Genomic DNA, 141,444 nt, shown 5'->3' on the forward strand with positions numbered 1-141,444 from the left:
AATATAGAGGGTGTTTGTTTTCTTTTGTATGTATTTGTTTTTATTGAAGTCTAGTCAGTTTACAATGCTGTGTCAATTTCTGGTGCACAGCACAATGCTTCAGTCTTACATGAACGTATATATATTCATTTTCATATTCTTTTTCACTCTAAGTTACTAGATATTGAACATAGTTCCCTGTGCTATACAGTATCAACTTCTTGTTGCAAGATCCCATTTTAATGGGGAAAAAAAATTTTTGTGTAATTGTGCGCAGAGAGAAGTCTAAAGAGAGATATCCAAAATTAAAACTGGTTCTCTGTGGGCTGAGAGATTACTGATTACTGACGTCATTTTCTTTATGTTCATCAGTAAAGTAAATAACTCCTTTATTTTTTTTTAATAATAAACAGGGGTTTTTTTTTACATCATTATTTTTAGAAATCCGAGCCTGGGAAGTGCCATTTCCAACCTCCTGCAGCTGGGGTTCTGGGGCTCACTTTCTCTCTTGCATGATTTCTCTCTCTCCGAACTTGATCTTCATTATCCTGTTACTGTTATTTTGGTTTCAAAGCCAGGTCCTCTATCTCCCCCCACTATCCACCTGCAGACACACAGACCCTTTGAGAGGGGTGGAGGCATAGCCAGTTGGGTTCCAAGGAGCACAGAGGCAGAAATTCTGGACTAAGAGTGAGCTAAAACACCAGGCAGCCTGGGGAGAGGAGGGGACAGGGCTGATGGGGTGTTTGGCTGGGACACGGCTCTCTGGGGCCACTAGGGTGTGGAGTAAGGATGGGCTGGCCAAGATCAGGGACCAGGCAGGGATCAGACAGTTTGACCTCATGACATCATTGCTCTCTCACTCCTTTCCCAGTGAACCTATGCAGAACCTAAAGCTCAGATCAGAAATGTCTCTATAAGGCATGGGTCTGTGGTTACCTGCGTGGTGGGATTTCTGAGATGGTCCATCAAGAGACCTGGCTCTGGTTTCCCCACCTGCAGCAGGCTGTGAAATTCTAGCCTCACTGACGCTCTGCTTCTCAAACTCCTTACAACCCCGGGACTGTGTTAAGCACAGGACGGAAGACATTGCATTTCAAAAGGGGAAAAAAAAAAGTTTACTGGGAATGAACAAGCTCACATTTGTATAGTAATTAATATATTTTTTGAAGATTTGGAAAGACAAAATTTCTGAATCCTAAAATCACCACAAGCACCAATATAACATAGTGTAGAATGAGAAACCTAGATAAATTTAACATTTTAAGCTCCAGAGAACTTTTTTTCTTCCACTGGGATACATCTGCTTCAGGCTTTGCAACAGATTCAGCCCACATTCACTTCTCTTTAAGAAGCACTATCTAAACAGATCACCAAAGTGTCCAAAGTGTCTTATCTCTGTGTCCCCAGGTGAGGTCAATTACACTGAGATCAATTACATAGCATGGCGTATAAACTACTGTCTCCTCTGAGCAAGGTTTGATGGAGGCAAGGGGCTGAAGTAGTCACCCACAATTTCCTATAGTATTATTGTCTCCATTTTATCAAATGGAAGAGCAAACTTCAGTGAAGTTGAAAAGACTTGCCTAAGGTCACACAGCTAGTAAAGTAACAGAAGCTGGATGTCTAAACTACGAAGCCAGTGCAGACGATGGTTAAACCAAAGCACCTTTAAGAAACAAAGTAGTTCCCCAGCCAAGATGGTAGGATGCAGGCAACACAAAGGAACACTCTGTTAAACGCAATCGTTTCTCAGGAAATGGAACTTTTTCAAAGGAATTTTCACGTTTTACTTTACATATTTCTGTAAGATTTGGGTTGTTATAACCAATATGTATTTTCCTAATGGTTATGGTTGTTGCCCAACAACATCAAACGGTTATTCTTTATATACTAACCCCAAATAACTTCCCATGGATTTCCCCTATTCATCTATTGCTGTGTTACACAGATGTCTTTCCCTTGAGATGGACAAAAATCCACCTCAAGCTGGCTTAAAAATAAGCCAGCTTTATTTTCACAGGTTGCTATAACCCCCCCCCCAAAAAAAATCCAAAGAGTTCTGGCTTCAGGTATAGCTGGATCCAGGCATTCAGTGTCATTGGACCTTTTTCTGACTCTTTTCTCATCTTCCTTTTGTGCTACACATTGTGGTCTTGGCAGTACAAGGATTCCATCCTCTAGCCTGGAAACCCAGCAGGTAGAGAAACCTGTCAGTAGTTGCAACAGAAGTCCCAGAGTTGAATCGCATTGGTTTGGCTTAGATCACATAATCCATGTCTGAACCAGTTCTTACAGCCAGTGGGGTGGAATACACTGATGGGTCTGTCCTGAATCACATCGCCTCTCCCCTTCCATGGAGCTGGGAACCACACAGAATGACAGTGGCGAGCAGTAGTCAACTAAGAGGAAAACAGGTAGCTGTCAAAAGAGAAATGGATGCTGGGCATGGGGAGAAAACATGCCCAGTGCAAAATCTGAGGCCTCCTTCAGCTTGATCTGAGGAAAAAACAATGGAAAGAAATAATTGATTGTCAAGCTGAAGGCTAAAGAGAAGAGATGTGGTGGCGAGGGTGGAGGGTGGGGAACTAGATTCAGAGACAGAGGGCCCAGGGGGCAGGTGAAGCAAGAGAACAAAGCCTGTTCCTTGGAGTAGGGGAAGGGGCTGAATCAGAAGAGCTAGATTTTGGGGACCTCAGCAGGTAACAGGGGCAGCAAAGGATGGCATGGCCTCCTTCCAGATTCGGCGCGGCCTTGGCATAATTTCGAGGAAGTGGATTGTGCCACCCCGCCCTCTTACATTCAGGACAAGGTGAGAGAGTCCCATTTTCTTTTCTTTTCTCTTTTTATTTGTTATTGAGGTGTAGTTGATTTACAATGTTAGTTTCAGGTGTATAACAAAGCAATTCATTTATACATATACATACATTTTTTTCAGATTATTTTCCATTATATGTTGTTATAAGAAATTGGATACAGTTCCCCATGCTATACAGTAGGTCCTTGCTGTTTATCTATTTTATATACAGTAACATGTATCTATTGTCCCAAACTTCTAATATATCCCTCCCCGCCATTCCCCTTTGGTAACTATAGTTTGTTTTCTATGTCCATGAGTCTATTTTTGGTTTGTAAATAGAATTTGTATCATCTTTTTTAAGATCCCACATATAAGTGATATCATATGGTATTTGTCTTTCTGTCTGACTTACTTCACTTAGTATGATCATCTCTAGGTCCATCCATGTTGCTGCAAATGGCACTATTTCAATTTTTTCTATGGCCGAGTAGTATTCCATTGTGTGTGTGTGTATATACACACCACATCTTCTTTATCCAGTCATTGATGGGCATTTAGATTGGTTCCATGTGTTGGCTATTATAAATAGTGCTGCTATGAATATTGAGGTGCATCTGTCTTTTCAGATTGTAGTTTTCTCCAGATATACGCCCAGGAGTAGGGTTGATGGATCATAGGGTAAGTCTATTTTTAGTTTTTTAAGGAACCTCCAGATTGTTTTCCATAGTGGCTGCACCAATTTATATTCCCACCAACGGCGTAGAAGTTTCCTTTTTCTCCCACCCTCTCCAGTGTTTATTATTTGTAGACTTTTTAATGATGGCCGTTCTTACTGGTGGGGAATCACATTTTCTTAACCACCATGCTGCATCTGTCTGTCCGTCCCACATAAGTGCTGTTAGCTTGAGTCAGCTGCCCGAAGGCCAGTTCCCTCACGCCAACTGACGAGGTTGAGCTTCTGGACTCATGGGGCTGGGACCCGACTTTGGACGCTGGTAGATTCTACGGGTCCTGCCTCCACAGAAGGCCCCTTGGCAGGCAGCCAGCAGGCCTGCCCTGACCACACCCTGCCTTTGCTGCCAAGCCTCGGCCATGCCTTCCTTCCAGGGTTGGGCCAGGATGCAGGGAGACGCAGGTGAGGACTCAATCATGGGGCCCGGCTCCCAGCAGGCCCAGATACACGGGAGCTGTTTTTATTACTACTGGGTATGCGGTGTGCCCAGCACACAACATAGGGCACCTGTCATTAGATCTGTGCAGTGCACAGCAGGGTAGCAGTGAGAAGCTGGTGAATCAGGCGTGGTTAATCCAACTGTTGTGACTATAAAGGAACTGACGGCAGCAGCAGATGCTAAATACCCATGGACGCTTTGGGCTTCCCCATGTTTGCCTGGGCTTTCTTTCCCCCTGCTACTCAAAACACTTTTTCCATCACTTCTGTCTGCTTTTTTTCCATCACTTCTGTCTGCTTCACCAGGCCACCTGCTTGCAAATGTACTTAAAGCACAAATAAACTTTTTCCCCCACGGATCCTGACATCCAGAAGGTTTGGTCTGAGACCTGCCTGTGGCATGTTTCTCAAAGCACGGTCCCCTGGTCCACCTGTGTCAGAATCACGGTGATGTCTGTTACCTGTGCAGATTCCGAGACCCCACACAGACCTTGCTGAATCTCTGTGTCTGGGTTTGGGACCTAGAAATCTGCATTTTTAAAGGCTTCTGAGGTGGGGTGGGGGGATGGGTGTTTGCACTCCAAAGCTCAGAAGCCACCATCCTGTGGGCACCCGGCCCCAACAGGAAAATCCTGATTCGCGCACTGGCCCTGCCCCTTTGGCCCTCCTATCAGGCAATTCAAAGTCTCCAGACCCGCGAGTTACTGATTAACCTTAGGTTTCAAGGAAAGAAATAATAATAACTGAAAGGACAATGTTAGCCAAGAAGCAAGCTGAGCAGCCCTAGGAGAGTGGTGCCAGACGGCTGGTGGCAAGAAGGAAGAGGAGGCTGGAGACGCCCAGCTTGAGGTCAGGCCACATCCAGGTCCCAGCCACACAGGTCGAAAGTCCCCGTCAATGCCCAGGCCCTGATCTGCCACATCCCAGGGGCTCCCGTGCCCAGAATGGCCTGCCCTGAGTTCCCGCAGCAGCCCCAGCTCATCTCCAAAGGAGCCCCCACCTCCAGCACCGTGGGCTCTGCGGGGGGTCATCGCGACTCCGTGGACAGAGACCTGGAATGCCTGGTGTGCCGGGAGCCCTACGGCAGCACCCGGCTGCCCAAGCTGCTGGGCTGCCGGCACTCCTTCTGTGCCGTCTGCCTGAAGCTGCTGCTGTGCGTGCAGGACGGCACCTGGTCCGTCACCTGCCCGCTGTGCCGCAAGGCCACCGCCGTGCCCGGGGGCCTCATCTGCAGCCTGCGTGACCAGGAGGCCGTGCTGGGGCGGCTGGCCCGGCCAGGCCAGGAGGTACAGCTCTGTCCTCAGGGGCTGGCGGGTCCTGCCACCTCGACAGTGGGGCCGCCGAGCTTAGCAGAAGAGGAGGAGCAGGATGCGGTGAGTGCCAACCGTGTGGCAGCCCGGCGCCTGGTGGCACACCTGCTGCTACTGGTCTTGCTCATCATCCTCATCCTGCCCGTCATCTACCCAGGCGTCATCCGGTGGGTGCTCAGCCTCATCGTCACCCTGGCCCTGCTGTTGTCCGTCCTTTTCTGCTGTCACTCCCGCAGCCAGGGCAGCTGCTGGCCCTCCCCCAGGACTCTCTTCTGCAGAGAACAGAAGCACAATGAGATCTCTTCCATCGCCTGAGCTCCGATCAGGCAGTCAGGGTTGGGCTTCAACTTCTGCCTCTGCCGCCCATTCACTGTCACACTGAACAGGGTCAGGGGCTACACATAAGACTGGCTCCCTTCAGAGATTAAATGGCAGCTGGACGCAAGCCGAAGCCAGAATGGCTGTCTTGGGTCAGGAGCTGTGTGCTTGGACAATAGACTTGTGCCTGCCTGCCCAGGGTGCAGCACAGCTGAGCTGTTTGGGGATGGGGAGGAGGCGCAGACCACTTGAACGCTACATGGGGGGCTCCTGTTTCTCTTATTCCAATGCTCCTGGTTTTTCTTTCTATATCCTGATGAAAGTATTGCAGGTATTGATGTTATTGCTGAATAAATAGAACCAGAATTCCTTTTTTCACAATTTATGTGTCTGGTCTTTTCTCTTGCTTTGGTTTGGTTTGGTTTTGTGTGTTGGGGGCCGTTTTTTTATCCTTCCAGCTGTTCTGCATTTTTCCTCCTGGGAAGTCAGAGCGGAAAGAAAGTCCTCTCCTGCTCCCCGCTGGTGCTGCTCATCCCATGCGCATCCCACCTCACCAAAGGTCCTGGTGACTTGGGTCTCCCATTGAGCTGCCCGCAGGGACGGGGTGGGGAACTGGTGTGGAGTGGTACTTCTGGCGCTGGCGAGAGGCCCACCTTTGGCTGGCCGAGTTAGGGAGGGGTGGGGCTCACCCAGATGGGTCTGGGAATTGCTCTCAGCAGTTTCTCAGCTCCGTGTCATCAGACCCTAACTTAACAGAGAATCTCAGGGTTGCAAGGACTCCCCCACAACAGCGGGTCCAGCTGCCAGTTCCACACCCTAGAACCACATCTTTATGGGTGCTATTTTCTTTCTTATTGCATGTAGATGCCCATTTGAGTTTTTGTCATAAAGATAAGAGACCCATAAATGCAACGGTCCTCTCTAATAACCCAATCTTTCCCACCTCGCCCTGAGAGTCACAGTCATCTGAAAGGCTTTTTGTGTCTTCTCGCAACCACTAATGCTCCATAACAGAGAGGTGGGTTCTGCTGAAGGGAACGACCTTCTGTGGTTCCCGAGTCAGGCATCAGCCAAGGGGGGACCTGTGGGAGTGCAGAGGTGGGAAAGGTGGGAGATGCCATCTTATTTCCTTCCAAAGACCCCATAAATGGGAAGCAGACTTGAAACGTCAGAGGGGCTCACAGAGCACGATCCGTTGTCCCTCCCTGCCCCTTTCCTCCTGGTAGGGCAACAGCTGCAGGTTGAATACTTGTTCACGGTGACTGTACCTGTGTCTGGGAGGGAGGGACGAGACAACGCTGCTACCGTAGCACTGTGGGGTTGGCCCTGGCCCCGTGATTGGGTGCATGTCATGGAGTAAGACCTTTTGGCTGTCTGAGTTTCATTTCCCCAAAATAAGCTAGGAGGGCTGGATTATTCCTAAGACCCCTGAAGCCCTGCTGGGCCCTGGAACAATGGACTCATGCCACATCACCTGTGGAGTCACACAAAGACAAATCAAGACATCAGTATTACACAATTAGCTGTTCTTGCAATCTGCAAAAAAAAAAAAAAAAAAAAAACTTCCCTTTTTTTCTCATAAGGTCCTTCCAGGGCAACTCTGTGACTCCCATGCTATCAGCCCTTTTAACTCCTGGTGATGGAAGAGAGCGCGTACACTTACATTTGGGTGTACGTGTGTCTGTCCTTTTAAACCAAGGCCAAGTGGGCCTGGAGAACACCTTGTCTCCCCAGCATGCATAAATGACTAGTATCGTTTGGCATTCCTGGAGCTGGCCTCAGGCGTGTGCAGTCTGGGATGGCTGCCAGTAGGATGGGGAAAGAACGTTCTCTCCCCACTCACCTCCACAACTATTCCATCTAGTTCTTGGACCCTAGGTTTCAGTTGCTATTAACAACACCATTTCTACAAAGTAATGGTGGATTCCTGTTTACTGAGTGCTTACTATGTGCCAAGCACTGCATTAACTGCTTTCTGTATCTTATCTAGCTGAATCGCCATAGTAACTTTATGAAGTAGAAACCATCTTGCCGATAAGGAGACTGAGGATCAGAGAGGTAAATTCATCTACCTAAGGATGCACAGCCAGCCACTGCCAGAGCTCCCTGGGAAATTAATCCAGGGTTCTCTCTGCTCCAACATGCTTCCTCCTTCGTGTGCAGCTGCCAAACAACCAGGCAGCTGGTTGCTGCTTGTGGGCTTGTGAGGGAGAACTGGAGACCAACCTCAGGAGCCTCCAAATTCCAGGAGTTGAGTGCTCAGAGAGGCCAGGAGATCCTAGAATCTGCTGTCTATGCTAAAGAGGAAGAAAAGAGAATGATAAAATGGGATGGCTTTCCTGGCTTTTACCCCCCAGGCCCAGCCTTCTCTGCGGGGAGCTGTGTTGACACATGGCCCCCAGCCAGTGTGCCCTCTATCCCCATGGGCAAAGATGGGACACTTCTGTCCCACTCTCCTGAAGCCCAGCTGGCCCCTGACAGTGTTGGGACAGAGAGAACCAGAGGCCAATTTCTGCCCTAGAAGGGAGCAGAGGAAACAGGCAGCACTGTGAAAGGATGTGAGTGGAAGAAACCAAAGAGACAAGCCAGGGCTGAAAGCTAGGCTCTGACCCAGTGCGTGACCAGCAGAAGTCACAGAACGTCTCTGAGACTTAGTTTGCTCACCTGCAAACTAAGAGAAGACGCCACATACCTCCCAGGACCTCTATGAGGATTCAAAGTGCTCCTGGATGAGAATCCCATGTCCTAACAGACTGCTTTTAATTATCATCATTGACCCTTTCATGGGATTGGGTTCCGTGGGGTCTGTTCAGTGTGACAGAGAACAGGGGGGTCGACCTTGACGATGGGGCGAAAAAGCCGGTCCAGAGTGTAACTGTTGTCCAGGGCAGGCCAATCCGGTGCAGAACTTTGTGCTTAGTCCTAAGGATGGAGAGGAATTCCGGGGGGGGGGGGGTGCACACTTCAGCCCCATCAGCCCCATCTCCCTATTCTGTGGCCTTGGAATCAGACACTCGGCTTGAGTTCTAGCTTCACCACTTACAAGTCACCTTGCCTCTCTGAGCCTCAGACTCCTTACTCACGAAACAGAGGTTATAATACATCTTTCATAGGGTTGCTGGGGGAATTAATGAAGTAATTCATGGTCTAGCACTTAGGATTGTGAATCGGTAAAAAGGGAGGATAGACAAGGAGAGAAAGATGGGTTGAGTTCTAGAAAGCCCTAACAGGAATAATGAGAACAGACTCATCTTATTTTATTCAATCGTATTAATAAGGCAGTTTATTAAAACCTGGGCACTAGAATTCACCTCCTCCATTATCAGCCTCAGCTTCATCGTCTTCAACCGTGTAAGGACACGGTCATCGCTAACATGATTTGAATGCACCACGTGAATTGTGTTATATATGAGGCAGGTACTATTATTACCCCTAAATTGCCCACAGGGATGCTGAAGAACAGAGAGGTTACATAACTTGTTCAAGATCACACAGTCACACAGTGATGCAGTGATGGGGCCAAGAGAAGACGGCAGAAGTACAACTCCAGAGTTTAGACTTTGAGTCACTTTGCCATATCAGATGAAGCATTCCCAGCATGCTGTAAGCATTCGAGGTATGCGGGCCCCATGGTCTGAAGGGTGAAAAATTTAGAAGAGACTGCATTTAGCCTTTGGGTGGGGGACTGAGTGGGAGTCTGGGGCAGTAGGTTGTGGGAGCTCACCTGTTCCACAGCCATGTTCTTATCTCAACTTACAGCCCCTGTTCATCATTGGAACCTCTTTTCAAATGATTGGAGGAAGTTTTTCCATCTTTGCTGGAACAATTAATTCTTTGTGGCAATGGAAAACATTTCTGGGAATGAAGGTCCTTCCTGCAATCTCTCAGGCTATGGGAACAGCGCAGCACATTCAAAGAGAAATCAGATCGGAGCTTTTGAATCTGCCTGGAGCTATTCTTATGAAATTTATATTCTTGTCCATGAATCTTGAAGTCACTGTTTTTTTATTTTATTTTTTTATTGAAGTGTAGTTGATTTACAATGTTAGTTTCAGGGGTACAGCAAAGTGATTTAGTTATACATATACACACATATATACTTTAGATTCAGATTCTTTTCTATTATATGTTATTACAAGAAATTGAATATAGTCCCTTGTGCTATATAACAGGACCTTGTTATTTATCTATTTTACATGCAGTAATGGGTATCTGTTAATCCCAAACTCACTTTTTTTTAAAGGAGAATATTTCTTGGGTCAGTAGAAAACTCTGGAGAATTCAGGACACCATGGAATCTAAGATTCATCCATGCGTTTATTCAACAAATATTTATTGAGGGTCTGCTCTGTGCCAGGTACTGAGCAGGATATTTAATCTTATTTGATAAGGAACTTCGATGAAGAAGGAAAACTAATAAGTGCAAAGCAGCTGTGATGGGTTGAACTGGGTCCTCCTCCCACCAAAAGATGTTGAACCCCTCTGTGACCCCCACTACCTCAGAATGTGACCTTATTTGGAAATACAGTTTTTACACTGATAACCAAGTTAAAATAAGGTCACTAGGGTGGGTCCTAATCTAATATGACTGGTGTCCTTATGAAAAGGGGAAATTTGGACATGGAGACAGATACACATAAGAAAAACAATATGAAGACATGTAGGAAGAAGACAGCCATGTGCAGGTGAAAGCAAAGACCAGGGTTATGGTTCCACAAGCCAAGGAATGCCAAAGATGGCCAGAAAATGGCCAGAAGCTTGGAGAGAGCCCTGGAATAGATTCTCCCCAGAGCTCTCAGCAGGAACCAACCCTGCCAATGCTTTGATCTTAGACTTGCAGCCTCCAGAACTCTATGAGACAATAAGGCTATGTTGTTTAAGAAACAAAGAGTTCCACCAGCAACCATTACACCAACTGGGGAACTTGGTCTTTCCTCTACTCACCTCCCATTTCACCTGAGGCAGTCACATGGTACAGGTCATACGATCTTTTCCAGAACTGGAATCTGGAGCTAGTGCTGAAGGGGAGATGACCGCTTAAAGCGGAGCAACAGAGCAGGTGGTCCCCACGGCTCTGGTTCTTGAGACGCTGGCTGATTCAATGAACCCTCAAATTCCTTCCCTACAATTATTGTTTTTATCTTGAGATGGCCAGAATTTGTTTCTGTTGCTTGCAACCAATATTCCTGACCCAATACAGGAGATGTCCAGTCTCCTGGTTCCTGAAAAGTCCCACTCTGAACCTCAGCCACTCCAAAGCCCAGGAAAGGAAAGCTGCAATGCCACAGTGGGAGCCCTTTTGCACCCCCTGCCCCCAAGCCTCCTGAGAGCCAGCCTGATCTTGTAGTGAGGTTGCTCTGATGTCAAGCCCAGAAGGGTGGCACTCAGCTCAGCTCTGCTCAGACGTGGGGTCATTGGATCTCAAGCCAGCCACTGTCAGAGGAGGCTGGTCTCCATTCTATTGGCCTCAGAATCCCCAGAAAACACGAGCTCTAGTTCTGCAAAGACATCCAGCCAGTTGCCCTTCACTGGAGTCAATCTGCAAAAGAAAACAGCGTGCCAAATGGCTACAGATGCAGCAGTTTCAAAACAACTGTGCCAGTCATCCTGGCTAATGTTTGTCAAGTGCTTACTACATTCAGGCTACTGTTCTAAGAGCTCCCTGTACTAAACTTAATCCTCTGGCTCCTCACAACAGCCCTATTACTCATTATGCTAGACATCTGACAAGTCATCTCAGGGAGCTGACACAAAGCCTCTACTGAGGTAGGAAGCTGAGACATAGAGAAGGTAAGTAACTGGCTCGAGTGGCAGAGCTGGGGTTTGAAAGCAGCCAGTCCAATCCAGCTCTGTGCCCTTCTCAGTCGCTGCACTTACCATCCCCTTCTTACGCCCACCTCTCTTCCTTCCTTCTTCACCTTCCCTGCCCCCATCAAAACAAACCATGAAAAAAGTAGGGCCCTCAGTCAGACAGACCTGGGTTCAAAACCAAGTCCTACCATGTGTTCCCCGTGTGACCTTGGTCATGATATATGCCTTCCTTGAACCTTAGTTTCCTTGTTTGGAAATGCAGGATAATCAAGCCTACCTGATGGAGGTTTTGTGACAATTCAATGAGACGATGTGTCAAACACCTGGCACAGTTTCCAGCACATAGTAGGTGCTCGCCCATCCCAGTCAAGCTGTCAGCCAATGTGAATGACACCTGTTATTGGCCTGGCAAGTGAGGAAGGCAAACAAATACAGTGGAAGGGACAGTACTTACCACCATCACCCCCCCATCAGCCTCTCCCTAGCTGGGGAAATAAGTTGTACACATACGTGGTAAAAATCAGACCACAGAGTGAGACTTGGACAACGTAAGACAGCGATGTAGCTCTAGAGGACAGGCAACCCAGGGGGGGCCCTGAAATGCTGGTCATGTTCTATTTCTTAACTTAGGTGGTAGTTACACTGGTGATTATTTATTTTCTAACTATTCATCAACAGTGCCTACACCTTGTATGTGCTTTACTGTACATATTTCATAGTTAAAAATAAAACCTTAAGCCCAGCAATGCCACGGAGTCTAAGGAGCTTGAAGGCACAGGCTGGGTGTGAGACAGGTACCAAGCGCTGATTCCACAGAGATGCTGCCCCACCCACGCCCACCTCACCCGGTGTTTTGGAGCTTTGTGGGTTGCTCTGGAGACAGTCTGTCTGGTTTGAATCCTGACTCTGCTACTTACTGGCTTTATGAATGAGTTTCTCAAACTCTCTGAACCTCAGTTCCTCCATCTGTAAAATGGGGAAATTATCACTGAGTGCTAAGCATCAAAGGAGATCACCTGTAGAGATCATTTAGCACAGTGTATCAGCACATAGGACGTGCCTGAGAAGTCCTAGCTGCCCAGGTTAGGCACAAAGATGGATGTATTGGCTTCTTTAACCAAATGGTGACAGGGGCAGGTTCCTGCTGGGCCTTGGCAATGATGGAACTGGGGCGTGGACTTTCATTAAGACTGTTTCTCTCCATTTCCTTTTCCTTTTCTCTCTGCGTTTGGGTCTTATTCTCTCCCACCAGCTTTTCTCAAGAGACTGGGAAGTTGGCCAGCTCCTACTCCTGTCTTCCTAGCTTCACCTCCAGAAAGAAAGGAGCAGACTTTTTTCCTTTGGTTAAATAATGAAAACTCCCAAGGAAGGACTCTGACTGGTTGTCTTGGGTCACATGTCCTCCTCTGTGACCAGCAGACTGTGACTGGCAGCCCCAGTAGAATCTTGTGGCTGGGAAGGAGAAGGATCTCAAACAAAGGAGGATGTTATTTGCAGAAGAAGGAGGGGCATTGAGCAGACAGATAGCAGTTGATCACCCTCAGAGAACCTAAGCAGCCAGCAGGTGTGTGAGCCAGTCCCCACCCCCACCACAACTAGTTAGAAGTGACCATCAACCTGACTGGGGCTGTCTTTGAGGGGCCTGCCTCCTCCTCACCCAATCTCAGTCCACGTAGGTTCTGATAGAAATAATACCACATTCATATTTTGTGGGGAGCACGTGTGTCCCGAACCTGCCAATCAAAGCATCATGTCTCCTGGCCACGGGGTCTGGTTCAAGGCTAAGCCAGTGAACCAGCTCTATCCAGGAATATTATTGGAGCTATCCAGAAGAAGTGTTTTCTCTGCCAGAGTTGCTAAGCTGATGGGATGTTTGTCTGGACTTTCCCATAACCATCTTGCCACACCAAGAGAAGGATTTTTTCTGTGGGTGAAGTCAACCCAGAGAAAAGCTGAGCCCAGTGATAGAGAAAGATTCCCAATCATATTATTTGAGCACCTAGATCCAGCCATGCCTGAAAGCTGTTTCCTCTGTACTTTTCCATATTTACCTGAGTCAACAAAGTCCTTTTCTTGGCTTAAGCCAATTTGACTGTTTTGTTTCACTTGCAGGCAAAGGAGCCCTGAATCATTTGTGGGTGCTTGACTCATAAGGTCATGTAGAGTGAAAGCTAATGTCGCCAACATAGAACTAGATGTATGTCAAAGTAGGAAGCTGGATGCAAGTGATGAATGAAGCTGATACTCAGAGGCAGACAAGAGGGGAGGCCACACGGCCTCTGAGAGGCAAAGAGAGAAGACTTAGGTCCTGACTTCCCAAATCGCCGGTCTCAGTGAGGCCCAATTGTTTGCCAGTCCTGCCCTGCCTGTCCATGAGACCACCTGTCCTGCCCTTTAATATCCCCCCTTTAAATAAGCTAGCTACCCAGAGAATTCCAATACCGCCTCATCCCTTCCCCTAAGACCTGGCGCTCTGTTGAAGCCTACAATCTCTGTTGAATATCAAATGGAAGAGTCCCCCGGGGCAGAACACAGCATCTGTGAATTCCTAGGGGAGACGTGAGGAAGGCAGCTTGGGTGGCCAGGGCAAGCCTCAGGAAGGATATGGGAACTGGCTGGGCCTTGAAGCAAAGATTTGATTTGAATAGCCAGAAACATCGAGGTGAATGGGGGTGTCGCAGGTGGCAAGAAGGGCATGGAAGCCGGAAAACGCACAGCATATTCAGAGAGCAGAGAGGGGACCTGTCTGGGTTGAGGATTTATCAGGTGGAGCAGGGAAGGAGGCTGGGCCAGCAGTGGAAGGTCCTTCATGCCAGGCTCAGGGGCCCACTATTTCACAAGCAGGGCTTGGCATGGGAGTGCTCGGAGTTATGGAGCAGCCCTGAAACTCTGAAACAGCTAAAGCAGACCCTTTCTGGCAGACCCTGATGGGGAAGCGTGGCTGTGCGCATGGAAAGATGTGTCCACAGGAGACGAATGTGGTGGGAGTGGGAGGCCAGCAGGGATGGTGTCAGGGGTTCTGGGCTCTGCTCTGCCGTGGTCCCTGAACAAATTCCCTCGGGGTTTCCCTTCTAGACTCTGGCCTCCAAGGGTGTCCATCCTTGTGTAAGGGTGATGCAGGGCAGTTTCAAACAATACTAGTAGTGAGAATCATTTGTTCATTCATTCACTCACTCATTCATTCATTCAGTAAGTATTTAGTGAACATCTACCACAGGCTAGGCATTGGGTTAGGTCCTAGGGAGATGAAGGTCAATAAGACATAAGACCATTGACCTTACACTGGGACAGATGTTAAGGGTCCCTGCTCAACAGCCGTTCTACCTCTGCCTTAAGAGAAACCAGATTTTGTCTGTGCAGCAATGTGTCCCATCAATGCTGGCAAGTGGTCTCTGCTCTGGACCTCATCCTTTAGAGAGCCCCACTCTGCCCTCCCCAGCCACGCCCATCCCAGCAAAGAGAGAAGTCTCCAGGGCCAAGAGGATGTGCCCACCTAAGCCCACACTCTGGGTGCCTGGTGCCCCAATATTCCCTGTCCAAATCACTCCAAGCCCACTTCCGGCCTGGAGGAGTGAGCCTCTTCCCTGACCCATTCCCCAGGGGTACAGCCACTCCTCGTGGTCCTAGGTTTGAGAAGCGGCCAAGGGGCAGTTGTTTGGGGGAGGGGAAGGCAGAGCTTGGATGCGTGGGCCAGAGAGTCCACACACCTATGGGAAAGACCACACATGGTACAGGATGGAACTGGGGACGGGGAGAGAAGGAAAATGGGCAGTGAGCCAGAAGCCACATCCTCGTGTAGAACTCCGAGGAGTTAAAGGATTCTAAATTCACACCTGATCTTCCACGAGGTTTTGAAGGTGTGTCTGTCAAGTTGGAAAGTTAGGACATGTATTATTTATCATTTTGTGTTCTTGCCCCAAGCTCTGTTAGGACTGGACTGTTCCTGCCCACGGGGTTCTGAGCCAGTCCCCTTTGCCAGATTCCTGGCTTTCCCAGACTCCCTTGCAGCCAGAGGTGGCCATGTGGTCCAGACATGTGATCCCAGCAAAGGGGCTTCTGGAAAATCACTTCCACTTTGACCATGGAAGAGAAACCTAGGAGGAAAGATTCATGAGGAGAGCTCCATTTTTCTCTTTTCTGCTTTTGGACACAATTGCTTAAGGATACTCGCCACTGAGGGAGCCGTCTTTGGACCGCAGGATGACACAGTGAAGGACAAAAGCCAGCATGCAGAGGGTGATGAAAAATGGAAAGAGCTTACGTCCTTGAGCTTTGAGGCCAACTCTGGAACCACCTACCTCTGGATTTTATGCTCCATAAATCATCGGTGTCATTATGATTTTGGCCACATGTTGGTCAGTGTTTGAGACAGCAGTGGCCATCCTAATGGAAACATCATTCTAATGACTAGTGAGAGAAACCAGTCTGGCTGGTGACCAGCTTGCCAGCCATGGGGAGGGTTTTCCCACAGGTGAAGTCAATCCAGAGGAAAATTCAAAATGTTTCGCTGTGTCTGCTTACCACGTTCACTATTTTTTAAGTAATTTCATTTTGCTTAATGTTTTAAAAGGAACTGTATTGCTGTTGTAAATTTTTTAAAAGGATTATTTGCCATTATAGAAAGTAATAGAAAGATTTTTTAAACGAAATCAATACTGAAAACAAAAACTAGGTAACACTAAGTGCAGTGTGGTGTCCCAGACTGGATTCTGGGAACGTAAAAGGGCCTAAGTAGAAAAATCAATGGATAACATCTATACTTTAGTTAACGGTAATGGGCCAGTATTGGTTTCTCAGACTTGACTAACGTACCATGGTTATCTACGATGTTAACATTGAGGAAGACAGGGTGAAGGATTATATAGTTCTTAGGTAAAAATTCTGTACTCTCTTTGGAACTTTTCTGTCCAACTTAAATCTTTCCAAAATAAAAAGGTTATTAAATTAATAAACAACAATGATCTAAATCGTAACTCAGCATTTTGGGGAGACGAAGTCTCTGAGCTAAAAGCCTGTTCTCTCTTTGTTAAAAAGAAAGATGAGCAAATGTTATAAGGAGTACAATGGCGTATTATTCAGCCACAAAAAAGACGGAACCCCTTCCACTTGTGACAACATGGATGAACCTGGAGGACACTGTGCTCAGTGAAGTAAGCCAGTCACAGAAAGACACCTACAGGATGACCTCACCTACATGTGTAATTTAAAATAGTCAAGCAGACGGTAGAATAGTAGTTGCCAGGGGCTGGGGGGGAGGGAGGAGGGGGTTATGAGGACATGTTGGCAAAGGGTACAAAGTTTCAGTTAAGCAAGATGAATGACTGTGTGCTAGAGATCTAATGCACAGCATGGTGACCACAGGTAACAACACTGTACTGTACACTTGAAATTTGCTAAGAGGATAGATCTTAAAGGAAATCTCAACACGCAGACATACACACACAAATGGTAACTATATAGACATGATGAATGAAGTTATTTAGCTTGATTGGGGCAATCTTTTCACAAGGTATACATATCTCAAAACATCAAATTTTACATCCTAAACATATATAATTTTATATGTCAAAGATATCTCAATAAAGTTGTTTTAGAAGAGAGAAATACATACTTTTGTTTGTTGGTGAACCTATAAGTCACAAAGGAAACTAGTTTAAATATGAGTTAAATTAATGGACTTGCTTATTAGTTTATAAGACACAAAACTCTAACTCAAAAAAAAAAAGATTCAATAACTCAAACTGAGCTCACAATAGAATGAGGATTGAAGGGAGTAACTCTCTCGTGTATGATTCAAGGTGATTTAATGCAAGTTCGTGTACCAGCTAAAGATAACCTTGTGTACCACCTGTAACATGTCTCATACACTAGAAGATATCAGATCAGGGGCAAAGCATTCTTAGATGAGAAGCAGGTAGGGGTTATCACTCAAGCCTCTGTGTAAAAGACAAGGCAGAGGACTTCAAAATTATTACCTAACACACAAGAACAATGAGGGAAAATATTAACTCGAGTGGCTTTGACCCTAAATGACTACCACTTAGCCAATTCTTGTTGACAGTCTCATTAACAGAAGGATGTTTAGTTCTTTGGGTCAAAAACACCTTAGGAAAAAAATATAAAAAATGAATATATGTATGTATATGCATGACTGGGACACTGTGCTATACACCAGAAATTGACACAATGTTATTGACTGTACTTCAATTAAAAAAAAAAAAAAGACGTCTTAGAAACATAAACAAGAGATTGCTCAGCAATGTTACAATATCCATGGTAACCACAAACCATCCACAGCAACTTCCACCCTGGCCTTGCTCTGCAGGTGTGTCCAGTCCCACCTCATGGTAGCCCTGTTTATTTCTGAGCATCGTTAGGGAAGAAGTAATCATAAATTATCTGGGTCATTCAGTCTCAAGTTCAGCACAAGTGCATCATAAGGATAATTTATGGGAAGGATGTGGGGTTGCCTTCAGTGACATCAACCGCAGAATTCAGTTCCATTCAACAAACACCCATGCCAGGCCAGGCCCCACCTACATTCTGGAAAGATAGACACCAATGGGACATAGTGAAGGAGACTTCTTCTGCTGGGGAGCCATCATCCAAAACTCATCAAAATATCTGTGAACCTGAGTTGATGTTTGAGCCCGTGGGAGGGCAGGATAGCAGAATCAGTCAGATCTGGGATCAAATTCTGGCTCTGCTATCTTGTAGCTCAGTGTCCCTGGCCAAGTTATTTAACAACACCCACCCCGAGCCTCAGTTTCTCCCTCTGTGAAGTGGGGCTAATAGTATAACCTGCATAGGATTAAATGATATAAAGTATGTGTGGAACATGTAGAGCCAGGCACAAGGATAATGCTCCTTAAACAATATTCATGGTTGTTTCTATAATTTCTGGGAGAATCGAATCCAATCATTGAGTTGTTCTGATCACCAGAATCACCAGGGGAACTTGTTAAAAATATAAATTCCTAGGTTCCCATACCCCTGAGAAATTCTAAATTGGGTCAGCCTGGGGCAGGACCCAGGAACTTATGCCTCCAGGGTAAACTTGTGCCCAGCCCACAGTGGGCACTCAGCAAATACAGGTCCCCTTCCCGGCCTGGACTATTGAAGCACCTTCCTAACTGGTCACCTGTGTCCAATCTGATCCGTCTGTCCACCACCAGGAGCCAGTGGGATGCTTTTAAAAGGTGAGATCCTGTCACATCACTGCCCCAAACCCTCTATGATTCTCATCTCATACCAAATAAAACCGATAAACAAGGCCCTACATCAGTGGCTCCTGACACTGGGACCACATTAGAAATACTTGGTGAAGGGGGTAAAGGGAGTGGGAAGGGATAAACTGGGAGTTCGAGATTGCGGGTACTAACTACTATATATAATAGATAAACAACAAATTTATACTGCATAGCACAGGCAACTATATGCAATATCTTGTACTAACCTGTAATGAAAAAGAATATGAAAAGGAATATATGCATGTATATGTATGACTGAGACATTATGCGGTACACCAGAAATTGACACGTTGTAAACTGACTATGCTTCGACTACAAAACATAAATACATCTTAAATAAATAAATAAATAAATAAATAAAACTGGAAGGAAAATAAGAGGGAAAAAAAAAAAGAAATACCTGGCAAGCTAGTGAATAATACCGACACCTGGCCTGAGCCCAGACCAAGAGAATCAGAAACTCTTTGGGGTGAGGCCCAAGTAGGACTGCCAGATAAAACAGAGGACACTAGCTACATTTGAATTTCAGATACCCGATGCCTGGCTTTTTATTATAAGTACATCCTGGGCAATATTGGGACATACTCTTACTAAAAGTGTATTTTTAGGGGGAAGGTTACAGCTCAGTGGTAGAGCTCATGCTTAGCATGTACAAGGTCCTGGGTTCAATCCCCAGTACCTCCATTAAAACAAATAAATAAATAAACCTAATTACCTCCCCCCCTCAAAAAAATAATAAAAAATAAAAAGTATTTATTCCTTGCGTATCTGAAATTCCAATGTAACTGGGTATCCTGTAGTCTCATTTGTTAAACTTGGCAACCCTAGGCCCAAGCATAGGGCTTTATATTTATTTGTTTGTTTGTTTGCTTGTTTGCATTCTTGTTTGTTGAAGTAGTGTCAGTTTAAAATGTTGAGTCAATTTCTGGTATACAGCATAATGTTTTAGTCATGCATGTACATACATATATTCATTTTCATTACAGATTAGTACAAGATATTGAATACAGTTCCCTGTGCTATACAGTAAAAACTTGTTTATTTTATGTGTAGTAGGTAGTATCTGCAAATCTTGAACTCTCAGTTTATCCTTTCCCATCCCCTTTACCCCGTGGTAACCATAAGTTTTTTTCTCATCTCAGCATCTGCCTTTTTAAAAAGCTCACGGTGATATGGTCCTCATTGCCTCTCTAACCTCATCTACTCCTCTCCTCCAGCTCTCTCTACCCTGGCCTTTTCCTTGAAAGTGTCAACCACCTTCCCCTCTCCACACCTTTGCAGTTGCTGGCTGCCTGGGATGCTCTGTCTACGCCAGACACCACAAGCCTCCCTGACCACTGCAACAGCGCCCCCTCCCCAGGTTCCCCTCACCCTGCTTTACTTTGTCTTTATAACACTTAACACCGCCTGATGGATTGTGTACCTACTTGGTTGCTGTCCATCTCCCCTACCCACAAACTAGACTGTAGGCTCCGTGACTTTGCAGGAAACACTTTGGTTCTTTCCCTGCTACATCTGCAGTGCCTAGAACCTCACCAGCTGCTCAAAAAATTCTGGTTGAATTAGTTAATGTTGATGAAAAGATTTCTCCTTCCAGCACAACCCCCTAAACATCCCTTTGGGAGGAGTTGATAGAAGACAGCTTAGTAGAAGTATCTTTCATCAAGAATAACAGCTGATTTTTACTGGGCGTGGCCTGTGTGCCCTTCAAAGTGCTTGCACATCCACATTTAATCTTCATGGCAACCCTTGAAGCTTGTGGGAGCCATGATTATCCTCATTGTATAAGACGAGGAAAGTAAATTCTTCAGTGTTCAACACCGAACCTCAAAAATCTCAAAGGGAGGGGTAAATATACTTTCTCCACCTTTCTTTCCTCTAGCCTTGATTATGGATTAAGTCTTGTGTGCTGTTCATTGGCGGTGGGCAGGTGGGGGGACTGGGGTGAGGGATGGGCAGTGGGCACAGCTACAACTGGATCCAGTGTCTAGAGTCAAGAGTGTTTAACACAGGGTCTCTAACCAAACCAGAGACAGGGCAAGGCCATTGTGCAGAGTGGTGCATGGTCCCACAAAGCCAATCTGGCTGGCAGGGGCCACTAGTCATTGAGTGAAGGAGGGCTGGCTAGAGGTTTTCTGTCCCCAGTCCACTACCGTATGGTTATTCATGCTGCATCTTGACAAGACCCACATGCTCAGATATAACGCCTCATGCCTCTGAAGGGTGCCCACTCTTAACCCACTTGACCCTCACATTGGCCCTATAAGTAGACAGAGCTGCTCTTCTTGGTCCTAAGTGGCCAGCGGGAAGATAAGGAGCCAGAAGCCTAGAGCATTCCACAAGGAGCATGAGTCTCAGGCTCTGCACTGGAAGCTGGTCTCTGACCCTATTCACTGCCTTTTCTGTTCACAGTACTGGGCTGTCTTCACCTGGAGAAAGAGCACAAGGATTCACGCTTTGGCTCTGGCGCTCGTTAGCTCTGTGGCTTCTGCACAGCCTCGACCTGAGCCTCATTTTCTTGTCTTGTAGAATGGGTGTGATGAGAATTCACAGGATTGCTAAAGAAATGAGATCCATTCATGCATGCATTATATGAGTCTGAGCACCGACTAAGTGCCAGCCACAGTCCAGGCACACAGTAGACGACTCTCCAGGCTTTTAAATACTAGTGGGGATGGCAAGCAATTAACTGAGAACAGGAAGATAAAATAATTCCACCGAGTGAGAAGTACTGCAACTGAAATAGAACAGGACTGGAAGCCCCTGCCCTTGGAACAGTACCTGGCACATAGTAGGTGCTCAGTATTTGCTCTATGATTGAATGTGCTGGGTGGTCAGGGAAGACTCGCAGATGCCACCCTGAGCACACCAGAATGGAGAGCCAGGCACGGGAACCTCAAACGCAAAGGCCGTGAGACCGGACCCTACCTGGCGTTATAAAAAACAGAAAGGAAACTCAGGGAGAGCACGGATCTCTCAACCCCCTGTAAACTTCAAAGTGCTGCGTACACATCTGGGAAGGCGGTTTCTGTGGCTGGTTCTTGGCTTTTACGTCGTTTACTTTCGACTTCTTCCACCCGGGTGGCTGTTCGGCCCTCCACCCCGGGGGGGACCCGAGCCCCTCGCGAGCAGCTGCCGCGGGGCCGGACCTGGAAGGGCGCTGACATCTGGCGCCCGCAGGGCGGGCAGACCCACAGTCGGAGTTTCGCGCCGGGTTGGCCCGTCACTTCCTGAGGCCGGCACCCCTGTCGCGGGGTGGCGGCAGAGCGAGCGGGTTGGGACACGCAGCTCGGAGCCCGGAAGGACCAGGCGCGCCAGGGGACGGGCTGCGCGGCGGCCGGGACCGGCCGGGACCCGAACGGAGCAGGAGTGGGGCGGGGCCGGCGGGAGCCGCGGCGCCGCCTCCGCCTTCGCCTTCGCCACTGCCACCTCCAGGTAAGGGGCCGGCTCGGCCGGAGCCCCCGCCCGGCCCGCGGGCCCTTTGCCCCCCACCCCGCCCTCCGCGCGTCGTGCGCGCGGGCCCCGCTCCCCGCCAACCCCCCCCCCCGCGCGCGCGCAGACCGCTCGGGGGTCAAGTCCGCCCGGTGGTGGCTTGTTTTCCTTCCGAGCCGGAAGTGCCCTTAAAACTTACACGCCCTGGGGAAACTGAGGCCGGGCCCAGCACTCAGGCGTCTCCTGCCTCCCTGCACAAGTGAGGAGGCTGGTCCGGGCCGGGGACGGGAAGGGACTAGCCCAAGGTCACACGCGGTCACTGGACTTCCCCTTGGCCCACGTGGTCCCTCCAGGACCCCTCACCTCCCCACGACTCTCCTTGGCCCTGCAGCCCTCTGAGCGCACTGCAGACATTCAAACTGACAATTCCAAGGGCAGAGGGAATAAACTCTGGAGAAAAGCCCAGGCCCCAAGTTTACAGGGGGCCAGGTCCCCTTGCCTGAACCCTGTTGTTAGAGGAGGAAGAATTACTGCTCCTAACTTTGGAGCAGAGGCTGGAAGAGGTGACGGTGTCTACCCACTACCACACCGCTAGGAAGGAGATCAGGATAAGAACGTGGGGGACCTGGCTCCAGAGCCTGACCCAGTGTCTGGCCCAGTGTAGGCCTTCGGGGTCCCCTTCTCTGCTCCCCATGGGGTGGCACAGGGCGTCAGGAGCACAGCTGGGCCAGACCCCAGGCCTTGGTCTAGAGACAACTGCCTAGCACAGAGCAGGAGTCTGCACGGTTAGTTCTCTTTTCCCTAACTCGATGTTCATTGCATGGCAGAAACATGAAACCCATTTAAGCTTTGGGGACATCCATCCATTCATTCATTCAACAAATATTTATTGAACACCTACCGTGTGCCAGCTTGCGCACTGTTTAGGCACTGAAGGTACAGCAGTCAACCAGATAGGTGCTGCCCTGGAGGAGGTGAGGGGATTGGGGTGGTACATTCCAGTGATTGGAAGAAAACACTGCCCTTCAGCCTGGGGTGGTGGGGTACAGGGAAGAGCTGGGCAGAGAGGGGAGACTATTGGAACCTTCCCAACTGTGAGGTATGGGAAGAGGGCCGAGAGAGATTAAACCTTGCAGCCTCAAATCCTCTGAGCCTTCAGCCCTTTTTTGGCCTTGTTTGAGATGCTCTGTCAGCCTGAGCTCCAGCAGCCCCCACCCCAGCCCAACTCACCAGGGATTTGGGGACGAGCGGCTAGGTGGGTTGAGAGTGGGCCAAAGGAAGCCTTAAAGTGACCTCAGAGCCTGGAAACCTAGCTGTGTGACCTTGGGTATGTCATTCTACCTCTCTGGGCCTCTATTTTCTTATCATATAAAGGGGGGTCATAATACCATGCCGAAATGCTTCGTAAACGGTAAAGCAGGATCCAGAGTGTGGCCCATATCTGAGGCCTTGCCAAAGCAGGCATAAGCAAGGGTAGAGTATTTATTTAGAGCATCTTGATTTAGAGGCTCCAGTGACCCTGTTGATGACATGTGGCTGCTCTCGATCAAGACATGTAAGAGGCAGGAGAGTGGCGGAGTTCAAGGCGAGAAGCCTGACGCTCCCTGCCCGGCTCCAGCTCTCGGGAAATGAAATGCTGGTGTCACTGGCAGCATTTGAGCTTTTACAACCCTTGCAGCCACGTGTACTGCATCAGGTAGATGTGTCTCAGGTCCTAGCTTTGCAGTTTCCTAACTGAGTCATCTTGGATGAACTACATGGCCGGTCTTTGCCTCAGTTTCCTCATCAGTAAAACACCTGTCTCCAAGGAGGGCCCTGTGCAGAGCTGCCAGGCTGGGAGGCTTTTGGCTTTTTAAGTCCAAGGCCCAGGAGCGGTTGGACAGGCACCGTTGACTGAGTGGGTGAGCACATAGCAGCGTGTGCACTGTTTAGGCACTGAGGGGCAGCAGTTAATGAGACAAGTGCTATCCTGGTTGAGGTTGGGGGAGGTACATCAAGGTCAGAGCCTAGAGAATTTCTCTCCCTGAACTGGTACCGCCAGGCTACAGGGGCTGGATCAGCCTCCAGGGCCCACATATATGGGACATGAAAAACATCATTAGAAGCTTTTTCATTGTGTCCTCTATGGCCTGAATGTTTTGTGAACACTGCCGTATGTTTTCAACTGGGGCTACAGATAAGATGGGGGCCTCACTGCCTTGAAGATTTTACAGCGGGCAGAACAGGGCTGGAGAGAGGATCCAATCCACTTGCCACTTCAGCCACCCTCCTCTCGGCAGCCAGACCGATCTGATTGTTAACACCCTCTGCTTAAAAGCCTGCTGTGGCATCCCATTTTCTTAAAGAACAGAACCCTTAACATGGACCATAAGGCCCTGTGGCCTGGGTCCCACCAACACCTGGCCTACTCCTCCGGCTGCATCTCAGACCACTTTGTCTGTAGCCCTCTGTGCTCAGGCATGCTTCTCCCTCCCTCCTCAGGGCCTTTGCATGGCTCTTCTAGACCTCCCCCCCTCATCTCGCTATTCCCAGGTTAACACCTCCTCTACCTTCAGCTCTGAGCCCAACCTGGACTTGCATTCCAAGTTCCCCAGGCCGTAAGACATCCCCAGGTACATGGGAGGTTTAGCTCTAGGTGGAAAATTATACACTTATGATATCGCTAGGATTTATTTCTACCTGTACCCTGTCACCACCCCACCATGACTTCCAGGGCTGGTCTGAATTTGCTCAGAAATGAAATCTGCCTTTAGGAGTAGTTCTTGAGCAAATATGAGGACCTTGCTTTATATGAAACTGGATTGTCCGTCATCCAAAAAAAATAATGCTGACGTCATTTCTTAGTTGTGGGGGTAGCTATTCATTCATTCTTTCACCTGTTCTTCTAGAAGGACACTGTTCTAGGAGACATCAGGGAAAGTGACACAAAAGCCACTGCCATCAAGGAGCTTTCTCTAGTGACGAAGACAGACCACAAACAAGTAAACCTGTAATTCATTGCCAAGGGGTAGCAAATTCGATAAAAGTCACACAGGGTCTGGTGGGAGCGGGGCGTTCTGGCACGTGCTGTCATAGACCTGAATGAATAAGGAGAGGACTCTGCTGGGGAGGCAGGGGAAGCCCTGATGTCCTGAGCATCATCCACTCCCACCCTGACCCTCCTTATCGGAGAGAGGCACCACCGTTATACCTGAGAGGAGGTGAGGCAGCCCAAAGCCTGGGGGGCTGGACAATTCCCAGAAGCCTCATGGCAGCCCCTGAGATCCTTTAGTAAAGTGGAGAAGAACTTGGGTTTAAAGTCACGCACGCCTGGACCTGGGCGATGGGGGATGTCCTGGTCCTGCCATTTGCCAGCTGTGTGGCCCTCACCTCTGTGGGCCTCAATTTTCTCATCTGTAAGACGGGGACAGTGTTAGTCTCTTCCTCGTGAGGTTGTTGTGAGGCTGGAATGGGACCAAGAAAGTAAGCCCACAGGAAATGATTTTATGTTTAAACTGTGTGTTTGAAGAAGGGCCGCATTTGGACACGAGGACCCGCATGGAGAGAAAACGCATGAGTGCAGGCCTGAGGTGGGAAACCCAATGTGGGCTGGAATCAGCAGACAGTTCAGCTTGGGTGAAGACTGAATGGGAGAAGGGGAGTGGAGAAAAATAAAGCTGGAGGAGATTAGGCCCTGGCTGGCTGAAAAGTGGGATTGTTACTGAACCAAACTTGGGTCCATTCATCCATGCGCAGTAAAGCCAATCTACTGACACAGGGTTGCGGTGAAGGAAAGTGCAGCGTTTATTGTAAGGCATCAGACAAGGAGTCCGGGGCAGCCAATGCTCAAAAAAAACCCAAACTCCCTGATAAGTTTCAGGGAAGCATTTTTTAAGGCCAGGTGAGAGAGGGAAGTCACAGAGTGTGTGATCAGCTTGTGCACAGTTCTCTGACTGGTTGACAGTGAGGTAACAGGGTGGTGTCACAGGGGTTAACATTATCAATCCTCAGGCTCCAGTCGGTCTGGGGACTACATGCTCACGGTCAAGTAGTTAACATCTTCCACTTGGTGGGGGTTTTAGCATCTGTAAAACAACTAAGAAATGCACTTCAGATACTGTTATCTAAGTACTTCAGAAAGGAACTAAAGATTCTGTGCCCTGTGTCCGATATACTCCTTAAATTGTTACCAACTCCTGGGCTGACTACTACTTTTGTCACTACGTGTTCACATCCATTCAGTCACTAATTCTTGAGCCAGGCTTTTGTGGCTCAGGGGAGACCTGGGAGACTAGAGTTTTTCTATGAACAAGAGGCAGGCAGAGGACCTAGGTGGAGGGGTCTGTCGCAGGAAGGCCCCATAGGGTCCTGCTCAGTTACAGGGTGTTAGCCTGGGACAGGTGGAGCTAGTGAGATTCTAATTTGGTGGTTTGAAATCTTCTGGGCCACCTCAGTGTATAAACTAGACCAAAGAGGAGCAGTGTGGCATCATAGTTAAGATGGCTGCCTTTGGGCTCAGACCCAGGTGCGAGTTTAAATCCCACATCACTTATCCAGTGACCCTGACCTCCATTTCTCAGGGCTACTCTGTCTCTATCTGTAAAACAGAGATAATAACACCTACCTTATAGGATTATTGGGAGAAAATGAGATGGTGCGTGGAAAAGGAGTGGCACATGGCTAACATTTACCAAGCATTTACCGTTCTGATTTTCTTAATTAAAAAATTTTAAATTGTGATAAAATACACATAACGTAAAATTTACCATCTTAATCATTTTTAAGTGTACAGTTCAGTAGCTTTAGGTGTAATCACCGTTGTGCAACCTCCAGAGCATTTCAACTTGCGAATTTGAAATTCTGTACTCACTAAACAACAACTCCCCATTCCCCCAACCCCCAGCCTCTGGCAACTGCCATTCTACTTTCTGCCTCTATGATGTTGATTGGTCTAAGTGTCTCATATAAGTGGAATCATACAGTGTTTGTCCTTCTGTGACTGGTTGATTTCATTTAGAGTGTGTTCTCCAGGTTCATTCATCTTGTGATGTGTCAGAATTGCCTTCCTTTTTTGAGAGTGACTAATATTCCATTGTGTGTATATAACACATTTTGTTTATCCATTCATCCATCAGTAGACAGTTGGGTTGCCTCCACCTTTTAACTATGGTGAATACTGCTGCTATGAACATGAGTGTACAAATATCTTTTTGAGGCCTGCTTTCAATTCCTTGGAGTATGTAGCCAGAATTGCCATTGCTGGCTCATTTACTGTTAAAATTTGGAGGTGGGCCATTGGTGGCTCCCCACTGTGTCTTCTCTTGCCTGCCAGAGTAAGAGAAGTCCCTGGGGCCCCAGAGAGCAGTTTGAAAACCAGTGGATTAAATGAACCATTACAGACTTTGCCATTTCTCCCCCTTCCTTCCCAGGTAGATTTGCCTCTTGAATTATTTTTTAGTTATCCCTGGTGGAAACCACCAGCCATTCAGCAAATGTTTCTGAGTGGCTACTGTGCTTGCTTGTGGGCAGAGGAAAAGAGCCAGTAAGCAATAAACTTAAACAGGTAAAGGATACAGTATGTCAGACAGTGATGCATGCTCTGGACCAAGCTGGGAAGTCGGGATGAGTACTTGCCCTCCATGCCAACATCCCTTTTTTTCTTCTGGTCTAGACTGGGATGTCCAAACCCTGTGGGTTCTTCTGTGTTGGAACTGTTGCCATGGAGACCTCCTGAGATGCTGCATTTACCGCCGGCCTCCAATTTAACTTCCAGATAGAGGTATGGAATGAATGGATTTGTCTCCTAAAATGCTGAGAGTGGGGAGAGGGGAGTGAACCGGGCCTGCCTAGAATCTCCCCATCTAGGACCATATTAAGATTGTCTTATTTTGTGTGTGTGTGTGTGTGTGTGTGTGTGTGTGTGTGTGTGTGTTTATCTGTGTCTGTGTGTTTGTGTGTCTATGTGTGTGTTTAACTTTAGACTAGTCTTCAGAGTTTCTGGCTCTAAGAACAGTGCCATCGGCTCTATTTGTTGCAAGGGAGCTCTTCAGCCAGAGGCTTTTCCTTGTCCTTGGCTCCAGGAAAATTAGTCTTCAGCCTTCCTTTGACACTGTAGCTCTCTCTCTAGTAATGCTTATTTTTCTGTACTGCAGACTCATTTAAAAATGCACCTGCAGCTAGGAAACTCAGAAAAAGAGGAAGAGAGAGAAAAAGAACATCACTTCCCCCGCCCCACTCCCCCCTTCCCCCCTGCCAGCACACACACACACACACACACACACCCCAAATTTGACCTTGGCCTTCACTGACTGCTCCAAGTTTAAAAAAAAAAAAAAAAAAAAAAGGCCACAGCTGGCTGGCATGTAAGAAAAACAAAAGTTCATTCCTGTATGTGATCTTCACAAGACCCAGGTGGTCATGTGGTCATGGAGTTTTAAGGATGATTTAAAGGATTTTCAAGGATGATATTGACCGCATTTGATTTTCTGCTCGGTGCTGACTTTGGAATTTTTCATCTCCCCAAGAAGAAACCCCATGGCGTCATTTAGGGCATTAATCAGCAGACATGGGCTGAGCACCTGCTGTGGGTGCTTGCAGAACAGATGTTTGGGAATGAGCGTCTCCCACCACTGCTGACAGAAATAACCCCGCTGGTGTTTTCACTGGCGACGAATAAAGTGACTGGTGAGACAGAAATCATCATTGTAGTGTATCAGGACGAGGTCCCCCTCCAGAACAACCCCGTCATCCCACGTCCGGGCCTTGCAGCCCAGCCATGAACCAGTGTTCTCCCTGGGGTTCTCACCGTGTACATGCTCCCCTGAGAGTCAGGGCTTTCCTGGGTCAAATGTGGACCTTTCTCAGAGTTCCTTAGTGTCTTCCTGGCACCAGGAGACCCCAGGGAGCTGGGAGCTACTCCGTCCATCAGTAACCTCCTGAGCCCAGGGCACTGCTGGATTGGTCCTGTGCACATTAGGTGGTCCCAGGGGCAGAGGTACCACCAGCCCTGACCATCTGGGTCTTTTTCTCTCTGCAGGAATCTAGCTCTCTCTCTCTCAGAGTCACTTGAGAACCTCAGTTCAGCTTCAGACTGGATCCTGATCCAAGGACCAGAATTCACAGTTCAGGCCACACATCCCCCCACCCCACAGCTCCCACCACACTCCCTCAGCTGGAATAGTTTGGGGCCCATCCCATCCGACTGGACCGTCCATAGTGTTGTAACCACGGGCTCCTCCATCCCACCATCGTGTGTAGCTGAGAACAGCCTCCTTCTGTCGGGCTCCCCCTTGTCCATCTGGATGATTCCAAGACCTGTTGGTCCGAGGAATGGGACTTAACGGTGACCGCAGTCCCACTGGCTTGGCTGGGCCACGTGGGGCCAGGGCTTTCTGAGATAAAGCGCTCCTTTTCTAGGGATCAAGAACAGAACTGTTTTTAATTTTTTAAAAATTACTATAAAAGCTCTCATAAGCTCAGGACAGAAAATGGTAAAAATTTAGAAAAATAAAAAGACTAAAAACCAATTACTTCTAGTCCCACAGCCCTACCACTGAGAGACAATGATCATTAATGTTTTGTTGTATTCCCTTGTGGTCTTTTTGATCTGTGAAACATTTTTTAAAAACACAACCGGAATTGGCGGGAGTGTTTAGCTCAGTGGTAGAGCGCATGCCTAGCATGCATGAGGTCCTGGGTTCAATCTCCAATACCTCCATTAAATAAATAAATAAACCTAATTACCCCCCCAAAAAAAAACAAAACCACAGCCAGAGTCATATTGTATATTCAGTGGTACGCTGTTAACCACCTCCCCGGAAAATAGAACCCCTTCATTTGTAGTACTTTCCAATTGCAGTGGTGTCCATACCCCCAGCTGTGGCCCGTTTCAGGCTTCCAGCATCACTGAACACAGAGCAGGGAAGAGATGCCAGTATGAGCCAGCAGCAGCACACCAAGTTATAATTCCAAATCTTATCTTTTTTTCTGATCTTATCATCAATACGTAGTCGTTATTGAAAACTCATAAAACACAAACATACAAAGAAAAAATTAGAATCATCCAGACTCCAACAACCACCCCCACTCGCTCAACCCACCCCCACTTAGAGACAGCCGCTGTCACCATCCTGATGTAAGTCCCCTTTGTATGGAGAAAGACATAAACGAAATAACCGTCTTCAGAGTTTGAAAGCAAATACGTATCGGTGGCAGAATGTTGGGGAATTCCAGAAGAGTCTCTGGCATCTCATCTTTCAGAGATCACAGTAGAGGCTCTTCTTCCAGCCACATTTCTTCTCCATATCTTTTTAACAAGGTTGCACTTGTGGCTTGAATTTCCTAGTTTGCAGTCTTAGTACAGTCTCATGCCTCGTAAAAAGGTAACATCCAGGAGAACAGTGTTACCACTGATCGTTTATTTAAAACCCTACCGGAGCTTGAAGAACAGAAAATATTCTAGTTCCTTGAACATGGAAAATGGCCATTAGGATGAAGCTTAGATTATTTGAAGTTTGGTGGCGGTAGGGTGGGGAGTGGTCCCTGGATTTGGGGCTCTGGAACCTCCCTGGGTAATTCCAGGTGCCTGGCCCTTGTCCCAGCTCCCTTCCTCGTCTGATGCTCGATGAGTGTGTAAGAATAGCAGTGCTTTTTGAGAGAGAATAACCGGGAAAAACTAGTTTTTGCATAAGCCTGAAACCTAGTTCATTCATTTGCTCGTGTCACAGGCATCTCTGAGCACTGACGCTGCGGCAGGTCAGGGGATGGGCCCCAGAATATAGATCCGGTGCCTGCCCTCTCCTGCCAGGCCAGCCAAGGAGCTGGTGCAGCAACCACAGCGCAGGGTGCGAAGACTTAGAACAATCCATGCAAAGCGCCAGGGCTGCTCTCAGTGAACGGTGGCTGCCTGGGAACCTGTGGGGGCAAAGGCTGAGAAGCAGGAGCAAGTGAAAGCTGGAGCAAGGCAGCCCTAGCCTTGGGCTAAACCATCCCTCTCCCCCACAGGCCATCTCTGGATCCCACACCCTATGGGCCCACCGGCTGGTTTTTCTGGTTTGCTCCTCCAGGGCCATGTGCATATTTCTCCAAAGAACCTTCCAGAAGCTGTAGAGCCTGTTTGCAGAAGGTAGTCGGGAGGCCCGCAGTTGTTTCCTGAAATCTGGGTAAGTGTGATGTAAGGTTTCTTTCTCTTCAGAACCCTCAGCATATGTAAAATGATCTTAATTTAAATGTTGTGAGTTGACTTATAGTCTGTCTGCCCCACTGGAATACATCTCCGCAGTGGGAGGCCCTTGTCTATCTGTCTTAGTCACCACTCTGTCCCCAGCATGCAGGACCTTGCACCTACGGGTGCCAGTACCTGTTCATTAAATTAACAAACTGGTTGGTTTGGAGTGGAGGTGCAGATTTATTTTGATTTTACTTAGAACTTAAGAAAAGATTTTCAAAATCTATAGAGACATCCTACTGCTTTTTTCTTTTTAATATTTTAATTTAAAACAATTAGAGATTCACCGGCAGTTGCAGAAACAGTACCCAGGGGTCCGGTGTACCCTCACTCAGCTCCCCACCTCCTGAGCTGGAAGAATTTGGTATAGCCCCTGGCAGCTTCCTTCCAAACTCCTTTCTTCCCTCCCACCCCTGTGCAGTCCCCGGCTGCACTGAGCATCTTTTTGGTTCTTCAAAACCATCGTCTCTCTTCTCCCCCTAGGACTAGACACATACTGTCCCCTCTGCTGAGAATATTCTCTTCCTACTCACCCTACCCCTGTCTGACGCTACCTCCTCCCAGAAGCCAATTCTGGGTTCCAGGTCCCCTCTTTTTTTTTTTTTTTTCTTTAATTGAAGTACAGTCAGTTACAATGTGTCAATTTCTGGTGTACAGCACAGTGTCCCAGTCATGCATATATATACATGTATTCATTTTCATATTCTTTTTCATTAATGGTTATTGCAAGATATTGAATATAGCTGCCTGTGCTCTACAGAAGAAAGGGTCCCCTCTGTGTATCCCTCTGTGTTTCCCTCGTCACAGCATTTACTCCGCTAGTTTGTCATCGTCTGTTTACTTCTCTATCTCTACCACTGTCCTTTTTCTTCTACTGGAAAACCATCTCCCATCCATCCATCCACCAGGCTGTCCTTCTTACTTCCTGCCAGCCTCTGCTGGAACGGCACCTTTCATCTGCATACTGTTGTCACTCCCCTCCGACCTGACCACTCCTTAGCCCCTTCATCCTGATTGTTCTTTCCCAAGGATCACTTCCCAACCCAATGTTCACTTATTCATTTAGTGGCCTGTTAAGGGCTTGGATCCTATCTCCAGCTCACCTGAGTGAGAATCTCAGTTCCACCACTTAATAGCTATATGATCTTGGGCAAGTTACTTAAATCACTGACATCATTATACATTGGAATAATATTGCCTGTCTCCAACCAGAATTTTAGTCCCTAGAGAGCAGGGGATTTGTCAGTCTTGTCCCCTGATCTTCCCCAAGGCCCAGAACAAGGCACCATATGTCATGTACCCCCTTTCATTCACCCAGCGAGTAGTTATTGAAAGCCTGCAATATTCCAGGGCCTGTTCAGAAAGCTAGGGATACAGCAGTGAGAATAAAAACCAGGGGCCTGCCTTGACAAGTTGACATTCTCTTTGTTCACCTGAGTAAACAAGTAATTTAAAACCATATTATTTCAGAGGGAGAGGGTGTAGCTCAGTGGAAGAGCCCATGCTTAGCATGCATGAGGTCTGGGGTTCAATCCCCAGTACCTCCTCTAAAAATAAATAAGCCTAGTTACCTGCCACCCTGCCAAAAAAAAAAACAAAAAACATTATTTCAGGCAGGAGTAAGTATTACAGAAACAGAACAAGGTGCTGGGATAGAGAGGCGGAAGTAGCGCGGCCTAGGGGATCAAGGAAGGCCTCTCAGAGGAGATGACACTCAGACTGAACGTGAAAGTCAAGGGAAGTGTCCCAGGCAGGGGGAATGGCAGGTGCAAAGGCCCAGAGGGAGGACCAGCGTGTGTATTTGAAGAACAGAAAGACAGCCAGCGTGGCTACAGAGTAGTGAACAAGTCAGGTGATTGAAGGCAGGCAGGGGCCAGATCATGCAGGACTCCAGGCTATCAGGAAAGGACTGGTACTCCTCCTGGGGCGATGGGAGGCCTTTAAGCAGACAAGTGACATGATCGGTATATATGACAAAAAGGCCACTTGGGCTGCTGGGTAGAGAATGGATTATAGGGCAGCAAAAGTGTACTTTATTGAATGAATGAATGAATTTGGCCTGAGCTGGGCATTCAGTGTGCTCAGCCCAGCCCCCTCTCCCCTGCGGTCAGAGGCAGGCCAGCTCATGCTTCTCTGATTAGAAGGCTGTTTATTCTTGAACCGAGAACTCACGTGGGGCTCTCCAGATACGAGCTGAATAAAACACCATCTTGGGCTCTTATGGCTAATAGGTACAGTTACTGTGGCCGTCAAATGGCACATGGAGTTGATTGAAAGTGGTGGTAATTGCTAAGCCTGCTGACATCCAGGCCAGGTGCTGCCCCCAGTGATGTCCTTAGTTTGTGGCTTTTTTCTGTCCCCTTTGTCCATGGTCTGGGCTGATTGTTCAAGCCAGGAAATCTGCTGCAAACAGACTTCAAACTCGGATTCCTGGAGCAACCATCAGAGGCCAGTCTTGCTGGGTGACATTGGGCAAGATCTTAACCTCTCTGGGCCTCAATTTCTCCATCTGAAACAGGGGAAGGAGAATCCCTGTGCTGGCGTAGAGGAAAGAGCATGGAGTTTGGAATCAAAGTCTGTTTTGACTTTCATCACATACTTACTGTGTAACTCTCAGAAAATGGCTTGGTCTCTCTGAGGATTATAGCTATAAGAGCAAATCATAATCACCTTCTACTTAACCTTACATGGTAGTTATAAGAATTAAATGGGTTTAAAGTGCTTTGTAAACTGTTATGTGCTGTACAGATGTTGGTTTGTTGCTTCTTAATTACCCCAGGGATATTTTTTAAAGCTGATGCAATATTAGTTATGGACAAACTTTTAAATTACTCCTCCATAGAAATAATAGTTTGAGAACAAAAATGTTTACTGCTTAGCTGGATGAGAACGAATTTATGGACCAAAATCAATGTGGAGTCCGGATAGTAGGCTAGAAATGTCTTGGGTGAGTAGCCGTGTCTCACTGGGATGTTAATTTCTGTTGCTCTGGTGACTAATGCTGTTGAACTCCTCTGCGTGTGCTTATTGGCCATTGAATATCTTTTGTGAAGTACCTATTCAAGTCTCTTGCCCATTTTTAAATGTGCCTTGTTTCTTTTTCTCAGTGACTTGTAGGAGTTGTTTTTATACTGTGGATACAAATCCATTGTTGATACACACACTGCAGATATCTCTCCCCATCCCCACCCTGCCGATCTCTTAAAGATGATGAATAGAAGTTCTTAATGTTAGAGAGGGCTCATTTATCCGGCTTTTCTTTCATGACTGGTAGTTTCTGTGTCCCATCTAAGTAAGCTTTGCCCGCCTGCTGGAAGCATTTTTCACTGGGATTTTTCCCTACAGGGTTGGAAATGGCCACACAGGACAGGTCAAGCCAGAAGCTGCCTCAGGCGGCCAAGCCGGCTGCGGAGGGGGAGCCGCACCTGCCCATGGGCCGGGAGCTGACCGAGGCCCACCGCTTCGCCTACGCCGCCCTGTGCGGCGTCTCCCTGGCCCAGCTGTTCCCAGAACCTGAGCAGAGGTGAGTGCTTTTATCCCACAGAGGGATGGCCATGCTTCTTCAGGGAGACGATTATTGGCAACCAAGCAGCCTGCCAGGTATTACTGGACACTACAAAGAGGAGAAAGTCACTGTCCTTGCCTTTAAGGAGCTCACAACCCAGTAGGGGGATAGGACAGCCCTCATTCACTTTGCACTCATTTATACCTTCACCAAGCATTTAAGGGGCACCAACTGTTTCACGAGGCATCACTCAAAGTTCCTGGAAAGTATACATGAGTGAGACGAACAAGACAGACACTCTCCCTGCTCTCAAGTAGGACACACCCTAATTGGGGGATAAGATGTCTATGCATTCGTGCAACATGCATTCAGTGAGCACCTACTGTGTGCTGGGTGTAGTGTGAAGCCCTGTGGAGAAAACAAAGAAAAGCAAGGCCTGGCTCCCATCCTCCTGGTACTTACAGTCTAGGGGGACGCCCACATGACTGATTTTAACAGCGGACTAAATGTCATGATGGTGTCAGGTTCGATGACAGTATTAACACCTGCCACTGCAGAGCTCCAGCTCTTTGTTTAAATCGTATATTTGGATTCAGATTGTAGAGTTGCTAAGAGCTTGGGCTTGGCCTTCAAGGACTTCAGAAATTCTTTGGGGAGAGAATTTGGAGGCCAGAGGAGGCCAGTTAGGTGGGGTTGTTTGGATAAACCAGGACAGTGACTGAGAGCTGGAGGGACACAGGTGAGACAGACTTTTCTCAGGGAGAATGCAGTTGACGTGGGACAGGTTGGGTGCTGTGGGCGGGGCAGAAGGAGGAGCTAACTTTGGCCTCAAAGGTCCAGGTGGGGAGAGGGGCCTTAGAGGATGGAGATATTGCTACTGAGATGAGGAGCAACTGGTTGGGGGGCCAGAGACATCAAGAAGGTTTTGCATATGCTCCATTTTCGAGGACCCCTCCACCCACCATAGTCTCCTGTGAGTAAACTTCCTTGGATCTTTGCTGGATTTTGTTTGTTTTGTTTGTTTTTTATCTTTGTCTGTCCCACTGGACTGAACATTTGAGTGTATTCATTTCCTTGGAGGTCACCTCCAGAAAGCTTTTCCAGACCCTCCTCACCTCCTAGGCAGGGGGCGTCTCCACCTGTCTGTTCTGTGACCTGTCACTGTGACCACCATGCTGCCCTGTAATTCTTCCCACACCTGCCACCCCTCCAGTCTGAGCTCCTGGAGGACAGGAGCTGCCTTGTTCATCTCTGAGTTCCCAGTGCCTTGCACACAGCTTGGTGTAGCAAAGACACTCAGTAAAATTTTGGAAAAGAAGGGGTGAATAAATGCCGGCTTTATTAGCACAAGAGACATTCCACAGGCTTTGGACTTGGATCTGGATTCAAATCCTACCTTTGCCACTTTCCAGTTACATGTGACCGTGGACAGGTTGTTTAACTTCCCTTAACATCTTAATCTGTAGAATGGGGCCAATAATACCCACCCTGCAGGGCGATTATAAGAATTAAGTGAGATAATGTAGGTAAACCTCATAGCATAGTGTTTGACACATAGTAGGCTCAGTAAACAGTGATGGTTGCTTGCTAACTCTGTGACTCATTTTATTTGTCCCAGTTTCCTCATCTGTAAAATGGAGACAATCCTGGAACTTACCCTCAGGGCACTTTGGGCTTCAAGTAACAGGACACTGTACTAAAAGAGATTTAAACAAGAAGAGATTTGTTTTTCTCACTTAATAAGAAATTGAAAGGAAAGAGTTCCAGGATTGATACAGTGCCTCAGAAAGCCTTTGGGCTGGCTTTTCTGCAGTTCTCTTGGCCTTCCCCTCCTGATCACACAATGGCTGCTGCAGCTCCTTACATCACACCTTCACAGAACAAGGCTCAAGGCAGGAAAGAGAAGGACAGGGATTCTCATGAAGTCTCTCATTGGGGAGGAACTCTTTTCCAGAAAACCTCGAAAAGGCTTTCCCTTTTATGTCATCTGCAAGGGAGGCAGGGAAAAAAATAAAGGCACTTGCCTTTTTCTGTCTTCGTCATGGGAGGGGGCTTCTGCTGGGCAGGAAAGAGAAGCTGAGGAATCACTGCTGTGGAGAAACAGCCATCCATCAGAGAGGGTGGTCCTGAGGAAGGAATGTGTTGATGGCTCCTGCAGAGCCTGGCACAGAACTACTGCCAAACGGACTTTGGCTATTCACATTATTGGTAATGAAACCACATACTCTATCTGGAGCTTAGAATATATCTCGTTGGCTATTTTGCTCCCAAGCAAGGCAAAGCCCCATCTCCTGCAAGGGTCCAAGTCTCTCCCTGCTCTGCCCCATGCCTGTACCATACCTGGGAGGCCTCTGTCTTTCCAGAAGCTTCCCAGATCCAATAAATACCTACCTAATAAGCCAGTAAATAGGGAGGGAAGAGCTTTGTGTACTTTGTTCACATAAACAAGTATGTATGAACCTGGACCGTGTGCCAGGCCTGTGCTGGGCACCACCAAGAGGACACATAGAAATATTATTGTCCTGTGTCCCTCCAAAACCCAAGTAGTGTCCGAAGCACACGTGGCTGTTACTTAGCTGGGCATTTTCTTCCTAAAAGTTACAATCAGTATGCCACCTCTTTCCACGTGGTTAATCTCAGACCTCTTGGGCCCAAAACACTTTTTAAAACTAACCTTAATCTTTTTACATCCCAGATGTGCCGCTGGTTTCGGCAATCTTTAGGAAACACTCTGTGGCAGTTTGTGTCCACATGGGGCATAAAAGCAAGCCTTTAAAATAGTTATTTCTTATCCATGCTGTAAACACCACAGATGCTGTCACTTATAATTAACCCTATTTATTAAACATGAAGATATTAATGATGTAGAGCAGGGGTCTGCAGACTTTTTCTGCAAAGACCCAGACATTTTAGACTTGTGGGCCCTGTGGTCTCTGTCGTGGTCACCAAACTTTGCTATTATTGCCGAAAAGCAGCCGGAGGACAGTATGTAAAGGAATGGGTGTGCTGTGTTCCAATGAAACTGAATTTCAAAAAAGAAAGAAAGAAAGAAAAAGAAAAAGGCTGCACCCCCTGGTGTAGTTTGCTGGCCCGTGTGAGTTGGAGGAGCTTTGGACTAGAAGTTAGGACTCCTGGATTCCAGGTGAGGCATTGCCCCTTCCCAGCGAGGAGACCCTTGATAAGGTATTTAACTGCCGCAGCCAAGGGGCTCCATCTCAAGGCAGGGTGGGGGTGACACCCCTGGTATGCATCTGCTTAGCTGGTGTCCAGCACTTGGCGGGTGCCCGGGAATGCCTTCACCGGAGAGGGGCAGTCTCTGCAGTGGTTAAGTACGGCCTCCTGAGTCAAGAGAGATGTGGCCGTGAACCCTGGAGCTGTCACTTAACCTCTCTGGGTCTGAGTGCCCTTATCTCTAGAATGGTGGTAAAAATCGGACCTCCCTTCCCTTGTCAGGCCCTGGTGGGGAGTAAGCGAGTCTGTGTGTGTGAAGCAGTAAGCACAGGGGCCGACAGGTTGTTGCACTGTGATCACCGTTTATTGTCACTATTGCTACTGATTTTTGTATATTTCAACCAGATCACTAATCACATTAGAAGCAATTCCCAAGGCCCTGCCAGTCTAAAATGTGATTCCTTCTTTGATAGATGGCTATACTGGCACTTTACATACATATTTATCAATTCATTTGTTCATTTAAATGAACACCTGCATAGGGCTTTTGTATGTGCCAGGTTTTGTTCTAAGCACGTGGCAAATGTTAACTTAGTTAATCCTTTCAACAACCCTCTGAAGTAGGTTTCATCATGATCACCACTGTTTTCAAATAAAGAAACTGAGGCCCAGGGAGGCTAAGTAACTTGTCCGAGATCACACAGCTGGTAGCAGAGCTGGGATCTGAACCAGAGTTCACGCCCTTTACCCCTGCACTCTTATGAGATGCTTCTCTACATCCGAGGCTTTCTTCCCGGTCACAGGGCCAGGCCATGCTGCTGCCCTCCGCCCTGAGCCCCTTCTGCCTAGACGTTTACCCCTAAGTGGTGCTCAATTCACTGAGTCATCCCTGCCCCTATACACACCCACATGTCATCCCTGGTTAATCCCAGTAATTGCAGCGGGGCAAATTATAATTGTAGCAGCCGTAGCTAACATTTATGGAGGGTTATTGAGCGCCAAGCACTATTACCATGTCATTTAATCTTTCCAGCCAATCTGCAAAGCAGGCCCTATTACTATCCTCACTTTACAACAGGGGAAAACGAAGCTAAGTGGGGTGGAATAAGGACACAAAGCCAGTCACCCAGGGAGCCGGGACTCCTCCAGGGTGTCAGACCTCAGAGCCCGACAATGAATCCTCTTCTCCGCTGCTCCATTGGTCGCCTTATAAATAAAGTAGTGACGCCCGCTCACATTCGTTGAGTATCTTCTCCATGACAAGCCCTGCTCGGGGTGGGTATCATCTCATTTAATCCTCAAACCGTTTTCTGAAGTTGGTCTCGTAGATCCATTTGCAGATAAGGAAATGGAGGCACAGAGAGATCAGAGTCCTTTCACCGCCTCACTTCGGTGTCCTTTGGGAATGAAGGACTCTCCCCCAGCGGCTGGGAGGGCTGCCAGCACCGCCCAGGCCATCGCAGCCTGAAGAAAGCCAGGTCGCGCAAGGTTCTGCCCCCTTCCTGGGACAGCCTTTGTCCGATGACTGTCTCCTGTGGAGGCATAAAGCCTCAGCCCTCTCGCCCCGCTGGGGGCAGCTTTCAAGGGTCACTCCATCTTCAGAGGATGCACAGAGGCTGTGTCAAAGCTCGACTGTCCCCCGCCCCCACCCCCGCCCAGTCTGGCATCCTCCCTGTCCTTTCACAGGCCTTGACCCCAAAGGAATCCCCAGTAATCATTTCAGAGCTGCTTCCTGGGGCCCTGGACCAAAACAGTGGTGAGGTCAACATTTGAGCCTGAGTCCTTCACCACTCCTGTCAGCGGCCTGGGCTGCAGCGATCTCTCCGCTGGGGCTTTGGCAGCCGCAACTCTAAGGAATGACGAGTGGGCCTCCTGGGATCCATGGGGACTGATGCAAGTGGGGAGCCTCCTGAGGTCGCTTCTGCCACCAGGGAGTTCTGCTGGCTTCTGGGAAGCCCTTTCTCTGCACCGGTCTAATACCTCCCCTCTGACTCCCCTGCTCTGTATCCCCAGCCCACCCACCCCCCAGCTCACCCCTCACTGCCACCAGTTGTGGCTTTGAATCAGAGCTGGAGTCCCCAAGATGCCATGTGCTCCCTGCAGCTCCTGGGATCCCTTCTCCCCTGGAGCATCCCATCCATCCCCCGCCCAGGCACTCCCGGGGGACTCAACTCAAATGCCTGCTGTGGACAGAGACCCCACGGTGGTGGTGAGCACAATGGGAGGACGGACTTCCTCTGCATTTTATTGTTTCCAGAAAGCATGTCCTTGGCCATTTCCAGCAGCAGCGAATCTCCACCTGAGGGAAGACTTTCCTGTTCGCTGCCCCTCCCTACAGGCAGATTTGGGGGCTCCCTCTCTGGACTCATCGGGGCTTGATTCTTGCCCCGTACCACGTGATGCTGGGATCAGTCGGTCCCATCCGAGTCTCCACCCTGCTGTGAGCTTCTCATCTGAGGCCACCTACTTGTCTGTGGTTCCGCAGCCCCCAGTGCAACCCCCGGCTCAGGCCGGGCCCAGGGCATGTGGTCAGTAACTGGTCATTGCCCTCGTTCCTGTGGTTTATCAGCCCCTGTGGTCAAAGTTTTGACAGAGGAAAAAGCTAAAATCCACACACCTGAAGTCAGGGTTTGGTTCTCTCTGTATTCCACGGGCCAAAGTCACCATGGTTTTTGTACAGGCCAGCCCTTCACATCCCTGAACTCATCTCATCTCAACTTCCCAGCGGCCTCGTGAGACGCGCGGTCCAGGAAGCCTCGGGGTCTCAGCTGTATCTGTCTTTCAGACCCTTCTGCACGGAGTTCGTGGCTGGCCTGGTGAAGTGGCTGGATTTGTCAGAAGCCGTCTTGCCAACCATGACTGCTTTTGCCAGTGGCCTGGGAGGCGAAGGAGCAGACATGTTTGCTCAGATTTTATTGAAGGACCCCATCTTGAAGGATGACCCCCTGATGATCACTCAGGTACACCCACCACCCAGGTGGCGGCTGCCGGGGAAAGTAGAACAAATTCCTTTCAAAGTCAGTCTGAAAACTGCTTCCAGTGGGGTGGGGGAGGTGAAAAAGTAAATATTTCATCATAATATCATATGGTGATGATGCTCTTAGCTAATGCTGAATTCTCATTATTGAATACTTACCATTGATATATTACTTAAACGGTGCCTATGATATGCTGACACCTTTACAGATATGAACTCATTTAATTCTCAGAGCAACTTTACTAGGTGGGTAAGATGATCATCCCCATTTTACAGATAGGGAAACAGGCACAGAGCTGTTCAGTGACTTGTTCAAGGTCACACAGCTGGTCTGAGCCTTGGCAGTCTGCCTCCAGCGCCCGTGCTCCTGACTGCCCAGCTGTGGTGCCTCCTCTTGGAAGTGCACACCTGCTCTGTGTGCACTTGAAGCAGGCAGCTTGTGACACAGCAGTTGGTGGGTCAAGGGAACAGATTTTAAAACAGTCCTTCCCCTCCTTCATCTGACTCCCTGAAATTCTCACACACTAACTCGGGGATCGGCTTGCTTGTTCCTCTGGCGCGCTGCTAGAATGCAGGGCAGGGGTGTTTTGTCTGCCCTGTTCTCCCGCTTAGTAAGAGTCAATAAATATTTGTCAAATGAGCGGGCTGGTTACATATGCAGCGTATGCTAATTCCTGTTTCTTTTCCCTCAGGACCTTCTGAGCTTCTCACTCAAGGATGGTGAGTTGATTTCTAAGTTCTGTAAATTGTGGGCACGGATCTGCATGTCAGCCGGTGAAGCCAGTAGTCAGTGTTGCCCCTGCGGCCCCATCCCCCGTGGCATTTTTGATGCAAGAGAGAAAAGGGAACCCAGTGCAGGCGGGGAGCTGGGAGCACTCCGTTCACACCAAGCGCCACGGGCTGCCTCTTCGTGGTTTTCATTGATTCCTCATGAGGCTCTGTTGTCTCACCTTCTAAGTAGCTCTTGAACCTGGCTCATCCCCTCTGATGTTTATTTGGATGGCTCGCAGGGAGATGGAGCACGGAACTGAAAATGAAATCCCAGCACCCTCTGCACCGTGTAGTAAGGGACGTGTCACCAACTCCCCACCAGGACCCTGGCTTGTGGGGGAATGGAGGGTAGGAAGAGGAGGAGGAACAGAATTTCAAGAGCAGGATCAGCATGTGCGGGAGCATCGCCAGGAAAGAGCGCTCAGGGGGCGGTCCCTGGGGCGGGAGCCCAGCAGGTTCTGCAAGAACCCAGGCGGTTCCCGTGTATTTATAGTCTGAGAATTGCAGCTTCAGGGCTCAAACCCCAATGTACATTGTTGGCCCTACTCTCTCCAAACAAAATATTTTAAGCCCGGATCTCAGAGCTGAATGGGAGCCCGAGGGTGATCTGGCCCAGCCCTGCTTTCAGGCAGGCACGGCCTTAAATAATACTTCTGTTTAGCTGATGTGGCCAGGGGGCTGAGTTCCCTCTGAGGATGTGGTGGAGCTGGTCTGAGGATGCTCATTTGTATCACTTTGTTTTTCAAGCAGAAGTAAGGGAAGAATAACAATGTCTGGTCCTCCTGGACACTCTTGGAGTGAGGGGTGGAGTTTGCACGGGGGTCCGAGACCCAGGGTGCCGGAGCCAGGGCAGCCCATCAGCACGAGATACCCGCATATTGTAATCATGTAACCGCAAAGCTCCAGGTCTCAAGCTCTTGCTGTGTGCCCAGCCTGGTGCTACGGGCTGGCCTGGCCTGGAGCCCTCTCGGCCCCCTGAGGGATGCTGAAGGCCGTCGTTCCCATTTTGCAGACCTGAGACTCACCTGCCCAAGGTCATCTTGGGTGAGCCTCTCATATTTCCAGGTGGAGAGATTGAGGCCCAGAGAGCTGAGGGGGCTTTCCCAGAGGCACACAGTGGCAGAGACAGCCCGCGAGTCAAAACCAGGTCTCCAGCCTCCTGGGCCAGCTCTCTGTCCCGCTGCCTTACCTCTGGGGAGGAGAAGCCACCCCAGCGCTCCTGTGTCTCCCTGACTTTCCTCACCCAGAGAGTCGTGTTCATCCTAGCCCGCTTCCTGCCCCCACCTGCCAATCACAAGCCCTCCCGAGCCCCCAAGACATCTTAACTTACCCCTCTTTGCTGTGGGTGACCTTGGCCTGGCTCTCAAAGAATAACTGCCCTGACCTGTCTAATATCGCCCGGTACTTCATGCTCTCCCTGGGACATTGTCATAGGCGGCCTCTAAACCAATACTGCCATTTAAATTTCTCTTGAGAACCACCACCACTTACTAAGCACCTGTTAATGCTGGTTACTGGACCCGGCCCTTGTCAAACATTGTTGCATCCCATCCTCTCAGCCATCCTTTCGCGTAGGCACTCACACTTTACAGGTGAGTAGACTGAGGCTCAGGGAGGTGAAGTGCTGGCCTAAGCGGATACGTGGCAGAGCCGGACATCCTGCAACATTTCTGTTAACGAAAACCTTAGTGGATATTACTCACGAGGGTTGGGGAACACAGAGGTATCCCCACAGGAATACTAACACCTCGTTTCTAAAGAATACCAGTCTCTGATAGCATCTGAGAGGTGCCTTTGGTTTATCTGAAAGCCCCACCAGACACCAGCGTCTACAAACAGGAGTGGCTTCAGTGGCACGCTGGGACCCACATGGGAGCAGGTGCTAGGACTGAGAAGTCCCCCAGAGGTCAGAGGTAGCTGGACCCTCAAGCCACCTAGCCCGCCCTCTCATCACGCACAGGTGACCCTTGGAGATATTGCAGGTTCAGTCCCGGACCCCTGCGGTAAAGCAGATATTGCAATAAATCCAATAAATCGAGTCACATGAATTGTTTGGTTTCCCAGTGCCTGTAAAAGGTATATTTACACTATACTGTAGTCTATTAAAGTGTACAATAACACTATGTTTAAAAAAAAGTACACATCTTAATTAAAAAGCAGTGCTGTTGGAAAAACAGCATGGATAGACTTGCTGAATGCAAGGTTGCCATAGATCTTCAATTTACTAAAAAACAAAAAGAAAACAAAACACAATGTCTACAAAGCACAGTAAAGTGAAGCGCAGTGAAAATGAGGTCTGTCTGTAGCTGAGACAATGAGGCCCCGAGTGGGAGTGGCCTGCCACCAGTTGTCGTGTCCACCTCTGTCCTTGTTCATGAAGAACCAGGGACCAAGAACTGGGAGCATCTGGGGACTAGCCTACCTAGTGTTAAAATTCAGGCTCTACCTTGGCAAGTTGCTGAATGTCTCCGTGCCTCAGCTTTCTCAGGTATCAAATGGGAACAACAGTACCCCTTACGTTATAGGGAAGTGGTAAGGATTAAATGAAATAACCCAGGTACAGTGCTCAGAACAGAGCTAGCACGCTGGAAGCGGACTATGAGTGCCACTGGGAACAGGGTTGGTGGTGAAACGGGGAAGCCCTGGGAACCAGGAAACCTGGACTCTCATCCCGTCTCTGAGACTCTCGTGTGTGTGACCTTGATCAGGTCACATAACTTCTCTGAACTACGACTTTGAATACAAATGAGAGGCAAGCGCTAGAGGCTACTTCAGAGCAAAACAAAACAGCACTGTCTTTGGTCCTGAGAACAGAGTCAGGGATCTTGTAAGGAGAAGGTCAGTGTCATAGTCGGGCCAGTTGTTCAAGTCCTTTCCCACAGCTTCCATGAAGGCAGGGCCCTTTGTCTGGCTTGTTCACTGTCACATCCCAGTGTCTGCAGCCTGATGGAGACATGGTGGGCATTTACTGTTGGGTGGGTGGGTGGGTGGATGGATGAATGGATGCAGGGAGGGTTGGATGAATGGATCAGTGGATGGAAGGATGAATGGGTGGAAGGATGGAGGGGAGGATGGATGGCCTTTCTTTAGAGCATGAGCTTAGATACTAGCAGGGTTGTTTGAACTGGAGAGTTAAACCATCTTCTACAGAGACTGATGGGGTGGGACACGCAGTAGAAAAGGAGACTGGCTGTCTGTGCTGTGGGATTCCTCTCTGATGCGAGACAGGTGATTAGTCATGGAATCGGCCCAGGAAATCAATACGAAAAGCTGCATTTCTCAGAACTTCCTGGAAGGTTGACTTTTACTGACAGTATTGGGATCTTAGTCACAAAACAGTGCCATGTTGGCAGCTGGGTGGAATTTTTTGTGCCCGCCAATCATTTTCTTCTCCTCATCCAGTAACAACCCACGAAGCTTCTTGCCCACACAACTGGAAAAATAAGCCTTTTATATGCTGAAGGTTAAACTGAATCTGAGCTCACTCTGAACTGGATTTCTCAACTGCAGCACTATTGACATTTGGGACTGGATAATTCTTGGTTGTGGGGCCACTCTGTGCATTGTAGGAGGTTTAGCCGCATCCCTGGCCTCTACTCACTAGATGCCTGTGGCACTTCCTGAGTTATGACGCTAGAATTGTCTTCATACGTTACCAGATGTCCTTAGGGGGACAAAAACGTCCCTGGTTGAGAACCATTGATCTCGGACCCCAAATCTGGCCATCTCAGGTGGGGCTGGTTTATTTGTAGTTGGTAGTCTGTAAGTTACCTAGCTGCTCTTTTAAGTCCTGTACCTAGATGATGAATTATTCATCATGTATAATCCTCAGGTCAGCTGCTAGAGAGGTTACTGTTATCCCCACTGATAGGAAGTTAGGCTCAGGAGGTACAGTAAGTAACCTGAGGTTTACATTTAAGTGTAAGTTTCAAAATTCCATTTAAGGCAGCGAGTCTCATGGTGAATGAACTCTGCATCAGGGCGGAAGAGACTTACACTGAATCATGGCTTTTGCCCTCTGAACTCTGAATCCAGAGATAGCATCAACCCCAGGCCATGAGACCCGAGGAGGGACACGCCGCAGGAGACACAGCAATCTTTACTGCAAACTTGAGTCTACTTTCTGACCTGGTCTTTATTACTGAACTGCAAACCCTACCTCCCCGATGAATCAGAAAGGTTTGAGATGTTGGTCTTTGGTCGTGGTGCAATGCAAACACTGTCTCTTGGTTGCAAGGTTCTCCGTCAGGATCCTCAAGATTTGTAAAGCTTGCAATTAGTATTGAAAGTGGCTGGTTCCTTCATTCAGCAAATGAGAACTGAGCACCCGCTGCTTGTACTAGGCCCTCTGCTAGGCTCTGGGAGTAGTTCCAATCAGGGCCAGTACTCCCTGAGTGCCTACTGTGTGCAGGCCCTGAGCAAAGTGCTTTGTAATTTGTTTAAACCCCTCAACAACCCCGCAGCATCCAGGAGATAGATGCTAATACTGTCTCCCAGTTTACAAAAGAGGCACAGAGGGTGAAATAACCCGTCCAAGGTCACACAGCTGGAGAGTGAGGGGCAGGATTCGAACCCAGGCAGTGTGTTTCCAGAGTCCACCCTTAAGTGCTGTTCTGCTTCCCTCTTGGAGATAAGTTGATAAACCTCTCATCCTTACAGCTGACTAAGGGGGTTTAATGAGGCCAAAACGAGGAGGAGCCGGAGGAACGCATCCTGCAGCGTCCGAGAAGGTGGCACTGGAGGGGGACCTCAGAAGGGCCCCCTCAGCTCCCATGACCACTGGCCTTAACTTGTTGCCCCCTTAATGCCCTTAACTGCTCCCCCCCAAATAAACCATGGAGAAAAAAGGCAGGAGTCACCCCTGAAACAATCTTTTTTTTAACATTTTTTATGCATTTATAATCATTTTACAATGTTGTGTGAAACAATCTTAAGTTCAACTTCTGCCCTGAGACGGGGTGCATCCTAAAAGTCCCGTCCCTCCAGCCGTGCTCTGCCTCACAAGGTAAAGACCCTGGGCAGACCTGGAAGATTCAGCCTTGTGCCCAGCAGGGGGCCGAGGGGTGCACGAGATTGGAGTAAGGTATGGCTTCTTCATATGAAAAAAAAAAAAATTCACTGAGGGTGAAAATGGGAATAAATATTCTAAATGTTACATAAAATGTACTAATTAGAAAAGTTGGTCAGTTGCCGGATGGCAGTGCTGTGGGCTGGGTAAGTAGTTGTCTGAATATGGCCTGAAAGTGTCCTTGGACCCTCGGGAGAGGCAGGACGAAGGGTCCCCCTCTAGACACAGCAGCAGGCACCTCGCCCCAGCAGCCCTGGCTTCTTAGCATCTAAGGACTGAGGAAATGTGACATTTAAATAAAAAGAGTACGGTTTGCCCGCTTTATTGAACACTCACTGCATCCTGGCTGCTGGCCAGGCTCATCACATGTAGCTCCTCACTGCATCTCAGCAAAAAGCTAGATTCAAAAGATACTCTTGCCCTCATTTCACAGATAAGGAAACAGGCTCAGAAAGCTCAAGAAACTTGCCCGAAGCCATTCAGCTTGCAGGTATTCAGATTAAAACGCGAACCCCAGCCTGGATGGCAACAAAGGCTGAAGTTTCTGCCTCTGAGTTCCTTTCCTTTGGTCTTGAGGGCAGCCTGCAAAGGGGAGGGGCTGGCCGTGACCTCTTCCCCAAGTTCTGGGGTTGAGCTGCTCTCCGAGGAGGTGCAAGGTCAACCCCAAGCTGGCCATCCCGGCTTGGTTCCCGTACTCAGAGCCATGCTGAGAACGGGGGATGATTCAATGCCTCCCAAAGGAGGTTGTACTGCCCCCTGGAGGGGTGCATTTGGAAATGTGGGGAGGGTGCTGGTGGTTTTCACAATGTCCAGGGTGCGACTGGCATTTAGTACCAAGCTCCAGGGGTGCTGTTCATCCTTCAGTGCACAGGACAGTGTTGGATGGTGACGTGCAAAGTGTAGCAGCTTCTCTATTAAGATGCTGGTGGGAGAAGGAAACTGGGTTCTGCCTCTGGGTCTATCATGAACACACTGGGTGACTCTGGTGACCCGTCCCTTGCTCTTCCTAGGCCAGAGGGACCAGTCGGGCTCCAAGGGTGTCTGGGGTAAGAGCTGGGGCTGCCCAGCAGTTGTGGGAGGCCGGCGTAATCCTGCCTCCCTGGGGCAGAGCCAGGGTCCCTGAGTCCGCCTCCCTCAACAAGATTTTCCAAAGAACAGGCTGCCTGGGTGATGGGTCTCTTTTACGTGCATCTGTGGCCAGTGACCCAGGGCTGTGCCTGGAATTGTGTGTGCAGCCCACATATCCCATGCACACAGAAGAGCGGGTTCACAGCTCACCACGTGGGATTGACCTGAAACCCTCAAACCTCCTCGAATAGATTTGCCTTTAAAAGACAGCCACAGGGTGGGTGAGTATAGCTCAGTGGTAAAGTGTGTTCTTAGCATGCACGAGGTCCTAGGTTCGATCCCCAGTACCTCCATTTAAAATAATAAAATTCAAATTTAAATTTAAAGAAAAGACAGCCACAGTGAAATGAACAGAAACTTCGGCATGCTGGATTTTAATCCAAACCCCACCACTCTCTCAGCTGTGCAATCTAGAAAGTTTCTTAGCATCTCTACACCCGTTCTTTTCTCTTGTGCAAAATGAGACATTGTAATACCAGCTTCATCATAATACCAGCTTCCCTGGACCGTTGGGAGGATTAGCAATCGTGAATGCCAGCTTCTCGAGTGACACCCTGCTCTTGGCAGGAGCACCATGGATGCTGCAGAGGCAGTAGGAGGAGGAACTATCTTGATCACAGCACTGCCTCCAGGCACGAGTGCACCCAGAGCTCCTCAAATCATGAGGCTGACTTGTATTGCGACAAGGAGTGAGTTGGCTGCATGGCAAGTTGTCCTCCGTAGCCCAAGACTCCTGCCCCTCCCCCACTATCCGCCACCTGTGTTAAATGGAACCTCAGCTCCAAGTCCAGCAGCCTGGCTGTCAAGGTCCTTGAAATGAGCCTTACACGAGGCTGATGTTCCAGAGTCCCATGCCCGAGACTATCTTGGGAGGTTAATCATCTGGGCACCTGGCAGTCTGTATTCCAGAAACTGAATCACCGCAGCCTTGACCAATGGAGTATGAATTAGTGGCTGATTAATTGTCACCAATTAATCACCCTGACCAATGCTTGCTTAATTTCCCCAGCTCGATTATGACCTGGGTATAACAGTCTGTGATTCCACGAGGGAGCAGGGAGCTCCTTTGTTCATGGAGCTTTAACTGATCAATAACCAGCAGACATGGCATGTGGTTACCCGCCCCCCCGGCACATGGACAGCACCTCACCTAGAGAGGCAGCTGAAGGCAAGTGGGCTCTGGGGACCCCCGTTCATGGAAGGAACTGGCTTATTTTGCAGATGTTGAAGTAGTGGTAGTCACTACCACTTTAGTATAAAATTATTGCATAGCATGGTAGACGCCCAGCAGAGGAGTCCAATTCTGCAACACTTACTAAGGGCCCGCCGTGGGCCCGGAGTCCTCTCCTCGAAACTTTGAGAGGTGACTCTTAACTATGCCCACTTCCACCTGAGCGAGATGAGCTTTGCCCAAGGTTAGACGCACAAATAGAATCCGTGCCCAGGTCTGTCAGGTCATTAGTTGAACATTTACCCAAATATAACATTATTTGCACAGGGCAGTCTTCTAAGGACTGGAGATAGAGCGGTGAAGAAGGCTACCCTCAGAGAGTTTGTACCTCAGTGGGGGAGAGACAACCAAACAAAAGTAAACAAATATGGTATCAGAGCAGGCGAGATCTGTGAAGAATAAGATGCAGGGCAAAGGGACAGAGTAATGGGGGCGGGGGGTCAGGAAGGCCTCTCTGGGCAGGAAGCATCTGAGCAGAGACTTGAATGAGGAGGAGGAGCCCCACCAGAAGAGCTGGAATGAGCCTTCCGGGTGGTGGGAACAGCTGGTGCAAAGTCTCCCTAGTAGGAACATTCTAGAAGGTGAGGTCATGGAGTCGGCCAGGGACCTTCTAGTTCACAGTAGAGTTGGATTCCAGTCTAGTTGTGACATTACCTCCTTAACAGCTTCGGGATGTGAAAAATTGATCTTTGCTAATTCAGCTGGTGAAAAACGCCGCCTTGCTTCCGATTCATATTTTTAATAGTTGCGCCGTGTTCCACCCAATTGTTCAGCCGACTGGTTCTTGCGGGGCTGTGCATTTAGGACATTTCTAGGGTTTGGGTTTCATCAGTTGCTCTGCTGTTAACATCTCTGTGCTCAGAAGCTGAACTGATTCCCGGCTGTTTCTGTCTTTCGAGGACGCTATGATGCGCGGGCACGAGTCCTCGTTTGCCACGTGACCTCCCTCCTCCGAGTGCCCTTGGAGGAGCTGGATCTCCTGGAAGAGACATTCCTTGAGAGCCTGAAGGAAAGCAAAGAGGAGGAATCTGAGTAAGGGAGCCCTGTGACCCCGGCCCTGCCTGTCTGGAATCGAGGACTTCCACTTGAGTGCGCTTTTCAGATGTCTCCTCCCTCCCCGCATTAAGAGATGCTGCATGGAGGTGGAAGGAGCACTGGACAGAGAGTTCTAGTGTACCCCTGACTTGCTATGTGTCCTTAGCAAGTCACTTCCCCTCTCTGGGCTCCATCCTCATTTGTAGGGAAAGGGGACTGAATGGGTGACTGCTAAGGGCCGTGAGTCTGTAACTTTGACAATCTGTGACCCCAACACCCCACTCCATTTCAGCTCTGAGACAACTTGTCCATGGGCTGGAGTGGCCTGGGTTCAAATCCCACCTCTGACGCCCATTCACTTTTTGACCTTGGGCAGGTGGTGCCCCCTCTTCTCTAAGCCACAATATTCTCATCTGTAAAATGGGAATGAGAATAGCACCCTGCTAGGGTCGTGGTGGAAAACAAGTAGTTATGCTATCAAGTGCTCGGTATGTGTGAGTCCTTCCCTCCCCCCGCGGGCCCCCGTAGCGGCTTTGCTATCTGTGTGTGGCCAGGTGTGTGTAGAGGGACCTGTGTATATGGTCAGATGTGTGTAGAGGGCAATTACCCTGGTAACTTGGCCAGAGCTCAGCTCTTTGCAGGACGCCTTACACAGGACCTAATCCCCCAGTGATAGATCAATCCCAGTTGCAGCCTAATTGCGGGCTCCTTGCACCAGTCACATGTCCCAGTCGTGGCTTTTGTCCGGCCATGGTGGCTTTCTCGGAGCAGCCAGGCTGTGCCAGTTCAGCCCAGCTGGAAACTGAGCTCTGAAGCTCAATTCAAGTTCAGAACGGGAGCCGCCCTCCCACCAGGGTTTGTAGGACAAAGGGAGGGGGTTGTTTCCTTGAAAAAGAAGGAAACTTGGTCTGTTGAAATAACCTGAAAATAGACTTGTTTTGACTCCCAGAGCTGTGTCAATAAAGAAACACCTGGATCCAGGCCAATCACTGTAATCACAAGGGCTATCCAGAACCTTTGGGTTTATTGGACATTTGTACTATTTCAAGTATGCCTTGAAACAAAGGAGACACTTAGGTATTGCTTGGAAATCTATTGTCAGAAAGAAACATATTACCCAGAAGATTTGTTCTGATAATACCAGTAATGCCAGATCAGGGAATTCGTAAAACAGCCCAGCTCTGCCACTTACTGGCTGTGTGATCTTGGGCAAGTTATTGAACGTCCCTGGGCCTCAGTTTCCTCACCTGCAAATGGGTATGATAGCACCTTCTTCACTATCAGTATTTGCTATAGGACTCTTATCACTGCTGTTACTACTGCGTGTGGGCCCTTTCCTTGGAAAAATACTCCACATGAGTCATTTTTTTGACTCAATTTTAGGGACTTTGGAGACCTTTCGGGTTCTATCTGTGGTCTCTGGAAGGATCTGAGACCCAGAGAAACACAGTAACTGGTCAGCCAAGCAGCCTGGTTCTGGTTTGATTCTGCTGCTAAGTCCCTGTGTGGTCCTGGGTGCATTGCTTTCTGTCTCTGGGCACCTGCACCAGTTTGTTTGTTTGTTTTTTCACCCGTACAGGTAGAGGATCGAATTATATGTACGTTTCTTTTCACTCTAAGGTTTTGTGTTTCTGCAAGATGAGCTGATCACTTGGCACCCCAGGGTGATCCTTTGCAGCCAGGGTTCAGGGGGAGCTGCCCCACCTTTCTGTTCTGGGGTCCCCATCTGAGCCTTGAGGCGATCCAGGCTTCCCCTGCTTGTCTGGTGACTTCACTTCTCTGTGCCTCGGATTCTTCATCCCTAACAGAGAGGTAGTGGTACTGATCTCTCAGCATAGGGCTGTCAAGAGGATTAAATTAAGTAACACATACCTGAAGCTTGAAGAGCGCCTGGCACACAGTAAACGTTAGCTAATGCCGTGCTGGAGGTTGACACTGAGCCCACCGTAATAACATGGTTGACATCTAACCTTTATTAGAGTATTTTCTAGATCTGCATCTAGGCACAAGATGTCTTCCCATTTGGTGCTCATTTCAATCCCCTGAGGCTTTTGCAGAGGAAGAAACAGGACGTCAGTGGGGTGACATAAGTGGCCCAAGGTCACCCAGCTGGTCAGTGGCACCATCTGATTGAACCTTCTCATCCAGTCTGCAAGTCACTTACCAGGTCCCTTAAAGTGCAGTTGACAAGCCCGGCTTCCGTCCTGAATTCTGAAGGAAGCAGTAAAGATAATCTTTTTATGGGGCTTTCTGAGCTTTTATGAGGGCTGTATCTCTAGACTCCCCAGTGGTAAGTGTTCCCTCTCTATTGACTGGAGTAGGTGATTTTAACAAAAGAAGAGGGTGGTGGCGAGGACAGGAAGGGTAAGAGACACCCTGTCATGGGAGATAAGGTGGCGGTGAGTGCAATTTCTCTGTGGGACCACGAGATGGGCAATGTGGTATCTTTGCTCTCGACAAGGTATCTGTGACGTCAGCCAGTGGTTCGGCCCAGCGCTGCATTTTGGCTTCAGCCTGTCTTCGGAAGGTTGACGTGGAACGCCAGCTCCAGGTCACTTCTGGGATCCCAGGTCACAAGTGTGGCCAGCGGCTCTGTGATGACACAGATTGCCGTGGTGCCTCACCAGCAGGCAAAGTCAGTAACAGGAGGAGGGCTTCGTTTGGGTTTAGTGTCGAGCTCTGAATTCTCGCTTCCAAATATAGGAAGCATTGTGGATGTGGTGACTCAGAGCCAGCGTCTCCGCTTGTGCTTTAGATGTTGAAATTCAACCAGACAACTGAAGTTTATTGCAGGGGTGAAATGTCGTGATAATTAATGATTAATGAGAAAGCTATTCATTTTATGTATTATTAAGAGCGTTCAAGTACTTAAATAAACAAGGAAATCGGTTGACAGTTCAGGTGTGTGTTGAGAGAGTGCCTTAGCTTTCAGCAAGTGTTTATAAACATTTAAATAATAATACAGAGCAGAATACTGCAGATTGGGGTCTATCACCCATCTAGTCTTTGTAAAATTAATCTGATATACTAACATTCATACATTTAAATAAAACAGCTTCAAGAACTACATTTACTTTTCAGTTACTTTATTCCTTTAGGCTGTGAGTTTCCCCCTCCATAAACTCAGCTAAAAGTGAAGACAGTCTATCACTGATGTGCAGGTGCGCTGCAGGAACAATCTAGAAGCAGACGGGGCTGAGTGTCAAGGTCACCAACTCAGGAATTTGACTATGTTCTTAATAACAGATCGTGACATTTTTATAACAGCCTAGACTTGTTCCGTTATCCCAGAAGTTTCATTCTTGATGGTGATTGGCCTGTACTCTGGCTGAATATTTTATTTAACCAAAACGTCTTATTCCGTGACCTCTGGTTTTCATAGAAACGGACAGTGAGTGGGAGAACAGATCCCTGCGGCAAGATGCTCACGTCCAGTCCTTGCTGGAATGAGTAGATTCCATTCAAGAAACAGTTTCTGAGCCCCCTCCAGGTGCCAGTCCCGGGACAAGCTGCTGAGGGTGGAGAGCAGGAAACGTTTGATCCATGCTCTGAAGGTTGAGCCCTGCAATTCTCAGACTTGAGATGTAGATCCCTGGAGAGCTTGTTACAGGTGGTTTGCTCATCCTCATGCCCAGAGCTTCTGGCCAGGAAGTGGTGCTGTTAACAGCTACCTCCTGGATATTCTGACGCAGCCGATCGAAAGCTCACTCTCTGAAAAATCAATAGTCTAGAATTCCAGGCTAATACTGTCCAGAAGTTTAGAAGGGCCCAGAGTCAGGGCATTTAGGCAACCTTGGGGCTCAGGCAGGCTTCCTGGGGGAGGTGACTCTTGAAAGATAAGTACTGTTTAGCCAGACAAAGGAAGGTAAGAAGGTAAGAAGGTCCTTGGCACCCAAGGGCCAGCAAGAACACAGGTACTGAGGTGTAGTCAGGTCACAGGGGGCCTGAGGGTCATGCCATCCTCAAGGCAGTGGGAGGGCTCGGAGGGAGGGAGCGAGGGGTCAGACAGTCATGGTTATACTCTCCTGCTGGACATTGGTCACGTGGTACTGTCATCATCCTCCCATTTCCAGTCCCCACAGGAGAAAGTTGAGGCTCAGAAAAATCAGGTGAGCCAGTGAGGTCATGGCAGAGCTGGGCTCAGACACCTCGCCCCAGATTTGCAAACGATTTCCTGGGCAGTGTTTGCTGAACGAGATGCTGCCGGTTCACAGAGTCAGCTGCTCATGCCCCTGAGCATTCCTCTTGCCGCCCCCAGTAGCTGGAATTTTTCCCCAGGCCTTGAACTCGGCTGAAAACAGCTAACTTCCAGCTTTCCTATTTGCCCTGAATGGTGCTAGCTGTTAAGGGCCAAAGTATATCTCCAGCCTGTGTCTAAGAGGAAATTATCATAATCGTGGAAGGAGTGATAATAAGAACAAACATATTGAATGATTGCAACATGCCAGTCACTGTATGCGGACTGTCTCATTTCGCCCTCCTAATACCTCTGGGAATTCAATGCTATTTTTCATTCCTTCTTCATGGATGAGGAAAGTCAGGCGGGACAAATAATTTGTGCATAGTCACAAGGTTAGTAAGAGTCTCTGTCCATCAGGATAGGCGAGGTTTTGCTGCAGTAACAAATGATGTCCACGTCTCAATGGCTTACAGCAACAAAAGTGCATTTCTTGCAGATTGGCTGTGGCTTTAGTCCACAGTCTTGGTTCTGGGTCCCAGGTTGACAGAGTGACCACTATCTGGAGTGTTGCTGGTCTCAGGGCAGAGCAAAAGGAGACCTATCAGGCTCCTGCACTGACTCTTAAAGATTTTGCCAGAAGTGACACATATCCCTTCCACCTGTATTTCATTGGCTAATGCGGGTCATGGAACCATTCAGTTCAACAGGGCAGAGATGTATAATCTTTCCATAGGGAGGCCCAGCCCTGGAGGGCTAACTGAACATCTGGTGAGCAGTGATACACCACCACAGCAGAGGTGGGATTCAAGCCTGGCTTACAGGGTTTGAATCCTGGCATCAGAACCATGCCCTCCACCACCATCCTGCCTTCTACTTCCCTAGATGGACATGGTTCGGCCTCATCTCACACGTCTGGTGGCGTGAATTTCAATCATGGCAGACCAGCCCCTGCTATCATGAATTGGTTTCTGCTTCTCCATAGTGAAGCGACTGAGAGGTGCTGTGCTGTGCGCCCAGGAGGTGCTTAGGGGAAAGTTGGTTGATGTGAGCTGGCAGACCACCAAAAAGCATAGCAGGTTTGCAAATACCCAACTCAGATCCCACTGCTTTTCGACCACGGGAGGATGAACTGTCTCTTGCTGTCACATCTGGTTCAGGAGGAGAGAGATGGGACACATAGCACCCAGAAGGGCCAGCCCACTCTCCATAGAAGTTTGTTGATTGAATGGATAGAGAAGGAATGAATTTAATCTTTACAAACCAACAGCCTTGTGAGGGAGATGTGATTATCCCCACTGTACAGAAGGGGAAAGTGAGTTTCAGGGAGATGGAGTGTCATGGTAACAGCCACTATTGTGGTCCTCACATGCAGTGCCAACTCTCATGCTCTTTGCTGAGCCCCACAGCTGCTCAAGAGGCGGGTACTGTCATCTCTGACCTTATGTGTGATGTGCGGACAATAATGAAACTGCTTCTAGGAGTAGATAAACCATGCGAAGTGCAAAGCACAGTGGCAGGCATGTTGGAAGTCCTCAATAAATATTAACTATTCCATAGTCCCCTGCCATCGTTCTGCACATTGAGTTGTGGTCCAAACTCCAGCTTCGGTTCGGAGTTCACGCTGGTAACGTGCGCACCATCCCACCCTCAGTCTCTCGTCCTGCTCCTTATTGCCTCCAAAGTACCAAGGGTTGAATGTCAGATAGGAAACTTGGGCTCAGTGATGCTCTTGGGCCATTTTCAGGACTCACCTGACCCCAGTTCACTCTAAATGCTTCCCTTGTACTACATTTTATCACTTTTAAATTTCAAGTCTGAACAATTCTGGCTATTGCCCCAAGACTGTCACCTCCAGTACAGACATTTCTCTAATCCGTCTTTGGAAGGATTATTCTGCAGGAAATTGATGTCCAAACATCCCAGAGGGAGGTGGGCTCAGATGGAGGAGTGGGGGAAGGGGAAGGGAGGAGGGAGGTGATGGAGTCTCTGTCTGGTACTTGTTCTGGGTCCATCTGTTTAAAGATAATTTCTTGCTTCTTTTGCTATTATTATTATTTTTTTGTCTTTTCATTATTCAAATTGCAACCCTGTTAGGATGGATCCGTTGGGTAAGTAGGACATCCCACCTACTGGGATTCCCCAGCTGGGTTTTAGAATGTTTTCAGCTTTTTGAAACCGTCGATGGGCCCAGGGTAACCTTGGTACCTTGCTCTGTACATCAGAGTACCCAGCACTGGTTCTAGTTTGGGGGCTGGAGAGGTGGGGGGGGCGTGTCAGGGGATCCCAGGCCCAGCCAGCCCTAGAGACCAACCTCTTCTCCCCCAGAACGGCCGAGGCATCCCGGAAGAAGAAAGAGAACCGGAGAAAGTGGAAGCGTTATCTCCTGATAGGTCTGGCAACGGTTGGAGGCGGGACAGTGATCGGTAAGGCCACCTTGAGATGAGATGGTGGCACGTGGCCAGGGCATCGTGCAGGGTGAGGGGTGACGCCAGGCTGGGAGCAAGAGTGGGGAGAGCAGGGGGTGAGCCGGGAGGGGCCTCCAGCACGCCCAGAGTGTGTTCTCTAGTATTGTCAGGAGCCCCCATGAGAGGCAGTGGGCAGCTGATGGAGGAAGAACCCAGCGGGCGTCCTCACTCCCCTCCCACCCTTACCCACCAGGGCCACTTTCCTTGCAGGTGTGACTGGGGGTCTAGCTGCCCCTCTTGTTGCTGCCGGAGCCGCGACAATCATTGGCAGTGCTGGGGCGGCAGCTCTGGGCTCAGTGGCCGGCATAGCTGTCATGACCTCGCTGTTCGGTGCCGCTGGAGCCGGCCTGACAGGTAAGGTTCCAAAGGAACAGAGGCGGCAGGCAAGGGCGGGGAGGGTATAGCTCAGTGGTAGAGCGCGGGCTTAGCAAGCACAAGGTCCTGGGTTCAATCCTTAGTACCTCCATTTAAATAAATAAATAAATAAATAACCTAATTCCCCTTCCAAAATAAATACATTTTTAAAAAAAATAGAGGTTAAAAAAAAAAGGAGTGGCAGGCGATGAGGGGTTTTGGGCCCGGCCCGGGTGGCCCAGCTCCTTAACAGACACACCCAGATTCTCACCAGTAATGGCTCCCCAGGAGACGGAGAAGGAGGATGTGGCTTTTCTCCTTGCCAGAACTTGTAGCAGGCTCCACAGAGAACTGGGCTGGGAGCTTGGCATGGGTCTGGGGGAGGGCTGACTTTGAGAAACTGCTCCTTGTGTAGACTTCCTGAGACGGGACCTGCTTGTCAGCGTCCAGGAAGCTTCCAGGCCGCCTAGGAGACACCTGGGCTTTCTTGTGTAGGAGGACGTGTGGCTGCCCCTCATTTACCAGCATCACCTGGGGAAGTTTTTCCAAGTCATGTGGGTCCACAGCCCCCGAACCACACCCAGAGATTCCTGGTCCACTTCCCAAGGGACATGTGGATCTTGGTCAGTTCAAACCACTTTTACTGAGAAGAGTGTGTTACCCCTGAAGTTCGTGGGCAGGAAAAAAGATAGAGAGCCAGCTAAGTCAGGCAGAGCAGTGGCTGTGAGCCCGGGCTCTGAGTCTGCTCCACTCCAGAGGTATCCAGCCTTCAGGAGCCTCTTACCTTCATCTGTAATCGGGACAGTAAAGGCACTGACCTTTACGGAGTTTAAAAACGAGATGTTTATCGAGGGCATAGGGTTGGTGCTCACTGTCTGAGTGCGAGTACACAGCCACTCTGCCAAACATTCCCCAGGGTCCCCAGTCACCCCATTCTCACTTTTATGTCTGGATCTTTAGGGTACAAGATGAAGAAGCGTGTCGGGGCCATTGAAGAGTTCACATTTCTGCCCCTATCCGAAGGCAGGCAGCTGCACATCACCATCGCCATCACCGGGTGGCTGGCGTCCGGCAAATACCGTGAGGACCAGAGTCAGGGAAGGATGCAGACGGGGATGGGGCTTGGCTGAGCTGGGTCAGGTTCTTGCCTGTGTATGTCTTTAGAGGGGTAGGTAGGAGAGTCCCATTTTTCAGAGGAGGAAACTGAGGCTCAGAGAGGTGAGATGACTTCATTGAACATCTATCTTCCCATCCATCTATTCATTATCCATTTAGCTACCATCCATCCATCCATCCAACTATCCATCCACCCATCATCCATCTATCATCCCTCCATCCATTGTCTATCCATTCATCCAACTATCCATCCATCCAACTACCCATCCATCCATCATCTGTCCATCCATCCATCCATCCAACCATCCATCCATCCACTCACCCACCCATCCATTCATCAGTCCATCCTTTCAGCAGTGTTTATAGAGTGCTGTGCACACCATGTGCCAGACACTGAGCCAGGCCCTAGGAACTCAATGGTGAGCAGTACAGTCATAGTGTCTGCTTCTATGGAATGCGTGGTCCAAGGTAGAAGACAGGCCATTGAGCACGTAATCACAGGGAAGGTCTATGGAAGGCTCAAAAGGGGAGAAACAGAGTGTTTCTGGGGAATGAGGGAGAGGTTACTAGAGGAAGTGACGTTTAGGCTAAGGACTGGCTGGAAATTAACCAAATAAAGAAGGCGCAAGATGTGTATACCAAGCAAAGGGGCTGCATGTAGAAAAGCCTGGTGGTGCAAAAGATCCAAAAGAAGCACAGGATGGCGTGAGGAGGGAGCTGGAAGGCGGGAGTATGGGCAGGGCCAGATCAGGCAGGAGCATGTGAGCTGTGGCAAGGAGTTTGAATTTATCCTCAGAGCAAGTAGCAGATAGAAAGACTTTCAACACGTAAGTCAGAGATCAGTACATCTTGGCTGTGTGACCTCAAGCAAGTTGTTTAACTTCTCTGTGCCTCAGCTGCTTCATTTATAAAGAGAAAGAAATGATTCCTGCCTTTCGGGGTACTTACACAGGTTAAGTTCAACAAGGTGACATGTGGAAGGCACCCGGTTTTTAGTGGCATCCCACAAACATGAGTCCCCTTTGCTGCTGTAATTTTGGGAGGATTCTAACCAGGTTGGCCTTGAGGAACAAGACCATGGTCTGCTTACTGCTGGCTCACTTTTGCAAGTGCCTAGTGTGAGGCTCACAAACAGGTCATCACTCAGAGAGAGAGCAGGGTGGGCCAGGGAGTCTGGAGTGTCCCAAACAGACCCACGTGCAAGAGCCTCCTGGGTCCCCAAGTCCCTGGGATCCAAGGGTGGAAGTCACAACTCTTCTAAACGACACAGAAGAAAGCAAGTGAGAAAATGCTCAGGCCGGGCTTAGAGGCATTACTGGGCGCCAGAGTCTTCCTGGTGTGTGATCGCCAGGCCCCGTCCCTGGTCTCTGACGTTGACCGAGCACCTAGCGCGTGCCTACTGGAGTCAGGCGTTCCACCCACGTGACCCTCACATCCACCCTCTGAGGTGGGGGCTGTTCTCATCCTGATCTGGCTGAAGAGGAAACCAGGAGGGGTCACGCGGCAGACAACTGGCAGATGCAGGATTCGAACCCAGGTCTCCTGACCAATGCTCACGGGTTCCTCTTCATTTATTTCATGATACCATCCACGCTACAGAAAAGAGGGAGCGAGAGCAAGCATCTAGGTGAAGGAATTTACAACTCAGACCAGTATGGAAAGCAAATCCCTTATGGTCGTTTTACCCCCATTGCTGGATGGGCCCCAGGTCAAAGTCAAGTTTATCTTGCGGGGAGGAAATTCAGTATTCTCCTGCAGCCCAGGGCAATATGCTCCCCAGGCAGAGGGGGTGGTTACGAGAACTCTAACCAAGCTAGATGAAGGTCAGGAGGGAAATGTGTCACCTCGTCGTGTCTCCTTGACAGCTGGGAAAGAAGTCTTGTATCATCACAGGCTTGCTTCTGCGTCTGACCGGAAGAGTTGGACATTCTTCAGTCCACCCTGTTTTGAAATAGGACTCTGTGTAATGGTGATGATGATTTTGTAGCTCACCACCAACCCAGGCACTTCACAAGCATCGGCTCACTTAGTCCCTCACTTCAGGCCACGGAAGTGGGTGTCATTATCACCCACACTTTACAGATGAGGAAACTGAAGCTTAAAGGGGCTGCCCAGGGTTGCCTAGCTGGTCAGGGACTAGGGCACGACTCACTCTCATTCTGTCTCGCTCCATAGCCCATGTTCTTGGCCACGGGGTGGATAGAATGCAGGACAGCACTTTACAGTTTATGTAATGCTTGGTGTGCAGCCTCTCGTTGTGGTCCCAACGACACCTGTGAGTCAGATGCCATCATTCCATTCTGTGGAATGAATGAATGAATGAACAAGTCAAAGGCATGTGTTTCCAGAGGGTCATGTGTTAAGTCAGGAATTGCCAAACGATGAGGCTATGAAGAAGGCGGGGGCCAGGTCACAGGGGACCTGAGTGTCCCGCTGGAGAGGTGACACTATCCTCTCCAGGAGGGAGGAAGAAAGGGGGACAGACAGTCATGGTTATATTTTCCTGCTTGACATTGGTCACGTGGTGGTGCTGTCATCATCCTCCCATTTCTAGTCCCTGCGGGAGAAAGTGGAGGCTCAGAAAAATCGAGTGAGTCAGTGAGGTCATGGCCGAGCTGGGCTCGGACACCTCGCCCCAGATTTGCAGACAATTCCCCAGGCAGTGTTTGGTGAACAAGATGCTGCCAGCTGCTCGTGCGCCTGCGTATCCCTCTTGCCACCTTCAGCAGCCGGATGTCAGAATTCCTGCAGAATGAGAGAAAATAGCGCTCTCCGTGTATAGTAGTTCAAATATTTAATTCTTACAACTAGTCTATGAAGAGAGATAAATGCCAGTCTCCCCACTTCACGGCTAAGCAAAGTGCGGCTCAGCACGGGATAGTGATGCACCCAAGGTCGCCCAGCTACTAATGAATGCAGGACGTGAACCTGGCCAGGCTGCTGACTCGCAGGGGCACCCGGGCTCTGCTGGGGGCTCCATCTGCTCGCTGTCAGCTGCGGGGGGTGGGCCTCTTGTCTCCCACCACCGGAGAGTGGGTTTCTGCCGCTGTCTGGGAAAGTAGGGTGGGGCGTCTTCTATCAGACAGGAGAGACCCCACCTACCTGCACTCTCCCCAGGCACCTTCAGCGCCCCATGGGCTGCCCTGGCCCGCAGCCGCGAGCAGTACTGCCTGGCCTGGGAAGCCAAGTACCTGATGGAGCTTGGCAACGCCCTGGAGACCATCCTCAGTGGTCTTGCCAACATGGTGGCCCAGGAGGCCCTAAAGTACACGGTGTTGTCTGGTAAGCCGCCCCCTCTCCCCTACCCTGAGCCAGGCACTGTGCTGGTCCCTAGGAACACAGAGAGACAAAGACTACATTCCTGTCTGTGAAAAGTTTATGGTTTTTGTAGGGAGAAGACAGATAAACAACCAGTCACATTATCCCATGGTGTGTCAGTTAGTAATTGCTGCATAACAAGCCATCCTATAAACCAGTGACTTAAAATAACAATCATTTATCACAGTAGCTCAGAAGTCATGAGGCTTCATTTGCCTCTTCTTTGCTGGGCCTGCTCATGCATCTGTGGGTCAGCTGACTGTCCACTGATCAGGCCAGCCTGGCCTGGGGCCACAAGGGTGACTCAGCTCTGTTCCATTTGTCTCTCCCCCTCTCCAGGGATCTCAGACTAGCCCACACCCGTGGTAGAGGTGCACGAGAGGCGCGGGTCCATTTCAAGCCTCGAGTCTAGTAACATCTCATTGACCAAAGCCAAGATATGACTGAGCCTAGAGTGGATGGGCAGGGCAGGGACAGGGGGCACTGCAAGGTTATGAGGCCAAGTGGGAGAATGCAAGGTGGAGTGACAAATGGGGGCCATCTTTGGAATCTCACACACGGCAGATGTTTGGACACATGAGATCTGGTCCATGTATCAGAGATGCATGAGCTTTAGTTTTCTTCTTTACTATTTAGTAGTTTGACAACACTTAGAAAACTTATAGATTCCAAAAGACTCTGCATGCATTCACTCAGGCATCCGTTAGCCCTTAGAAGGCACTCCACCCCCCACCACCACTGCCTTCATCACTGATATCCCACCTCCCCAGGCATTGTGGCTGCCCTGACGTGGCCAGCCTCCCTCCTCTCGGTCGCCAATGTCATCGACAATCCCTGGGGCGTGTGTCTGCATCGATCAGCAGAGGTTGGCAAGCACCTGGCCCACATCCTGCTCTCCCGACAGCAGGTACCTGGGAATAGTGGGGGTGTGGGGAGGAAGACGGGGAGCAGGGAAGCAAGGGGGTTGACTTACACACAGACATCATATCTAAGACAAGCCCACGTCGGGGTAGCCCAGTGGCTTTGAGGGAGTGAATGATCTTCACTGCTCCTCCAGTTCAAGTGACAAAAGTGTCCTAGGAATGAATGACCAGTAAGAATGATAAACTCTGCATCTCTAGCAAGTAATCAGGTGAGGACTGAGAAAAAGAGGCGTCTGTAGGTATGGACAAGGCCAGGTGTTCTGTCCTAGAAGTATAGAGCTACCACTGAGCAAATCTTCAGTGGTCCAAACACCACGTCAAACGGTCAGAGGTCCATCCACAGTCCAGACAGTCAGAGGTGGGAAAGGAGAATGAAGGGTGCGCCTAGAAGTCACACCTGTTGCTTCCTTTCACATCCCTTGGCCAGGACTCAGCCCTGCAGCCATCCATAGCTGCAGGGGAGTTGGGGAAACTTAGTCTTTGGCTGGGTAGCTGTGGGCCCAGAAAAACTCAGGGGTTTTAATAACCAAGGGCAAAGGGAGGATGGGTGTGGAGTGATAACCAGCAGCCTTTGTCATGGAGTTCCTGCAGAGCTGGAATACTGTTTGCTGGAGGGTTTCCACTGTAGTGAATGGAGATGAGATGGGGGAGGGTGGATGCATATATTGGCACAAAAACAAGGGACAGGGAGAGAGTCCTGAGATCAGCTAGACCTTTGGAACCCATCAGCTCCTTCCATGTAGAATTTGTACCCCAAAACTTTCTACAGGCAAACAAGAACTCAAAATGTACCGGACTTTCCAATATTAGAGCTTGATCCCATTTGACAATTGACTGTCCCTATTTCCAGTAAAATTGGTTTTTAATACAGAATTCCATTCCTAGCTAAATAATCCACCAAATAATAAGGATACTTTCATATCTGGGGGAAAAAAAAGAACTTGTACCCAAATAGCCCACATAACTTTCTTTTTCTTATGAGTTGCCTTCTCTACAAGTTCTTTCATCAGAAAATTCCTCTTTACATCTAACTTACTACCTCTTCTTGTAGTTTAAGGCCAATATTTCAAATCCCGCTTTCCCATCTAGGAAGAGAACGGTTGTCCCCCTCCACCATGTCACTCTGCCTTCTTCCCCATTGCACCTCGGGGCACCTCCTGCCTCCTCTCCCGGCTCCAGAAGGGCCCCACTTCACTGCAGTCCTCGGCCACAGGGAGATGCGGAAGGAGAGACAGAGGCAGGGTAGTGATGTGTGATGAAAGGGAGTTAACCCAGCCAGCCACCTCGGAAGAAGCCAGCTCCCGCGGCAGGTGCACCCCTACATAAACAAGGGCCCCGACTCTCCTGATTGAGACATCAGAGCTCAGGGCTGGGAATAGCACGGGCGTGCTTCATTCAGCGCGAGGCAGGCGCTGAGCAGTGTACCAGGGCTGCCGTTGTCAGGGTGGATGTTTTGCTAGGACTGGCTCTGCACCTTCCCCCCAACACCTGTGTCCTTTCTCCCCCAGGGCCGGCGGCCTGTCACCTTGATCGGCTTCAGCCTGGGAGCCAGAGTCATCTACTTCTGTCTGCAAGAGATGGAGCAGGAGAAAGGTAAGCCTGGCTTATTGTCGCAGGTGGAAACCCTCCTGGCGTCCATGTTCTCAGCCCTTAGTTAAAAGTTTTAAATAGTTTGAAAAAGACAGAGTAGTTAAGTCATTTGGAACATTGTGTATTTCTTCTGTACGTAAGTTAGAGTGGATGTGAGACTGTCCTCTAATAATGACATTGGCCTTTACGTTCCAATGCGGGATCTTGAGTGGGAGGTGTCTGAAATCGGGGTGTCAGCAGAGCAGCAGGGCCACGGTCCCTCTGAAGGCTCTAGGGGAGAGCCTCCCTCTTCCAGCTTCTGGTGGGGCCCGTGTCACTCGGCTTGCAGATGCCACACCCCCGTCTCTGCCTTTGTTCTCCCATCATTGTCTCCTTTGTGGCTTCTCACCTAAGAACATTGTTGGTGGCTTTAGGGCCATTCACATCCAGGATGATCTCATCTCAGGATCATGCAAATTTGCATGACCTACTTACATCTGCAAAGACATCTTTTCCAAAGAAAATCTCACTCACAGGTTCCAGGTGGGTACATCTTTTGGGGGAGCTACTGTTTAACCCTCTACAGACACCTTTGGGATCATGTCACACCATCCAAACGCACACTTCCCAGGCTGAGGCAGTGGAAATCCTGATTGCCCTGCCCTGGGCCTCTGGCAGGTGAGACCTCCAGGATGGAAGGCTGGTTTGGGACAGATCTGTCAGCAGGGGCTTAGAGGGGTGAGGTGCACAGCATGGGGCACTTGGGGCGCTGCACTGTTCATGGGACCCAGGCTAACCTCTCTCCCATGTGGCACAGCAGGAGCAGAGAGGATTCCTTTTGTGGATGGGAAGAGTGGCAAAGAATTTTCGGTGATCTTGAATCTTCCATACATTCTGTTGGCCAAAGCAAATGATAGCCAAGCCCTAGGTCAGTGGGGTGGGGCAGTGTGCTCTGTCCACAGCGGAGTGGGAGGGGAGCAAATATTTGCCAAATGGTAATCCTGACTCTGACTCTGGGGAACTCAGAGGTCCTGAACCCAGAGAGCTGGGCACTTGTGCACAGTCTCTCCGATGGCCCCCAGGGGATTTGGGCCCAAGGCCACCCAGATCACAAAGTAAAATGAATAAAAAATGGACATACACATACTCACAAAAAATACACTCACATGCCTGCATATTGGCACACACACGTGGCCTTCATCTTCCTGCAGTTCTCCCACGCCCTCTTCCCAGCCATCCAGAAAGCCTCTGGCCTCCAGGGCTTTACAACTTAGCACCCCAGTCCCCACCTCCCCACAGAGGGGGGGCCAGGCACAGCTGGAAGGACGGCGCAGGCGCAGGCCTCCGCGGGCGTCAGGTGACGGGGCCACGCAGCTCCTCCCCACTGAGATCCCACGTCAGTTACTGCGAGGGTGCCGGCTCTGGCATCAGGGCATCTGGTTTGAATCCCACACTCACTACTAAGCAGGTCGCCTAACCTCTGAAACACAGTATATAATAATAGTCTCAGCATGGAGGTGGTGAGGATTAAGTGCACTAGAGCAGATAAATGCTGGCATGTAATAAGAGCCTGGGACTGAGCATTTCTGTTATGCCAACATCTGTCTTAGGCTTTATACAAGGGAGCGAGCACATCAGATTAGAGCACCCCTGCGCACGTGGGTGACCCAGACCATGGACCGAGTTGAAGAAAAATCGGCCTCCCACAAGGGTGGGGGCCCAGTTCCGGTTCCTTTCTGTCCCTGCCCCCACCTTGCCCCCTCTTCCTTGGCCACCCCCTCCCAAGTCCTGGCCTTGTGTTACTCACGGGGCACCTCCAAGTCTCCAGCGGCCCAGGGTCATGAATGAATTAATTCACCCTCTGCCTGGAGCTGCTGTTCCATGTCTAATTCCTTCCAGCTTGGCCGTCTGGTTCCAGGCAGCCCTGCTTGTTTAACACCCAGTTAATCTGCACATGGAGGAGACCCTCTCCTAATTGCGGGAAAGCTGTCATTATCTGAGTTAGGGGATGTAAAAGAGGAATTAGTTTAATGCGATTGAATCCGCTAATTGTTTTGTAGATTCCCTCAAGACTGAGTAGTAAAATGAGGCAATAAATCCCTGAGCTCAGAAGCCTCAGCCAGCCTCCCCAACCCCTCCCTCCCAGCTACAGCCAGCCCGTCCTTCTCTCCCCTCCCCTAAGAAAAGCTGCCTGTAGCAGTCATCCTTTCCCAGGTTCACCTTCCGCTCTTGGTGGATGTTGCAAACAGCAGGGGGTTACTGCTTAGGGGTATGCTGCCATTCACCAGGTGACAAGGTGCCCCTCACCTGGGCCTGCCTCTCCCTCAAGCTCAGTGTGGGCAGCTTCCTTTCAAATAGGGGTCCAGACTACAAGCCCCGTGAGGGCAGTCGTGTCTGACCAACCTCTGTTCCTCCTGTACCCAGGATAAAGCCAACAGAGGGCGCTCTATAAGTGAGCTGTCAAACGTTATCAATGTTCACATCGTATCAGTCAGGATAGGCTAGGTTATGCTGCAGTGACAAACATCCCCTAGATCTTCAAGGAGTAACACAACAAAGGTTCACTTCTCATGCTGCCTGTCCACTGTGGGTAAGCAGAGGGCTCTGATCTTTGTAGCCGCTCAGAGATCCAGGCTGACAGAGGCTCCTGCAGGGGGGATGGAGATTGTGGTGAGTTAGGCACTGGCTCTTACAATGTTTTCACCTGGAAGTAACACAACACTGTCACTCATGTTTCATTGGCCAGAGCAAGGCAAGTGGACATTCCTAACATCCAGGAAGGGCCAGTGAATGTATTCCTACCATGTGCTCAGAAGGGAAAGACGCAGAACTATGTCAGGAATGGCCCCGGTGGCTGCCACACACACCTGATGTCCACTGCAGGGAACTCATACTTCCATAAAAGTAGCATCCAATAGTGGGCTTCACTTCCTGAACACTCTCAGTTGGTAGCCAGAAGACCCTAAGTGGATTCTGGCCTCTGGAACTAATTCTCAGCTGAGGCCTCAGCCAGACACCATCCTCGCTGAGCCTCTGTGTCTTTATCTACAAAATAGGGACTTTCCTCTCTTCCCTTGTTTTGCCTTACAACTTGGGGGATAGAAGTACATCTTGATGGAAAGCCAGAGGGGAGCAGGCCCTGAGGATGCTTGACTGAGAGCCCCCAGGAGCCCCGGAGCTGGGCCAAGGAGCCCCACGCAGACAAAAGCAGGAATGACACCCAGCACATTACCCACCAGAGGACCAGAGCTGGGTCCAGTCTGGCAGGGAGCAGGCCCCAGGCAGGCAAAGCTCTGAGCTGTGTTGATGGTGATTGGCTCCAGACCGTGCCCAGGAGCCAGAGAAGCAGGGGAGGTGACCTGGTGAAAATGCCTTGAAAATGAAGAGGTGCCCGCAAGTGGGAGTGGCTGCACCAGTCAGAGCAGCGGTGGCAACTGCAGCCACTCATGAGGGCCCAGCTCTCCGCCTGGTTCTTGCTCGGGGATGTATGTACCGTCTCCTCAACCCTCACAACGACCTCACGAGACGAATAGTCCTGCCCCCATTTTTCAAATGAGAAGAGTGAGGCTTAGAGAAAAGTGGAGTTGCTTGCCCGAGAACTACAATTTTGACACCTTTCTCTGACTCCAGAGCTCCTGTTTATACTATTATTTGGGGCCCCTCCTGGTTGGATGTTTTCACTCAAAACAGTGTCTCATATCAGACCTTCCCAGTAGAGAACTAGTCAAAATCAAATTCACTCCATTGGCTTGTATCCATGAAGCACCTACTGTGTGCCAGGCACTAGGCTGGGCTTTGAGGAGATGGCGACAAACCAGCCAGTACAGCTCCTGCCCTCATGGAGCTGACAGTCCAGCCTGTTAAATAATCTGCCCTCCCTGAGACATGAGTTGGGGTCTTGCAGAATGGCTGTGGGAGTCGGCAGTGATGTGTGTCAGTCATCTGAAAAGCTCTCAGTGCACAGTAGGTGCTCAGGAAAAGGAGCTCTTACTGTTCTTCCATACCAAGTTCTAGGGCAGCCACCTGGGTGAGGCTGACATCCTTAATCTGAGTGTCCTGCCCTTAGGTGTAGACAAATGGCTCCACCACATAAAGCCTGTAAGTACTTGGTTTAGGAAATAGAAGGAGACACAAGAAGCCAGCCCCCCAGAATGCAGTCAGATGCTCAGCAAAGCTTCCAAGTGTGCTCTGCTCCTCCCACAGCCCAGGCAGGTGGTTTGGGTTTGCAGGGGCTCCTCGGGGGCTGGACCACTCTCTACCCGTATGTGTGCGTCACCTTAGAGACTGTCAAGGTGTCTGTTGAGCTTTCTCCGTCAGTTAGTTAGATTCTCAGAGCCATCTTGCCACATATTCAGGTGTGCCCAGGCTGAGTGGAAGGACTGACTCCCAGTGGGACTCCCTTGCTTTCTAGATGAGTATTTCAATGCCTGATGTGGCTGGGGAATCTTCATGCAGAAATAGACCCAGATTCAGCGGGGGTTAACTGAGATCCCTACTTCCTGCTTCCATGATCAATTCATTATCATCATCATCGTCATCTCGCCAGCTAACAGTTATTGGGCACTTACTATGTACCAGACCCAGCTAAACACTTCACATGCCTTGTTTTATTTACTCCTCGCAATAATCCTATGAGGTTTTAATTATCCCCATTTTGCGGATGAGGAAACTGAGGCTTACAGAGGGGGCGTAATTAGTCCATGGTTGCAGGACTGGTAATGATGCAGCTGGAATTCGGATCTACAATGGCTAACCCAGGCCCTTTTTCATGACTTGTTCTCTAATTCTTATAGCAACCTAAGGTCAGGATAATTATCTCCATTTTACAGCTAAGGCTTAATGTGCTCAGGTGGGTCCCTTAGGATTTTTTGGTTTCAAGTCCTGAGATTCCCATCAACTGCCTTCCTTCAGCCACACCCAGAGCTCCTCTCTGCCAAGAAGGAAAACAGGGAGTTCCTGGTGACTCCTGTCTGCTTTTGTCCAGGCATCCTGTGGCTTTACACCTGTCCTCACCGTCCTTTCCCCTACCCCGCCCCAAGGCGTGGAGCCAGCGCAGATGCATCCTTCAGGGTGGGGCTCATAAGCTCCCTCCTCCATGTTCCACGTGGAAGGAAGCCTCAGACCAGGGAGCATTTAGAAAGGTTGTTTCTTGCCAAAAGATATAAACTAATTAGACTTCAGAAGATCTGGCTTGCCAAATTACACACACACACCAGGTTCTTAAAGGGGAAACACACACACACTCAGGATCCCCAGGGTTACTGATCTTTTTTCCATCAGTCTGGTCTTGATGAAAAAGCAGCCATTTTCTCCTGAGGTTATTATTGGTGGAGCCACAAGGACGCAGGCTCTCCAGACGTCAGCATCCCAAACACTGGGGACAGGATGCTTATTAGGGAGTCAGCAGCTCATAGGAAATGCTCCTTCATTTGGGGAACTAGAGCTGGACAAGGTGACCCCATTATCCTTGCTTTACTTCAGAGGGTAAAGTGTGCATTTGTTTGTTTTTGGTGTCGGTCACCACAGATCGGAGGTCTGTGCTGATGCCTAACAGTGACAGTTTATGTTTTTTTATTGGACTATAGTTGGTTTACAATGTTGTGTGAATTTCTGGTGTGTAGCAGAGTGATTCAGTTATATACATATGTATACATATTCCTTTTCATATTCTTTTTCATAATAGGCCATTACAAGGTATTGAATATAGTTCCCTGTGCTGTACAGTAGGGACTTGCTGTTTATCTGTTTTATACATAGTAGTGTGTATTTGCAAATCCTGAACTCCTAATTTATCCCTCCACCCCCGCCTTCCCCTCCGGTAGCCATAAGTTTGTTTTCTATATCTGAGTCTGTTTCTGTATTTGTTTGTGTGTGTGTGTGTTTAGTTTTTTTAACTCTGATCCTCACGCATCCTCAGGAGGCAGGCGTGTAATTTAGCACATTTCACAGAGAGGCAGACAAGGACCCTGAGACTCAGAGTTGAAGGGATTTGCCCAAAGGCAGAGCCGGGAGATGGCAGAGCTGGAATCTGCGCCCAGCGCCCGACCCTGAAACGTGGGCCACTCTCCTTGGTCCAGCTGCCCCTGCTCCCTGCCTCCCCCTTAAACAGCTGTCTGTCTCTGCATTCACAGCTTTGGGTCTGGCATTGTCTGTTCTGTTCGCCACTCCTGGCCCAGGACTCAGCACACACGAGGTACCCGATACCTGTCAGCAGTTGATTCGTTAACGAGGGACGTGAAAACCCCATGAAGTTTGCTGTGAGTGCTGCTGCTGCCGAGAACAGGGCCAAGGCCTTCGGGTGGTGACAGGCTTGAGCTGCCTCAGCTCAGCACAGCCCCCGAGACCCGGGCCAGCTGAACAGCCTATCGCCCAAGCCTCCTAGTGACCCAGGGCCCTTAGGCCGCTCGGCTTCCAGGCTTCCCCGCAGGCGCCATCAGCCTGCACGTGTTCACTCTGCACAGTGATCCCGCCTGCCAAACATTGGGGCCTGTGGGCAGGAAATGAATGCAGCCAGAATTCCCAGAGACGAGCAGTCCACCTCTGACAGCGCTCCATCAGCCAGCCGGCAGGAGGAATTTGCTCCGGAAGCAACTGACCCTCCGACCAAAGGCATTTCTGGCCCCAGCAGGTGGCAAGGGTGGGTGGAGGGGCAGTGCCTAATGCCAAGAAGAGCCACGATCCAGGTACTCCCCGACGGCCCCTGGGCCCCTGGTCACAGTGAATTGTCCATTTTTCTATGTATTTACTTGACAAGATTTCAGAAATTGAGTAGTTGGACAGAGCTCAATTCAAACTGACTCAGGGTATCTGGCTGAGCCAGGAAACGGCCACACAAACCGAGAAATCAGTTCTGCTTCAGTTATTTATGCATTTATTCTCCTCTCCACGCCCAAAAGATCGGAAGGGAGTTAATTAGTGACATGACATAGTGTCTCTGGCCGGTGGCCCTGTCCATGCCGTTGGCAAGACACCGTGTGATAAGCCAGCTTGCCGGTTCATGTTTTCACTCAGCCAATCAAAGCCCACAGGGCCCGCCGCGCTCTGGGCATCTCGGAGCGCGTTAATTACGTCGGTCCTGGCTCCCCCACCTCTTCTTCTTCTGTCTTCTGGCTCCATTTGATTCCTGCTCTTTGTGCCTTCAGGATGCAAGGGATGGTGACCTGAGCTCAAGTCCAGGCTCTGCTGGTTACTGTCTAGGTGGCGTAAGGCAAGTCACCTGACCTCTGAGCTTCAGGCTGACTAGTCAGATGGGAAGCTGAGGCCTCTTGGGACTTAATAGCTACTGCTTGTTGTACATACCGTGTACCAGGCACTCTGCTAAGTGCTTTGCATGTTTTCTGACCCTAAGATGTAGGTATGGATGTTCCTGTTTTGACAATGAAGAGGTTGAGGGCCGGGACCATATCCATTTCCTTCTTCCTTGTGTCACCAGCACTGGGTGTGGGACTTGGCACAGAGAAGAGGTACATAAAGGTATATATGGAGGGCCCAGGGTCCAGCTCCAGCCTGACTGCCCGGCTGGCCTCTCAGTAAGGTGGCTGTGACCACACGGTGCTTGGCAGTGAATCAGAGTTCCTTGCTCCCGCCTCCAGTAGTTTATCCAGGTGGATTTCCCAGGCTCACTGTGGCTCGCTGCCTCTGAGCTCTCTGGAAGAAACTAACATCTTCAGACTGGCAGCTCCCAGGGAAGGAATGGAGCAAAACGTAGGATTCGTTTTCTCCTTTAATAAAACTTTTGAACAGGTTTGGCTGCAGACTAGGCTGACCCCCTTTGAAAGGCATTTGCGTCCTCTTAGCAACTCAGACATCCTTGACCTTAGCGGTCGCACCTGCTGAAGTGCGTTTGCTCGCACACGGAACCTGGGTTGTCTCAGCTGTGTAAAAGCGGGGCCCTGGGGCCTTGCTCTGGCCTCACCTCTGGGGCCCGGCCCCCCTGCTCCACCATTAATTAACCCTCTAGGCTTAGTCACTGCTTGATCCATGTCACCCTCCTCCCACCAATTGGCCATAGACCCCCAGTGCCAACTAGGGTGCTGGTGTCCAGATATGTCCAGGGGGGCCGCTGGCACCCCAACAGAGCCCCAAGGGCTTCAGTGCCTGGGTGGCCAGCATGTCCCCAGATCTGCTCCTCGGCCTTTCAAAAACATGATTTTATCCATTTGGAACCCCGAGCTGATCAGAGGCCCACTAAGCACGTTGGCAAGAGACCGTGTCGGGAACTGAAGGCTGATTCATTTCGGCCCACCAAGAATTGTCACTTGCAAGGAGATGGAGCAGGCGTCCGTGCTCCCTGTCCGAGCTCCTGGGCAAAACAGACTATCTGCCAGAGCTTCTGCAGTGAGCACGGGGAGATGGACGGCATTCTTCTCATTCTGGCCCTGGTGAGCCCTGAGGACCGTCCCAGTCCCATGGACAGATCCCCTCTCCAGCGACTGCTTCCAGTTTCCTTCCCTCCCTGGCCATCCCCTCACCCAGAGTTTAGTGTGAACAGGTCCTGTGCCTGAGTCCTGGTTGATAAAAACTGAAGAATCCAGACCCTGGCCAGTGAGGAGCATTCCTGTGGGGACTGGGGGTTCCAGCAGGGGAAGCAAACACCCCAAGTCCTCTTAATTTACATATTAATGAACCGTCTCAGTTCACAGCATTCTGTAATGGAAACTGTCGGGTTATTTTCCCTCTGTATCTAAGATGTCCATGACCATCAAGCCTGCTTAGCCGCCATCACCAAAACAGCTGTCTTTTAGAAAATTGCCTGGCCTGTTTTGTAGAACAGAAGACTAGAACATTCCTGCCTCTAGTTAGTGTGTTCCCCACACTTTGTGTTTTAATGACAGAGTCTGAGTTTGGGGGCCCCTGTCCCTGCCATCCCAGCACGGATGTCCCCGTGTGAACTCTGACCTTTCAGGTCTCCAGTATGTTCTTTATTCTTCATTTCTTCCATCTTTGGTTCACTCATTTACTCATCCATGTATTCATGCAAAGCCTCATCTCCTGGATTTCCACGACTTCTCAGGAAATCCAGCCGTGAGAGCAACAGCTTATAGATAAATGTAAAACATTAGAACCAGAAAGAACACCGATGTGAGCAGGAGGGGTGAGGCGGTTGGGAAGCCCAAATGCAGGAGAGTGGACTTTGCAGCCGGGCCTGGATCTGAATCCCAGCTCTGCCACTTACTAGCTGAGCACATGTACCTAGTCCCTGTGCCTCAGTCTCCTCGTCTGTGAAATGGGTCTACTAATGCCTTCGTCAGAGCATGACTGGAAGGATTAAGTGGAATAATACATGTAAAGCACTTAGCAGAAGGCTGACGAGTAGTCGGCATTCAGTCCCCACTCTCTTTGTCACTTACTGTTATTGTTAAATTTTCTCCTGTTATTACCCACTTGCTATCATTGAGCTGTGAATTTAACTACTAGTTTCCGAGCAATCGAAGCAAAAACAGAAAGCATTGAAAGAATATAAAGTACCTGTTTCTCACTTCCACGAGGGGACGTGGAGATGCCAGCTCCACAAGTAACAAGACCTTCCGTTTCAACCTGACATTCTGTCTGACGGTTGCACCCTCTCCTTTTAGGAGCGAAGTGCTCAGGTTCCGGCCCAATTAGCCATCAGAACCTCAAACAGCTCTTGATGGAAAGGTTACCCACCTGGAGCTCTGAGGACACGTCATGGTTGGGGATGACCTTTCCAAGGGGCTGCCTAATTGTCAGGTTGTCGCAGGGGTGTCTGCAGACACTCAGACTGGAGATGATTTCTTCAGCTTTGAGCACCTGGGTACTTGGAAGAATGTTAACTAGGGGACCAGTCCCAGGGTGGATCTTCATTGGGGTGATTTTACACTTTGTAACTTAGCCGTGGCTGGAGATTGAGGCTTCAGGGGACTCTTGTTGAACCTGGATCACAGCTTAGAAAGCAGCGGAAAGCATGGCTTTTAGTGCATCCTGCCTGTTCATCCTACTTTCCTCTGCAGGAGTTTGATGGAGAACAGCTGCTCATCTCCAAAATAAGAAGCCATCCTTCCAAGATGAGGGGAAGCAGGAGGGGAGCTGACGTTTATTGAGGACCTACTGTGTGCCAGGTAGCAATAGACTCCATCTCAGTCTTCTTCCCAGTCACCTAGAAAGGTGTGGACGTCATTACACCTGGAAGCAGGTGTTAACAGTTTCCATTTTTATGGATGGGGAACTAGACGCCCAGGGAAGTTATGTGACTTGTCCAAGGGCACACAGCCAGTAACAAGCAGATCTGGGATTCTAATTTAGGTGCGTCTGACTCTAAACCACTTCCTTCTTTATGTTGCCTCTCGTCATAAGCTTGCAGCCCTCAAATTGCCTCAAATCTGAGTAAGAGAGTGGACACCAGCCTTAAAACAAGGGCAGTAACAGTACCAAATGCCTCATTGCAAGGGCCCAGATATTAAGCAGTTCCCAGGAGGGAGCCTTTCTTTCCAGGTGGCAGGGGAGGCTTCAAGGAGGAGGTGGCAGGTCTTGAGAGAAAAGGTAAACCTTGAGAGGCTGCAAGGGAGACAGGCCTTCGAGCTGGGGACTGGCAACAACAGAGACCCAGAGGGAGGAGGATGAACAGTCTGGGGAGGGCAGGCGACCTGAGCCAAGGTTTCTGCTGGGAAGTTGGCAGAGGTGAGGTTGGAGAGATGAGCAGGGTCAGGAACGCAGGGGTTGGACCTGTTGAGCGGAAAGCAGGGACCTGGACGCAGGCTGTGACTTGAGTCTTTCATGTCAGTGCTTTCACTTGATGTCTGTATTTACCCATCGGTCAGCTGAGGACCCACCACGTGCCAGCACCTGTGCAGGGCACTGAAGGGACAAAGGTCAGCCAGACTCCATCCGCCTGCTGAGATCACAGATGGGAAGGGCTCCCCGCCGATCACGCCCCCCACCCCATCCCAGCCACCCCTGCCTGTGGCTGCACAAACCTGCCCATCTGCTGGTCCCAAAGGCCCCTCTGCTCTCTCTCTGCTTCCCAGAGGCTGAGATCTCCAGCCGCCAGTTCAGCCCAGCCTTCAATACCCGATAAGAGGCTTGTTGAACTGCACCAAATGAAGCCAGCTGACTGAGTGCCCTTCCTGCCAGGCCCTTCCCAGTTAGAGTCTCATTTGTTCACAGTCACACAGGCATAAGTGAAGGAGCAGAGGGTGGGCCCCAGGGCTGCCTGACTCCCACAGCAGGACTCTCTCCATGGCCCCATGGGGACCCTAGACCTGTCCCTTAATTTGATAGCTGAGTGTTGGCCCAGCTTATCCAGGATGCAAAGCTTGTTAAAGGCACCTCCAGGCCTGGAGTTCTCTTCTCAAAGTTCCTCTCAGGGACCCCAGGGAGTGGCAGGTGCTCTGGGGTGTGGTCAGCCCACCCCTTGGCAGTGGCATTTCAGGAAGCTTCTGGGGGAGGGCCCGACCCTGGAGACACCTGGTGCATTTCTGATCGCTGCAGCACCACCTTGTGGTGACTTTCAGGCTCACATTTCACAAGCCTAGCACCGAGGGGGTTTCCAGCAAGTGCTGGCTGGGGAGGGTCTGCCAGCTGCCTTCCATCATGGGCCTGTGCAGAACTGAGCAGCTGCTCCTGCTGCCTGAGAAACTCCCCTGTCACCTGCTATATCTTCCTTGTTTGCATGTATTAGGCATCAGTCGCTGTGCCGTCTGTTTCTGACAGGGAATAAAAAGTTGTAAAGCTTTGGGGGTTAGGGGTAAGAGGAAGCAACCACAGGGAAATCTTATTTTGTCCCTAGATCCAGTCACATTCAGTAAAGTACCAGTTGAAATATGACCACCTTTTAGAATAGCTGTGCCATCAGAAAGCAAACCTCGTGTTGCAGTCCAAAGAACATCAAATGTTAAGTCGACTCAACTTGCTAAACTGTAGCCAATGCCGTGAAGCCAGCAGGTTGTCACCATTAGCAGGAGGGTACTAACCACTGTGGACTGACAGCCAGGTTCCCAACCACAGGAGTTATTAAACAGGTTCATGATTCGAGTCATTTCTTTTGGCATGGGTGTTCCGATATAATATTTTCATATCAACTCATAATCTTAAGTAAATTTATTTTATAAAGAACCATTACCTCAAATGGAAACTCAGTATTGTCATACCTGAAAGGAATCATTAAAACTTTAAAAATAAAACAATTCTTATAAGATCTAGCATGATGCTGTCCCCTGCCAAAGGCTCTGAGCCTGAGGCCTGTCCTTTTTCTTTAAAAAGAGAGATGACTAACATATGATGGAGAAATATTAGAGCTATAGTAGCAAGTTCTAGAGTGGCAACCGTGTGAACTGATTAGCCTGAAAATTCTCCTCCTACGAGTACTCCAGAAATGATAGGTAAACTATAGCAAATATGTTTTTAAACGCTTAGCTGAGCTTCCAAAAAGTAAAGGAAGTCACCAGAGGTGAGAAGCAAGGAGGGAGCAGGACCACAGTAATAAGCATGTTGCGCTGACTGGAAGGGAGGAAATTCAGGGAATTCAGAGACACAGGACCATGCCTCACTTGGGTTTAGGGTTCACGTTTACACCACCTGCGTGATCCAGGAATTCCCCAAGTCAAAAAACTGACACCAGAGTACTCTGGAGAAAAAATGGGTCCTCAATCTGAACTATACAGATTTGCATATAAGAGCAGCTTTAAAGATGAACTTATCTTTCAGATGAAAAAACACACAAGGGGAAAAACCCACTACATGGAAAAATTACAGACAAACTAACATCAGAATTAGGCCCTCAGTCCTCAACAGAGCAGTCTGAAGGAGCCCCCCACCAAAAACAAGGGCAGGTTTACAATTATTAAAGATATAAATTAGGGGGGTGAGGGTATAACTCAGGGTAAAGTGTGTGCTTAGCATACAAGAGGTTCTAGGTTCAATCCCAAGTACCTCCATTAAAAATTCTTTTATAAATAAATAAACCTAATTACCCTCCCCCCAAATAAGCAGGTTTACAATTATTAAAAGACATAAAATAAAACATTGAAAACAACTGTGTAGAGCAAGACACTGGAAAAAAAATAACAGGGAGATTTTAAAATAAATCAAATGGGAATTCTAGAAATGAAAAAACAGTCATTGAAATTGAAACCTTGGTGGGTGAGTTAAACAAAGATAAGACAAAGCTAGAGAGAGAAATCATGAGTTGGAAGATTGATTTGAAGAAATTACCAACAATGCATCATGGAGAAATAAAGAGATGGAAAATAGGAAAGAGAAGTTAGTGTTTGACAGTTGCCTGCTACCAACTCCAAAAAGAAGAGAATAGGAGAGAGATCCAATTTATTGGCTGAGAATTTTCCAGACTTGATTCCTGAGTTTCAAGGAACATGAGTTTTGAGCAGGATAAATATTTTACACCTACACACATCATAGTGAAATTGCAGAACTTCAAAAAAAAATTATTTAAATCACTACTTTAAAAATGATTTTAAAAAAATTACTTACAATGAAAGCTCAACTAGACATGTGATTTCTCAAAACAATAGAAGCCAGAAAAAAGAAAAAGAACTGCCAATCTAAAATTCTATATCCAGCTAAACTATCAATCAAGATGGAAGCCAAAAGATATTTTCAAAGACTGAGCAAGTTTACCTCTAACAGACCCTGCTACAATAACTAGTTAAGGATCTACTACAGTGAAGATTACTGTGATAACAGGGGGAGAGCATCTAGCACAGTTCCTGGAATCCAGGACCATGCTGGGTAAATGCTCTCTGCTCTTATCATAATTGAATAATAGCCTCCAGACCCTGCTCTGCAGCTGTGACCTCTGGCCCTCTAGTTCTGGTGTCTGTGCTTGATCCTGAACTTGATCAAGATCAGCACTTGAACACCCCACCTTGATCTTGCCTAAAGGCTTCTGCCTTGGCCTACTTTTCCACTTCTCTAGGTGGATCCTGCCTTCACTCAGGGCTCCCAAAAACCATGTCCCTGAAAACTAGCCACTTGCCCACAACCTGGCTGGGCCACCCCTGCACCCTGGCATCCTTCCCACCCAGTGTTCTTCCCACTCCTTCTTCTTTCCACCAGGTGAGAATCAAAGAAACATTCATCTAGCACTGATATCACCAGAGACTTTTAACCCCTTGCTCACTGCACATGAGCTATCAGCACTTTGCAATGTCTCAGCAGTACTGTTCATATCTGTGATAGACTGATAACAAAAAAATGGCCCTAATTCTCCACCTGCCTTGTATCCACATCCTTTTCAATATGATGTTGAAGCTTTTTCCATCAAGAAGTGGAGTCAGTTTCTCCACCCTTTGAATCTGGGCTAGCCTTGTGACTTGCACTTGCTAAAAAAGGTAAAGGAAGTGACATCATGTCAGTTTCAAGCCTAGGCCTCAGAAGGCCTTGCACATGAATTCCACTCTCCTAGAACCTTGTCACAGTCCTAAGAATAAGTCAAGGTTAGCCCACTGGAGGATGGAAGACTACATGGAGCAAAGCCAAGTTATCTTAGCCAGCCCTGAGCCTGCCAACCAGCTGACTATAGGCACATAAGTGAGCCCAGGGGGATCAGGCATGCCTGGATAATCTCAGCAGAATTACCTAGCTCACTGGTAGGCTCATGAGAAATAATACATGGTTACCTTAAGCCTCTGAGTTTGGGGGTTGATTTGTTACACAGCAGTAGCTAGCTTATATAACATATATGATCTTTCATTTATGTATATGCATATATATAATGAAACGGCTTGTTTTATACTGGCTCACAGCCTGCAGTTTACCAGCAGCTGTATTTCTAAGTTATGTCATCTTACTCTGTTTAACCTTTCTGATGGGAAAATTGAGTTCACGTGTCAGGGTGTGAGCTTATTACCATAATTCTCCATCAAAAAATAGAAAGTGTGACATGTTTCACGTGGGCTCCTTTTTCTTTCTCTTTGCAATATCTTTTCACCACTTGGTTTGGCAAACGTTCCTGAGAACAAAGCAAAAGGTCATGTACCTTTGGCATGATGCACACATCGGGATATTAATCTTCAAGCAAATTTTAGCCTATTAGTGTGTCTCTTGAATCAACCAGATTGGAACTGTTAATCTTGGCAGGTTGTGTTGTTCTGTTTTTAATATATGATTTTAGAAGATGTCCCAGTTATCAAAAGACATATGTTTTGGTTCAAGATTATATTTGATCACAAAGGGAAATGAGACAGGAAAGAGGGAGAGAAAACGTAGGAATAACTGACTTCCACTACGCCTGTTACTGTGTGACCTTGGGCAAATTACTTAGTGTCTCTGAGGCAAGCTTTCCCCATCAAAAATGAGAGTAGTCCTAGGATCATTATGAGAAGTAAATGAAATGATGTACATGTGAAAAACACTTCGCCTATCCCAAGGTAAGCTGAGATGATGATGGTGATGAAGGAGGGGGATTTAGAAATAGAATACCACAGCTTTGTTCTTAAAAAAACAAAATAAAACCTTTGCAGCAAGAGCTCTCTCTTCAATTTCATTCCCAGCCCTTATGAAGTTAGACCAACATTGCCACCCATGATGTCTGAAGCATAAAACCAAGGCAAAAGAGTTTGCCAGTAAGCTCAGATACATTTAAACATCCTGACCCTTGAGCTCCTAAACTCCCACTTGGCCGAAAACTCTTTCTGAGCTGTCACTAGATATTAGCTGAAATGCAGAACAGACTGTCATCCAGGCAACTGCCTCTTTCAGCTCCATGATAGCAGACGTCGCATTTGATGTGATTTCTTTGCGTGGAATTGCGTCTCCAGTTGCTTTGTCCTCAGACAGACCCGGCTTTAGCCGCCCCGTGGAAGAGCTGGGGTGAACAGCAAAGAGAGGCCAGACATACAGATTAATTTCCAGGGCCCCAGGATGCAAGTAACAGCTTTCCCACTTTGCCAAATGAAAGAGATGGGGATCAAAAGGGAGAGATGAAGGCTTACTCCTTCCCTGAAGGATTCATCCTGAATCCTTGTAATATATCCAAACAGGCTGCTTTAAACGAGTCTCTCCAGTGTGAACCTCATTCTGCTGGGGGGTCGGGGGTGGAGGATGGTCAAAGCTTCTCTTTCTTCATCTATGTTTCCGCCCGGCTCCTGGTGACCCTCCCTCTCCCTTTAGCCACATCTGTGTGTTTATTGTCCACGCGTCTGTGTGTCTTTGGAATGGATTGTGTTTGTGTTCAGTGCAGTCCATATCATTTTCTTCAAGGTCTGTTTTCTGGACCCGCAGTCAGGAGATAATTTCCTCCTTCGCTTCCCTCCTTATCAGCACTCCACACACGCCCCCCTGCCAGGAGGGAGAAAATTCTTCTTTTTTGCTTCTGAAACTTTGGTCTTTGCAGCCCAGGAGAATCTCATTATTGACAACGTGATTGGCATGTGGGGGTGTGCGATGTTGCCTTCCCAGCCGTTTGATGAGTTTTCTGTGTGACTCCTAGAGTTGGCTGTTTAGAAATACCTGGAAACTGCTCTCTGCCCCTGCCTCACCTTTCACAAGCCCACCATATGGAAAAGACAAAATGGCCAAGGTAAATCTGGGAGCGGTCATTCCCAGTGACCAAGCATTCCCTTCTCGTTGTCCAAAAGGGTTCTCCGTGGGACTCTTTGAAAGAGCTGGCCCCTCCTGGTACATTTTAAGAATGTTTAATTTGACAAAAACTCAAGTATATACGATTTTCAAGACCAGAGCTATATTGTAAAGGGACGCTTGCTGCTGTGAACTGCCCATTCTCAGCTCTTGGGTTTGGGGGGAGGGTTGGTTTTTCGTTTTTGAAAAGCTAAGACCGTCTCCAGACGGTGTGTGAGGAGCGCCAGGTGGTGAAAGTGTCATATCAGGACTTGAGTGTGAACTGCCGAATGCATGATAAGGGCAATTGACAAGATAGAAACTGATTTATCTAAATTCTGAGTGATAAAAGCAAGTGAGGATGGTTGCACAACAATGGGAACATACTCAACACAGTTGAACTATATACTTAAAAGTGGTTAAGATGGAAAATCTTATGTTACGTGTCTTTTACCACAATTTTTTAAAAAAATTTTTCTAAGGAAGCGAGATAGTGTTTAGTCACTGTTTACAGCTCTTCAGCCGCTTCTCTTCCAGAGGCTCTGCCCTGAAGGGGATCAAGGCTACCGTTCACTAGGACCACGTGCCCATCATCACCACTTCCCACCACTACTAACTCCTAAAACAGTGCCTGCAATTAGTGGCTGCTAGAAGCGGGCACCGTGACTAGAAATGGCCGAGCCATCTCCAAAGACAGTGCTTCATGCCCACCATTTTTACCTAGTCACCAAGTTGACCATCTGCTCGGGAATAACAGTGGAGCAGAAACCACTGACCACACCATGTACCAGACACTGCCCTGAGCATATAACCTCCCCAGCCCTGGACAATCAATATTATTCTGTTATCTCCATTTTACAGAGGAGGAAGCCGAAGCTCCAAGTTATTAAATAACTGACTTCAGTTCACACAGTAGCAAAACCAGGATTTGAACATATCTCTCTTGTGCCAGAGGTCAAGCCACTTCCCCTGGGCAGATGATCCCCAACCTTTTGTGCACATGGGCCCTTTCTAATGGCAAAGATTTCACAGCCCTGCACACGGTAGTTGCCCCACATTTCGTGTCTCCTGGTTGAAGTATGTAATGATCAAAAGCTACCTGAATCCAGGAATTCTGTGAGTCACAAGAGCATCTGACACAGTCTTAGAAACAGGACACCTGCTGTTGAGACAGGAGGCATTTCATTGGCTGACAGTGGTTTGTACTTGTGTTGTTTCTTGGGCCCTCAAAGTCACTCTGGATCTTTGCCCCCAGAGATGGGGCACCCTGAGCTGTACTGTGAATCATTGGAAGGATCTGAAGACCCTGAGCCTTCTTACTATATTGACCAAGCCCAAGGGATTCTGTTAATACAGCTGATGTCAGATGCTCATTGAGGGGGCTCCCATGAGCCCCTGGATCACATTGTCGGAAGCTGGGGGAGGAGACTGAGGCAGCATCAGCTTTGGAAGGACCATTCATTCTTCTTGCCCATTGCAGACTGCACTCAGTCACAGTAGCATCCATTCCCCTGGAGCAGAGCTCTGGAAACCAGCAATTGGAGAGCTGGGCGCAGCGGTTAAATATTCTTCCATTGACTTTCAATAGAGTCAACACTCTTCCTTTGTTTTTATCCAATCTACAGAGATCCTTAACTACAGCCTCTCAGAAAAAGTTATACCAGGAGGAAGATAAAAAGAAAAAAATCCTCCTTACATGTATTCTCAGCATGAAGGGTTCATCCTGCTGAGTCCCACGGCTGTCATCCATTCCACAAACACTTGCTGAGCTCAGCACCTGTGCCAGGCACTGTTCTAGGCACGGGGGTTCCCTGGGGAGCATAAAAAAGAACAGTCTCAGCCCTTGGGGAGATCCCGTGTAGCAGGAGACAAACTACAAAAAAGATTTTAAAACAGCAAGGTGCCACTGTAGAGCACAGGGAGCCACATCCAATACCTTGTAATAGCTTATAAGGAAAAAGAATATGAAAAGGAATATATATGTGTGTAACTGAATCACTAGGCTGTCCACCAGAAATTCACACAGCATTGTAAACCAACTATACTTCAATAGAAAAAAAATTGAGAGATTTTAAAGATAAAATAGATGGTCTCAAATGCTATGGAGAAAAATAAATCAGAGAAGGGAGATGGGGCACCTGGTAGGGGTGGGAGGTTGCATTTTCCTACTTTTGGAGGGTGACCGTTAAGCCAAGAGGTGAAGGAGGGATCGGGGAGGCTTGTGGATGTCGGAGGGAAGAGCCTCTGGAAGAGGGACCAGCACAGGCTAAGGCCTGACATGTTCTGGAACAGCAGGGCCAGTGTGGCTGGAGCAGAGGGAGCAAGAGGGAAGCGTGCGGCAGATCACACAGGGCTTCAAGGGCTGTTGAAATGACTTTGACTCAGACTCCATGAGAGATGGGTCTCACGGGAGGTTCGGAGCACAGGAGGGAATTGCTCTGACTTTTCTGCTGCATAATTTGCATGCTGCACCATCCCCCCATGTTAAGTGTACAATTCGATGGTTTTTAGTGAACATGTCAAGTTGCACAACCATCAGCACGACCCAGTTTTAGAACATTTCCATCCCCCCTGAAAGATACCTTGTGCCTATGACTCGCATTTTAAAGGGATCGCTTTGGCTCCTGTGTTAAGAATAAAAATAAGAAGTAGAAGCAAAGAAAGTATGAGAAAGCAGTGTCTCTCACCGCACATGCGAGCGACAGAAAGGACTGAAAGTGGAGGGGCAGAGGCAGGGCCGATAAAAGCTTTTTTTTTCTTAACTGTGGAGACTCCTTAATGCCAAAGTCATAACAGGATGAAGGGCCTCCCGCTTTAACAGTAAAAGTACAATATTAATAGCATACACAGCACTGTTTATAGAATGGGAAATCCAAGCCTAAAAGCTGGACCTGTCTGTGTCCTGAGCTTAAAGATGACCGATGAATGTTGGATCCCTGACTATTCGTAAAGCGATGGGACCTTCTTAATATCTTAAAAATCCACAAGAAGAAAAGTGGATGGTAGCGATAGGAATAAATCCCAGCATGGGCCCTGCAGTAAAAAGGCAGTGAGGTCATCTTATATTTGTTATTACTAAAATAATGTTAAATTCCAGTTTCTTTTGCTGGTCTTGAAAAGCAGGGGCATTCTGCACTGAATATACATCGTGATGTGAGGGATCGTCTGTGCCCATGGACGGGGCCTGCTTGACACTTCAAAATGGTACCTGAGTGAGGATTTTCTGTATTTTACCTGGAAGCCTGAAATCTGGTATTATCAAGTTTTGGACCAAACAGCAAGTTTTGACTCTTTTTTTTTTCTTTTCAGGATCCACTCCAGCAGCCAGAGTTGGCTCTTTCCTAACTCAGGTTTCCCCTCCTGGACTGTTCTGTTCCGGGAACAATACCAGATTCTCTCTTGGGTGGGTCTAAAGTGATTCTCGCTGACTTCCTCTAGCTAACACCTGTGTATTACCAAGAATCGGCCCCGACGCTTACCTCCACGTTTGCAACCTCACAGGGAACAAACAGTCTTTAAAACGTAAGAAGGACACATGTGAGTGTGGCGCCAGTCTGAGGATGAAGGGGAGGAAGTCTAGAAAGGCAGTTTGCAGCCAGGCTTCAGAGATGGGTGGATGTGTTTCCAGCTCGCCGCCTATCCTGACTTGATTTCACTGTGCTCTGAACTGTTTTATGAGGTTTTATGAGGTTCAGCTCGGCTTCAAAAGGCAACTACTTTTTTTTGCTTTTCGTAACAGCTGTCGGTTCGCTAGTTACAGCAACCTGGCAGTTGGTTGCTGGGGGCCATCTCATAGAGAATGCTGCAGTTCCACTGCCAGCCACAAGGGGTCCCAGCCCTCCAGGCATCAGCACCCAGGGCTGCAAAGCTGTCCCCGCTCCTCAGGTGGAGAGATTCTGTGCAGGTGCCCTGAGTGACCAGGCTCTGGAGAGGGCTGCTGAGCTCAGTCGTCGGCCCTGGGCCCTGGGCACTGTGGGAGCAATGATAACCCAACTGCGATCACTGTGGTTCAGGAGTTGTTACCTCAAACAGCAGAGAGAATGGCCCCAGGTCCCAGCAGCCCTCTCTATCAGCTTCTGGGCCCAGCTGTATTCTCACGGTGTGACCTGGGGCATGCCCCAGCCCGCCGAGACTCAGTTTCCTCATCTGCCAAGAGAAGGGGTCTGAGTAATGTCTCCTTCTCTACAGCCTTGCTAGCAACATAAGCCCCTGGAATAGCTGTCACACCAAGGCGTATCTGAGTCATCCTTGTAATTCAACACACACTACCAGCTTACTGAACCTTTACATCCTTCTGCCAGGTGATCATGTCCCTGGAAGCAAAGGAGTGAAATCAGAATTCTACGCCCTTTTGGTGGGGGTGTGGGAGGAGATAATTAGGCTTATTTATTTTTTAAATGGAGACACTGGGGATTGAACCCAGGACATCATTGCATGCTAAGCACTCACTCTACCATTGAGCTGTACCCTCCCTCCTGTACCCCAGAATCTTTTGACGTCAGAGCCAGAGGGGTTCTCAAACTCCTGTTGGCCTGGAGCCATTTATTCAGACAAATTCTTACACAGCAGCCCAGATGGAAGACAGATGTGCTCTGGTTAGAAACTGGCACCCAGAGAGAAGACGCCGCCTGTCCTGTTACCCAGCAGGAGAGCAGCAGGGCTGAGTGTAGCTGTCCCTCTGGGGCCAGTTCCCCAGGGATGACATGGAGCGTATAGCTTCCCAAATGCATGGGAACTCAGAACCATAAGAACGAGCTTACGGGGAGGCAGGGGTGCAGGGCAGGGAGGGACACACTGATTTCCACTGTGTTGTGTGTTCACTATGCTGGGTTTTTTCCCCACACTGTGACTCCATTGCCATGAAGACCCTCAAGATACTATCATGTCCACTTATAGGCTCAGAGGAGCTAAGCTAAAATTTGAACCCAGGGTTTTGCAAAGTGCATATCCTGGCTTTCCTGGGGAACGGCAGTGTATTTATTCACTCGTTCACTCACATCTTTATTGAGCTCCAAGGGTATACCAGGCACTGTTCTATACAGCTGTGACTCGGGCAGCTGAAGCCCCGCCCTCAGTGAGCCTTGATGTTAGAGGAGGAGACAGACGTAGACAAGAGAATGTGACAAGAGGAAAAATACAGCCGGGTGGGGGGGTTGAGTGACGGGTGGGGGTGCACTGCACCCCTCATGGGTCTAGGGCAGCGCTTCTCAAAGTGCGGTCCGCCTGCCTGTCTGTGAACTGTTGCTTTCCAGTCTGCAATGAGAGAAAAGAAATGCTGCGTCTCTGTTTCTGTACAAATAGTCCCTGGACCAGCCCTCGCCCAGGGCCTGCGCCCTGAGGAGCTCCGACCTAAACTACGCTGAACCACTAGGTCAGTGCAGTGGTTGAGTGTTCGCCGTATCCTGGGACACTTTGCCCCCACCCCACCGTCTCCTCTTTGCTCCCTCCCGCCAGCGTACAGACCCCAGGGAACCTGTTGCACAGGAAGGCTGTGGTGTCTCCTACCTACCACGTGCACTGAGCAAGGGACCACCAGTCCCTTCTAAGGGGGGACACCCCCTCCGAGTCCACGGCCAGTTGTGAGCTCCATGGAGGGTGGAAGCAGACCCGGGTCCCAGCTTGCTCTGTGTCACTTACTAGCCACGTGATCTGGAAAACGTCTTCGGTTTTCCTGAACTCTAACATGCGGATCTCGGTGCTCTGCAGGGATAGATCAGGCACACGAGGGCTTGACCCAGGGCCGGGAACTCAGTAAATGGAAGCCGCCATTACTGTGTGTGTGAGTGCATGTGCACATTTGTATACTGGAATGCTTGCCCTTGTGCACAAGCGTATGTGTGCGTGTTGGTGTGTGTACCTGAAGTGTGTTTGTATAGGCACGTGTGTGCACAGGTCTATGACATCCTTTTCCTCCGCCACTATTGCAGAGTCCCTCACAGGTCCCACTGTGGCCTGGGAGGCTGACGGTCTTTTCTGGGGTCTCTCTCCAGATTGCCAAGGGATCATCGAGGACGTCGTCCTGCTGGGGGCACCCGTGGAAGGAGAAGCCAAGCACTGGGAGCCTTTCCGGAAGGTGGTGTCTGGAAGGATCATCAATGGCTACTGCAGGTCTGTCCAAACCTCGGGGGCGGGGGGGAGTTGACAACCCTTACTGAGCACCTCGTGCACCCAGGCCCTGTGCTGGGGACACAGATATTCGAGGCCTGGCCCTCATCCCAGAGGATCCCAGGGACCAGTGGGACCCTGGCCCTGTTAGGAGCGAGGCCCAGGCCAGGTGCGCTGACCAGGGCAGCATCCTTCCCTAGAGGATGACTGACAACCAGGGACGATCCTGAGAAGGAGTCCCTGTGTCAGGCCTGGACCAGCTTACAGGACGGCAGGAGAGGCCAGGCTGGTCACTGTGATCTGGGGGAACAGGGACGTGGGTGAGTGGGATGAGAATGAAAAGCAAAGATTGGGCCCCAAATGGGAGGTCTCTGAATATCAAGTAAGGAGCTCCTGTGTGTGTTATTTGGCAGCACAGGAAGGGAGCGGGGAGGGTCCAGGCTGAGCTTTCGGAGCGGCTGTGGGGCAGGCCAGGTGACAGAACAGGGGCCTGACAGCCACGGGGAGCCAGCACCCACCCCACGTAACAAAGCCTCTGACAAGTGGTGGGGACCACGAGGCCTGGCGGCCGTTGGGCTGGAAAGGAGTCATCCCTGGCCTGGGGGGCGAGGAGGGGGACTTGAGGGGCTCCAGCCAAGGCCGTGCCTGAGACCTGCGGGGAACAGAGAAGGTGAAGCCCAGGACGGAGCCCTCAGGAGACCGGCCGGAGAGGATGCCCGGGCCTTTCAGCCTCCAGATGAAGCAAAGGAGGAAGGGGATAGTGTCAACACGACAGCGTGAACAGACCACACGGATTTGGAATCGCAGAGGCCTGGCTCTTAATATTGGCCTCACTTTCTCCATCAGTGAAGGAGGGATCATTGTAGCAACTCCCCCGCAGGGTTGTGATGATAGTGAAGCAGTTTACAGAGTCACACGTGGTAAGTACGTGCTCTGTGAGCGACAGATGGTGTTACTGTTTATCACCATCATCACCGGTCAGTTGGAACAGTCACTCAACAGCTGTCCGTGGGCACCAACCTCGTGCCGGGCATGTGCTGTGGCGACAGCAGGAATAAGCCCCACCCAACCCTGCGGAACCTCACCCCCAGCGGCAAAAATAAGAAAACAGGCAGCTGCAGGTAGAAATGTGGAGGCTTGTCTGCACCACCAAAATCCAGAAGCTTTGAAAGCAAAGGCTTTTCCCACAAACTCGTTTTGTGACAAGTTTGCTCAGCGCGAATAAGACAGATTTCTAGGCTTTGCTTCTGTCACTGGGCTTGTGGGTTGAGCGACTCAGGGGCACCACCCCAAACCTCGCATGGGTGTTACATGCTACACGGGCTACAAGCCAGATTGTCTTCCTAAAATCCAAATCATTATTCTGAATTCTGAAACACAATAGGTCCCTGAGGATTTGCAGTAAGGGACCCGTGATTTGTAGTCTTAGATGCAAAGGTGCAGATTACTGACAAGAAGGTGACATTCTAAGCCCAGACCTGAAGGACAAGTTTGAAGTCTAAGAAACAGTAAGGTTGGGTGACTACTTGTAGGGTTCCATTAACACAATTTTTTTTAATAACAATTAAAAAAAAATGAAGTAAGACTCATTGGTGAAGCAACTGACTCACTATGCTGAGAACGTGAACTTTCCAGCAGGGCGGGTGGGATACAGAGGTGGGGATGCGGCACTGGAACTGAAATTAGAATTGGAGTGAGGACCAGTGGGGTTGCCAGCGTCAGCTGACGCCAGAAGAACAGGTGAGATCATTTGAAAGGCAAATCATAGAGTAAGAGAAATGTGTTGGGTTCCTGATTCTAAGGAATGTATGTCAGGGTGAGAGGAGGGAGAGGCTCCAGCCTGAGGTTGAGGGCAACTCAGAATCATCCAGCATGCCAGGCTTGAGCCTGCATGCTGAGCATGGGAAAGATGGACAAGACAAAAGAAGCTCAAGTCTAGTAGAAAAGATAAATGGAAACAGACAATTATTTGTTAAAAAAAACATTAAAAATGAAATAATGCAGTGATGGGGGTGGATATAACAAGTATTAGACTCTTACCACCTGCCACATCCTGTCTTTGTTGTCATTATCTCCATTAATCCCTCCCTGAACCCTAAGATGTTGGTATTATTAATCCCATTTTACAAGTGAGGAAACTGAGGCTCAGAAAAGTTAAGGCAAAAGGCCAGTTAGCTTTAATTTTTATCTAAGCCCATTCATCCCAAGTAGAACCCAAAACTGAATAGAACAGATTTGGAAAGTCTTTATCATTTGGATGATTTAGCCCATAGCAACAGCTGTGTAACTCAGAGATAAAGATAAAGATGTTCTTTAGTCATGGATCGAGGGCATTAACCAAGACATGAAAGTTCACCCCATCATTTGGCTTTATCGTTCATATTCTAAGCTGAGTTCCTAGAATCAGGATTTGGTAGAAACAACAAAGAAACAAAAGACAAAGAGCCATAATATATAAAGAGCTCATACAAATCAATAAGAACAAGGTTTAGTAAGAAAATGGCCAAAGGGTATTTACACATAAACTCACCAAATAAATACAATCAACAAACTTTTGAAGAGATACCCAACCTCATTATTAATGAAATAAATGCAAATTAAAATCAGTAGAATACTCTTTAACATCCATGAGATTATCAAACATCTGAAACATGAATAACATTCAGTGTTGGTAAAGATGTGGAGCAGTGAGCACTGTCATACACTGTTGGTGACAGCTGAATTTAGTGAATGCTTTTTGGAGGATAATTGGCAATAGCTATTAAAAATTTTAACGTGCCAGCCTCCTAACTCCACAAATTCTGACTTCTGTGACCCTGCTGTACTACATACACCCATGCACAGAGATGGCTGTACAAAGGGGATCATTGCAGCTTCATTTATAATTAAAAATTTAAAACAACCTAAATGACTGTAAAGAGGGGAATAGTTAAGGGGGGAAAAAGCAAGTGCAACAATACATACTGTGATCCCATTTGAGGGAAGAAGTTTCTGTGTGTGCGTATATGTATCTATAGGTCGAGAATTGCACAGGGAGGCGAGAAGGACCATGAGACGCTAACAACAGTGGCCATCCTTATGGAATGGACAGGGATTGGAAGTAAGGCATAAAAGAGCTGATTTGACTGTTTAAGGTAAGGGCAGTTTAAAAAACAAGCAAAAAAGAAGAATGGACACAACTTTGATGTCAGACAGTCCTCGGTTAAAATCTTGACTCCACCATTGACCTCTTGGGTGGCTTTGGACTAACAAATCTGAATCTCAGTATTCTTACCTATAAAATGGGAATAGTGGGGCAGGGGGGCGGTTATAGCTCAGTGGTAGAGTGCATGCTTAGCATGCATGAGGTCCTGGGTTCAATCCCCAGTACCTCCATTAAAAATAATAATGATAAATAAATAAATAAACTGAATTACCTGCCCCTCCCAAAAAAATTTTTTTAAATAAATTTAAAAATAAAATACAATGGAATAACAGTCCCTCCTTCACAGAGTTTCTGGGAAGATAAAATGAGATGAGGTAGGATGAGGGCTGGCACTTTAAGGTGCCCAATAAGCAGTAGCCATTCTAATTATTTCACTGGGCATATTCACAGCACATGATTTCTTGGTGCTTTCATACACAGCAAAGGGAAAGAATTAAAATTGCATGAGTACCATATGAAAAGAACAAAATCTTATTAAACCCATCTATTCTGTTGAGAATCTGAGGCCAATAAGGTTTTCCATTATTTTGTGAGATCCTGGACCATCTCTCTGGAGGAAAAAAGGGGGGAGGGGGAGGGGAGGGAGAGAGGAAGGAGAGACGAGGGAAGTCTTGACCAGACCAAAACATTAACTGCAGTTGCCTGATGAAATTTAGCACCTGCCAGGAATTCATATTCTTGGCCCCCAAAGGTATTTTGGCTGCCGTGAACCTACTTAAATATGGGGAGTGGAGTGAGGGGGCAGGGGAAGCCTCAGGCCAATAACCCCCTGGAAGCAGCCGGAGTGAGCGGGACTGCTCTCCATCGCACTGTGCAGAGATGGCAGCTCAGAGAGGGTCAGGGACCTCGCCGAGGTCACTCAGCAGAGCTGGGATGTGAACTCAGTGAGAGGGTTTCATTCTGAGCCCCCGGGGGACTCCTTGCGCCATCTCTACTCCAGGACCATTGGGGAGGGGATGACGGTAGAAGGAGCAGGGAGGACTCCGGGCCTGTGAGGAGCCAAGGCACACCCTTCAGCGGGCCAGCGTTCAGCTGTGCGATTCATGCACCGGCATGACATGGAGGGCCATTGAGGCCCGGCTTGCTGGGCACCACCCCCTGGGAGTTCCTGATTCCGCTCAGGATACAGGATACAGGATAAAGGCCCAGTCCTGCCTTCTACAAGCTCTCAGCCTAGAAAAGGAGAAGACTCAGGAAGGGGCACACAGAGGACATGTGACAGACGTCACCAAAGGAGCACAGAGCCAGCACGAGGGGCAAGGGATTCATACTTTCGGGAGGAGGGGCCTAGGGGCACCCCCTGAGGGGTGACCAAGAGCAGGGAGGACTGCCGTGTGGGTGGCATAGCTGGTCCCCCCAGCTCACAGATGGGGGCCCCAGACCCAGAGTTCCACCTGGAGGAGCCTGGCAGCCCCAGCTCCCCATGGCCCTCCCCCCAGAGCAGAAGCCCTGCTGCCTTTCCTTCAATTCCCAGGGACCCCTGGACCAGCCTCCACCCCCTAGAGACTGGAAGCCCCTCCCCAGCCAAGAGCAGTTCTCCCAGCGATGGGCTGACCTCATCCAGTTTCCACATTCATTCACTCAACAGATACTCATCATTTGCTTTCCAGCACTGTCCTCTGCTCTGGGGACCCAGCAAAGAACAAAACAGCCTCCCTGGAGCTGCCACACCCCAGGAAGGGCTCTCAAAGTGTCAGCGGCTGCAGCCCCCATCATCTCACCAGGGTGCAGTCGGGGCCCTGGTTTCCCACAGAAGCTGCAGTCCCACCAGGCTTCCCGGGCCAGGCGGGGCCCATCCTTGTGCTCCGGCTCCCCGAGGCTGACATCCGCCCCCTTCTCCGCCCGCAGGGGGGACTGGCTGCTGAGCTTCGTGTACCGCACGTCCTCCGTGCAGCTCCGCGTCGCCGGCCTGCAGCCCGTGCTGCTGCAGGACAGGAGGGTGGAAAACGTGGACCTGACCTCCGTGGTGAGTGTTGCCTGTCCCTCCTGGGGCCAGTGGGGGCACTTCGTTAACTCCAGCCCAGCCACCTGGGTTCCAAGGACACTGGCCCTGGCTCAGTCCACCCCAGAGAAGGGAGATGGTTAGAATTAGCTTGGAAAGAGGCAACTCCTGTTCACGGACACGAGTTCCAGGGCGTTGTTGCCAGGCCCCTTACACACATCATCTCTAACCCTCACATAGCCTCTGGGAGAGACACTATTTTATCCCCACTTCTCAGAGGAGGAAACTGAGGCTTAGAAAAGTTCCTATCACACAACTAGCAACTAATAGCCTGGATTTGAACTTCCAGAGCCTATGCTTTTGCCCCTCCATTAGTGCCCTCCCTCCACTCCCCTCCGCCTCCAACTCTTCCTCCCACTGCCCCCCACCCCAACCCTCCCAGCCCAGGTTACTAGTCAGGACAGCCTGTTTTTCCTGGAAGTAACTGAAACAACCAGAAGACACAGGTGGAGGCATTCATGCTGCTGGACCAGAGCAAAAGAACCTGATTGCCAGGCTGGGAAACCATGGAACAGCTGGCAGGGAAAGTGTGTTCCAGGCTCCTCTAGCTTGGAATCACCTGGAGAGTTTATTTAAAATGCAGATCCCAGGGCCTCACTGGCCAGACTTGCTCAGTCAGTCTCTCAGAGTGGAGCCTGCAAGTCTGCATTTTGATCAGACCCCCCAAGGATTCATATACATCTCAGACGAGGCTGGACTACAGGTGCACATGGTGAAAAGAATTCTTGCTGGGAATGGGGTAGGAGGGAGCCGCCCGGGCAGCCACACAAACCTAACTTGAGTCTCTAGAGCCATCTTTCAGGCTTGAAGGACCCTCGTCCACCCACCACAAGCCTGCCATAGACGTAAAGTAACTTCGTGTCTGGACACTCACTCAATGTCCTAAGCCTTTTGCAACACCTGTCCCCCCACTGTACAGATGAGGACACTGAGGCCTTGAGAGGCTAAGGGACTTGCCCAGGGTTGCACGGCAGGAACCTGGCCGAGCAGGACTCAACCCCAGGTCTGAAGATGAAGGGAACCGCCCCCGGTTGGGTAGATATGAGGAATACTGGGAGTGGTGCCCGCTACCAGGAAGGGAGAGTAGTAGGCTGTGGTTACCTCCACAAGCAAACCCAGCTGGTGAAAAGCCTCGTGATGCCAAGTCCTGCGAGAACAAAAACTTCGGTTTCCAATTATTACATTGCTGGCTGCCGTCTATCAAGTGCCAAGCACTTCCTGAGCGTAACCCAGTTTCCCCAGATCCCACGTGACAGCAGTTTGAGCCAGCCAGCCGCACTATCCTACGAAAAGCAGACAAAGTCCGCCCCTCCCTGGGCTTCTGAAAACTCCCCTGGGGAGGGCACTCTGGAGAACCCTGGCTTCACCCTTCAGTTCCAACAGCAGCCTGGCCCATTGATCCACCACCACACGCCCCACCCAGCACACACACTGCACCTCATTGTGGGGGAAGATGGGCACCCTGACCCACGCCCACCAGCACAGCCAACCCCGGGTTTCATGTTTAGTGAAACTTGGCTGAGGGTTGAAGAGAGCGTAGGGAGAGTCTAGCACAAAAACTTAAAACCAGAATGTTAGCAGGCACTGCTGCCCCTGAAGTCCACGGCCCGTGTCCTTGCCCCAAGGTCCCCGGGGCCCCTCACCCGGCCTGCCCCCCGTGAGGCTGGGGCCAACTCGTCCTCCCTTACATCTTCACTCCCCTAAACTCCCAGGACCCTAGCTCACAAGTCCAAACCCACCAGAGGAACACAGGTAAAGCAGCCCTAGGCCTTCCTAACTGGCAGTTTGGGGGGCCAGTGTTGGCCCAAGAATAAGGAGTTTCTAGATTCATCCATCCCTGAAACTGATGCCTCCAAGTTCAAGAGGCAGTCTTCCCAGGACAGGTATGAACTTCAACCCCTAGTGCCATCTCTTTAGATCTAGAGACTGCTTCATGTGATGTGACCCTCACAGCAGTCCCATATTATGCATCCCCAAGTCACAGACTGGAAAACCAAGGCTTGAAAGAATAAACTCACCCAGCCAGAGAGTCACAGACCTGGAAACCAGGACCAGGGCCTGCGCTGTGCACCTCCCTACAGGTGAGGAGGTTCTGGGTCACAAGCCCAGGAAGCTGCAAGACTCAGTGATGCCTCCTGGCCCATGTCCAGGGATCTCTCTCCTGTCTGAGGGTCCTGATGGGGTGAAGGGGAGAAGTGACTTTATGCTTCACCACCCCAAGAGTCTCCCTCTGCCACAAGAATAAAATGTGAGAAGGGACAGGTAAAAGTTCGTTTTAAATGAAAATTTCTTTTAACTGCTACAAGGACCTTGAAAGACACTGTTTCTGCCCTGGGAAGCCCCTGAATGGGAAGAGCACAGCCTATGGTGCCAGAGAGGCCTGGCTTAGAATCCGGGCTCTGCTGCAGGTATACTGGCTGTGTGACGTTAGGCCAGTGACTTGACTTCTCTGTGCCTCAGCCTGGAAACAAGGGAAATCCCCTACCTTCCAGCTTAGTGCTTAGTGCAGAGTAGGCCCTCATTTAATGCTAGTGCCCTCCTCTCTGGCCCCTGCCACCACCTTCCGTTCTGCCTCTGGGACCGCAGCTTCAGAGACACCTCCCCCCCCACACTGCCTTCTTGGCAGCTCCCCAGCTCTTGCCTAATAATAGCTCTTTATCACATTAGGAGCACATTGCAAAAAGCAGTGCTTTCCTCTTCTGGGTAATTAGAGGTAATTAGCGTTGCCTTTGTGCTGCCCCTCCTGTTTTCCTTGAAAATTCTTGCTGGAGGAGAGGTTGCTGGCAAAAGAGTCCCTGTGGCTGCTGCTGGGGAAGCACTGGCTGCCCCGTGCTCGGAGCAGAGACCTGCAGGCCCGGCCCTCTTCCTGCTGGCCCGCTGTGGACAGGGCGCAGGGTGCATTGTCCCTGCGGCAGCCATCGACACAGACATGGTCCCCGGGGGCTCCTGATCTTAGGACAAGCCTGAGCAGGAGTGAGCCAGGGGCAGCCTGCTCGCAAGCAAGGAGCATCTCCAGTGAGCGAAGCAAAGGCCAGGCTGCCCGCTGCCTTTCAGTCTCTCCTGTGTGGGGACTGAGATGCAGCGGGTAGGGGCTCCTGGAGAGGCAGAAGACTCAGCCCAGGGTCTCTGGAGTCTTGGTGTCCCAGAAGAAGTGCCAGCTGGCTTCTAGAACTTAGCACAGGACTTGGCACAACATAGACACTCAACAACAATAAAAAACGATAGCCAGCATGCCAGACGCTGCTCTGTATGTACAGATCGATGTCACTTCATCCCCAAAGCTGTCCCATGTGGTAGGGATAATACCCCATTGTACAGATGTAGAAACTGAGGCTGCAGGAGGGAACATTGGATGTGAGTGGCAGAGCCAGATGGGAACCTACGTCAGAGCCTGGGCTCTTAATCAGGGTTTATGCATCTCTGTGGCTTCCGGTCAGTGACCTCCAACTCTAAGCCAGTAAGCCTGGGACATGTATTATCTCACTGAATCTTCACACCTAGCCCATGTGGCATATGTATCTTTATTAGCCCCATTTTACAGAGGAGGAAACTGAGGCCAAAGAGGTAAAGGAACCCCAAGGGCTGTAATAGGCTTGGAAATGGTCAGGCTGGCAGAGGTGGGTGGCAGCAGCCTCGGTTTGGTCAAGTTGAAGTATCTTGCAAGGCAGGAAGCAGGAAGTGCAGAGGCCCATTCTTACCATGTGGATGGATCCGGTAACCCTGAGCACCACAATGCACAGGGCTGGACGTGGGGAGGACTGGTGAGTGAGTAGTGGTGCCTGCACTTGCTCAGCTGACACAGTCTATCGGAACACAGACATGAGCAGATGAAGACGATGCGTGTTGAGAGTGCTGTCACAGGGGAGCCCTGGAGAGTCCCTAACCAGCACGGGAGGTCAAGGAGGCTTCTCAGCACCAGGACATCCAGTGTGTATCTGGGCAGGTGGCAGATTTCAATCAAGACAGCCAGGGATATGGTCTTGGACTGAAATCTTTATCTAATATTACCCACGTTGGAACATTCCACTGCTGAGAAGAGATTCTTTTCCCACCCACCTTGCTCCTGCTCTCCCATCCCTCTGGCTGACTGTACCAGCCCTTCACCAACATAAATAAGCTATAAGGAGGCCATCTTTGTCCCATGAGTCAAGGTTTCTGCTGGCCGGGGTTCAGACGTGATGGCTAGAGCTTCAGCAGCCATCTTGGGTTCCCGAATGGATCAGCCTAGCTAACTCCCTACCTTCTATCCCTCCTTCCAAGAAAACTAAAGTAAAGGAACTCATATTTATGGAACACTTACTATGGGCCAGGTGCTGTGCCTTGTGGTTTGTATTATTTCTTCCCACCAAGCCCATGAGATGGGTATCACTAACTCTAATTGGGTCATGTCCCTGTAAAAGTGTTTTGGGTCATATATGGAAGGGAATAGTTCCCACAAAGTCCCAGACCCTTGAACTCTCGTAGCAAACGTTCAAGGTATGGGGTGTCATGATCTTCATTTGATAGATGGGGAGGCTGGGGTTCAGCGCGTTGTGAGGACTCACCCAGTTACTGGTAGGAGATGGAGCCAAGGCTGAAACCCCCATTTTTCTGATTCTAAACTTAGGTTCTTTCTAGCGCCAGGCAGCCACTAACGTCCGCCCTCTCTGGAAGGACACTGCCTCACCTTGACCCTCACCCTGAACCCAGGGATCTGAAAAGCCTCTTATATGTGTGTACCTGTGTGTATTTTCACTGAACACTGTTTAAACACGTTTGTAAAGAAAGGAACAAGAAGTAGGCAGGTTCTGGTTCTGAGAAAGTAACAAAAGCGTACTGGGAATTGTCTTTTATGTTCTTGAAAAGTCACTGGAATAACCCGGTGCGATTTGTGATTCAGATGGAAATGCAGATGTTACCAGCTGAGCCTTTGTGCTGTTTCCTAAGATTCCCAGCGCAAGCCTCCTCAGTGTTTTCCTGCCTTCTTTTTAAACAAAAATCTTCCTCTTCAACCTTGAAGGAATGTTCTGTCTTGTGCTTGCCTTTGGCCCTCAAGCAGGCCCCCCAAGCTGGCTGGGGAGGGCATGAAGCTCTATTTAAGGGAGATCTGAGCGAAGCAGCCTCCACTGTCAGCATCTCAAGCACAGCACACACGGCTCTGCTCTTCAGATGCTGTGTGTCATTAAGCAAACCACCAACCCTCTCTAGGCTACTCTTTCATCATCTGTAAAATGAGAATGATTTTTAATGTCTCCCCCAAAACATATTTGATCTTGTATGAAGAGAACAAGCCAGGATTCAAATCCCAGCTTTGACATCTCTGTGACCTTGGGTGGGTCCCTTTACCTCCCCTATGGCTCAGTTTCTTCTAATCTACAGTTAGCAGCCAATGCCTGTCAAAGGAGTATATCCAATAAATTCGTTGTCTACAATGCATTCAGGACCTACTGTGTGCTGAGCACTGTCTGTTATCACAGATACCATCAGATAGTCCAGTCACATCCCTAGTTTTCACTGAAATATCCCAACACAAAACTGGGGAGTCTCTATTCTCTCAGAGATTGGGTGGGCACTTCTGAGTTCTTGACTCTTGTCTCGATGGAGATTCCGTCCATACAACAGAGGGCCAGATGAAGTGGCTTAAAAACACAAGAGTTGATGCTGTCACACAGGAAAAAGGGCCAGAAGAGGTAGTTCAGGGTAGGCTTGGTAGCTTCACAGCCTTCAGGAGCCAAAATTCCCTGTCTTGCTACTTTGCTGTCCTCATGGCTCATGATGGCCGCCAAAGCTCTGGCCATCCTGTCGGAATTCCAGCCAGCACAAAAAAGGAAATCGGGGAGGGGAGTGAGGAGCACTCTTCCTTTTAAAGAGACTTCCAGGGAGCATCGCATAATAGTACTGCTTCATCTCATTGGCCAAAACTTGTCGCAAGGCTACACTTAGTGTACCCAGCTATAAATTGAAATTCTTATGTCTCAGGGGGAAGGGGAAGAATGAATTGTAGGAAGTACCTAGCAGTCTTTCCAGCCATAGCTCTATTTTCAATTTGGGGGCTTTTCCTGGGGGGCCCTTATAGCAACCTTCTGATGTAACTACGCCTATTGTCCCCATTTGACAGCTGAGACAGGCGAAGGCCAGAGGGCTACAGAGGCTTGCCCAAGGTCCCACCGCTGGTGAGCAGCAGAGCCCTTCCGCTGTAACCTGCAGCTGAAGGCAGAGAACGAGAGCTCCCACTCCAACTTTCTATCAGGAGAATCCTTCCTGCCCTGGGAGGACCAGATTCTGTAGAGCAGCTTCCTTCAACTTTATTTAATAAATTTTAGAGCAGCCTTGACCTCAGAGGCTTCCCACCCACCCTGGACTTGAGAGTCTTTGAGGGTTGGAGTCACGGCATTGGTGACTGAAGATGCTGAGGGAGTGGGTGAGGCCCAGGAACTGAGCCTGGGGCCCTGGGGAGGGCTGGGCTCTGCCTACCCACTGGAGTCCTCACTCACTGTCCTTCTGCAGGTCAGCGGCCACTTGGACTACGCCAAGCAGATGGACATCATCCTGAAGGCCGTGGGCATCCGCACCAAGCCCAGCTGGGATGGGAAGGGGCTCTCGCTGGCTCCAGGCAGTCTGCCCCATGAGGAGCCTCACCAGGCAGCAGCCACCTCATCAGATAAGACAACCAACCAGGATGGGCAAACCCAGGGTCCCGCATCCAGAGACACCCCCAAAGCAGCCGCATCCCCTGACCCCAGCCAAGACCAAGTGCCAACAGGGCTGGATCAGTCCGAAGGCGCCTCCCTTCCTGCTGCTGCCAGCCCTGCTAAGAGCTCCCATATCTGCAGCCATGGCGTGGGCCCCAACCCACTGGGCTGCCCCAACTGTACCAGTGAGACCCAGGAGCCCTGCCCAGGGCTGGACTGACCCCAGAAGAGTCACTTTCCCAGACTTCCATGTGCAGCACTCTCTTACCCTTCACCACCAGGTTCCTCACATGAGCTCTGGAGATGCAGGATTTCTACCAGCGCCTTTCCTAAATTGAAGACATTGGTATCAGAAGGAAGAGGGACTTGTAAGGAATCACAGTTCCCTCTCTGAGGAGGCAAGGCCAGCGCCCTGCAGAGTCAACTAAGCACAGCATAGCATCCCAGGTCTAACCAGCTGTGGGCCTCCTGTGCTTTGGGTTGGAGCCATGGGGTCTGGTTGCCCATCAAGAGGCCCAGGGGGCTCTCTGGAACCCGGGGCTCCTATCCTGCCATGCTCCCCAGACTCGGAAGCCTGGTGTCTGCCCTCTCTTCCATCCACTCTCCAGAGCTGCCCACCAGCCCACGGAGCAGGTACAGGTTGGGAGCAGACAGCTTTTTCTCTCTGCTCTTGAGAGATCCGATGAGATCTGCCACGTGCAGCCATGCTGGCGGGCTCTGCTCAACCACAGGGGCATCCATCAGAAGACGTGATGTGAAGGGCACCCCGCAAAGTTATGCCACCTGGTGGCCCTGGATATCATTGTTGTAGAGCAAGGTGAAAAAATGCTGGAGCAGCATGCAGTGTGGACAGGGAACTGGGCCTGGTGAAATATACGGGGGAAGGATTTCCTATCGCAGAAACAAAGGTGATGATGATTATAATAATAAATAGTCATAATAGCCACCATTTATTGAGTATTTACCATGTACAGAGCGCTCCCATGGAGTGTGTCCGTTGACCTTCAAACAACAACCCTATGAGGTAGGTACTATCATTATCTTCACTTTACACTTGCAGGCCCAGAGAGGTTAGGTAACCTGCCCAAGGCCACACAGATGGTCTCCAATCAGTCGGCCCTGAGAGCCCAAGCTCTTAGCCAGTGTATGTGCATCCATGGGAACCTTCCCCTTGGCCCCCTCACTGTCCCTGAATGACAGGGCTAGAGATACTCTGCCCCCTGCCCGCATTGCTCAGATGGGGAAACCAAGGCCCAGGCGGGGAAAATATTGACAAGCTGCGGGGGAGGCGGCCAGGAGGGGAGAGATGCAGGGGAATTAGAATATTGGAGCTGAACTGGTCCTCAGGGATACTTGTTTTTTGTTCACTCCACAAATATTCACAGAACTCCTACTTTGGGGAAACTGAGGCCCTAAGAAGTGATGTTGCTGAGATCCCAAAGCAAATCCAGGGCAGAGCCTGCACCTGGAGTCTCTTCCCACTTCCCCAGCTGCTTCTCCAGCCCAAGTGGCCCCTCAGGAAAACTCAGTCCACACCAGGTCACCACCTCAGCTAATGCTTATTGAGAGTCCCCTGGGGCAGGCCTGGGGTAGAGGGGGAGCCCTCACGAGCACCATGGCCCCTCTACATCCAGTGGCCTTGCTAGAGTTGAATCTGATCAGCACCAAGGAGAGCGCCTGGCCAGCAGAGGAGGCCCCTGAAGTTTGGGTTGATGGAACTTGGGGATGGAAAAACCTCAGACTGAAATGGAATCTACAGCAGGTAAACTATGGGAACCAAGAGTTCCCCCTCAGAAAAAATCAGGCCCCTGTGCCAAGGTCCACCTGCCTGCACCAGGGACATCTCTACAACTCTGCTGACCCAATGGCCACCACTCCTACTCCCTCACTGACCTCAGGAAGGCCAAAAGGAGGTGGGCAAGGGGCTGGTTCTGTCCCCATCAGCTGGTTCCCTAATAGGTCCAAGGAAGCCCAAGGTAGAGGAACATCCACCCCTGGTGTTGAGCAAGAACCCGCCAGCTGCCCCTTTGCCCCCAGGAGGTGGGATGGGAACACCACCCAGTATCCAGAGCAAGTTGAGGAATCAGAGCCAGGTTGTGGGATCTGGGCCAGGGCTAACGAGGAGGAGGAAGATGGAAAAAGAACAGTGGGGAGCAAACAGCCCTTCCCGGCCTTCAGCAAGAGGCTAGCAGGCTGGATGGCCAGAAGTTATAACAACAGGGGGGACCACCCACTGACCACCTGCCAGGTGCTGGGTATTCTACACGCATTACCCTGATTTTCATGACACCCTATGAGGCAGGCATCATTACCCTGTTTTGCACATGGAACAGCAGGCTCAGGGAGGTTAAGTAATTTGTCCAAGGGCTGGTAAGTAGTGAAGCAGAGATTCAAATTTATGCCTGCCCGACTCCCAGGCTCAGATATTTTCTGTGTAGCCAGATACATCCTGAAAGTCTGGCTGGCCCAAAAACTGCCTAGCAAACCATCCTCAAGGTTAAAGATCATCTGAGCCAGCACATCTCAAATCGTAACGTGCACATGATTCACCGGGGGATCGGCAGGTCTCGAATGGGGCAGAGGCGTGCATTTTTAACGGACTCCTGGGGGCTGATGCTGATGGCCCATGGACTGCACTTTGAGGACCAAGAAGTTTGGCCCAGCACTAAGCCACCTCAGCAGACAAAGGCATCCCTCACATGCCATCTGATAGAATGTGCAAAGGAGATGCCTGTCTGCATCCTGATCTGGACCAAGAGGTCCTTATGCCCACCCGCAGGAGTCCTCCAGCCTTGCTCTACACACATCCACAAGTTACACTCAACAGCGGAGCATCCTGGAGAAAACTATCTGAAGCAGCCTTTTCTCCTCCAGATAGGAGGCTGGAGTGGGCAGGGGGAGCTGGCTCAGTGCACCCAACTGGAGCTCAGAGGGCTCCCAGAGGACCTATGGCCCCCTGGCTTTAGCCAAGAGCTAGTCCAAGGCTTTGGGAACTTGGTCCTTTCCAGTTCAGCTTCCCACAGACCAACTCCAAGCCCGGGTCAGTTCGTGGGGGTCCCAAGTGGATGCAGCCGCAGCTCAGGCTCCACTGGATCGATGTTGAAGAAGTTGGCTGTGGTAGTGGCCCTGGCAGGCGGTGGGGGGTCCCGGGTGGCCTCTCCAGGCAGTAGGAGCTGGGCTGTGAGTTTCAGGCCTGAGGAGCCATCTGAGCCTGAGTCCGAGTCTGAGTCCAAGTTAGGTGGCAGGGGCAGTGGCAGCACGTGCTGCAGGCTCAGGCCGGGCCGTGGGCCGCTGTGAGAGGTACGCATGGAGGGGGAGGCCAGGCTGGCCTGGTGCTCCCGGGGGCAGTGGGGACATGGCATGAACCTGCCCAGGGCCCGCTTGAAGTCCCGCATGAAGAGTGGGTAGATGATGGGGTTCATGGTGCTGTTACAGTAACCCAGCCACGTGAGGACATCGAAGAGGCCTGGGGAGATGCAGTCGCACACGGCCTAGAGGGATGGCGTGCATCATGCCTGGTCCCAGAGCAGGGACACAGACCACCCCACCCAGCATGGATGGGATGGACACACGAACACATATGCCATGAAAGGCAACCCACCCTCTTCCCTCCCCGGATCTGGGCTGGGATGGGATTCAGGGCCTCCCCAGCAAGGCGTGGACTCACCTACCCCCTGCGGTGGCATTACCTGGGCTATGTTGGCCACAAAGAAGGGCAGCCAGGTCACAAAGAACATGCCCAGTAGGATGCCCAGTGTCAGGCTAGCCTTCAAGGCCTTCCTGCTGTGCTTGGTGGCCAGACGCCTACCGTCAGCTGATTCCACCCCTGGGCATGGGGTCCTGGGCACCTGCGGAAAGGAAGGCCACATGATTCAGCTAAGAAAGGACCCCAGTCTGAGCCTATTCCCAGCCACAGACTGAGCCCTAATCCTAATTCTAAACTGAGCCCTAGTACCAGTAATAAACTGAGCCCTCCTCCTTGAGTGAGTCCCAATTGTAGTCCGAGACTGAAGCCTGACCCTGATTCCAGACTGAACCTTGACCATGGCTCCAGACCAAGCCCAGACATCATCAATCAGCTAAGCCCTGCTCACAGTCCTGAGCCCCTGATGCCTACTGTAGACTGAGCCCTGCATAACCAAGGTCTCAAACTGAGCCTCAACCATGGACCAGACTGAACCCAACTTTAGCCTCAGACTGAGCCCTAACCCCAGAAGTAGACTGAGCCTTGGTCCTGATCCTGCACTGTGTCCTGACCCTGACCCAGCACTTCACAAGGAGCTCTAGGAAGTACCACGAGATTTCCTGGGTGCTGGGGCTCATAGCCATGTGTGATGGCCAGTATCAAGTGTTGTCCTTCGCAGGGAGCGTGGGTCTTCTGAACTGTTGGATTTGTGTTTGGGGGTAGTGTTGTCCTGCACTGCATTTTGGCACTACCAAGAATTAGCTGCAATTGAACTGGACTTGGCAAAAGAGGACAGTTGCTCTCCAGGGCTTGGCAATCTCTTTGCATATGGATTCTCTTCATATTTTAGACTGATGGTTTTGCCTGCACCACTACTCTCATGTTTCACAAAATAAAGTGCATTTTTGAAAAGGTGTGCCCAAAACAAATGTGTGCAATTAAATTGGTTAGAAATTACTAGGGCTGCGAGTGACCTTGGCATTTTAAACTCAGATTTTGCTGGGAACTGGCAGACATCTCCATTCTCACACGTGGACTCCGTGAGCAGGAGCTGGGGGAGAGGTGGGGGGGACACGGCAACAGGGATTGGAATGTGACCTTGAAAACTGGAGACCAGGAGTCCCAGACTTTAAAAAACCTCTCTGAACTTTTTAGCCCAGTGGTCCTCTTAACTTTTTCAGCTTCATGAGCCTGCTAAGACTCTAATAAAATCTACAAAACCACTCCCCAGAAAAGAAAAAACTTACAAATTTTTATACACACACAGAAGAAAAAAGTTCCCACACATCCAGAGGGTTCAGAGGCCACTGCAACGTTCATCCATGAAACCTCTATGGGTCCACAAAAGCTGGAATGGGAAGCTCTCCTCTAAACCACGTGTTGCAATCAATCTGTATTTTCGTCTATCAGATTTACACAAAGCGAGACCCACCTATATTTACAATTAAAGTAAATACTAGTATGCAGAGATGTGCACAATTCACAGAGTTATGAAACAGTATGTGTGCTGCCTGGGAATACACAGTACAAATCCTCAGACCAAAGGACCAGTGACCCTTTGAAATCCAGGGATTCCCCCCAACATTTCCTAAACTGCATGGGAGCCCAGCTTAGCTCCTGAGGCAACCAGAGGTAGCTTGGGTATGGGAAGATGAAAGAGTCAGAAGGAGGCAGGAGGGGAACCAGATTCCCACGCAAACTTCGCAGATGGAAAGGGGGCGGAGGAAGCAAAGCCAAGATTTGTCAGCCCTGAGAGCACCAAAGCCAAACCCCTCTCCCCACTCTCAAGCACAGGAACTCCCCTCCCAGCCCCGTTCTCTCCCCGCCTCCTCAGGGTATCCAGGCTTGGTTCCTCTCCATGGTGCTGAACCCCAGCTGCTACTATCTGTAGAATTGGAGAGTCTCATTCTAGAATGGCGGTGGGCAGAACAGGGGAGACGAGACACACTGTAACTCTCACCCTTCAATGTGTTTGTCCAGATGAAATCTGGTTAGACAAATATTAAGGACACATTCACACAGAGCAGCCTATAAGAGGCCCTTGATTACTACCCCCTGTCTTGGTGGGGCAACACTGAGCGGAGGCAGGAGCTGGGCTTTTAAGACAAGTGGTCTGGCTTCAGATCATGCCTCTACCACTTACTCACTCTGTGATCTTGAGAGTCTCTGTTTCCACATCTGTAAAATGGGAGAAAATACTCAGCTTACAGAGTTGCTGTGAAGTTGTGGATAATAAACGCATGCACAGTGTCCAGCAGAGAGTGAGTGTAAATACATAGCAGCTCTGATGTTGGTTCGGTGGTACATGCATCAGGTTGGGGAAGTTTTTGGCACCATCAGGAGCCCTGTCCCTCTGCCAGCAGCTCCGGTTTTCCAAAACAGCATGCACATCAGGACAAATGCTGTGACTCACTACACTGCAGCGAGGGAGAAAAAGAGGGCTGCTTTTCTCTCCTGCTCATTTTCTCTCTCCAGAGTGGACTCTGTATGGTTTCTGTGGCTCTGTCGTCAACCCAGAGGGAGAGGGCTCTACTGCCCTAAAAGAATCTCCTAAGATCTGCCATGAATTCAAATTGCTACCATCAGTGAGGACAGACATATGGGGAGGAGGGAGACAGCGTCTTCAGGAAACCCCAGTCACACAGAAACCCCCTGGCCCCTGGCGACCTGAGGAAGGGGAAAGAGACAGCTGTGACCTTGCCAGAGCTCTAGGGCACCAGGGAACTGAGGCACGTGGGGAGATCTGCTGGGGTCAATCATCAGGGAGAGCACTCCAGAAAAGTTAAAGATGATCTGAGATTCCCTCTCTTGTCTTCCTGGGAATAAACCTGCATTTTTCTTTCTCCTCTTCTCTCCAAAGAGTTCATCCAAGAATATAGGCAAGAGGGGAAGGAACTGAGGCTCAGAAAGGGTAGGGGACCTTTCCAAGATCACGCTGTGCCAGTACAAGTCCTCAGCCAAGGCACCAGTTACCCCAAATTATCAACCCCACATACTAAGCGCTTACTGTGCATCAGCGCTTGATATTCGTTCTGCCGTCCAGCCTTCGTGGGAGGTGGGCATCGTAATACCCATCCTGCAGATGGGATGCAGAGAGGCAGAAGAACTTGCCAGGAGTCAAACAGCAGGTAAGTATTGAGTCAGGGAATTAAAGTCATTTCTGGCTCCAGAAACTGTGTTTTTCCCATTTGCCCATGCTGCTTCCACTTTAGAGGATGGCACCCCCAAGTAAAACCCCACCACTGTCACAGAGAGGCCCTCATGGAGCAGAAGCCAATGGCAACCGCCAGCCCACACTCTGGGGTCTGGCTGATGCCAGCCTCGCCTTCCCACTTCTCTCTGCCCTGTAGCCCCTTGCAGCCCCTCATGGCACATTCTGTTGTTTGCATGTCCCTTATATGCGTCAGTGGCATTTGTCACTGTCAGGGGGCAGCCACTGGATGACGATTTGGCAGTGCCCTTCCAGAAGGCAATTCCATTTACAGGCCCCTATGTTCATAAACACCAGCACACATGTCTGTACACTTGGCACATACAAGAATGCATACCACGGCGCTAGTCGCGATAGGAAAAACTCCTGATAGGAAACATCCCAAAAGTCCATCAAAAGGAGAATGGTTAAATACACCCCAGTACGTTCCCACTATAGAATACTATACAGACGTTTAAAAGAATGAATTGATCAAACAGAAAGATCTCCACGACACATTATCAAGTGATAACGGCAAGTTGCAAAACAAGAGATATTTTTCTAAACAAGATGATTCCCTTTGTTTAGAAAAATACACAAAGCAAAGCACTAAGTTTCTTTAGGTCTGTAAACAAACATGGAAACACAGAAAAGAACTGGAAAGACGCTGATAAAAGTGTCCCTGGGAGTGGGAGGTGATTCGATAGACATCAGAGGGGTCTTTGACTTTATTGATGAATTTGCATCTTACAGTGTGTTTCCGTATTCCTTTGTGTAATTTCAAATTTGTACAATCATTTAATCATAGTGAGGGTTATAAGGTAGACTCTGGAGCCAGACTGCCTGGTTCAGATCGGGGCTCTGTTACTAACTAGCTGAGTGGCCTTAAGCGAGGTACATCACCTCTCTGTGCCTCAGATCTCTCATCTGTAAAAAGGTGATTACAATGGCATTTGCCCATAGGATGGTCGTAAGGATTAAATAAGATGATAGGAAGTTACTGGAACAGCGCACGGCACATGGTGAGCACCTGTGAGTGCTGGTTATTGTTGTTGTTGTCATTGTTACTTGTGTTCCCCTCAGCTCCTTGATAACGGTGACCAGGCTGCTGATGGCAGCGATGCTGCTTTCTACCCCTCGAAAGGCTCAAAGGGACAAGCTCCCCAGAACCACATGCTTTACCACCAAGAGGAAAGGACAGGAATTAACACTAGTTGAGCACCTACTATGCGCCAGGTTTACATGTATCATCTCATTGATTCTTCAAACTGCCTCAAATGATAAATACCATTACCCCTGGGGTAGAGGGAGGTGAGTGACTTGTCCAGAGTCACCTGGCTGAGATGAGAAGGAGGCGGGATTTGAACCCACGCCCAGCCAGGCACACAAGCTCCTGCGTCCTGCCCCCGCTGCACCCGCCGCCTCGTTCTAAGCAGCAGCCATGGCTGTCATGCTCCACTCTGCTCCTCTGGCAGCCTCTCCCACTCAGCCTCCTCCTCCACCTCCAAGATATTTCTGTGATCACAGCCTTCTCTGAGGAGGAGGAAGCAGAGATGGAAGGCAAGATGGATCGTTAGGACAGAATGATGCATAGCTGGGTGATAGAGGGTGAAAAAAGCTGGGGGAGGACAAGGAGGAGAAGTTGATGGGAGAGAAGGAAGAGGAAGACAGCACTGCAGAAGGAAGGAAGAGATTGGGGCGAGGTGGAACTGGGGGAGGGGGCCTGGGAAGGGGGAAAGACGAAGTAAAAAGGAAGATGATGGGGAGGGGGTTCTAACCACAGAGACACAGGAATCCTGGCAGAGAGAGAAAGGAACTGACAAAACGGAAACTCCCATCTGGGCTTCTTTCTGCTGCTCCCCATCGGGCTGAGTTCCCACACTGGTTCCTCTGGTATCCCCCAAGGATGAGCGCCACCCCCATACAGGCGCCCACCGTTCACACACACACACAAACCCCTGGCAGCATCTCACTCCGACACCGCCACCACCTCTCTGCCCCCTCTCCACCCCCGCCCACAGCTCCTGCCTCACCTCAAGGCACAGCCCCTTTCTCACAGCCCCTGTGGCCATGAAGACCTGGATGAAACTACTCCCAACCAGTGGCTTTTTAAAAGCCTGTTCACATCAGTAGGCAGAAGTGGCGGGTAGAGGCAGAAAAAGATGCTCCAGCTGGCTCAGCCTCCATGTCCAAAGCCCCAGAGGAGGCAGGACTTCAGGGATCAGTGCCCAGCCCACTTCCCTCTTCAGGGAAACTAGAGGCTGGATCAGGAAGGAGCTGAGGGTTCAGTGGAGCTGAGAAGAGGAGGAAAGGGGCCTGACACACCCCAAGTTCTGTTCACTCTCATCAGTTCCTCTGGATCCAGGCATTGAGAGTTCCTCCGCCCTCCAGGCTGGACGCTGCTGGTCTCCGGGGCAGGCCAGCTCGGGGTGGAGGTGGGTGGGGGGACGGGGTCACAACCGAAGAGGCTGGAGTAGAGACAGCATCCCAGAAGCAAGTTCCCCAATTACAAGCAATTCTCCAGGCGGTAAGGAAAATAGCCCTGTGGAAGGCTTGCTTTGGATCCAAGTGGTTTTAGAAGCAAAGGCGGTGGTGGAGTCTGACACTTTCTCATTCAAATCAAGAGAAAAGGCTTTCCAGAAAGTGGGAGGTGTTCGCACAGACACATTTCTGGCTTGAGAGGCTACGGGTCCTTCTGCCTCTGAGGCAGGGTGCTGGCTAAATGACCCCTGAAGACTCCTCCCAGCCTTTGGTTTTGTGACTTCCTCACTTCAGTTTGCAAACGTATGCACAGGGAGTAATAGGTTTTGAATATTATAAGCTCCATAACCCTCATCACGATAGGGTTTCATGATCAATGTCTCTCTCTCAAACTAGAACATAGATTCCAAGAGGGCAAGACTGTCTCCATCCGCTCATGGCTGCACCCACAGCCTAGAAAAGCTCCTGCACATGGGAGGCACTCAACACAGTACTGAGGAAGTCAATCAATGTACGAAACAGCACAGGATCCATCCACTACAAGAACTTCTTGTAAAGGAATTGGGAGAACAGGGAGCAATGTGAGCGGGGCTTGAATCCCAGGCTCTGCGAAGCACTGCATTCATTTCATTCTTTCCATTACTGTGCACTGCGCGCTTACAACATGGCAGGCGCAGTTTTAGGTGCTGGGAATATAGCAGTAGAGACAAGCCCTCACCCTCATGGAACTTACGTTCTAGTAGGAGGAAATAAACAATCATTAACCCCCTAACCTCTATCAGTTTCTTCTGGGTTAGGGGGAGAACCAGCTGATGTGGGGAAAGGGCACTCCGAAAGAAGGAACAGCAAGTGCAAAGGTCCTGGGGCAGGAGTGTGCTTGGTGTGCTCAAGAAACAGCAAGGGGGCCAGTGGGGCTGAAAGAGAAATAGTGAGGGGCGTGGTGGAAGGGGAGGAGACCAGAGAAGGAGAAGAGGAATGATGCAACAGAACTTGCATATTAAAGGGATGGCTCAGGCTGCTGTGTCAGATGGAAAGGGAGTAAGAATGGGATCAGGAAGCCAGTGGGAGATCACTGCACTAACCCAAGCAACAGATGAAGGGGCTCAGCCAGCACCGGGAGGCAGCAATAGACATGAGAAATGATCAGAGCCTGCACGTGTCTTGAAAGTAGCGGTCAGAGGACCGACTGTGCAGCGTGAGAAAAAGAAAGGCTGCCTCCAGGATTCCTGGCCTGAGCAACTCATGTCAATGAGTCGATATGAGGAAGACAATGGAGGGATGGTATCTGGAGCCTGGAAGACCCAGAGTTCTGTTTGGGGTGGGGTAAGTAAGTGGTCCCTGCTGGAAGTCATCACCGTGTGGGTGGTACTTTCAGTCCTGGGATGAGATGAGCACACTGAGGGAGTGAATGTGGAGGGGCAAAAAAGCAAGGAGGCCCAAGGACTGAGGTCACAGATGGTGGTAGATCAGGAAGACCCACAGAGGAGATGGAGAAGGCACAGCCAGTGGAGTAGAGGGACAGACACGGGGTGGTGTCCCTGAAGTCAGCGTTTTAAGAGCATGTCACCGCCCATAGGCAGCACGATGCTCAGACCCAGGCTTTGACATCAGTCAGATCTGAGCTTGAACCTCACTCCTCAGCTGTGCAACCTTGGGCAATTCACCTCCCCTCTATGGCCCTCAGTTTCCCCATCAGAGGGATGATGACAGCACTTGCCTCACTGAGTGTTGGGGGGATTAGCTGAGCTCAGTGCTTGGCATGCAGTGAGCGCTCAAAGGCTAGGGGGCTGCAGCTGCCAGCACCTGGGGGATGCCTGTCCGGGTGCGGAGGCCGCATTGTCTCAGGTTCAGTCCTGGCACCAGCCAGTTAGCTTCATGGAAAGAAAATCCGTGTGTCACAGGCACTGTTGGAACCGAGAATCCAGACCTCTCCCACCTCAGCCTCACCAAGGCCAGCCAGCTTCTCGCGTCCTTGATCACTAGGGCAGAGCTTCCCAGAGGGTGAGAATGGGAGATGAGCTTGGGCGGTAAATGGATCCCATAAAAGAACTGAACCTCAGCAGGAATGGACGTCTTTCACAGTTCCCTCCCTGCTCTTCTGGCTCCATTGAGAAAAAGCCCTGCATGGATGCTACTACGTCTTTAACATCCCTCTGACATCTGACAAAGAGAAAGCAGGCCTCAGCTCAGTCTCTCCAGCCAAACCAAGCTGGACTTCAGGGACACTGCTGGGGTTTCTGCAGCCTCACTGGGGTTGTGTTTGTGATCACCTTCTATTTTACGGCAAGGAGACTGATTTTTCCATTCCCAAAAGAGATAAGAAGTTTTCTCTCTAAATAAGTTTATGAAGGTAAAAAGATAAGTGAGATGATTTCAAGCAAATGCTAAGCACATACGAACGCAGAGGCTTACGGCATGTGTGAGGGTAGCAAGGGTGGACGGAGCAGGTAGCAAGGCAGATCTCACAAGGCAGTTCCCAAACACCTGCAGTTTCGGGAAACGCTCCTTCACAAGAACCCAGGGGGAGAGTGTGGATGGCCCAGGCAGTCGTCTTCCCGCTGGAGAACTAAATCAGGGTCACTGCCATCTGCTGAGACTCAGGAAAGTTCTTCATGAGCACAGATCAGGGAGAGAGCAGGGCTGCAGCCTGTCCATCCAAGACCTTGTCCTTCTAGTTGGTGGACCTCACTGCTAGGGTGATACGGACAAGCTGCTCCAGGGGACTGCCGACCAGGATGTTAGCCTCTTAGCCCCCATCTACCCAGTGATTCCAAAGGCACCCCACCTCCCCGATCCTGCAGGCATCTACACCAAGATGAGCTCAGAGAGCCCAGTCAGGACCTTCCTTGGGACCTGTGACCTCATTCTCTCGGGCTCAGGCAGGATCAGTGTAGACCCCCATCCTTCGGGATGGACAATAGGACCCAGGCATTGTGTGAGCCACTCTACCCTAGATGCTGCAGGGCCTTGAGTTAAGAGCACCTACCCCATTCACAGGGAATCAATAAGCATTTACTATGTGCAGTGGAGGGGCAAAGCCAATCCGGACACACCCAGCCCTCAAGGGAGCTTACACTTGAGTGGGGTGAGATGGACACTGATCGAATCAACAAATACACTGGGGGTCGGGACAGAGAAAAGCAGGGTGGGGAGGCCTGCAGACAGGGTGGTCAGGGACGGTCTCTGGGAAGGGGTGGCCTGGGAGCTGAAGAAAAGTCTGGCAATGGCAGCCCAGGGGGGAAGGACATGCCAGGCAGAGGGGACAGCGAGTGCAAAGACCTGGCCACAGAGTCAGCCTGGGGCTTCTGGGAGCATCAGAAGGGCCACAGGGCTGGTGCAGGAAGAGACGGGGCAGGGAGAGGTTGGAAGGACGGGGTCCCAGGGCCAGATTCTGACAAGTGTCCCCTCCTCATCTTGAGAGCAATGCCGAGCTGCTGAAAGGTCTGACGCAGGGGAGTGATGTGACCACTTTTTTGTTTTTATTTGTGCTTTTGGCTGCTGCACAGAAAATGGATAAGAGTGAGTCTGGAGTGGAAGTGGGACGGGGTGGGGTGGGCGGGCAGAAGGAGACTATCAGAGACTCCAGGTAAGAAACAATGGTGGTTTGGATCAGGAGGGTGGTGTTGAAGATGACACGTGCTTAGAAGGCAGCACCAGCAGGGCCTTGGCAATGAATCCCACAAGCATGAGGGAGAAAAATTATCCCTAAATTTCTGGTGCCTGATGCCAAGTTGGAGTCATTTGTGGCGGTGGGGAAGATGGGGGACGAGCAGATGGGAAGAGTCAGGACACCCTGAATTCCCTGTTGCACATGTTACATTTGAGAAGCCTGACCCACATCCCAGAGCATCCTGTGGACAGTCGGGCATTGAGTCTGGAGTTCAGAAGAAAGGTGGGAGCTGGGAATGACCACTTGGAGATCGCCAGCAAGTGTGTATTAAAAAACGGTGGGGGAAAAAAAGAAAAAGAAAGTGATGGATGCGCACTGGGCACCCAGTGGCGGCTCATTCCCCTCCATCCCACAAGCCCGGATCTCCCTGAGCACCCTGGGTACCTGCAGCGTCTCCAAGGGCTGGCAGGCCATGCCGGTGGTGAGGGAGGCCACCTGCACGGCTTGCTTGCGGGCGGCCAGCAGGATCCTGCAGTAGGTGAAGCAGATGGCGCCCGAGGGCAGGAAGAAGGTGATGCCGGACGCCACGAGGACGAACGGCAGGCTGGCCAGCAGGCGGCACTGGCCCGGGGCAGGTGCGCGAGCGCCGCCCAGCTCGTGCCAGCCCAGCAGCAGGGGCGGGAAGGAGGCGAGCGCGGCCAGGCTCCAGGCGCTCAGGATGAGCGCCAGGGCGCGCGGGGGCGTCATGCGCAGTTTGTAGCGCAGCGGCGAGAGGATGAGCAAGTAGCGGTCCAGGCTAATGAGGCAGAGGTTGAGGATGGAGGCGCTGCAGCACATCACGTCGAAGGCGGCCCAAAGCAGGCAGAGGCTGCGCGCCAGCACCCAGCGCCCGTACAGCGCGTTCAGCATGGCCGGCGGCATCACCACCAGCCCCACCATCAGGTCCGACGTGAAGAGCGACACCAGGAAGAAGTTGGACGTGTTGCGCAGCGCAGGCTGCGTGCAGATGAGCGCGATGAGTAGCGAGTTGGCCGCCGCCGTCAGTGCGATGACCACACACAGCGCGGCCGCCACCCAGCCGCTGCCTTCCTGTTGCGACCGTGGCCCCGACTCCCAGTCCGGGGTGCTGTTGTTGGCGGGGCCCTGCTCTGGGACCATGGGGGCAGAGGGCCGAGGGCGAGGACGTGAGTTTCAGAGGGGTCCGGGGGACGAGGTAGGTTGGGCAGGAAGACGCGGTATGGGACCTGGAGGAGCAGAGTGGATGGGCGTCGTCGGTGAGAACAGACCCCCAGGGCGGCAGGTGAGAAGATAGGGATGGGTCTCCGGGTCAAGGGGCAGCAACCTGAGGAGGACGGAGAAGGCTTCTTTGGACGTCCTCCGGTGTGAGGTAGGGGCACCTGGTGCAAACGGGTAGGAAGTTTGGGCGAAGGCACCTGATGAGAAGAGCCTCCTAGAAGGAGCGGGCAGGAAGTCAGAAGGACCGGGACGGTGACTCTGCGCGGTTGGCTGGCGGGAGCAGAGTCCCCTGAAGGGGCGGGAGGTAAGATGGGGCAAGGACGCTGTCGGGGACAGGGACCCCAGGGGGTGGGAGCCGGGTGCGAATGGGCGCTGTCGGGCCAGGGGAACCACCCCGCGGCGGATAGACGTAGAGGGATGCCAGGTGGGGAGCCGTGGTGCTGGGGGTCGCGGAGTAAGAGGTTGGGGGAGGGGGCCCGCGGGCCAGAGCAAAGCCCCCGGCGGGGAACACAGGTCTCAGAGCCCGCGCAGAGGCACCTGGGGCTTGGGTGAACACGGTCCCCGCAGCGAGAGAGGACGCCGGGCCGGCCCTCGGGGAGAGAAGGAGCAGCGGCCGCGCCTCCGCCGCCTCCCAACCCGGCCACGGGGCGCCGGTCCCGCTCCCGCCCGCGCTCGGTACCTGGGGCGCTGAGCGCTGCTCCGCCGCCTGCGACTGCGGCACAGCTCCGGCCGCGGGGCCGGGAGAGGAAGAGGAGGCTGCAGGCCGGGCAGGCGCCCAGGGACCCGGGAGGCTCCGCTAGGGGCCGGCGCGCGCGGAGGAGCGGCGGCTGCTTCCAGGAGCGCGCGGTCCCCGCGCCGCGGAGCCTGCGCCCCGCCCTGCGGTGGGCGGGGAGAGCCGAGCCCCGGCCTCGCGGGCTGGCAGCGTCCCCGGTACCCCCGGGCCTGCGGAGGGACGACCGGAGCGCCCAGGCTGCGCCAGATCGCCTCCCAGCTGTAGCAGCATCCACACCCCCGCATGCCCCTCCCCAACCCACACGTGGCGCAGGAGGAACTCAGAGGAGGGGACTGTGGCCCGCCTTCATCCAGGACTGCTCCCCAGTGCGGGGCCGTCCACCCGCAGCGAGGGTCACTGCGGGAGCCCGTTGGGGGAGATTAAGCAGATCGCTTGACGTATATACGTACACATATATAATATTACACGTAGGTACGTATATAACAGTATATATGGTATATAACAACCTACATAATACTTACTTAAAACTCTAGTTTAAACATATGGCTACCTCCTCCTCACGGTCTTTCTGGGCAGAAACCATCCCGTTCTCCCGACAGCACCAGGCACTGAAGATGAAGTCCGCGAGCTGCTGGCACTCCCAAGTCTACTAAAGAGTGTGAACAGACTGGGGAATCCCCAGGCCAGGTGGGGTGGAGTTGCTGCAGGAAGAAGGGCGGGGTGTGGCACAACCCGGGCACCACTGCTGTGTCTCTCTCCCCCTTGGCTAAGGACAGTCTCTACCCGACACTTCACAGATTAATATTGTGGATTCAACACATATTGAACGCCTACTAAGTGTCACGCACTGTTCTGCCTAATCAAGACACCATAGTAACCAAAACAAAGACCCAGCTTCACTGAGTTGACAGTCTACTGGAAGGAGACATGCAAAAATAAGCATAGTAAACAAAGTAGTCGTAGAGTGAAAATTGCCATAGAAAGAAAGAAAACGGGGAGGAGTGAAAAGGGAATCTGGAGTGGGCGGGGGTCTTTTTCCCTTCGCAGAAGCAGGGAAATAATACTGCCCACATTTATGGTTCCTGCTGTGTTCCAGGGGCTGTATTATGCCATTTCTACTGATACAGCAACGCTCAGAGGTAGCTGTTAAAATGGGGCTCAGAGAGGCCGAGGGCCTCACCCAAGTTCACCAGCAGCAAGTGATCAAGTGGAACTGAAACTCAGCTCTGCCCAGTGCCCAAGGCAAAGAAACCTCAAGACCCTGCACACAGCCATCCCCCCTGAGCCACTGCTTGGTGCTTGGAGTCTCCATCTTGCCCACAGATGGGTCTCTGTCGCAGGAGGAGGCCTGTCCTCCCTCCCAGCACCACCTGCACCACTGTGACAATTTCTGTTGTGCCTCAAGGAACAGGCTATCAAGCACTGGCAGAGAATCAGAAAGAGCAGACTTGAGATGCCAGCTCCACTGGTACCTAGCTCCATGGACTTAGGGCCAGCGACTCCATCTCCCTGGTCTCTGTTTTCTCCTCCGCAATCATTAGCAGAACAACACAGCACCCACCTCACAGGGTTGTTGGCAGGACGAAATGACACTGGTATAATCTGTAAACTTTACGATGCTGTGTCAGTGCTAGCCGTTGGCCTCAGTGTTCCCACCTGTACAATGGGAGTGCATTCAGCTCTACAGTAACGCCATCAGCCCAGGGATTCCTTATATGAGCAACAGAAAAGCTGAGAAGCACTATGTAAAACACACTATGGAGCCCAGTGACCTGGGTTCATAATCCCAGTTGTGTTACGTGCTCTGTGAGCCTCTTCATTTCTCTGCTGCTGTGAAACTGGGGCAGCGAAGATACAAATGGGATGAGTATTTACACCTTTTTGCACAGAGGAGGCGCCTGGTAAATTCTAGCACTGTGAAAATTAGAAGTATATAGTAGGATAGCACATTAGTCCCTCTGCTTTGGCTTTTTCAGTTTAATGTCCTGTTTTTTTTTAATATCTAAAGAAAACATGACCAAAAATGTGAATATTTGTTCATTCTAGGTGATAGAAGCATGGATGCTTATTATATTATGATCTGTAGTTTGCTTATACCTGCACCCCAATGTTCACAGCAGCACTATTTATAATAGCCAAGACATGGAAGCAACCTAAATGTTCACTGACAGATGACTGGATAAAGAAGATGTGGTATATATATACTATAGAATATTATTACTCAGCCATAAAAAAGAATAAAATAATGCCATTTGCAGTAACATGGATGGATATGGAGATCATCATTCTAAGTGAAGTTAAGTCAGAAAAAGAAAGAAAAATACCATATGATATCACTTGTGTGTGGAATCTAAAATATGATACAAATGAACTTATTTACAAAACAGAAATGACTCACAGACATAGAGAACAAACTTACAATTACCAGAGAGGAAGGGGAGATGAAGGGATAAGTTGGGAGTTAGGATTTGCATATAGTAACTACTATATATAAAATAGATAAACAACAATGTTAATACTGGATAGCATAGGGAAATATATTCAATATCTTGTAATAACCTATAATAAAAAATATGAAAAGGAATATATATGTATAACTGCACTGCACACCAGAAATTAACACAGCATTATAAACTGACTATACTTCAATAAAAAATAAAAAATGAAAAAATGAAATTAAAATTTTAAAATAATAATTTTTCAAGATTGGGTCTGGGTGATGGTGCCATCTTGTGGCCACAGTTATTATCTTGACTTTAAACCTTTTGAAAAGTTCTGTGTGCTCACCTAAATTTGTCATTTCAGTCATGGAATAATATAGTCTTAAATATCCTTAACACCTCATGGTACAGAGGGACCTTCAAGGATGCTCAGTGTTTTCTTGATTACTTCTAGCTGTGGGTTGCTCTCTCCCTAGAGGAGAAGGCTGATGCCACAATGGGACAGCTAAGTCTTAGAAGTCCTCTGTGCCTGTCAGTACGCAGAGGACCAAGGAGGACTGCTTACGACAGAGATGGAGAAATTGAGGTCCAGGGAGGTTGTGAGGCCTGCTTAGAGGGGCTTCCATAGGAAGCTGGACCAAGTGGTTAACTCCATGAGGGCAGGGATTTGTCTATTCTGTTCACTGCTGATGCCTTAGCATGTATTAGGCTTCCATAAATATATGTTCAATGAATGAATGAACAAAACTATCAGCCCAATCACCAGCTGTCATGGGCCTATCATTCAGTCTCAATAATTATTATTATAACTGCTGATATTCATTGAGGTCCTAGCATATGCCAGGCACTGTTCCAAGCTCTGTATTTACACTAATTCATGCAAAGATCACGACTCTGAGAGTGAGGTGGTACAATCATGATTCCCCGACTTCCTAATGGGAAAACTGAGCCTCAGAGATCTTAATTGACTTGCTCAAGATTGTGCAGCTAGGCAGTGGCCCAGCCAGAATTTAAACCCAGGCAGACTGGAATTTCTCAGAGGCTCAAAGCAGGGGAGGAAACTAGATGGGAGTTATTGGCTCGATACCAGTGGCTCAGACGAACTGGGGAAACTGGTACCAATTATCCGCCCATCCGGAGAGGGTCCAGCATAGACAGTGCGCATCAGTGTTTATCCCTTGTGAAGATTTTAAATTTACTCCACTCTCTCAGGAGGTTTGGGGACAAACAGTGGAGAGGGACCTGCGATTTTTTTCTGGGATATCATGGTAGTTCAGTTTGAGATCCACGAAGAGAAAAATTGGCAGTCACTAATCCACATCTCACTGCCATTGGCAAGCTGGCCCCACTAGTGATGCTTCTCTGTTCTCACAAATCTGGCTCTTCCTACTCGCTGATCCCACATTCAATCAGCAGCGCCTCTCCTCTGTGGCCCCACCCCTCTGCTAGGGCCCTACCTCCCTACCCTCTGCCTGTCCCCACTCCATTCTGGCCTCCATCACCTCTTGCTTGGACTATTGCAGTCTCCATCTGGTCTCCAGCCTCTCTCTCCTCCTCCCACGAGGCTTCTTTTCATCTCACTGAAATCGAGTTCTGTGCAGACACCTCCAGGGCTCTTACTGCAAAGAGACTGAAGTCTGAACTCAGGCTAGGATTCCAGGTCTGCCACCAGCCACACCAACCCACCTTCCTGCTTCCTTTCCAACCAGCCTCATATTAATTGCTTTATGTATCTATGAATTTATACCCTGCCTTGTTTCATACACAGGATATAAGCAGCTCCTGGTCAAGACTCATCCTGCCAAGACGATGCTCGGGTCTCAGAGGCCCAGTACCAAGGACACAGCCCCCAGGAAGTCCTTTATTTGGGCCCGGTCTCTGAGTCCTCCAAAGCCCCTGAGTTAGACCTCACAGCCCCCAGGAAGTCCTTTATTTGGGCCCGGTCTCTGAGTCCTCCAAAGCCCCTGAGTTAGACCTCACATCTAGCACATATATTCAGAATATATGTGAATACGGCCAGTCTGTCCCTGCCAGACTGAGAGGTCACTGATGGGTTCTCTCCAACCCAGTTCCATGTCAAGGGGCACAGGGCCACCCTAAAGAGTTGTGTCCTGCATGACTGCAGGAAGCGCCATCCTGTAGCTGGGCAGTACACAAGCATGCAGGGCATCCATGAGGGGAAGGTTTGGTACCCTGAGGAACTGACGTGTGTAGTACACAACTGCACCACTAGAGGACGCCAAATTGGAATCCCGGCACCGCCGCTTCCCAGCCTGGGAGACACTCCCAAAGCATAAAGGCCCTCAGTTCTCATTTGCAAAATGACGATCATCCATGGATTGAAATAATATATGCAAACTGCCTGCTATTGGTGGTTACAGCAATGTGTGCGAGGAATAAAGAGCATCATAGCTCTCACCCACACCACCAGCCCTGCCTCAGTGGAGAGTCTGGGGGGGCCCCACGCTCAGCTGCATGCCAGGAACGGTACCAAACCCGTAGGGCCATTGTGAGGGGGAAGGGACTCCAGAGTTGCCAAACAACCAGCCAGGCACACAGTAGGTAATTAACAAATGGCCATTACTCAGGTTATACCGGAAAGAATGATTCTGCCAGACTGCCTGGGTTCAAGTCCTGTTGGTGACATTTCTCACCCCTGGGCAAGTTACTTAACCCCTCTGCACTTGCAATGCCTCGTCTGTAAAATGAAGGCACTATATCCACCTTGCCAGGTGGTAGCGAGGATTAAGCGAGTTAATTTATGTAGAGTACTTAGCACAGCACCCACCTCACACAGCAACTTGTAACCACTGGTTTTGTCCATTTCCCCTTCTCCTGAAGCCAAGCCAGACTGGTCCCTGTGAGGGTGAAGCGATGTCCTGGGGCAAGCCCAAGGGATCAAGGGCCAAAGTCAGACAAGAGGTTCCAGAAGCCCCACCAAGATATACAAGAGGCCAGAAACAGACACCCAAGGAAGGAGGCAGGAGCTGGGGAGCCAGGAGCCAGGGGGCCACAGCAAGGTGGGAAAGTGGGGGCCCCTAGGACGCAGGGAGGGCCTGCGGGCCGCGTTGCCTGGTGGCTCTGCTCCGGGCTCGATGTGCAGCCTGACTCCCTCCCCTCAGGGAGCCCTGGGTCAGCAGAGCCACCCAGTGAGGAAGAGAACACGCGTTGAACGAGTTTATTCATGAGAAAACTCAGGGTCCATCAGGGAGACAATCTACTGGTTACAAGCTCCAGAAGCTCTTGTCGCAACAGCTGCGAGGACCGTGGCGCCCCCAGGGAGGGGGCTGCTGGGCTGGCAGCAGCCCTGGGGACAGACAGGCAGATGCAGGCAGTTGTGGGTGCTGCGGGGCCTTCCTCATTGCCCGCCTGCCCGGCCCTCCCCCCGGGCCCCGCGCCCCTTCTAGGGCTAAAGTGCAGCTGGGGGAAGGGAGGCGGTGGGACTGGGCAGCTGGGGAGCCACAGGGAACACTGGCCACCCACACGCGCCCGCGCCCCTCCCCTTCCACGTTTCTTGAGGCTCAGCCAGAGTCCACCCCACCCAGTCCCTCCTGGCACCTCTGGGGAAGGGAGACTGCTCCCCACCATCAGATACTCAGAAAAAGCTTCCCAAGAGGGTGAGCTGAGCTCCAGCAGCTGTGAGGGGCCTAGAACTTGGGGGGAGGGGGAGACACCAAGATCTGGGAGAGGGCGAGGAGGGAGGGAGGCTCTTCTGGTCCAGGGGGTCAGCCCCTCCCCTTGGCCCAGCAGGGCTCCTCTTCCCCGCTTCCCTCCACGCCCTGGGAAGCCAAAGAAGCCGGAGGGCCTGGCTTCCAGCTCCAGGGCCATGAGTCAGCAGGGTCCTGCCCAGGCCTGACTCCCAACCACGCCATCAAGGGAGGGCCACCTCTGTGCCACCAGGAAGAAGTCACCCTGGGGATGGGGAGTAGGGTGGGAGGCCTTGGGGGAAGCCTGTGGGGCCAGAGCTTCCTGCTTCTGCCAATGGTCCTCCCAGCGCTCCCTCGGGCTGCTGCAGTCAAGGTGCCCACCCTCAGCCTGGGGCCCAGCACCACCATCAGCACACCCAGGGCCCTGCCTCACCAGCGGCTGTTCAGGCCTTGGCCTGGCTCCCGCCATTTTGCACGGCCTCACCCCAATGCAGCAGCTTAGCCAACTGCCCCCCGTCCCAAGGGCACACCTCTAGGAGGCAGAAAGGAAGAGAACCCCCCTCCGAAAAAGAATCCTGAAGACCTCTGCTTCTTCCCCCCAACTCTTGAATATATTAAATTGTGCAGCTTGGCGCCAGCCCCTCCCTTCCGATCTCCATGGCAACCGGGAAGCATTCCAAGTCCAAGTCTGAATCCAAGTCCATCCAGTGCCAAAGGGGGGACTTCAGCCTCTCCCCCAACTCTTCCCTGGGAGGGTGAGACCCAGCATTCCACAGGGGATGAGAGGGGAGGAAGAGTTGGGGGCCTCAGTCCTCAGCCCCCTCTTCCTCCACATGGGGAACCCCCGGGGGATCCTCGGGGTCAGGGGTCTGCCCACCGGGGTGGGGGTGGGGGCCAGGCTGGGAGCCCTGCGCGTCCTCGCCCTGCACGTAGACGCTCAGGCCCTCATGACTCGGCTCCTTGCCACACGCCTGGCAGCTGCAGTGCAAGATCTTCTCCACCAACTTGTCCACCCTGGGCACCTCCTCGTGGCCAGGGCACTCCAAAGTCACCTGGGAGGGCAGGAGAGAAAGGGAGAGGTGTTTCCAAAGGCTTGGGGTGGCAAGGAGGCCCCAGGGTAACACTCCTCATGAGACCAAGAATCCCAGAGGCCCCAGAATCCTGAGCCCATCCAGGATGCCCCAGTGGGCTCTGTGAGCCCAGCGAGGGATGGGGGCGTCCCTGCATGAGCCACCAGACTTCCCTCCTCTCAGCCAGTCTGCCAGCCTCTTCCATTCCCACGGCAGCCAGAGGGCGCCTCGAGGGAAACCCCAACATGGCCACCTCCTGCCTGAAATGCCCCCCGGGCCTCCCAGCGCACCTGCGGAAAAATCTCCTCTCTCCAACCCTGACCTCGTGCCACTCCTGCCAACTCTGCGCTGCCTGATCTGCCTGAGACTTTGCACATGCTGTTCCCTCTGCCTGGCGAGCCAGACCAGGCCTTGTGGGGCTGGCAAAGGTTTAGGTCTCATCTTATAACAATGGGAAGCCACTGAAACAACTGCAGCGTGCGACTGACATCAGAATGGAGCTTCAGAAAAATCTCTAGTCCTGTATGTGTTGGTGTCAGACTTATAAGCCATCATGTGGCAAGGACCATGTCTGTCTGTCTCCCTGGCACAAGCCTCGACCTCTGCACACAGCAAGGCCTCCCTAAGCACTCACGGCCAAGGTCGGCCCAGGTTCAGGGTGGAGGCTGGGTGGGAGCGGGCGGCGGTACTCACGATCTCCCACATGGACTGGGCCGGCATGCAGGAGTCGCAGTGCACCAGGGACTCCGTAGACTGCGGGAAGGTATTGGGAACGCTGTAGCTAAAGCACTGTCCCAGGCACGCCCTGTGGGAGGAGAGGCCACCGCATCCGTGTCACCGTGGCGGAGGCAGGAATGGGCGGCCCTGTCCGTGTCCTCATCCCCTCCGCCCACCTGCCCTTCCCCCCGGATCCCACCTGTTCTGGATGGACTTGGCCTCACAGCCGCTGTGGCCCACGATCTGGGTGATGTTCTTGGCCTCGCACCAGGCACTCTTATCTGGGAACAATGCCAACTTGTTGATGGGCGGTGGAGCGGCCAGCAGCACAGCGGGGAGGACAGCCCCCACCAGGACCCGAAGCATCGTGCCCGTGGCCTCTGGAGCCCTAGAACTGAGAACAGACCGCAGGTGAGGCTGGCAGGGCCCAGGAGGCAGGGCGGAGGAGTGGGGGGCGGTGATGTTACAAGCATGGGCTCTGACTCCCGATGGCCTGGGTTCAAATCTTGCCTCTACCACTTACTGTTCCAGGACAACCTTGGACAAGTTATTTCTCCAGTATGAACCTCAAAAGTGGAGCTGCTAACAGTACGAGCATCAGCTGGGTGTCTTGAAGATTAAGTAAGGCATCTCATGAAAAACCCTCAGCAGAGAGACAAGCAGATAATACACACTCAATATTGTTAGTTATTTTTATAACTTACTATGTAGCTTTGAGCACATTACTTTTTATCTCTGTGCCTCAGTTTCTCCATCTAAAAAACAATGGGGATACTGGGTGTGGCAATGGATTGTTGCAAGTACTAAACTAGACATTAAATTCCCAAGAAGATTTTTAAGTGTTGAACAATCATTAGCTCCCTCCTCACTGTGATGTTGTGGGTCCTTCCAACAGCACATGCCCCCCAGGAGCTGGCCAGCCAGCCTGTCTCCTGGACATGCTGCCACTGTTGTCAGAACTGACATCAGGAAAGCTAACCTCTATCTTTATGTCACTGTGAATTCTTATGCCACCTTGGCTGGCTGCACCTCAGTGAAGGAACTAACCCTGAACCAGACTGTATTTCTCTTTTGGATGCCCCACCAGAGCCCCGAGTCCTGAGTCTACACACACTTCATCATCTCCAGCTCCTTCCTAATCCCTGAGTCAAAGAGGAGACAATCCAAGCCAAGGGCTTGAGCCTCTGTGAATCAGACGGAGCAAGGCACTAAGGCAATACCAGAACCAGCCAGCAGATGGCGCTGCAGGGCAGACTGTGTGTCAGAAGGCTTCAGCTCTGAGGGGACTTTCCCAATGTCCCCCAATGTCATCTTCAGTAGGTTTTGCCACTTCCTCACCTCAAAAAGCATAGAAGAGGGTAATTTCAGAGAGACCTGGAAATGAGGGCAATGCTCACAAGGGGGTCCTCTGGAGTCAGAACCTTGGGGAAAAGGCACTGGACTGGGAGTCAGGAGTCTACCCACGCTGTGGGGCCCTAGACACTCCGGCCTCAGTGTCCCCACCTGTAGCATGAGTGAGGTGGTTTCCAAACCTGGGAGAGCATCAGAATCCCCTGGAGACTTGTGGAATGAACGTTCTAGGGCAGGATGGGATTCTGTGGGGCTTTTTTGTTTGTTTGTTTGTTTTTTACAATCTTCTATAATGGTTCAGATATACAGGTCAAGCTTGAGATCTGGTCCAGCTCAGTCAGACTAGGATTCTGGGCGTGGGGACAGTCCCCAGAGGGGCTGGATGGGGCTGAATTGAAAGCAAGGGCCAAGTATGGCTGCACTGGTCCCACAGATGCCCAGTACCAGTCAGGCCGGCTCAGGGCTGGACATGCCACTGATCAGAACAACCCTACTCTCAGCCCACTTTTTGCTGAAAGCGGCAGGTACCTAGTCAAGTGTTGGGAAGTGGGAGGTGTTGGGGGGGTCTTGCCTGCTCCTGCAGGCTAACTAGGTGGGCTGGCTCAGCCGGGCTGGCGGGGAAGGCCTGGGCCGGCCTGCAGGGCTGTGACCACCTCCATCCACAGCACTCTGCTCTGTCCAGCAAGTTCTCCTCATGGCCTGCCCCTCTTCCCTGCAGGAGGTCTCAGTTCCATCTCACAGGACCCCAATGCAGGGAGCGGGGAGGGGAGAGGCGGGGAGACCAGTGGGAGGTGAGTCCAGACAGCCTGCGCCAGCCCAAGTGAGTCTGTGTCACGACCCAGGCTCTCACCCACGCACATCCGGTCTCGCTCACAAGATCGACAGCAAAGCCTGTGTTTTTAGTCCTAAGAAAATCGAATGGACTTGTTCCTAACTGGCAATCTAATTTTTCAACACACTTGGCATCCAGGAGGCTTCCTCACCCCACCAGGTCCTCTTCTGTCCCCGGGGAACCAGCCTCTGCCTCAGGGTCCGACCACAGCTCACCAGCAGAGGCCCCGGCGGCTCACCCAAGGCCACAGCTCCCTGGGCCCCCAGGCTAGACTGGCCCCCCTGGAGACCTCAGGGAAGTCTGGGGAATTTTGTCCTCCACCTGACCCCATCATGACTCCTCTGGACGGCCAGGTCAGGTAGGGCCAGTGCAGTGACTGGGCCAGGGAGTGGGGTTAGGTCTCCTCAGGATTGGGGACAGATACTGGGGCTTGGGGCTCATTTGGGGCTGGGATTAGGGGAGGTTGGACCTGAGGCCATGGGCTCGGACCAGGCTCGGGGTAGGGGGAGAGCTGAGATAGGGCTGAGGTTATTAACAAGGGATAACGGTGAGTGTTTTAGGGGAGCCCTGGCCTGCAGGGTGAGGACTGGTTACTGTGGGTCAGGTTGTAGCAGAAGTCAAGGAGAAATGAGATAAACAGAGGCAGAAGGCCACCTCCCTTACCTCCCTCCCTCTCCAGCACCTCTCCTAAAGGCCAGCTGGGCCCACAGAAGGGGTGCTGAACCCAAAGTGCCAGGCTCCCCAAGCCCTGGCCAGGACCTCAGAGGAGGGGCCGGGCCCCACTCAGCTTCCCCTGGCCAGCAGCCCTGAGCTCTTAAGTTCAAATCCCAGGCCTCCAGTCTAGGAGCTGTGTGACTTCAGAAGTCACCTCTCTGTGCCCACCCACCTCAGCCTGGACACAGGGAGCAGAGCACTTTCCCTGAGAAGGACGGCGAGGGTACAATGAAAGCACCCAGCACCCAGCAGGCGCCCAACTCAGCAGGTCTCTCCCCCCGCCCGGGGGATGATGGGAAGGCTGGGCAGGCATCAGAGCCAAAGCTGGACACTGGAGCAGGAGGCAGGGGGACGCCAGGCTGGTCACCTCCCACCCTCCCGCCGTCTCCAAGGAACCCTGCTGCCCCCCGCCCTTCGCAATGGAGTCAGTGCTTTGCTAGCAAGTTTTATTTTTTGTTGGCTTGTGTTTTGTTTTTTCAAGCAGAAGCTCAGCTGATTTTTTTTTTCTGATCAAGCCATCAGATCTTCCTTCCTGAGACTGCAGAGCTTTACCCAGATTCTCATCCCTTCCTCCTGCCCTGAAGGTCACACCACAAGTCATGGGATCCCCAGGATGCTGGAGCGGGAAGGGGATCCCCCAGGCTAACCTCTAGCTCCTTGGAGCCTCGAGGAAGGTATGACACCAGCCATCCTCAGAGTCACGGGGAGGCTGCAGTGAGGGCGTCCTCAGCCCAGAGTGGGAGTCCTCTTCCCATCCCACCGTCCACTCCCAAGTCTAAGCCCTCCAGATCCTCAGAGGCCCCGTGCAAACACCTGACACATCTGGAAGCTGCCAGCAACACAGAAAGAAATTCCCTGGGGGAGAGGAGGGGACACAGGCTGATCCAGCCCAGCACTGTGGAAACAGGCACAGATCAAGGAAGGGACGGCTGATGTCTCCCACACAGGGGAAGAAGGCAGTGGACAAACACTGGACACCTGCCCTGGTTGCTTCCCAGGGAAGAACGAGGGTGGGGCAGCAAGGACACAGGCTTCAGGGTCGGGCCTTTGGGGTCCTTTCTGCGTCTCACACCTACCAGAACCTAGCATCTTCCCTGAGATGCTTGCCAAAGACTCAGACGCCCGGACCCCAGCCCTGGACATTCTGACCTCACAGTGTGGGGTCTAGGGTGTGACCCAGGTATCTGGACCTGCTCCTGAATGATTCTGAGGCCCCCCAACTCCCCAGGGAAGGGTCCCCCATAATAGCACTGCTGACAAGTGCCACCCACCCCACTACCTGGGCCTAGAGTCTGGAATGAAAGCTTAAATTCACAGAGGGGCCTAGATTTCAAGGAAGACCTCTGCCTGACCCCACTCACTATGAAGCTCCCTTCGTAAAGAGCCAATCTCGTATAACAAGAGTTCACCACGATTTTCTAGGTACAATGGTCCACTCACCCCTGGCTACACACACATACACATCCCCCTAGGCTTTCGATGCTGTGGTTCCCAGCAACCAGCCCGGTGTGGGAGCAGGTGGAAGGCAGGGCTGGCAAACCCTTGGTAGAAACACAAGCCTCTCCCCAACTTTAACTCCTCTGGCAAACCTTCCCACTTACAGGCCCAGGACTCGGATGGAAGCTTCTACCTGTGCACTCAGGTGACATCTGGATTCGCACAAAGCCTGTGGGGTTTGCGGTGAGATGTTTTTCAAACTTATCAGACCAGATGCTCCCAGTCCCTACCTCTCCCTGTTTTCCTGCCCACCCCACCCCCCACCGCCCAACACACACACACGGCAGGGTCTGGGTGTCCTCCATTCTCCACCACTGACTGGGACAGACTCCGGTGCAAATCTTAGCTCAGCCACTATAACCTTTCTGTGCCTCAATTTTCTCACCTGCAAAGTGGGGATAATCCACCTCCTAAGGGCAGCTGTGAGAACTGAACTGAAGAGTGCAAGGAATTTTCAGGAGAGGGCGCTTGTCACGGGATGCCTTCAGTAGATGTCACTGGGAGTCACTCTGGGCCACTCCTCCTCCCTGAACTCTGCCCACGCCCTTCTGCCTCCCACACTACCTCCTCGCCCTCCCCTCCCCCACCCTCTCCCTCCCACCGGATCCTGAGTGGGTCCTGAGAATATCTAAATCTGGGGTTGCATCCGCCTGGAAGAAACTGGATTTAGGGGGAACTCATGAACTGTCCAGTGCCGCCCAACACACTTGCTTGCCAGGGTAGGAAGTAAGAGGAAGATTCCACTAAGACTAATTCTTGGGCCACTGACGGAAGGGATAGCGTCCTGGAGAGACCAGCCCCCTCTAGAATCCATCTTCGAGAAAAAAGGCTGGGCCTGGCTGCCACACTGTACATGCTGTGAGGTGCAGAGGGTGTGGCATTTGTGGCCTCGGCCCTGGGCTTGGGGATCAGCAAGGGTGAGGCAGGCCACCCCTGCAGGTCTTGGAATGAGCGCAGGGACTTCCGTGAATGGTGTAGCTGAAAAGGTCGGTCTGGGAGGGGCGAGGCAGGGTCAGACCCCAGCCCTGATCAGCTCAGCAGGGTTTCCCAGGCCCACTCTGGGGTCCGAGGACAAGTTCAGGCCCAGGCTTATCTGCTGACTCACTGTGTGCCTGGAGGCAGGATGGTACAGTGGTTACAGGCCAAGCCACTGACCACTTGTTTCACCTCCCGGAGCCTCGTGTTTGCCCCATAAAATGGGAAGCGAGGCCTGCGAACATCCATTTGAGCAGATTCTCTCAAGAGGAGTCCAGCTCCAGCATGCTGTTGAAGGCTGCTGGGATTCCATGTGATTCCACTGTGATTCCATGACCCCAGTCACCGCAGGGTGGCTTCCTTCATTCCATCAGCGCTGGCAGAGCTTGAACCGACGGTCCAGGGCCGGACATGAAGGGCCAAGCCCATGCCCAAAAGGCCTGCCTGCCTCCGCCAGGCAGCTCCACCATCCTGGCTACAGCCCCCCAACCCAGACCCTGGCCCTCCTGCCCGCAAACCAAAAAACCGTCTCCAAAACAAATCTATGCTAATGAACTGCTGCAGGGTCAGCCTACACATCTGCTCAGCAGAAGTCCCACTGCAGACTTCACCAGCATCCCTGCCTGCTCCCGCAGCCTGCGACCCTTGGGGGTGGGGGTGGGGAGAAACAGTCCACTCCATTCAAAATTTCACTCTAAAAGAAGGAAAATAAAGCCGTGGCTAATGCAGAGCATATACTGCTGGGTCCACCCTCCAGCACACAGGCCCAGGAGAAAGAGGTCCAGCTTGCAGGGGTGGAGGGGGGTCACCAAGAAAATGCTCCAGCCTCGCCTTTTCTTTGGCCCCAACTAAAGGCAAACCACACCCAAGCAGCCCCAGCATCTGGAGGAGTTTCAGGAGGCTGGTGGTTTCCACAGTAACAAAGGGTGAGGGGCTCCTTGTTGACAAATTGCTTCCCCACCCCCATCCTCTGCCAGCGCCCAGCCTTTGGCCTCCCGCCCTGACCTCTGTTTTCCTGGGGTTCCCGTAGTTACAGGCTGGTGTCCTCCAGCTGGGCAAAAGCCTTGGAAAGCCTGAAAATGTGCCCTTCTCCCCTGGTGCCCGCCACCTCCCTGGCCAAGCCAAGGCAGCCAGCTGCCCCCTTTACTGCGGCTTGTAAAACATCAGAATCGCCCCGCCCAGGGAGCGGGACGGGCAGGTGGCCGGCAGCACGGCCCTGTTGTCCAGGCCGCCTCGCGGGGGTGGAAGTCTTAAGAAAACTGAGCCCCCGGAAAGGCTGGATCCCCTGCCCTAGTCTCAATTCCAGGGGGATGACCCAGGCCAGGCCCCGAGGGCAGGCGGAAGGTAGGGGGAGGGTTTCGCTTCTTTTACCGGGTCTAGGAAACTATTCACGAATCCCAGTGGGGGACCCGTGCCTCTGACACGGTTTGGGGGGGGGTCTGAATTTCAGGGTGGGGGATCAGGGAGACGCACAGACAGAGACTCCCAGAGCAGGGCAGGCAGAGAGACGGAAAGAAAACATAAAGGCAGAGGCACAAGCCCAGGGAAACTGAAAACAGGCAGAAAGGGAGAAACAGAAAGAAAGGGACAGAACCTGAGAGAGGAACGGAAATAGAGAGACGGAGACAGACAGATGGGGAGACAGAAACACACAGAGACAAAAAGGAGGCAGAAACGGACAGAAGTGGAGAGACTCGCGGCGTAGCGAGGCCCGGGCAGAGCCGGGGGGACACGCGAGCCCTGTGGCCGAGCTCCGGGCGCTGCCCCGGCGCCCGCGCGGCCCGACCAGCCTTCGACCCGCCCGGCTTGCCCTCGGCCGCGCATCTCCCTCCGTTTCTCTCTTGGCCGCGGGACTCCTACCGAGAAATGGAAACCCCCGGCGAGTCGGGGGACCGGCTCGAGGCGCAGGGGTGCTCCCTGGCCACCCCGTGCCGCGCCCACGTCCCCAGCCCCGGCGTCCGGAGCCCTCCGGGTTCCGGGGCTCGGCAGCGGCGCCTCCGCCCGGTGCCCTGGGAGCGCAGCCGGCGGCCGGGGGCGCAGCGCTGCGTCTGCGGCCGAAGCCTCTGGAAGCCGGGCGCCCGCGTGCCGGCCCGGGCGGGACTTACCGCGCGCGCGGCGGCGGCGGGGAGCGTGGCGCGCCCGCGGGTTCCTGCGGAGCTGTCTGCGGGCGGCGGGGGTCAGGCGCGGCGCCCCCGGGAGGCTCGGGGAGGCGGCCGGCAGGGTTGGCGGCAGCCCCGTGAGGCTCTGCTGGGCTGCGCTGCGCGCCGTCTGCGGCCCCGGGCGGGCGCGCGGTGCGGGGGAGCGGCGAGCCGAGCGGCTCCGACGTCAGGGGTGTCTCCGCTCCAAATAGGGAGCGAGGGCGGGGGCAGCGGAGGGAGGGACGCGAAAAAGAAAGAGCGGGCGGGCGCGCTGGGCCGCTCCCTCCGGACGCGCAGGAGGGGGCGCCTCGGCCGCCGGGGGCCCCGGCCTCTTCTCCCCGCCGCCCTCGAGCCCCGGGACGGGCTCCGGAGCGGTCCGACGGCACGGCGGAACTGCGGGGGCCGCCCTGGCCGGCGCCCTAGGGGCAGAGCAGAGTCCGGCGCCCCTGCTCGATCTAAAGTGCCCTCCGCCGGATTTCTCTGCCCTCAGACTCCTCTCCGCGTAACTTTCCTGGAGCCGGGACCATCAGGCCGAGCCTGGCCTCCGGGTGACAAAGATGGAGGTGTTCCTTTTTGTGGGAACCGAGCGCTGCAGTCTTGCTCCGAGGGTGTGGCGCTCCAGTCCACCGAGTCTCAGTACGGGGAGACTGTCCTCACCTCGCAGTCCTGCTGTGCGCCCCCACCTCTCCACTCCCGGGCGTGCGACCCAGGGCAGGTCCGCGCTCTTAGTTTCCTAGTGTCACTCGACCTCCGCCAGGCCTCGCCTCAGCTCCAAGCCCTTGGCTTAAGTGTGCAGAGAGGAGTCTGAGAGCCCCAAGGAGGACTATTCGGAACGTGAGCGTCAAAAGCTGGACTCACTTCCCTGGCCCCTGGGAAGAGCCGAGCGCCCAGCGCATCGTCCAGCCTCAGCTGCTAGAGGAGGAGGGGTACCCAACTCATCAGTCCACACTGGGGCATTTGGGTGGGTTTCGGCCACGCCCTCTCTGTTGGGTGTGCCCAGTGAAGTGAGAAAATAGCTTTGCTCCTGGAAGTAGTAGCCCAGGACACAATTGTGAGACAGACTGGAGAATACTGCTTTCTGTCACAGTAGTGGGTTGGTGTTCATGCATTCACCGCAGCCTGGCTGGAAGCTCCCAGGTGGACGCAGCCCTGCTCATCCCATGTCAGTTTGCCGAGAATCCCAGTGGCTCCTAGTGGCCTGCTGATAACTCCATAGTGTACTCGGCCTATCTGTCTCTCCAAGCCCAGTAATGCATCCCCATGCCTCCCAGCTCTTGCTTACTCTATTTCCTTTGACCGGGCTTCCCTTCCCCTCCTTTCATGTCCTAGTAAAGGCATTCTTCAAGCACCAGACTGGAAAGCCTTCCCAAGATCCAGGTAGCATAAACCCCTCCCTCCTCTAGTGTGATCCTGGAAGCACAGGATACATACCCCCTGTTCTTTTAATTTCCCTCCCTCTAGACTAGTTGAGTGAATCTCTTTCCACCACTTGACAGTGGGCTCCTTGAGGGCAGGGATCACCTGTGTCAGTGTCCCCAGGACTTGGGGGTGGAAGGGCAAACAAGGTGTACAATATATTTGGCTGAATTAAGTAATTATTCCCCTGTAAATGTTTCCACAAGGATTACTGTAATAACACTCATAATAGCTCACACATATCAAGCATCTTACTATGCTATGTGCCTGGTCCCTTATAAGCACTTTTCACCCACACAACAAATCTATGGGATAAACAGTATTGTTATCCTCATTTCATAAGTGAAAGAGTCAAGACCTAGAGAGAGGTTAAGTAACCGACTTAGAGCCACAGTAAAGGGGATGTCAGCTACCATCGGTTGGAGGGACTCGTGGCACAGGGTCTAGCTAGCCTCACTGCACGGTAGGCACTCAGGAAACACTGAAAATTTTGCTTACCACTGCCACTCTCAGTGTCGACCCTGGGTGGGGCAGGGACTGGATATCTACCTTTTGTAAGAACCCATCCCACTGCAAGAAGCTAACTGTGTAGATTGATGAGGTTGTCAAGTCAGAGAGCCTGGAGAAGAGGCCCTCCAAGTGGACAGTTGCCAGCCACTCAACCATTTAATCAAGTACATGGGGTTTGGGATTGGATCACACCTGTCTGGTGAAGACTGGTAATTACCGGAGGGCTACCACGTGAACAAGGGGTCTGGAAGGTGACTTTTGTTAATACCATCAACAACTATCATTCTGTGCTAGGCATTATGCTTAGCGCTATGCCTGCTTTATTATATAGACTCCTTACCACTATCTTGTCATTATTCCCATTGTACAGATGAGAAAAATCAAGGCATCACAAGCTTAGTTACCTGCCCAAGATCACACCACTAGTGATGGACAAAGTCCAGACTTGAACTAGACCCGTCAACTCCAAAGCCCACCCTTGCCACCAACCCTCTTGACTGCCTCCCTCAGGCTGCAGCAAGGATGCTACAGCACCAGGACTCGGGGTGGTGGGGCCCCAGCGGGAAAGGCAAAGCCTCCAAGCTCCTGGACATGCACCTGGTTGGCAGCAGTGCGCCAGTTGCCCCGACAGGCCTGGCTGGCACAGGGCACGGGCCTGAAGCCAGAGCCTACTGGCCCTGGGCCAGCCTCTTGGGGCCGAGGTAATGTGGGGCCCAGAGCTGGGGTAGAGGACTGAAAGCCTCTCTCCCCAGCTCATTAGCAAACATCTGGGCTCAGAAAAATGACCGACCTGGAATGTGACTGGGCTGTGGGGAGCTGCTCCCTCCCCGAGTCCCGGGAATGTGCACTCCCTCCCGCAGGGCACGGGCTTGGGCCAGCTGTTTCCTCTAATCCCGTCAGCCTGGCCTCGACAGGGGTCCAAACCTCTGCACTCTCCTGCAGAAAGTGTGAAAACAAGCAAAGGCCTTCCTTCCCAGTCTGGCCCACTGACTCAGGCGGTTGGTACTGGGGTCCGGGAGAACCACGGTCCCTCTCTCTTCTGCAAGATAAAGACCAGGAGCGTCCACACTTTCAAGTCTGTAGGTAGGAGAGGTCATGAAGACTCATCGTGGAAAGTTCTGGAGTCTTTCTGCTTGGGTGTACATCCTTGCTCCATTACCCACCGACTGGACAAGTCGTTTCCTGTCTGGGCCTCAGTGTCCTCCTCTGTAAGACGCAGCTGTTAGCAGTACGTGCTCTGTAGAGGTGTTATCAGGACTTACTCGCTTATTTAACAAATACTTCTTGTGCTGACTGTGTGCCAGGCAGGGACAGAGGTGCTGGGGACACAACAATGGACTAGACCGACAAGGCCCCAGCCCTCCAGAAGCTTAAGTTCTGCAGCAGGGAGGCACAGCAGGTACGCGTCTGTAGACGAATGGGTTTCTCATAATCTAAGTGTTATGGAGGAACTCAGGCAAGCCAGAGTGAGTGATGGGATGGCAGAGCCTCAGAAGACATCTCAAAGGGATGACGTTTACGGTAAGATTATGATGAGAAGGAGCCAGGATTCAAGGAGATAAATGGATGCAAGTGCTCGGCACAGTTCCTGGAAAATAGCACGTGCTCCAGAAAGTGAAAGCAATTTTAGGGAGGTTTGGGTACAGCAGAGAGAAGGCAGGGAGTCAGAGTCCTGGATCAAACCCAGGCTTTAGCACGAAGTTTTCTCAAATTTCTTACTAATGCACTTTCTGAGCCTCAGTTTCCTCACCTGTGAAATAGGAATTTTAATGGTGCCCAAGTGCATGCTTACTGGGAGAACTCACTGAGGGACACATACGTGAAGCACAGAACCTGGCACCAGCTCGACTCTCAGGAAGTGGAAGCCACTAGTGTCATATTATCCTTTCCCATGGAGGAAGAGGATTTGCCTAAGTTCATTCAGCAAGTCAGTAGTAGATCCAGGAGCAGAATCAGATACTCTGACTTTGAGCCCACCCCTTGGGCTGGCTGTTGCCACCTCCTCCTGTCCCTGGGAGCTCAGGAAGCCTCTGGGCCCCATCTTGGGCTCAGAGAAAGCGGGAGGAGGTGACGGTTCCTTATAGTGTCCCTGAAGGCTATGGAGGGTGAGGGAGGTGTGGCCTCGGCCAAGACTAGAGGCCAGAAATGAGGACCCAAGCGGAACCTGGCCCCAAGCAAAGATGTCAAATGCCCTTTGCAGGTAGAATGGGAGACCAAAAATCAAGAAGAGGGATCAAGTGCTAAGAAGGAGGAGATGAGAAGAGAGACTGTCAGGGGAGGGTATAGCTCAAGTGGTAGAGTGCATGCTTAGCACACACAAGGTCCTGGGTTCAATCCTCTGTACCTCCTCTAAAAATAAAATAAATAAGTAAGCCTAATTACCTCTCCCCCAAGGGGAAAAAAAAAGAAAAAAATTAAAATAAGTAAATAGAATAAAATGTTCTTTTAAAGAGAGAAGAGGGTCAGAGATGAGAACTAATTCTGGGGAATTTCAGAGTGGAGATTTAAACTCAAGTCGGTTTGACTCCAAAAAATGTCCCTTTTCCACTCAAGAAAGGCCGTGGTGGTCATGGCTGTTTCCTCATCCATGTCATCAGGAATGCGGCCTAAATGCCAGGGACAGGGTGCCAGGCGCCTTCCCAACCACCCACTTTACTCTTTGTTTGCTTCCTGCCCCCATCACTTTCTTGTTTTCTTCAGCGGGGGCCGCCTGACTCCACAGGGACACCCACCCACCTCCACGTGACAGCACCAGAGCTGGGTTCTCAGGAAAGGGCCTCGGGCCTGGAATTCGTCCACCCTGCTGCCAGAGGGGAAGGGGGTAAACAGGGCTGCCACAGTGGTGGGCAGCGTTAGCAAGTCAGTTCTTTTACAATGTCCTTCCGCCGTTCTCCCTTCCACTGATTCTTCCATTTCTCAGCTCCCAGCAGCCCACAAATGCCCACAGAGGAGAATTTTTCTCTCTCCTCAAGACCTGGACCTTCGGTGTGTGTTTACTATCCCACAGAACAGTTTTTTGTTTTTTGTTTTTTGTTTTTCTTAAGGCTTTTGTGCTCCAGATAGATTCATTGAAAAATCCTCCTGTTAGGAACATGGGTATTGAAGAAAAAGAAGGCACAAAAGAATACTATCTGGGTGTCTGTCCAGCCCCTCCACTAGGGAACTGGCTTCTAGCCACATCCACCAATAAACACAAGGTACAAGCCACAGCCACGTGTCCTCCATGAACCTGTCCTGGTCAGAGCGGATTGGCCCGGAGGTGACACCTGACCCAGGCTGGGCCAATCAGATCCTCTTTCTGAGGAATTGGAACTGAAAGGCACAGGGACCCAGTGGCATTAAGGGCAGAATTCTAGAGAACTCTGGCTGCCGAAGCAGCTGACAAGGGCTTGGTTCTCGCCTCATGTGTCCTGATAGTCACCTTTCCTTGAACTCGCTGAACTTTTCCAGTATCTTACAAACCTAAGCTGATTTGAAGGAGTTTATTACTTACCTCCCAAAAGTCTTGATTAAAACTTGTTTTCAGTTGGGGGGGTACCACGTACTAAGTGTCCAGCACAGCACCAGGAACTGGAGACAGAATAAGGTGTAAGGTCTGCCCTGGAAGGGAAAAGGGCAGAGGAACCAACAACGGGAAGCAGTGGAACAAAGGAAAAGCTCGTTGGCAACCCAACCATGAGGCCACAGGCGTTCAGAGAAGGGAGCAGTCCCGGGTGCTGGTATGCCTGGGAAAGGCTTGCTGGGGGTAGGACTTAAACCAGTGCTCTGACGTATGAGCAAGGCTTGGCAAGTTGAGAAAGCAGTCCACGGTAAGAAAGAAAGGGCTCAGGAAAGGGGGTGTGCATTGGACAAATATGTGGCCCTCAGACCTCCAGAGCACCACAGCCGACACCATGAACGTAAGAAAACACTTTCTGGGTTGGCTCAGAAGTAGCCTCAGAATCCTTAACATAGCTCCTCTAGGCAGTCACCAAAATGGATACATTTGGCTTGTGAGATAAACATATTTGTTTGAATGAATGTGTCACCTCTAGAAGAATGTTTCAAGAATAGATAACTAGTTTGACTGAAATGGAGGTAATATACTAACATTTACCTACTCAGCAAATATGGAGTGCCCACTATGTGCTCGGCTCTATTCAGATACTAAGGATATGGCAGTCAAAAAAAAAAAAATTAAAAACCCCAAATAATACAAATATCTGCCCTCAGGGAGCTTACCTTTTGGTGGGAGGAGACAGACAGCCAACAAAATATGTAGGTTAAAGATACAGACTGAAATTGCGATAAACGCCAGAGAGAAGAAGCAGGGAAGTGGGTTAGAGTGAGTACAGGGGAAGGGTCACAAAACCCAGAGCAGTCAGGGAGGGCCTCCCTGCGGAGGACGCACCGAGCACAGACCCGAAGGAGAGACACAGCAAGCCGTGCAGACACCTGGGAGCAGAGTGGCCCTAGTGGGAACGTGTAGTGCGTTCAGGCCCAGCAAGGACCGAAGGACTGGAGCAGAGAAACGGGGAGCAGGTGACAGGAGTCAAGGTCAGACAGGCACCAGGACGGTCAGGTCACGGAGGGTCTCAGAGTCCACTGTGCTGACTCTAGCTCTTTCTCTCCAAATGGGATGAAAAGCCATTGGAAGGTTCTGAGAAGAGGACTGACATAGTCCGATTTATTTTTCAACGCTAGCTGCTGCGTGAGAATAGATTCAAAGGGGGCAATAATAGTAATATAGTCTAATATTACCATATGCCAGGCACTGTTCAAAAGGCTTTTCACATGTTCTCATAATAACCTTTTGAGGTGGGCATTCTCATCGTTGCTCCCATTTCCAGATAAGGAAACTGAGGCACGGACAGGGCAGATAACTTCCAAGGCCCTACTCACAGAGTAAGTGTCAGAATTGGATTCAAACCCTGAAAGTGTGGCTCTAGAGCCCTGCTCTCGGCCTCCCGTCTTACTCCATGGAAGGGGTAGTGGGCGTAGAGCAGGAGGCAGAGATAGGGGCTACCAGGCAGGGGGCCTTGAGTACTAGACTAAGAAATCTGGACCTTTATTTTGTGCATTACTGGGGACCGACTGAAATTTTCTAAAAGGAAACAACATGCATAAAACGGTGTTAGGACCGGGAGGAGGGTGAGAGGCTGGGAAGCCACGGGGAAATCTGCAGAGGTTCTGGCAAAGGGAGAGCAATCCTCCAAGGGTTCCCTTCCTCAGCTAAACCGAGGCTTTACAGACCACAGGTCCAAGCCAAAAAGAAGGCTTATGGCTGCTTTCTGGGGCCAAGGGAGAGAAGTCAGGAAAGCTTATTAGATGGGGCCATGTTCCCTCCCTCACCTTCTGTGGCTTGCTCTCCTGGTCTTCAAGAAGGGCCTCTACATAGATTAAGGAAAGATCTGGAACTAACTTGATACTCCTTGACAGTCCTCTTCCTGGTAAAATGAGCAGAACTTGGGTTTTATCCATGAAATCTCCCACAGAGAGAAGAGGATGTCAAGTCTGGAACAGCAGTGGGCCTTTCCTGTATTTCTGTGGCGTGAAAGAGTCTGCCCTGTGGTATCGCAATCAACATACCTACAGTTTAAAGGGGGATGATTCTTTTGGTCATAATTTGTTACATAACTGATTACACAAGAATCTTATTCGGCTGGCTATTTCACCCTTCTCCTCGATAAGAGAGTGGCTGACCTCACATGGGACTGTCTGACAGGAAGGGATCATTACAACTGTCTTACAATGAGGCCCAGAGAGATCAAGTGACTTTCTCATGATTACACAGTGACCCAGGGAAGCCGCTCAGTTGAGAACAGAGGATGCTCTATAGTAAGACTTTTGGGAAGCCTTTCTTCCAATTGAAAGTCACTGACCCATGGAAATGACTAGGCAGGGCCACCCACTTAAAAACCAAGTTAATTTAGGAGTCTTAAAAATTTAGAGAACTCAAATTTAGAAAAAAAAAATTTAGAAAACATTAAACTCAACTTCCTAACTGAAAAATAGTAAGGCTAAAAGTACTCCATAAATATTATGATAAAATGTACTCTGGGTCTTGATTACATCCAAAGATACAGACAAGCAAGGAATGACAGACACTGGAAGACATATAAAGACTAAAAGAGGCCAGAGCATGCATGCTTGTGCGCGCACGCACACACACACACACATACACACACACATACACACAGACTGTCTCTCAAAGAATCATAGCATATTTCCGCTCATGTACAAGTAGGCCTAATTTATAAAACATTGCTCTTTGGAAATTAAATCCCTTGGAGCCAGAGTTCTCATTGTTAGATAAGGGAGTTATGGATGGGGAGAAGGCCAGACAAAACCCTAGGCTTTGGACTTAAGATATCAGCACAAACTCAAGGACGGACACACACCCCTATTCCTCGCTCTGTCTGCTGAGAGGAAGCACCGACACACTAATAGCGACGAGCACACACACTCATCTTGGTTTCTAACTACCATCTCCACTAGAAGGAACTAGGGCTCCTTGGAGAAAGGGCTGACACCAAGGCTGGGGTAAAGCAAGAAGAGTCTGGAAGAGCTTGTGCTTTAAGTATGGAGTTGACACGTTAGAGGATACAGTCACCGGCTCGAGAGAGGTCCTTCCTCCTAGAGAAATCTGGACAGTTTGAGTAATAAATATTGAGGGTAATGGATTACAATCAACTTAATAAAATGAGAACCCACAAGTCCACACTGATATAAATGATCAAATAAATGGGGAAGAAGGGAAAATTATTCTGTATAGGATGTCAATAATAGGGAATAATGAACTTAGAAAATCATCAGTAGAGGCTAAAACTATTATGGTTTGATAAAGAACAGGATATTTGCAGTCCTAAAAGTTTCTCCACACAACCTATTTAAAAATCACAAAGAGAAAAATAATAAATTCATAGTGGGGAAACCAGGCAAACACCACTTCAACCAAGTGACCAAAGTTCACATCACTCATGTTGAGACAAATGGACATCGTGTGCCTCCTGATATGATTTACTGAAAAGAACACAAGGGCAGCTCTGCCAAAATGGCAAAAGCTGAATCTAATCACGAGGAAACATCAAACCCAAACTGAGGAACATTCTACAAAATAACTAGCTTACACTCTTCAAAAATCTCAAGATCAAGAAAAAAGGCTGATGAACTGTTCTGGATTAAAGAAAGAGACTCGACAACTAAATCCGACACATGATCCTGGACTGGATCCTAGACTGGGGGAAACAGCTAGACAATACATTGCTTTGATAATCTACAAAATCTGAATATGTACTATGGATTAGATACTATTATATCAGTGTTAACCATTTGATTTTAATAATGGCACTTTGATTATATAAGAGAATCTTATTTTTAGGAAATATATATTGAAGCATTTAGAAGTAAATGGGCATGACATCTCCAACATCCTCTCAAATAGCTCAAAAATACTAGACATACACACAAAGAATGATGAAGTAAATGAGAAAAAATGTGTACAACTGGTAAACACAGGTAAAGGGTACAAAAGAATTCCTGGTTATTACTTTCATAACTTTTCTCTAAGTGTAAAATTGTATCAAAATCAAAAGTTACCCCAAAAATTTAACCCCTTAAAAGTAAAACAGGGGGAAGGTATAGTTCAGTGGTAGAGTGCATGCCTAGCATGCATGAGGTCCTAGGTTCAATCCCCAGGACCTCCACTAAAATAAATAAATCTGATTACCTGCCCCACCCAATTAAAAAAAAAAAAGTAAAACATAAATGTAGTGAATATTACCAGTGTACATTATAAAACGGTCTCCATTTTCTACCTAGTGATGGGTGCATTTCACTGTCTATAAATCATGACTTATGAAAACTAATTGAAAAGCGTGTATAGTTTATAAGATGCATAGGTCAATAAAATGTCATGATGCTTTATTATACTCGCAAAGATTTAGCAAAACTCATTAGTAACACTGACCTGAAGCTCTGGATGACAATTACATATCTGACTAATAAAGATAGCAGTTATTTTAACAAATACAGCTGATTTCAAATTGGAACAACTTGTTCTTATCAATGTAAGCTCAATGAAACCGACTCTGATCAATTTCAACTAGTTCAACCAGGTTTGTATCAAACCAGGTTCACACTGGATCAAACCACTTTGAACAATCCTTCCCAGTTTAAATGGCTTTTGACCAACATAGCAGGGCAGTTAAGTGCCTGGGTTCTGAAATCAGGTAAAGATCCTGCCTGTATCACCTCTTAGCTGTTTATCCTTGAGCAAGTTAATTTACTTTCAAAATCTGTGTCTTCATCTATAAAACGAGGACAACAGCGCTTCTCTCCTAGGACTGTTGAAAAAATTAAGTGTCATGAGGTTCGTAAAACTTCAGAATAGAAACTGGCACAAAGTAGGTGCTTAATAAGTACAAACCATTACTATATATTCATTTGAAGTGATCAAATGAAATGCTGCCAGGCTCAAACTGGCTAGACCAGGAATAGAGAAAAGATGACCGACAGTTGATAATGAGCTCCTTTTTCTAGTCCCGCTTTCTTCCCTGTTAAACACTCATCTCCTGCCCACTCCTGAATTCCTCCAGAATTCCTGACATCGTCTTCCTCCACTTAACATCTTCTGGCTTTAAACTCTTTGCATGAGGATCACATAATTGAAGCCAATTATCCTGAATGCAGGTGTTCGGTCCTCGCCCTGTCTCCTACCATGCCAGCAGCCCCTGGAGTTCTCGGGTCCCCTCCTGGCCTAGCACTGAGGCCATGTGCTCAGTGACTGGTCTTTGAAATGCTCGGTGGAGTTTCAGGAGCAGGGAGGCCACGATGGCTTTCCTCATATGTGTGTCTCAATGGAGTAGAGTGAAAACAAATGACACTGACACTTGTTTATGAAGATGCAGTGTTTTCCAACAATTTTAGGCTTTTTGTTACCAAGAACTCATTTGAGACACCCATTCTGTCCCTCAGGTCTTGCTAACTTAGACACTAAGAGCCAACTCTTTGAGCCCAAGGATTATACCCTCTTTCTGTCCTAGAACAGTCCCCAGACTACCTCCCATTACCATGCACTCTGATTCAAACAGCAGCATCCTCCTTTGAAATACTCGTGTTAGCACGTATATTTGACCCTCAAAGTCCATATGGTAGAAAATTTTTTCTCCCTTTACAGATGAGGAAACTGTAGGTTGAAGAGATCGAGGAATCCCTCCATGGTCACGTGGCAAGTCAGCGGAGGAGCAGGAACTCGGACCTAGGTCTCTCTAACTGGGAACCCTGTGCTCTTCCCGTGTAGGGCCCTGCCTCTCCCTTGCTGCCTGTCCGTGCCCTTCCTTCGAGGCACTTTCTGGCTGTGGCAGTTACCACTGACTCTCACACTTGCTCCGCACGAGGCTGCTCAGTGAACACGGGAACTTCTGCCCAGCTCCTGCCCAGGTCTGTTTACCCCACCACCATCCTTCGGTGTCCAAGGGCAAGTGGTGCTTGCAGCTCACTTAAAGAAAAAAGTGGTGATAGCTTCCAGATGAGCTTGTGATTCTAAATTTAGCATTCCTTTTGGTACTGAGAATTTCCACTTTCTCCCTTCCACCCTTGGCATTTATGTAATTAGAAAGCATGCAACAGGAGATCGTTTGTCTCAGCACCACTTGGGATAAAGGCTGTTCCAGCCCCATGGAGTACATCCTCGTGGAAAGACTTTGCAGAGTTTATTCGTGCAGGTTCAAAAATAGTCCTTCAAACAATACAACCAGATTGAACCACGACAAGTAAAATGTAATTATGGCTTGGTTACATTTTTAAAAAATGTAAACAGTGAGGTTTGGGAAAACTAAAAGCAAAACTACATAGATATCTTCTTCATTCCCAGTCTCTAGATTTCCTGCAGGCAGGATTTCAAGACTGCATCCTTGGATCCTTTGAAATGGATGACAGAGGATGACACTCAATAAAGGAAACAGCTCAACAGAGTGTGCTCTGAGGCCATTTCTCAGAACAAAGGCATACTTCTGTATAAGGCAAATGTAGCCTGATAAAAACTACCCCAGTGGGTACTGGGAATGCCAAAGTCATTCACCTAAATGAGTTCAAAATACATATTGTTCTGGGCCAAATTATACAGTGTCAAGCTCAGACTGAATGTATTTATATATGTTGGCAGGGCAGGCCACTTTCGGGGCGTCACAGCTTTATCCCAGAATCCTGTGCCCAGTTGGGTTCCCATCACTCTCTCTCCAAACTCATGAATTTCCTTGTATTTGGTTCCAGAAGGGCAGACAAGAAGCAAAGTCAAAGTTTCACAACCCCACAAGGGAACAGGGCCCTGGAGGACTTGAATTTTTAATGAAAGTTAAAGTAGAACAGAATGTATGCCTTTGCCAACAAGCTGGAACTTTCAGAAGGTTGATTTGAGACGGGGGCAGGGAGTGGGGACAAGATCAAGCATTGTGCTTTGGGCCAGTCTCTGCAAAGAGCTACAAGGCAGGAATACGAAGTACTCTGTAGCTAAAGCAAACAGCCCATGCTTCCTTTGGTTGGCCTTTGCCCAGAACTATTCCCTCACAGGCTCAGTTTCCCAAAACACACAAGTGATGTTTCAAAGATGCCGGGCAAAGG

General features: G+C 50.4%; 4 protein-coding genes across 11 annotated transcripts; 2 read left to right on the forward strand and 2 right to left on the reverse strand.

Annotated features, from left to right (window-relative positions):
* The first annotated feature begins 4,705 nt into the window (after positions 1–4,705).
* RNF186 (ring finger protein 186) lies at positions 4,706–5,959 on the forward strand. Its single transcript, XM_010957441.3, has one exon. It carries the CDS (start codon positions 4,895–4,897, stop codon positions 5,573–5,575), a length of 681 nt encoding a protein of 226 aa, XP_010955743.1. The 5' UTR covers positions 4,706–4,894; the 3' UTR covers positions 5,576–5,959.
* Positions 5,960–21,714: 15,755 nt separating this feature from the next.
* TMCO4 (transmembrane and coiled-coil domains 4) lies at positions 21,715–99,552 on the forward strand. Of its 8 annotated transcripts, none has more exons than XR_012511426.1 (17): positions 21,720–22,074; positions 27,722–27,829; positions 31,054–31,211; positions 34,622–34,799; positions 40,738–40,912; positions 41,622–41,649; positions 50,027–50,159; positions 56,668–56,765; positions 57,018–57,161; positions 58,122–58,241; positions 61,395–61,559; positions 62,366–62,502; positions 64,027–64,111; positions 83,930–84,023; positions 86,611–86,728; positions 89,743–89,859; positions 91,779–91,896. XR_012511426.1 is itself a non-coding variant. In XM_074377277.1 (17 exons), the coding sequence occupies exons 4-17, from the start codon at positions 34,630–34,632 to the stop codon at positions 98,538–98,540; spliced, it is 1,707 nt and encodes a 568-aa protein (XP_074233378.1). In that variant the 5' UTR covers positions 21,731–22,074; positions 27,722–27,829; positions 31,054–31,211; positions 34,622–34,629; the 3' UTR covers positions 98,541–98,691. The 8 variants fall into 8 exon arrangements, 7 of the variants coding, with proteins under 7 accessions (XP_074233379.1, XP_074233380.1, XP_074233381.1 ...); XM_074377277.1 differs by lacking the exon at positions 89,743–89,859 and adding an exon at positions 98,419–98,691 and having other exon boundaries at positions 21,731–22,074; XM_074377278.1 differs by lacking the exon at positions 89,743–89,859 and having other exon boundaries at positions 21,715–22,074; positions 91,541–91,890.
* Positions 99,553–101,644: 2,092 nt separating this feature from the next.
* On the reverse strand, positions 101,645–114,521 carry HTR6 (5-hydroxytryptamine receptor 6). The gene is made up of 4 exons (XM_074377281.1): positions 113,485–114,521; positions 112,014–113,019; positions 102,293–102,451; positions 101,645–102,094 (listed from the first exon to the last, which is right to left on the reverse strand). The coding sequence occupies exons 2-4, from the start codon at positions 112,725–112,727 to the stop codon at positions 101,645–101,647; spliced, it is 1,323 nt and encodes a 440-aa protein (XP_074233382.1). The 5' UTR covers positions 112,728–113,019; positions 113,485–114,521.
* A 4,622-nt stretch (positions 114,522–119,143) lies between these two features.
* Positions 119,144–129,102, reverse strand: NBL1 (NBL1, DAN family BMP antagonist). The gene is made up of 4 exons (XM_074377282.1): positions 128,887–129,102; positions 121,613–121,807; positions 121,390–121,501; positions 119,144–120,678 (listed from the first exon to the last, which is right to left on the reverse strand). The coding sequence occupies exons 2-4, from the start codon at positions 121,777–121,779 to the stop codon at positions 120,433–120,435; spliced, it is 525 nt and encodes a 174-aa protein (XP_074233383.1). The 5' UTR covers positions 121,780–121,807; positions 128,887–129,102; the 3' UTR covers positions 119,144–120,432.
* Positions 129,103–141,444: the final 12,342 nt, after the last annotated feature.

This window comes from Camelus bactrianus, chromosome 13, assembly GCF_048773025.1.
Source record: "Camelus bactrianus isolate YW-2024 breed Bactrian camel chromosome 13, ASM4877302v1, whole genome shotgun sequence".
Classification (NCBI taxonomy): domain Eukaryota; kingdom Metazoa; phylum Chordata; class Mammalia; order Artiodactyla; family Camelidae; genus Camelus; species Camelus bactrianus.

What these genes read in the sequence shown, in the direction of transcription:
- RNF186 (XM_010957441.3), top strand. Translation starts at nt 4,895, where the DNA reads ATGGCCTGCCCTGAGTTCCCGCAGCAGCCCCAGCTCATCTCCAAAGGA.
- TMCO4 (XM_074377275.1), top strand. Translation starts at nt 34,630, where the DNA reads ATGGCCACACAGGACAGGTCAAGCCAGAAGCTGCCTCAGGCGGCCAAG. An exon ending in ACCCCCTGATGATCACTCAG is followed by an intron (nt 40,913 to 41,621) that starts GTACACCCACCA and finishes CTTTTCCCTCAG; the next exon opens with GACCTTCTGAGCTTCTCACT. An exon ending in AGAGATGGAGCAGGAGAAAG is followed by an intron (nt 64,112 to 86,610) that starts GTAAGCCTGGCT and finishes GTCTCTCTCCAG; the next exon opens with ATTGCCAAGGGATCATCGAG.
- HTR6 (XM_074377281.1), bottom strand. Translation starts at nt 112,727, where the DNA reads ATGGTCCCAGAGCAGGGCCCCGCCAACAACAGCACCCCGGACTGGGAG. An exon ending in AGCCCTTGGAGACGCTGCAG is followed by an intron (nt 102,452 to 112,013) that starts GTACCCAGGGTG and finishes TCCTTTCCGCAG; the next exon opens with GTGCCCAGGACCCCATGCCC. An exon ending in TTGTGGCCAACATAGCCCAG is followed by an intron (nt 102,095 to 102,292) that starts GTAATGCCACCG and finishes CCATCCCTCTAG; the next exon opens with GCCGTGTGCGACTGCATCTC.
- NBL1 (XM_074377282.1), bottom strand. Translation starts at nt 121,779, where the DNA reads ATGCTTCGGGTCCTGGTGGGGGCTGTCCTCCCCGCTGTGCTGCTGGCC. An exon ending in GCCAAGTCCATCCAGAACAG is followed by an intron (nt 121,502 to 121,612) that starts GTGGGATCCGGG and finishes CTCCTCCCACAG; the next exon opens with GGCGTGCCTGGGACAGTGCT. An exon ending in CCCAGTCCATGTGGGAGATC is followed by an intron (nt 120,679 to 121,389) that starts GTGAGTACCGCC and finishes CTGCCCTCCCAG; the next exon opens with GTGACTTTGGAGTGCCCTGG.